The sequence below is a fragment of the Podarcis muralis genome, chromosome 1 (genome assembly GCF_964188315.1).
Source record: "Podarcis muralis chromosome 1, rPodMur119.hap1.1, whole genome shotgun sequence".
Classification (NCBI taxonomy): Eukaryota; Metazoa; Chordata; class Lepidosauria; order Squamata; family Lacertidae; genus Podarcis; species Podarcis muralis.
The window spans coordinates 23,568,501-23,708,459 of NC_135655.1; the positions used below are offsets into that span (position 1 = coordinate 23,568,501).

General features: G+C 43.8%; 3 protein-coding genes across 4 annotated transcripts in view; 1 reads left to right on the forward strand and 2 right to left on the reverse strand.

The window, feature by feature from the left end:
* The window catches only part of CALM1 (calmodulin 1), a 15,343-nt gene extending 3,685 nt beyond the window's left edge, over positions 1 to 11,658 (reverse strand). Inside the window, exons 1-3 of one of the 2 annotated variants that reach the window (XM_028717755.2) lie at positions 11,501 to 11,658; positions 7,365 to 7,395; positions 3,814 to 3,957 (exon numbers count right to left, since the gene is read on the reverse strand). In XM_028717755.2, the coding sequence (XP_028573588.1) occupies positions 3,814 to 3,957; positions 7,365 to 7,395; positions 11,501 to 11,503 (178 nt within the window). In that variant the 5' untranslated portion in view covers positions 11,504 to 11,658. The remainder of the gene's footprint in view (positions 1 to 3,813; positions 3,958 to 7,364; positions 7,396 to 11,500) is intronic. The other variant, XM_028717760.2, reaches the window with a different exon arrangement.
* Positions 11,659 to 48,918: 37,260 nt separating this feature from the next.
* Positions 48,919 to 76,186, forward strand: NRDE2 (NRDE-2, necessary for RNA interference, domain containing). The gene is made up of 14 exons (XM_028717776.2): positions 48,919 to 49,092; positions 54,789 to 54,897; positions 57,123 to 57,329; positions 58,175 to 58,321; positions 60,023 to 60,482; positions 61,892 to 62,297; positions 64,694 to 64,827; positions 68,048 to 68,171; positions 69,096 to 69,268; positions 69,882 to 70,268; positions 71,059 to 71,957; positions 74,133 to 74,271; positions 74,752 to 74,823; positions 75,599 to 76,186. The coding sequence occupies exons 1-14, from the start codon at positions 49,014 to 49,016 to the stop codon at positions 75,722 to 75,724; spliced, it is 3,462 nt and encodes a 1,153-aa protein (XP_028573609.2). The 5' UTR covers positions 48,919 to 49,013; the 3' UTR covers positions 75,725 to 76,186.
* Positions 76,187 to 82,035: 5,849 nt separating this feature from the next.
* Positions 82,036 to 96,334, reverse strand: PSMC1 (proteasome 26S subunit, ATPase 1). The gene is made up of 11 exons (XM_028717789.2): positions 96,235 to 96,334; positions 93,893 to 93,946; positions 92,823 to 92,919; positions 91,615 to 91,739; positions 90,547 to 90,732; positions 88,989 to 89,117; positions 86,631 to 86,727; positions 85,473 to 85,662; positions 84,318 to 84,469; positions 83,492 to 83,646; positions 82,036 to 82,370 (listed from the first exon to the last, which is right to left on the reverse strand). The coding sequence occupies exons 1-11, from the start codon at positions 96,235 to 96,237 to the stop codon at positions 82,236 to 82,238; spliced, it is 1,323 nt and encodes a 440-aa protein (XP_028573622.1). The 5' UTR covers positions 96,238 to 96,334; the 3' UTR covers positions 82,036 to 82,235.
* Positions 96,335 to 139,959: the final 43,625 nt, after the last annotated feature.

Sequence of the window (139,959 nt, forward strand, 5' to 3'; positions counted from 1 at the left end):
TTTAAAAAATGGCAAACACACTCCTTTTCCCTTTACGACAACAGAGTTTGCTTTCAAAGTTAACAAATCTCAACTTGTTTACCAGGAACAGGGGTGGGGAACATTTTTTCAGCCTGAACACAACATTCCTTATTACGCAGTCTTCCAGTGAGCCATGGACCAGAGGTGGGTAAGGCCAGAAGCAAAAGTGGGCAGAGCAATGGGTGTTCATTTTACCTCTGTACCAAAGGCCTGTTGTCACACACACACACACACACACACACACACACACAGCCCTCTCTATCTTTCATCCAGGAAAGCAAGCAGAATTATCAGAGTCCAAGGACCTATTCTAACTAGGCAAAAGCACTCAAGGAGGGTGCAAAGGAAGGAGGGTGTGACCTGGAGAGAAGGGGGTGACTAGGGAGAGACCTGAGGGACAAAGAGGTCTAGAGAACTGCACTCAGCCCCTGGTCCTGAGGCTCCACATCCCTGTCCTAAAAGCATGGTTGCTCTGTTAATATATGTGAACAAGACCAGCCTAACTTGATTTAACATCCTTTGCAGTTGGTTCACCTTCCAACAGGATTCTTCTCTGGACTGCCATTACAACCTGAAAGTCCAGCAAACTTGGAGCTACTCTTAATTCTTCTCCTTGAATCACTACTGCGGGTCAAGTTGGTAGCTGGTGTATTTAATATACAGACACTACTCAGAAGTGCTGTGAGGGCTTTACAGCTTACAGTGTCCGTTGAAAGACCAGGTATTGATCTAGACATGTAAGAAGCTGGGCCTCTTCAGAAGGACTCTTTAAGATTGTTCAAGAGGTGTTACAATGCATTTTGAATTGAGCTATTGTTAGGAGAATACAATGCCAACAAATAAACTCTCTAGCATTGTCACCTCCTGCCCACTAGGGGCACTCCTGCAACTTCATACACTCAAATAGGTTTTTGAGCCAGAAGCGATAGCTTCCATCTCTACTATTAAAATCTTGCATTCAGGTCCTGCTTCCAGGTTTCCCACAGGCATCTGGTTGGCAACAGTGAGAAGAGAATGCAGGACTAGATGGGGCACTGGCCTCACCAAGCAGGCTCTTATGATGTTCAACAGAACACAGAAGTGGGCAACAATTCTATTACCAACCCCCAGAAATAGGCACATGTTCTTTGATTGCCCTTAAAAGGGGGCAATACTGTGACCATTTCGCTTAGCACCTGACTTAACATGTTCCATGCTTTCAACAGCAATTTGCTGAACACAAAAATCCCAATAAATTCCCTCAAATTAAGCTCTACTCTTTTTAGTAGAATTGATGCCAACTGAACCATTTCTTAAATAATGGTTGTTGTTGAATCCCACTGGGGATAAGATGTGTTAGTCAAATGTTAGCGATGGGTAATCTGTTTATGGCGTCAATAGCAGGACGAAAAACCTCTTTAAAAATAAACTTTAAAATACGGTATGTGTAACACCAGCAGAATGTTTATATTATATATATATATATATGGTGACATGATGCCCAAGATGTTAGCAACTCCAGTTCCAAGTATTATATCTGTTGTGTATATGTATTTTGTGAATATATATATATGCTAACATCTTGGGCATCATGTCACCCTCAGACACCCCCACTGCTACCCACAAGGCTGTCTATCCTGAGGGATAGCTCAGTTGTTAAGAGCATGAGACTCATCTCAGGATTATGGGTTTGAGCCCCATGTTGAGTGAAATATTCCTGCACTGCTGAGGGTTGGACTAGATGATCCTCGTGGTCCCTTCCAACTCTAGAATTCTGTGATACCCCTCCAGCATTTTTGTTTTATTAGTTGGACGTAGCGGGGGAGGAACTGCCTGCTTTTTGGCACTGTTTTATTTGTTTGGAGGAGGTGTATAATTGTATTGCAATGAGGTTCTGAATGCAGCCAGTTTTCCCCCTGTGAAATGGGTATTTGTGGTGCGCATTAACAGTCTTAGATTTTCCAGGCGGGCCCCTGGCCCAGGAAGGTTGGGGACCCATGATTAAGAACATACGAAACATTAGCAAATAATAAGGCATCTGGGATCACCTCCAATTAGCCTATGTGATACCATCTGGGATCTTAGTCACTGAGTTCTTGCACAACACCCATGTGGTTTCAACATGGACTTGTTCAGGAGGAATTTCTCATATATAGTTTTGGTTCACCTCCTTCCAGGCGTTTCTTTTTAGGAAGCTGAGACTAGAGGATCATAAGGTAGGTGCCAGAAAGCACTGGAAGGGACATCAAGGGTAGTCTATAGTCTACAGCATTCCTCATAGGTAGTCATCCAGTCTCTGCTTAAAAAACTATTAGCAAAGGAGAGCCTGCCCCACTGTCATTCAACTCATACCGTTGGAGGAAGAGAACATAGGCTGAAGAAAGAGCTGTGAGAGGAAGGGGGCTATTTTCCCATTATTTGGACCTGCTGTACCTGAACTGAGCATGAAGAGTGCAGCTGAATGGGACATAGCTGCGGGCAGCCTGAGGAAGTACCATCCACTTTGGGCCTGCCCATAAAATGCAAATCTAGAGTGAGAGACCAGGATGTCGTCTGCTGTTTCCAGGAACCCTTCTCATTGTGAGACTTTTGTGGGTGTGCTGAGAGTTTGTTTGGGCCTTGAGTGAGAACTCAAAGCCTGAGAGGGAAGGTATGTCAGAAGGAGAATGAGTTGATTTATATATATTAGTAACTTTATATTAATGTAACATTTTATATGAAACTGCATATTTTTGTAATATTTTGTTTTACATTTTCTGTTATTGCTTCAGTTTTTTGTACACCACTTAAGAGATATTTTTAATATACTAAGTGGTAGAGAAATTAAATAATAACATTGGGAAGTTATTCCTAATGTTTAACTGAAATCCTCTTTCTCCCCATCTGAATCCACAGGTTCAGTTCCAACCCTCTGGAGCAGCAGGAAACAAATTCATTTCATCATTCATTTTGTCCTTTACTCTAGAGGAGGGGTGCCCAAACTTTTTTCAAAGAGGGCCAGATTTGATGAAGTGAACATGTGTGAAAGCCAAAGTTTTTGAGCTTTTTTTTTAAGGATTTGACCGCAATAAATAAACTGCCATATGCCATAAGGGCCAGAGAAAATCTACCAGGGGGCCAAATTAGGCCCCCAAGATGGACTTTGGGGGATCTTTGGCCCTCCCAATTTTGGCTGGACTGCATCCCTGGCAATTGGAGTCAAGCAACATTTGGAGAATCACAGGTTAACCACCACCCCCTGCTGTGGACCAAACAAATTCAACTCATTCCACCTTTCCTCACAGAACTTCTTATCCTGATGGATCAGGCCAATGGCCCATTTAGTTCAGCATCCTATTCTCACAGTAGCCAACCAGAACTTCCTCTCTAGGAAACTCACCAACTTTGTCACTCTCCTCCAGGTAAATTATATTTAATATATATCCTTCTTAAACTGCAGGACCAAGAACTAGGCGCAGAATTCTGGATGAGGTCTGACCAAAGAAGAATAGAGGAGTACTAATATGTCACCTGATCTGGACAGTATCAAGAAAAGTAATGGTATCACTATATTTTACTTTGAGCCAACCTAAAAAGAGAGAAATTCCCAGTGGACGTATATATATATATATATCCATATACCTGTTCACCTAAAATGCCACCATGATTTATGTATGAATAACCATTTATTAAGTCATGGCTGTACATATCAGGAGCTTAAAAGCATTTTGAGCAAGAAAGCCAATGTTTCATAGGATTTCTACAACTAAGCATTTCCAAAATTGCTATGTTCATGCAACAATGGTAAGAAGTTCACCTCTTCAAAATGCTTACCATCAGCATCTACCTCATTGATCATGTCTTGTAGCTCTGCTTCTGTTGGGTTTTGACCCAGCGACCTCATGACTGTCCCAAGTTCTTTTGTTGTGATGGTGCCATCACCATCTTTGTCAAATAGAGAGAAGGCTTCCTTGAACTCTGGAGGACAGAAAAAAGACCCGTCGCAATTTAGCACCATGACAGACATGAAGGGCATTATCAGCTGTAAACTGCTTAGTTCAAGCGATGATCCCCACAGACAAATTAAGACCACGTTCCACCTTGTTGATAATTTACATATGCAAATCTGATACTGGACACCAACACTGCATAAAACTGTTTTAATACCTTGCTTGGAAGTATCAATTTGCTTGTCCTAGGAATGCTGTTTGTTGTTGAGAGTAAATGAGAGCCAACATGGCAGCCTCCAGAGGTTTTGCAATACAATTCCAATCAGACAGCATGGCCAATGATGATGGTAGTCCAAAAAAAAAAGAGGGCACCAGACTGGGGTTTCAAAAACCCCACTCAGCCATGAAGCTTACTTGGACCAATCTCCTTCTCTCAGCCTGACCTATGTTAGATGGGTGCTGTGCAACTAACTCCCATGTTCTGAGTAACTTGGGGAAGGTGGGATACAGGTGTGAAAAAAACAGTTATGGCATTACAGACTGCTAGGCAGAAGAGTAAATTGCCAATGGCAGTGTTTGCACATAACACTAACCCATGGTTTGTTTTAATCAAAGTTTATTCAACTGAAGTGGCTTCATGGATGACCAAACAAACCTTGTCTTGTTTCTCTAAGGTTTGGTTTGTTTCTCAGCAGCTCATGTCTCATCCCTTTGTAGGTTGGTAAGGATCTGAGGTGGGGCAGCCAAAAAACAGAGTTAAACAAAGCTGCTGGGTCCAAACCAAAACTTAAAAACAAGCCATAGTTTGTAAGCCAACAACAAACCACTGTCATTTGTTGGCAGAAAGCAGATCATGGTTAGTCTGCTTGGCTGGGCTCACACATTCAAACTGACTACAAGCCACAGCCTAGTGTTATGTGGTAACCAGGGCACGGTTATGCCAAACTCCTTCTGTAACCATTAGCAACCTCTGTTCAGAGGCAATGTCTCTCGGGTTAACATCTTTTTTTCCTCCCCTAGTTCATGTCAGTTGTTCAAATAATACAAGCTCCCCATTGTTATGAACTGCAGCACATTAACCACAATTTATTTCTTTAACCAGCCAGCATAATTCTTCAGCATACAATGCAGCACAGAGAGTGTGCGTTAAATGTAATTTCACAACACCCACCTCACAAACCCAAAGCCTGTCAGGTTGAAAGACAGCGGAGAACCTTATAAGCAATCATGGCCAAATGGAGATCTGAACCCAAAAAGTCTCTCACATCCGCAACCATTCACTATGGCTCAAAATGTTCAAGTCAGTAAGTCCAGTTTTCTGTAACTGATGAACAGTAATTGTCTTTATGGTGAGACAAGCTGTCAATTAACACTGAGCTCTTAAGTCTTCAAACAAAACAAAAATCATCTTTCTTTCTTTTTTTAAAAAAACTAATGTTGTCTTTGATTAAGACCAGCTGTTGCACTCAAGATATGGTAGACATGATTATGTAAAGGCCTTTGCACCACTGATATTAAACAATAATACTTAACATTTTAAGAATGTTTTCATAGTACTCAGTACAACACAATCCTTAGAACAACCCAGCAAAATGGGTTTCTAATCTCTGTACGCTGCAGGACAGGGGATTGGGCACCAGGGAGGGAGAGGTATGCCCAAGTAGACTCATAGCAGGCTTCTGAGTTCAGCCACTATACTACATTACTTGGAGCAAATTGTACCAAGCTGGAGGAACTATTAAGTATATGTTAATAAGCATCTGTCTCTCAAAACACACATCATCAAACCAGCAATGCTTGGGTTCCAACCGCATGAACTACCATGTTTTAGTCCAGGGGTGAACAGACGTTATACGGTGGTCTACTAGTGAACCACTGGCCAATTTTTGTTGCTGGGGTTCTTGCAAAAAGTTCTGGACAGGATGGACTCTCGACTTGGTCCAGCAAGGTGCTTATGTTCTTTGGTAACAGTTCATCATCAGGTCTTTTAGAGAAGTGCCAAAGCCCATTAGCTGAGCACATGCTCTGCATACAAAAAGGATCCACTCTAGATCCTTGGCATCTCAAAGCAGGGCTAAGAAAGACGCCAACCCCCGAATCTGAAAGAGAGCCACTACTGTCCTGAGCACTAGGCTAAAGTGACTAATTGTCTGATTTCATATTAAACAGTTTCCTATATAACTGTTTAAAAGATCCTGAATATGCATAGAGGTTCTAACAATCTCAGCCTAACAGCATTGTCGTCGTCATCCAACAATGTTTCAAGTCAACTCAAGGCAGAGGTGAGGATTGAACCAAAGACATCCTAATTCATATCATAGCTCAGTCTTCTAGCCACCGTGCTACATCAGCTTGTGGGGCTGACAAGAATAAAATGCATAGGGATGGAAAATGGATTAGAAGGGAGGAAAAGAAGAAGACAGCCCACACTTGGTCTAGTTCAGCCTCTGCCAACCAACAGCTATGCTGGCTGGGGCTGATGGAAGTTGTAGTCCGAAATGTTGGGAGGGTGACAGGTTGACCGAGGCCGCTCTAGTCAGTGCAATTGCCCACAAGACTGTGCAATAGCCTTCCTCTAGTCCTAGTCCTGCACAAACGGAGCAGAAACTATGGTTTGATTAAGCCTCGAATTAAGTTCCATGTGGGAGGAGAAGGGAATTTGCAGTTCTCCAGTCCATGGTCTTGAGGATTGTCCAAATGCAGCCAACATCATGTGCTGTATTTAATATTGTGGGTTGCCAATTGGACTCAAGAACTGGCAAATTAGATCTGGGGAAAGCCAGTCTCCTGTACTCCACTGAGTGATCCTTATGCACTTTGGGTGATTTTGTGCTTGCTTTGTGTAGCTTCTACCTATCTGAACTTTCAAATTAGTACCTATTTCATGACTACCAACTGGCAAGAGTAACTGCCAGCTCCTGGGCATTTTATCTTCAAGTAAGTGATTATTTTGTTATTTTCGTTATTGCACATTTACAGAAAGAGTCAAACAAATCCATCTATTTCTCTCCTTGGGTTGTATCCAAGTAAATTCTACTCAGAGTAAAGCCACTGACACTAATGGACCAAAGTTATTCACATCAAAGGGTTTACTCTTGTGTAGAACTAACATTGGCTGCAACCATTTTTCTTGATCCAGATATAATTGTATCATGCACAAGAAGAGGACAAGGGATGCATGATCAACCAGTATGTTTAAATGACAACGGTAATAAAGTGATATATTATGTTCAAGAAACATAGTACAAAGTGGGAAACATTTTCCTGCCCATTTTTAAAAAAACAAAACAAAAAATCAACCTACTCAGATAGGAATGTACCATCCTGAGAAACAGCCAAGCGATAGCAGCCACCAAGAATGTTCTGCAATATTTTTGTATTCAGAATAGGTTGCTAGGCCAACAGAAACCATCTCCCTCCATTTAGGATACTTACCAGCAATCTGTTCTTCGGTCAGCTGATCGGCCTACGTAAAGAATAGAAAAGTATTTCAGAACATTGTTTTTACCTGTAGCTATGTCAGTCAAAACCACAAGATGCAATTGCAATTCAGAGGCAAGATGGCATAATGTTATGTTAACGTCTGGCACATCCAGAAGCGATTGGCAACAAATCATCGCTCTGTCCGCTAAAGGGAGAACAAACAGGATTGAGGCAGCACAGCAGGAGTGTGCACAGGGTGCCCAGCCAGAATGGTAGCTTGCCAAGACAGGGAAGCAAGAACCTGCTACATCAGTGATCAAGGAACAGATCCTACCCAGATTAATTTCATATCATGGTTTCATTACAGCCAAGAGGCCGCTAGACTTAGCATGATGCAATGCATGATGTGGGCCATCTAGCAATGCTTAATCCTTCAGGTGCTCCCTCCAAAAACTGACCAGTCAGACATATTCAGGACTAATTTAAAAGCTTGTTTTCCGTTTTTGCATAAAGTCTTAATTTTAAGGCAGCTGAGGCTATACAGGGTGCCTTCGGCTGACATTAGCACTCTGCATACTCAGATATCACTACTTAAGACAAACACAGGATTGCGTTTTAGCAGGTCAGTGTGCTGAAGAGTACAGAGCACAACCCAAGCAGCATTTAGAATAACTACAAAGTCTCTGTCAATTTCAATGGGACGTGCAAATTATGTACTGAACTCTGGCAAAAGCGGGAAAGAAAAGCTTAACTTGGGCAGATCACATCCATCTAAGCCCCCAAGAAATAAATTTGCCTTCCTGTAGTCTTGAAAACCGCTTCCTCCACCTCACATCGGTGTCTTGACACTGCCAGGGTTAAACCCCACCAAGACAGTTCAGACAGACAAAGCTAAATGGCTGCTGTGGGTGGGCTTTTGAAGACGAACAAATGCGTCAAAAACACAGCTGCAGTTTGGAAGCCTTCGTTGGCAACCACCGATTTGCCAATGCAGTGGCTTGCCATTGAATTAAGGCCATCCCAAAGGAAGCTTTTCTATTATTATTATTATTATTATTATTATTATTTTAAAAAAAGCAAGAAACAAAAAAGTCACAGCATTTGTTGCTGGCACCTAAAAGTGAAACCCTGTCCTATCTCCACCCAGAACTCCAGCACTGGATTTCCCTCCAGTGAGGCAAGTTGACATAGTGATTTACATAACATATCAGAGCAATGCAGAACAGGAAACAGGGCCACACCTAATAGAGGGGGAAAATGATGCAAATCAACAGAAGCAAGAGTGTAGGAAACACTCTGCCTGACATGTGAAGGATAATAATCTAGGTTTTGTACTTGCAAGTTGCTATATTATGCAGCATCCTTGTTTGCCAACCTTTTTTGGTTGACAGGCACAAAACACAGAGTGCCGTGGCTATCGCCAGATAGCCAATATTGTCTTGAAGCAGCCACCCCACCCATTCAAGTAATTAAGAAGGAAAGGGGGGGGGACTGTTGGTTCTGGTGATGTCACCCTTCCTAAACAGGATGAAGGGGGAGCAGGAGATCCACCATGTGTGGCCCATATTCATATCTGGCCATGCAAAATCTTATCCTCTCCATTTCAGGAAACCAAAGCAGAGATTTCCACCCAGAGCACATATACAAACATCCCCCAAGATGTCACAATATTGAAGCAAATATCTGGTGTTTTGCTGTGGAAAGAAAAAGAGGGCCGAAGACTGAATGAAAAGGTCACAATCTAATAAATGCTCGGGGGGGACGGGACACCCTCATGTCAGCATTGGATGAGGTTAAATCAAGCTGCACAGAAAAACAAAACAAAAATGGCAAAGAAAGTAGTCTGCTTCCATGGTGCAAAAGAGGAATAAAGGCTTCCTCTTAAGCAGCTACTGCACAAGCAATAAATCTGTTTGTTTGACACTAACAGGAGTCCACCGGTGACCCATCCTTTTCTTGGCATCCCCATCTTGCCAATTATGCTTCTAACACACTTTCCTGTACGCAGATCATGCACCTTCCTTCTCACGCCCACCTAAACCTTATCTGAATCCTCCTGAGGTAGCAATTGCATTTCAGTGTCTTCCTTGAGGCTTACAGGAAACTGATTAATAGAGTCCCTATTAAAACCACCCCAGCTTTTCACCCGCTACTCTCGCTGCCTCTTGGGGTCAGGGTGGAGACAGGAGAGGAAGAAGAGGTGGAGAAATGATGTAATGCTGCCATCATCCAAGGCTTTTTAAGCACTGCTGCGTTTGAGGGGCTTGGGGAAAGGGGTGGGGGAGAAGGAGAAACAGCGCAATAACTGCAGATGTTCCCCCCTGCGCAGTGCAGCTGGTGGAGGAACCGGGATTGTTTCCACCTTCCTTCTGAACTGCCATCTCCTTCTAGCAAGCCTGGAAATTTTTCCAATTTCCCCACCCACCAAGGGGAAAGGGGTGATCTCTGTCTGCAATAGCCTCATCTATTCCAAAATCTTTGGATTTTTATATTTGTGTTAAGGAGCCTTGCCCCCATCTGCAGCCACAGCTATGCCATGCACTGAAGATCACACCCTTGCCTAATGCACTTGGCATAGACCCTGGGAGGGAAAATAAAAAGTCGTCATTTCACTCATTAGCACAGGCAGGAAAGGAACCGGGAGAGAGGGCGCGCTAGAGGGGCTGCAGAGTCCAACCGAGGGGCGCTTTTTCTTTTTCTAAGGCAAGTGTTTTGGTGTCCCTGGTCTGCAGTAAGTGGTCTTGTGTCCCCAGGAAGTCAGACCACGCCGGAATCTGTATTCCCCACTCTCCCCCTTGCGATTTTCCACGCGGGTGACAGCTTCGACCCCTTCTCAGCTCAGCTCCCCGATCCATCCTCAGCTGCAAAGGAGGAACCTTTTATCGACTCTTCTGAGACCCATACAACTAACTATAAGCAAGCTGTAAACATAAACACCCCTTTTCCCGTGCGGGGATGGAGGCTGGGGGGTGGAAGAGAGGCTCGCGCCCCAGGCAACCGCCTCCATCCTCGGGAGAGGCGGAGGCCCCACCGTGGGAACCCTCTGCCCACGGGCAAGGCGCGGGCGCAAACACTCCCTCACTCGTGGAGTGGGGTGTCGGCGGGGGCAGCGGCAGCAGGGCGCGCCTCCCGCGCACGCTGCCGCCCTCTCCGCCATCTGCCCCGGAGCGCATGCAAAGCGGAAAGAAAATAAACGAAGCCAAGCCGGCCTCGCTCTGCAGGCAGCAGCGTCCCTGCCCCGGCTGCTTCTCCGAGCCTTTCCAAACCGCGCGATCGGTGGCCTCTCCAACATCCCCACCCAGCCTCCGGAGGCGCGAACTGCGAGGAACCCGGCTTGCAGTCATCATGCACCCGGGCAAAGCAGAGCGCGCCAGTTCCGGGCAAGCGGCTTCTCTGAAAGACAGGAACCGGCCACAGCCCCGGGTTATTTTTCCCCTCCCTTCCTTTTGCTGCGGAGAGGAAGCGAGAACTGCAACGAGCGCCGGAGCTGGGAAGAGGGCGCGTGGGAGGCTAGTTGGAGGGTGAAGATTTGGGTTGGGCAAGAAGGATCAAGGATCGGGAGCGAAAGCGCAAGTCAGGGCTCCCTCTCCACCCCTCACCCCCTTAGGACATCCGAGCAGACCCCGCAGCGCAGGCAGCCGTGAATGGGGTGGGGGAAGGCAGGCGAGAGAGACCACCGATCCTGGCCAGCTGTGCCCAAAGAGGGTCGGCGATCCAGCTGCGCCGCAGCCCGCCCGCCCCCCCCCCCTTCTCCAAAGCGAAGATCAGCCACACCAGCTCGCCAGCCGAGCTCCGGGACGCGGGCCTGACCGAGTCCCCGGCGCAGCCGCCGAAGCTAGCCAATGCACGGGAGCGGCAGGGTGAGAAGAAGCCGGGCTCCGGTTAGGCTCCCGCCAGCAGCAGCCAAGAGGATCCCGCCGCAACACCAACTTCCGAGAAAGTAAAAGGGGGAAAGGAAGAAAGAAAAGAAAAAAGCGCAAGCCGGTCAGCTCCATCGCGCCCAAGCCGATCCAGATGCTCTTCGTCCATTTTTGCCAAACTGCGAAACGAAGCCAGCCCGCGCGTGCTCCAGGCCAGCTCCAAAGCAACCCGGAAAGTTATCGATTGCCTAGATCAGCGCCTCTCCTCGCAGGTCCAAAGCTACCTACCATTGCGGCTGGTGATGGCGCTTGTCTGTGCACGGGCGAAGGTGCCGAAGGCGGGCGGCTGCTCTCAGCTCTCGCTGCCTCCTCGCTTCGCCAAAAATGCTGTAGGTGTGAGGCTGCGCGGCGCGCTTTTTATACGGCGCGCTGTATCCCTCCGCCGGAGCAGCGCCTTCTTTTTCCCTCTCCCTCCCGGGACTGGGGCATGTGGCAGCAGAGTGACTGCAGCAGGCAGCCCTGCCCCCCTCCCCTCCCCTCCCCACACCCGCCCCGGCCCCTCCCCCGCTCCCTCCCAGCCGCCAGCCCAGCTGGCAGGCGGCGAGGAGGAGGAGGAGAGGGGTCGCTGGGCGCGCGCTCCATCTCCCTCCAAGGAAACGGCGGGCAGCAGCAGCAGCAGTAGCAGCCGGCGCATTGGCTTCGGAGCGCCTGCCAGGGGTTGCAGCAGATGCTGCTCGCGGCTTAGGCGGCTTCCGTGTTCCTGCTTTGGTCCGAGAGGCCGAGCTGTTCCGCAGCAGGCAGGGAGAAGGGCAGGCTGTGTGTCTGCTGCTTCCCTCGGAAGCCCCGAGGTGCGGAAGCCTGGCAATAAAAAGAAGAGCGAAAAGGGGCCTGGCGAGGATGCGTTTGGGGCCGGCCCTACTGTTAGGCAGAGTGAGGAGGAGAGATCTTGAGGCGACTGGTTTGGGGGTGGAGGGAGGGCAAGAAAAGGAAGCAAATTGTTGCCTAGTTCACCTATTGTCTCTGGAGTTTTGCTCCCAGGCAGGAGGAGAGGAACCTGTGGGAATTTTGTTTCCTTTAAGTTAAGGTGCCAAAATGAACTTGGCAGACCTCCGGTTGTACTGTGCACCTTTGCACCTTGACTTGGAGGAGGAGGGTAGCTGTTCTGCCTCAGGTAGCAAAATGTATTGGGCCTGCCTTTGTGTAGCTAGAATAATAACGATCATTATGATCATTTGTGTAATAAAACACTGCAAGGCTGCACACTAACTCAAAAGCCAGCCATTTTGAATCCATTTATGGGATTTCTGAGTAAACGTGCATAGGATTGGGCTGTATGCAATGGAAGGTTTGGAGTGGACATACAGCCCATTATCTCAGTAGAAAGAACCGGTCCTTCCTATTTCAGTGCTGGCGCTGGCCTAGTTCATTGTAAAGTTGCATAGCGAGAGAGAGATTTAGTTGTGAAATTTGTATTAACCCCTGGTTTAGTCTTGGTGGTGGCCAAGGAGAGGAAGGTTTTAAAGAATGAAGTTTCCATTTTCAATCCAAATACAAGTCTGATTATATTTTTGTACCCCAGATTCAGGGAAACTATTTCCAAAAATTGGGAATATGACGCAGAGGAATAGTTAACGCCCTTCCATGCCATTTTTCCTAATTACATGGGGTCTTTCAGCCTCAATTCAACTTTTTTTAAAAAAAAAAAGTCAGGAGACCTGATCAAAGATTTTCCAGCATCAAACTTGCATCTTCGGTAGCCTTTCAGGCCTAAGCATTTTGGATGGGACCTTGGGTAAAATTGTGTGGATTACCTATGTGGGAGATCTCATTTTGCATTCTTACTGAGTTCAAAGGGATTCTACCAACAAGTTGTGCGTCAAATTGCAATGTTTGATGCTGTTTTGAGTTGGGGGTGTCTTTGATTATGGCGGGTGGATCCATATATTAAGTTTTATTTATTTCCTAGAGCTTATACTCCCTCCTTGGATATAAATTATACTCAGGGGGGTTCACAAGGGCTTACGGCAACAAAACAAATGTTTAGTTTTGCCTGAAGAGGTCAGGAATGACAAAAACCTTACCATGCCTTGATGGCTGTGTAATCTTCAAAACAGTTATTGATCATCAAGCCCTTTGTAGAATTTAGGTACAATGTGACGTTTAAAGCTTTTTTTATAACAATTGGTAAGCTGTTTTTTATACCATTTCTCTTCAAAACAGGACATCTCATGAGAGTTCAAGGCGTATGATCAGAAAACGTCTGGAGCAAATGGGTTAGTTCAGATTGGGAAGTGTGTGAGAGAGAAAGCTGCCATTTGGTGAAACTGAACCACTGTGTAGTACAGGGACTCTCTTTAGAAATCTGATGGGAGAACAGCAGATTTGTTTTCTGCTTATAGGAATCTGCTAGCTTCCACTGTGCTGTATTTGAACATTGTCAATGAAGAAAATATTACAAAGACGATTGAGTTTCCAGTGCTCTCTCATTTGAAAGATATGAAACTCTATGACAGTGCTATGCACAAAGCCATGGCAGCAATCCTAACTCCACCTACCTAGGAGTAAATCCAGTTGCATTCAATAGGATTTACATCTGAGTATAGACATGGTTAGGATTGTAGTGTTAGAAGGGCTATAACTCCCTGTTGCTTCTGCATGTCTGAACACATCTTTACCGTATTCCAGTGGGCTGTTGGAGAATGTCCAAAACATTTTATAGTAATGTTTTCAGCTCTGGGTGCTAGAACAATGCTCCCCTTTCAGATCCCCTCCTTCAACACTTAGAGTTTCTTCCTCTTCCCCCTCCACCCCCCAGCAGATCTTTGGAAGGTATCTCAAAAGTTTCCACCTGCAGATTTCCCTTGTTGGTCTTGATGGCAGTCATTACTGAGAACAAAGCCCAGTTCTATTATGAAACAATTCACAATATCCGCTTCCCAGATATCATGTTACAGCAGACAGGGCCAATTTTTATGCCTAACTTTCCCCCATTTTCTCTCTGGTGCTTGCTCACCAGTCTTTATCTGAGGCTATCAATACTCTCTATCTTTCGCTACCTTTTCCTCAAGACGTGTCTACATGTTGACTCTTAATGATGGAAGTACTGTATTTTTCCGTGTATAACTCGTCCCCATGTATAAGATGACCCCTATTTTTTTGGACCGCAACAAAAAATTGGGGGGAAGGGGAGATTGCCCAGAGTTGTTGAGCTTCTTTGTGAGGGGTTCATTGCTGCCAATCCCTCTCCAGCCTGCCCGCCAATTCAAATTGCACACATTGCTGCGGCCACCAATCGTCTGCACGCTCACCGCCAAAAGCCCACCTACACACTCGACACAACCACAGCCGATTGCACGCATGCCTCGCCGCTGTCGTAAATAGTCTGCCCAATTGCTGCAGCAGCAGCCAATCGTCAGCAGGCCTTGGCTCAGCAACCAATCACACGCCCGGGTGCCGCTGCCAGTCTCCTGCTAGCTGCTGCCACAAATCACCCCCCGCCCCCCGCTATCTGTGTATAAGACGACCCACAATTTTTGCCTATTATTTCTAAGGAAAAGATACCGTCTTATATAAGGACAAATATGGTATTAGATTCCTTGTAAAATATTCTTATACATGTTATACCATCTATATCACTTTAGCTGCTTCTGATCTTCAGTTCCCCAGATCCATGCATCATGCTGTGTGCTGTGGGACTGCTTTGCATTCCCACAAGATTTACCACACAATCTATTCCCTGAATAGGAAGAATTGATTTTAAAAATAAAAATTGGCACTTGCAAATCTCTGCTTTGACTTCAGTAGTCTTTTGGTGGCAAGTTTTATTGCAGTGCCAACAGACACAGCAGTTCCCCTCAAATTGCCTAGTGTTTTTCAAACAAATCAAAGCTGCAAAATGTTACTTGCCTAGTCAGCGACTTCCATATCCATGCTCACATTCCAGCATGAAAACCATACAGTGGTACCTCGGGTTACATACGCTTCAGGTTACATACGCTTCAGGTTACAGACTCCGCTAACCCAGAAATATTACCTCAGGTTAAGAACTTTGCTTCAGGATGAGAACAGAAATCGTGCTCTGGCGGCGCAGCAGCAACAGGAGGCACCATTAGCTAAAGTGGTGCTTCAGGTTAAGAACAGTTTCAGGTTAAGTACGGACCTCCGGAACGAATTAAGTACTTAACCTGAGGTACCACTGTATTCCATTCCAGTCTCTCCTAGGTAACCTGCTTGCATGAACAGCTTTGTAGCAAGCTTCCATTTCATTTCAGGTGCTGCTTTAAAGGTTAATTTGGAAGTCCACACAACTTCCAAAGTCTGCTCTATATTGTTGTTCTATATTAATTTTATATTAAGATATCATCTGGCATCTTGGTGGTGTTAGCAATGCCTCCAGGCTGTGCCAGCCGTATCTTTCGTTGGAAGAGTTGCGAGTCAATGACTCAGGATGGAAGAGTGATGTTTCTTCAATAGGAGCTCATTTCTGGAATGTGGCAGTCACCTGGGGAATATTTTCCACTCCAACACCACCGAGGGGGGAGGGGGAGCGCATTTCATGTTAATCCCACAAGTTTTATTCATTATCTATTTTGTTAATTTCTTCCATTTATGAATCCCCATAAAATATCTTGAAGCAATTGAAGCAATTGCACTGTGAAAACAGTGACAGAAATAGTTGGAAGTCGAACCTGAATTAGCTTTATCAAATATTTCAAGACAACAATCTGGATTTACACAATAAAGAATTAATAAGCTCTTTATCACAAGCAGCGAGACACAGCATAACCAGACACTGGAAGGATCTTTCTGGCACAACGATAGACAATTGGTACAAAACAGTTTGGGAAACAGTCCTCCTTTTGGAGATAAAGAAATAAACTCTGGTTGGCATGTGGATGGATGACTTTCCCCCAGTGTGGTTTAATTTCATAACAGTATTCCAGAAAATGAACAATCCCTTCCATCAGCATTTGTCTCAATCTGATTGATCTAAATCTAAACATAAATTATTATCTTCACTTTGAACCTCCTCCCACATTCATCAATATGGCAATACTTGATATTGTTTCATTGGTAACATAAAAGGAAAGAGGACTTATTACTCATGCTTAATCTAAGCACAACCACAAGGGTTCCTGATTGAATGTTTAGCTATGCAATGTTGAATGTTATCTGTTAACCCTGTTCTATCCTGTTTCCCCTTTGTTTTCGTTTAAATCAACTCACGAACCAAAAACTTCTACATTGACCATTAATAATGATCCATATGCTGTATATATTACTGCAAATTTATTGTGCTGTTTTTGTGATACACAAATGACATGAGGAGACTTGGTCTATTTATTTGTACCTGCATTATTCTTACAATCCTTGTTAATAAAACCCAATAAAGGTTACCAAAAAATAAAATAAAAGGGAAGATCTTCAGTAGGTGCCAATAAGACAATAGAGACAGCATTCCTGATGTCAAAGAAACTGTACTTCAGAGGTGTTCAGAGCGCTCTTCTTCCTTTCCTGTGAGACTCCTGAATAGAGTCCTGGATTGCGTCTGCTGCTCCAAGCCACAGTCCTAAGGCTTGCACCAAGTCTGAATAACTTTCCCTCTTTCCGTGGAGTGTTTTCTGCCCAACTATCGACTGGTCCAGTCAGATTGCTTACCCTCTTTCTGCCCAACATCCCAACTTCTTAAGGAGGTAACATCAAATTGGGAATGATTGAGTTTCCCAGGATATTTTCATAGAATCAGAATAGAACCATCGACTTGTAGAGTTGGGTCATGTAGTTCAAACCCCTGCAATGCAGGAATCTCAACAGTCTTCTGTTTGAAGGTGTCCTTTACTTGAAGAGCTGCCTAGTTAAAGGTGAAGAACTGGAAGTATGTGGAACAGGGATCCCGAACACAATTCATTTGATCACAGTTTCCCCCACTATAGAGAAGAAGAAGAGTCTGGATTTGATATCCCGCTTTATCACTACCCAAAGGAGTCTCAAAGCAGCTAACATTCTCCTTTCCCTTCCTCCCCCACAACAAACACTCTGTGAGGTGAGTGGGGCTGAGAGACTTCAAAGAAGTGTGACTGGCCCAAGGTCACCCAGCAGCTGCATGTGGAGGAGCGGAGATGCGAACCTGGTTCCCCAGATTACGAGTCTACCGCTCTTAACCACTACACCATACTGGATGTATTGTATTTCTATTTAAATTATAGTATTATTTTTTTAATCACAAGGAAGGTGTTTCAGATCCCTGCACCTTTTCTTCTGCACCATTTCTATTACAGTGGTACCTCAGGTTAAGAACTTAATTCGTTCCGGAGGTCCGTTCTTAACCTGAAACTGTTCTTAACCTGAGGTAGCACTTTAGCTAATGGGGTTAAGATGGCACGGCCAGAATTGTACATAGCATTCCAAGAGTGGTCTAACCATAGAGTCATATAATACTCAGGAGCCAGAGGGGTTGAGGAATAAAATTTCCAGTGGAAGAGGGTGAGGCATCAGTGCCCCAGTGTAGCTCTATGCGCTTCCCCAAAGACTACCAGAAGCAAAATGAATTATGCAAAATACCACAACTATGCACAGCAGTGCAATGGAAGAGAAACCATTCAAATTTTCCTGATTTATACAGGTCACAGAATTCACCTTTTCTTTGCACAGAGTTGTGGTTACCTTGACAAATAATTCTGATTTATGTTTTCAAAGGGCAAATTACACCCAGATTATGGCATATTAATTACAAAGCACTAGAATAGGAAATCCATACCCAAACCAGAGGTTGATCTGCCAACTGGGCTTTTGGGTCCTGCAGAATAGAATGATGATAGGTTTCAACCATAGCATGCAGAGCTTCAGAGAAGCCAGTTATTTGTTTTTAGAGAGGGCATACACTGCAGTTTGACTGAGGTGAAAGGAGTCTTCAAAACTTCAACATTATATTTAAAGAAATGAAACTTATTTATTTTTAATTTCCTCTGAACTGCCTGCCCTTCACCCAAGGATTCCAGGGCCATGCACAATAAGCATAAATAAAATTATATCTATACATAATATAAATACAATAAACATGACCTTCATGACAACATATTGAGAGGCAAAAAAACCCTCAAACACAGAACAAGAAACACTAAAGCAATGTAACTCTTTACAATGCTAGATTGGTGACCAAAATGTTTGCACTTATATATTCTAAGTATGTGTAGAACAATGGGGTTTACACAAATCTTTAATTAGATAAGAAGTCTAGGAAGTACCTTCAAAGATTAACTGGCTGGACAATAGGATGCTATTGTGAAGCAATTTATAGTGATTTTCCACTAGATTAGGTTATGTCACCATTAAATATGGTGAATTATGCCAATTTGGATTCACATAACAATAAGAATGGGCATTGATTCCATTAAGTCCTGATGATATATACTGTACTTGATATGCTTGACAACTTGGAATATATGAGTCTGCCTGTGAATTGGGTCAAACTTGGGTCTCCAGCTGTTTTTGGACTACAATTCCCATCATCCCTGACCAGGTCCTGCTTGCTAGGGATGATGGGAGTTGTAGCCCCAAAACAGCTGGAGACCCAAGTTTTGGCAAACACTGGCATACATGCTATATCAGCCTTGGGAAACCTTTCTTCTCTCAAATCCCACAGGGAAGGGCTGCAGTTTGGCAGTAGAACACCTGCTTTGCGTGCTGAAGGTTTCAAGTTCAATCGCGAGCATTTTCAGGTAGGTATGGGAGAGATCCTCTCCATGAAATCCCAGCTTCAGTCAATATGGGGCTAGATGGACCAACTCGGTAGACCAACTCAGTAGAATGTGACTTCTCGTGTTATCTCAGGGGGAATTTGTTGGGGCTGGAGCCAGTGATGGGCAGGATCCGAGCCAAAAGTGAGAGTGGCACCCCGCCTCTTCTCTTTCTGCCACCTCCCCCCACATCTTTCCCCAATGACAAAATTAGGAGGTCTACATGCAGCTCACCTTTGGCTTATATGGTGGTGTGTAATTGGCAAAATAGCCCCGAGTGGCGGTGTTGCCAGGGTGCTGCATCTTGAAGCACTGGTTAATATAACTTTTAACTGTTCTTTTGTTTCAAAATAGTAATTAAGCAAGCATTAAACTTGGAGCCAGGCCTCTCCCAGAGGTCCTTGCTGGCCAGCAATTTGTAGTTCCAGTTAATGTGTAACATTAAATAGCGCTCTAGATCATCCTCTGAAACCAACCTCCTTATCTTTTAGAAAAAGATTAGCCATTCGGCAGATAATATGCCTTTAAAAAAAAAAATCAGTACCTCATGATTTTCTTTTCAGATTACCTTTTCGTGGTCTGGGATGTGTTTAACTTTTACTTCCCCCTTCCCCAACTCCCAGTTCTATATTGTGGATATTTAGTTAATATGTAACATTAAAGTTGATGTCTAGGTCTGCAGAATCAATGTTGTTCTCTTAAGAACTGAATGGAAGCTAGAATAGACTTCATGGATCAAGTGACCAAGCGGTTATAACATTTATGTTCTAGGGGACCCCAGAATTCCTTGGAAGGTTACTGGGTTTCTTAGCTAGGAAATGGAATCCTCAAACACTGGGTGCTCCCTTCTCCCAATTCTACTTAAAAGCACAGGGACATGCAGAAGAGAATTAGATGTGTTCACTGCTTCTCACTATCAGGCCTCATGAGCAGCAGAGGTCCCTTCAGGCATTCTGGAAAAACAGGGAAGACAACAAATGAGAGGAGCCAGAGAGTTGACTACAGGACCGTGCTGTCCATGAGGCAGACTGCCTCAGGTGACGGAATCCCAGGAGCGCCTCTGCAACAATCTGGTCTGCTTTCGTATGTGGAACTGGGGAGAGTTCCATCTTGTCTTTCACTTCAAGCAACAAAATGTCTTGGGGCGGCCCTGGCTGAGTTCCTTTCACTTTAACCACTTTGTCTCGGTGCTTCCAAAGGCCGAAGGTCAGCCTTGCCATAAAGCTACTGTAAGATGTATAGAATACCCTGAACAAAGAGTTTTTCGAAAGCTGTTCACATGAGGAAATTGGGGGATTAAGTCCGAATCTCAGCTTTCACAGCTCACAAAAGCTCTGACAAATAAACTCCTCCGTACTACAAGTATATCAAGTTCCTTTTGTGTCATGTATTCTTGGATGGTTATTTACTGTTTTTCTTCCTCGTTAGGCCAGATGCCAAATAGCATTCATTACACGTCTTCCCCCTTAATCCCAATCATGAGTAAGGGAAAACTATATATAGTTTCTAATGCCACAGTCTTGAAAATCACTGAAATAGGCCCATGGAGTATTGCAGTGTAAACAGCTTCCAACTTCATTATACATTTCATGCACTTATACCTGTGAGCCATGGTGTTTTTAAGTGATTTTTAAAAAATGAATGACAGTTGTTACCAAGGTATCCAAGCAACTACAGTACAATCGCACCTTACTCAGGAGTTTGGTTCCAAGGCATGTGCCCAAACCCTTGGAATCAGTGAGCGGGAGAGAGATGGAGAGCATGCTCTGCATGCCCAGAGCCCCACACACGACAAGCAGGCCTTGCCCAGCAAACAAGGCTGAGAGGTTAAAAGCTCTTTCTGCAATGGGTAACCCAAGTGGACCTTACAAAGACAGCCTATAAAGGCTGAGTTAGGGGATCTATTTTCACTTGCAGGTCTGGTTTTCCCAAGCCACACCCTCCTGCCCCACCTCGAGCAGGTAAAGAGATCACTGGAACAATTGGGCTTCCGGACAGATCACATTCCTGCCAAAAGCAGAGCTTGAAGGCAACACGGACCAGGTGGTTAGCAAGTCCTGCTATGTCTGACCTTCACTCAGGAGTTTCCAATCAGGAACTTGACAAGCACAGTTTTCATTCAACCCATGCCTGCAAAGGAACATTTTTTTCCTTTGCCGCTTGGCTTGAACTTAAGGTGTATTGTGAAGGGGAAAAGGGTTGACTGATGTCACAGCAATATCAGGTGACAGGCAGGTGTGTGGCACAACCCACCTGTTCAGTGGCATGTAGGGAGTGGGGAAGTTCGGGATCTGGCCCGCCAGTTGGATCCTGTTCTATATCCCTGATGTAGACTATCCAGAACTTGATAGAACAGTGATCTGGCTTTAGATGTAGATTTTAGAAGTAGTTGTGGTGGCACTGGAGAATAACCCTGCAATTACCCCTCTCCATACAGGTGTTTTTATTATTGGAATCTTTCTCACAGATATTTGCCCCATGTGCAGCTACTTGTCCATGTCGTGTCTCATTTGAAAAGGACAAAAAGAAGCTTGCGATGGCTGTGGTTTTGTATATGCTCATTTTTCCTTCTTTTTATTTTGAGCTAGTGGGAAGTCATTTTGGTTCTACATAATGGCAGTCTTTCAGGTCCCTTCAAAGTGGTCTCTATCTCTCTCTCTCTCTGGATCAAGACTGACATCCAACCTGCTAATTTCTATATCTATGCACCTTTCAGGATCTTTATTGAATTCAGCACCCTGTGCAAGACACTCCACCTAGGTGCAAAGTGGATTCTCTGTCTCCTGCGGTCTAAGCCTTAGAAAGCTTAATGTGAATTGGACTCCCCTCTGAGTTCTCATTTGCAAAGGACATGGGAGCATGCATCTTAAAAATGAGATGCTAGGAACCTAAGGCGGGTTTCTCAAATGCAGTCTGTAGTCGGCTGTGATTGAGAATTACCCCGTATCACAGGGGAACGGAGGTCATGCTTTCCCCTGACCTGAAGATCTTTTCCTACATTAAGTGAGATTGCAGTTGCTAGATTTTTGTCTTCCTGTTGGGATTTTCTAGGACGATTATGTTACTTTCAGTTCCCAGGCTTTGTTCTCTGAATTTCTGTGTGCTTTTGGACAATGGGTCTTTCTCTTTTCTGTCTCTCTATCATTGATTTTTCTTTCCTCTTATTTTGGTTTCCCATTATTCTTTGTCTTTAGACTAGTTTGACTTTTATTGTATTTTATGTTGAAAGCTTTTAATAAAAAAAGGGGGGGTTCCACTAGCCCAAATACCTGCAATGTGAACCCAGACTTTAAAACATCTCTTTGGCAATTGAATGATGTAACATAAATGTTGAGTTTTGTTTTGTTTTTGCCCTGCTTTATTACCAACAACATGAACAGATAAAATAACTAACTAGAAATATATAATTTATATCGAAGATTGTTCTGCCTCTTTCTTTTTAAATAAATCTGTTTTATTACATTTTGGATCTTAAAAGCAATTGGACCTAGAGGGACTACCAGATTGGCACGTTTTATGAAAAAAGCTCCATGCTAAGCTAGGGCAGTTGATCCTGTCTTGGATGGTAAACAAGAAGCAGAGCAGGTCCATGACAGCTGGCCCAGAGATAGCTATCCTGGACAGAGTGATTTTCATCCGCTTTGAATGGGCATCTATTACTGCCAGGGAGGGGAACTGAGCTCCAAACAAGTCAAAGGGCTGAACAGTCAGGTTCAGGATTCCCATTGCCATTCCCATGCTGGTGTTTCTGGCCCATGGAATAACTTCTTAAGGTGTTGGAATAATGGACAGCTCAGCCCTTGCTATTCTACATCTACATTTCATCAAGGCCACCAGAAGGAGAGGAACCCACACCCAAGCACCCTCTATCATATCTGGAAGCAGCTCTGGCTGTGAGCCCTTTTCTCTCACTCTGCCACGCCAGTGCAAGTAGATGAATAGGTACCGCTGCGGCGGGAAGGTAAACGGCGTTTCCGTGTGCTCTGGTTCCCGTCACAGTGTCCCGATGCACCAGAAGAGGTTTCGTCATGCTGGCCACATGACCGGAAAGCTGTCTGCGGACAAACAACAGCTCCCTCGGCCTGAAAGCGAGATGAGCGCCGCAACCCCATAGTTGCCTTTGACTGGACTTGACCGTCCATGGATCCTTTACCTTTTTACCTTTACAGTGGTACCTCAGGTTAAGTACTTAATTCGTTCCAGAGGTCTGTACTTAACCTGAAACTGTTCTTAACCTGAAGCACCACTTTAGCTAATGGGGCCTCCTGCTGCTGCCACGCCGCTGGAGCACAATTTCTGTTCTCATCCTGAAGCAAAGTTCTTAACCTGAGGTAATATTTCTGGGTTAGCGGAGTCTGTAACCTGAAGCATATGTAACCTGAAGTGTATGTAACCCGAGGTACCACTGTACTGTATGAGCATTACAGTGTTAGTTTGTAACAAATAACTGGAGCCTAGGTTTACTTTTTCCTCCTCCCTTCCAAACCCTTTTCCTTTTGTGTCGTATCTTCTAGGGGCTCATCCACACTTCTGCTTTCTCTGCTGCTTTCCCCCGGGGAAAACCCTGTTTACTGCTGAACCAGAGCAAATATTAACCGGGTTTTTTCTGGATGGTCGTTTGCTTCCATTTAGTGCTAAAGAGTGGGTTTTCTGCAGGAAGGAGGAAGGGCGAAATAAAAACTGCTTGGATCCATGCCTAGAAAGCACAGAGAAGAAGTGTGGATGAGCCCTAAGATTGTGAGCCTGGTGCCGGAACATTCTTTATTTCTTATCTAAGTTGCTCTGGAAGCCATTTTTGCCTCTAAAGGTAAAGGGACCCCTGACCATTAGGTCCAGTCATGATCGACTCTGGGGTTGTGGCGCTCATCTAGCTTTATTGGCCGAGGGAACCGGCGTACAGCTTCCGGGTCATGTGGCCAGCATGACTAAGCCGCTTCTGGCAAACCAGAGCAGCGCACGGAAACACCGTTTACCTTCCCGCTGGAGCGGTAACTATTTATCTACTTGCACTTTGACGTGCTTTTGAACTGCTAGGTTGGCAGGAGCAGGGACCAAGCAACGGGAGCTCACCCCGTCGTGGGGATTCGAACCGCCAGCCTTCTGATCAGCAAGTCCTAGGCTCTGTGGTTTAACCCACAGCACCACCCGCGTCCCTATTTTTTCTAGAAAGGGGCAAAAATGCTATAAATCAGGGGTAGCTAAACTCTGCCCCAAGGCGACTGCTCCTCCTAGTCAATTTTTCTAGCCCTGCACCCGACCCCAAACCCAAGTGATTTTGATAGTAATGGTGGCAAAGAGAACAACAACAAAAAAATAAAATTAAGCAGACACAATGCTGGGATTTAAACCTCTCTACCCAGCCCAGCACCTAGATGGGGATGCAAATTGCCCTCTCCCTGGTCATCACATTGATCATCTGATATGTGGGGAGGGAGTAATAACTCTCCTCCTCCAATGATCTGCATAGCTCGGTGTAGAAGGGGAATATGCATGTGAGTGTGTGGAATGCCTACACCCATTGCTGGCAAAAGGACCACCAAACGGCTGGCCAGGGATGAACATAGCCCTCTTGTCAGCAAAGGTAAGCCACCTTTGTTTTCGCTAAAACAATAATAAGTAAATGCATTAATGCCTAGCAAATATGTCGCTCCTGCCCAGCAGTTTTATTCAAGCCAAACCGGGAACAGGCTGCATTCAGTTTCTCCATTAACAGATTTCTTGCCAAAGGAGAACTCCCCTTTGGAGACTTAATTCCTAAATACCTGTGAATGTGCGTTCAAGTGTCCAGATGCTACTTTGAGATTATCCATCCTGAACAACCTGAAAAGTCCTTGGCTAAAGCAGGATGCTGCCGAATCCAGACAGCAATTTGCATAGGTGCTGGAGAGGCTTCTCCTACTTTGTTTACAGTCAACACAATTTCCTGGGGCACCGGCGTTTTCTGGTGCCCTTCCCCTTGGAAAGAACTGTGGATGCATGTAAACACACATGTCTATCAGGACTCAGCACGTTTATTTTGTCATCCCCTCATAATGCAAGCTTGCTTTTTCTTTCCAGCCGTAACTCCCCACATCCCTTGCATGCTACAAGCAGGATATCTGCCTCCAAAAATATTTTTTAATGATGAGCCTAGGACTTGCCAATCAGAAGGTCGGTGGTTCGAATCCCTGCTACTGGGTGAGCTCCCGTTGCTCGGTCCCTGCTCCTGCCAACCTAGCAGTTCGAAAGCACGTCAAAGTGCAAGTAGATAAATAGGTGGGAAGGTAAATGGCGTTTCCGTGCGCTGCTCTGGTTTCGCCAGAAGTGGCTTAGTCATGCTGGCCACATGACCCGGAAGCTGTACGCTGGCTCCCTCGGCCAGTAAAGCGACATGAGCGCCGCAACCTCAAAGTTGTCCGCAACTGGACCCTTTACCTTTACAGGCATTATATTAAATGTGCCTTTTTCAAAAAGTGTAACCAATTCTTCACCTATTTAAATACTTCACCTATTTAAATTTTACAATAAACAACCTATGTCACGGGGCTCTTTTAATTTCCATTTGTCTATATAGCAAACAGAGAACAAATCTGGACATTCAACGCCAGCAGGTTCATAGTATTAAGGAGGCCTCCCAAGATAAGGCCTATCTCCAAAATGAATATTGAGCAAATGGCAACTTGCTACTCTCTCCCCCCCCCCCCGCCCCCACTCCTGTTTACATATGCAGGGATGGAAAGGCAGAATAGGTTTTTACAACTCTGAAAAGTGGCTTTGGGGAGGGGAGGAGATGGTCTAGTGGTGTCAGATGGGTTTCTAGCCAATCATTGCTGTTAAAAGCCAGCTGCTGTTGTAAACACACATAGCTGGCTTTCCTGAGCTTGTTACAGGAAAGAGGTGCTTGTCCAACTCTAAAATTCCATGATTCTAAGATGCAGAACATGCAAAATTTTGCAAAATGTATGAAGACAATTTGGTTTCCTGGAGGAAGGCTCCTGATCCAGCCACAAGTTTTTGTCCTTTAATAATTAATGGAAAGACATCAATATAACTCCCAAACATTGCATTTAATAGTTTAAAAGCCTTGTGTGTCCTCGTCTCCTTTTTAGAATAAGCTTTTATTTTTATTATGTTTCCATATGTGATGGAAGCCACCCAGAGTGGCTGGGGCAACCCAGCTAGGTGGGCGGGGTATAAACAATAAAATTGTTGTTCGGCTTTTGGCAGATGGGAGAAGGAAACAAGTAACTCCTGCTCCATCGAATTCTCTAGATGAGTAGCCTTTGATAGGAGGGGCATGGGGGTCTCTGTCCAACTAATTAAGTCTGAGGGTGGAGAGGTAGAGCTCGTAGTGGGTGGGGTGCCCTCATTTTTAGTTGCTTTCCTTCTAGCTGGAGAGTAGGGTATAAGAGGGCGAATCTTAGTGTTGATAAAAACTCTTGTGATAAAAATTCCATAGTTAGTCAGGTAGCTTCGTAGAGACATCATATAAGTTGGAAACTTTTTAGATTCGAAGGTGAGCAGTATCCTCTGCATGTGTGGCTTGCTGTAAATGTGGGCAGTGGATTTCAGATCGATGGAAAGGGGATTTACGCCCAAAAGCTCAGCTAGATGCCTTCTTGCGACATGTATAGACGACCAGTTAACAACCTGACCTTTGAAGGGGAGGATAATTAAACAAAGTCTAGTGGCTTGCAGTGAAAGATTGTAGGAAGATATGGTGTGTAAATCTTCCATGGTTTGTTCATTTTCAAATTTGCAGCCAGTCTGTGAAATTGAGCGCAGTAGGACAGGTACTCCAGGTGTTGGTTCAGTCCTATCCTCCGGTGAGGTATCTACGGGGCTGACATTAGCTTTTGGGGATACAAAGGATATGATCTTCTCTAGGGAGCCTTTGATATCTCTCATGTATTTAAATATACAGTCCACGGTTTTAGCCACTAGGTCTAACGTGGTAGAGTGTTCAAGCAGTAATTCAGAGAGATGGTTTTCTTGTTCTCTGATGCAGTCTTCCGCCTGAATGGACATAGTTGGAACTTTTTTGGGACCTTTTGGTCTCGTAATGGTGTTGTTTAAGGGGTTAGTGGGTTGTTTAGCGGATAGTTCCTTCGGAGTAGTTTCCTTATCTATTATCTCTGCTAATGGAGAGAAGCTATTCGAGGTCGGAATATTAAAAGTATCCTTTGTTTTTCCATAAAAGAATTCGCTGATTTTGGTTTGCTTGGTGAGGGGCAGACATGCCATTTCCTCTAAGTCCTCAGATTCTCTGCAGCGTTTTCCAACCCCCTTCCTCGCATCAGTAGGGTTGCCTAATTGCTGAGTCATCTCTCCCTTTACCTCGCTCTTCTATCTTCCCGGCGGAAGACCGGCGGGAGGTCTGAGCACCTTCGTATCGGCAGATCTAGGAACCTCCCCTATCCAATTGAAAATCGATAAAAAATGGATTTTGGCTGTTAAAATATTTTCTACCCACTTTAAGATCATATGCATCAATGTTTATATTCACCCACTTATGAAACAAACTGATCTTAAAAACATCTGGAACGAACTGGAAGACTGCATCCTCCTTGTCTCAAATAAGTTTCCCTCTGCCTCCTTAATTATTGGTGGGGATTTTAATGCAAGGCTAGGCCACTCAGATGAACAACTAATCAACGAAAGTGGAATGGGTCCCCTAAATGCTAATGATGAACACTGGCCCATATTCAGGCGTCATTCACTTGATCCAGTTACCAATTTTGCTGGTACATGTCTTTTTCTAATGGCACTTAGATTAAACCTTGTTATTTTAAACGGCCTCTCCTCGGGAGACTCCCCTGGCCAATTTACTTACTGGTCAGGCTTAAGGCACTCTGTTATTGACTACATCCTTGTCTCCCAAGAACTCTTTGATGAATATATTGAATTTACTGTAGACATAAGAACCGAAAGTGACCATCTACCCCTAAATCTTAAAAGGACTGAATTCTGGGAATCCTCTAGAGGTGGGCTCGCCCCACAGACATCTGATCCTAATGCTCCACAACAAATAGGTAGATCCAGAATTAAATGGTCCCCTTATGTTAATAACAATTTTAGCATTTGGACACAATCAATGGAAGGTCAACTCCTCTGGGCTGATCTGACCTCCAACGAAACTGAAGAGACCTCCCCAATTGACCATTACAACACTTTAATCCGCAAACTCCAACTGTTATTGTCAAGACTCGGGAGACCTAACCACAATGAGCCCCTTACCAACAAAAAATGGTTTGACCGCGAATGCGTCCAGGCAAAACTTATACTCAGGGAATGCTTTAAGATCTTCCAGCAAAATCCTAACCCTATCACCAAATTAGAGTTACAACTTAAAAAAAAGAACTACAAAGAGTTACTAAAAACGAAAAAAAGAACCGCAGACTCTCTCATCTGGCAGGCCCTCATAAAAGCGTCAATAGAAAAAGACAATACCAACTTCTGGAAAATTATTTCCAGTCAAACCAAAGCTCCTAATGAGGGCACAATAATCCCTGCAAACTCATGGGAAGAGCACTATAAAGTACTGTTTAGGGAACATCGTCCTTCTGCACTGCCTAACATCCCCTTAGATAATGATACACCATGGCCCCCAACATCTGAAACTGAAATCACTTCGTTAATTCTACAAATGAAATCTGGCAAAGCCCCAGGAAGTGATTTCATTGTCGCTGAACTTCTGAAAGCGCAAATAAACTGGTGGGCCCCGGTTCTTGCAAATCTATTCTCATATATAGATAAGACAACTGAAATCCCTAAAGATTGGGGACTGGCTATAATTGTTCCTATATTTAAAAAGGGCAACCCCTCTGATCCATCTAATTATAGACCAATTAGTCTTCTGAATGTGATCTGCAAACTTTATACAAAACATCTATGCCTAAAATTATGTGAATGGTTAGATCATAATGACTTGCTAGAAATTGAACAGGCAGGGTTTACATCTGGACGTTCCACCATAGATCACTGCTTAGTGTTAGATTATTTTGTCTATAAGTATGTGAAACATTGGAAAAAGTCATTGTATGCGGCCTTTGTGGACCTAAAGGCAGCATTTGATTCTGTATCCAGGGGTAGGCTCTGGGCCAAATTGGCCAATATGGGAATCAACAGAAGGTTATTACTTCTGATGATTAAGCTTCATGAGAACAATACCCTCCAGATAAGACTCGCACAGGACGGCAGACTCTCTAGAGAAATCCCAGTCCAAAGAGGTGTTAGACAAGGATGCTTATTAGCCCCATTTTTATTTAACATCTATGTTAACTCCCTGATCACATGTTGCCGTGAAATCGAAACCCACCCCCCCGTGTTCTCTAACGGCAGAAAAGTACCTGTTTTAATGTATGCGGATGACGCTGTTCTTCTCTCTCAAACCAAAGTGGGTCTGAAACGTGCCTTAGGAAAGTTTAGTGACCAATGTAACACTGAACTGTTGACAATTAATTTTGCCAAAACCAAAATTGTACATTTTAACCGCTCCTTCAGGAAAGATAATTGGAGCGTAAAGGGAAACGCCATTGAACAGACTAAGACCTTCCAATACTTAGGCATTACTTTCTCTTATAATGCCAACTTGTCAACACACCTGACCACATCAGCTATATCAGCAGAAAGAAGTGCAAATGCCATCCTTAGATTATTCAGAAGGAAAGGAGCTGGCTTCCTCCCGATGGCCCTAAAAGTTTTTCAGGCAAAATCTTTAGCCCAACTCCTGTATGGCTCTCAAATTAGCCCCTCTGCCAACCTTAAGACCCTTGAAACAGTACAATCAAAATTCTTAAGATCATTATTTGCTACCCCAAAGTGTACACCTAATGCAGTCCTAAGGCAAGAGGCAGGACTGCCCAGAGTGGAATTAAAAGTCTGGGAGCAAGCAATATCCCTCTGGCTGAAAATCCATTACAATCCTAAGGGACTGTTACCTTGCTTCCTGGCCGCAGTTCCCTATCCTCCTTGGCTTATGCAAATAACTAATAAGATCAAACAAATTGGCCTAAACCCTGAAAATCTTTTTATTGGAACTCTGAACAAGGCAAAAGCAATTATCATTCAGAGACTTTACGATGTCGAATTACAACAAGAAGACACCCTACTCCCGGAGGCGTATAGATGTTTAAAAGCTTGCCCTAATTTTGCAGCTGCCCCTTACTTAACTAACATCACTAACGAAGCTTATAGATGGGCTTTCTCTAGAGCCCGTTTTGAGACAATGCCCTCAGCAGTGCTGTACGGCAAATTCACGCGGGTACCAATGCATGCACGTCTCTGCCCCTGTATGTCTAATAAGGTAGAATCTGTTACACACATCCTTCTATTTTGCGAACTTTATAGTGAAGAACGAGTTCAACTTATTTTGCCACTTTTATCAAAATTTATACCCTTACAACACTATTTGGAATCCTCTCCCGAATTCCTACGAAAATACCTTCTGGAAGATTCCTCAAGCTTAATATCATATGAGGTGGCCAAATTTTGCACTTTAGTAATCAGGAAGCGTAAATCGCTTCTGTTGAATGGCACACTGCGAAGTTCCCTTGTGTAATCCTTTTTTTTTTTCTGATGTTGTTGTTGATTTCTTTTTGTTTGATCTTGTGGTGTTTAGTATTACTGGCCTTTGCCGCAATAAAACTTGAACTTGAACTTGATAAAATTGTTGTTATTATTATTAATTTCACAAACCATACATTCGGGTTCCTCGTGCAGGAACTCTACCAGGGAAACATGACATTCTGGGAAAATTCTTACCCTACAACACATATTTAGGGAGCATCTCAGCCTAACCTTTTATTCCAAAGAACCAGTGAGAATATTCCCAACTTTCTTTTTCTTTTTACATGGAATTAAAGAAGGTAGTACAGACATTTATAAAGCAGGAGCTGGGCTTGTTGAAGAAGCGCCATGTTGGCTGGTGCAATGGTTGAACCACCACCCACAGAAAAAGCAGGCAGGTGACTGGACGGTCACCCCCTGGACTATTGGTATTTTGCAGGAGTAATTCAAGAGCATATTCGACATTTAGGTTTGCATAACTGAGTGCCAACAAAGGTCCGTATAGTTAAAGCCATGGTTTTCCCAGTAGTGATGTATGGAAGTGGGAGCTGGACCATAAAGAAGGCTGATCGCCGAAGAATTGATGCTTTGAACTATGGTGCTGGAGGAGACTCTTGAGAGTCCCATGGACTGCAAGAAGATCAAACCTATCCATTCTGAAGGAAATCAGCCCTAGTGCTCACTGGAAGGACAGATCCTGAAGCTGAGGCTCCAATACTTTGGCCACCTCATGAGAAGAGAAGACTCCCTGGAAAAGACCCTGATGTTGGGAAAGATGGAGCGCACAAGGAGAAGGGGACAACAGAGGACGAGATGGTTGGATAGTGTTCTCGAAGCTACCAGCATGAGTTTGACCAAGCTGCGGGAGGCAGTGGAAGGCAGGAGTGCCTGGCGTGCTCTGGTCCATGGGGTCACGAAGAGTCGGACACGACTAAACAAGAAAAAAACTGAGTGCATAGAAACACCACACAAGCAAACCAAGATGAATGTTCATTATCGTATAACTTCTTCGCAATACAAATCAGAATGAATGCTCAATAAATATAGCACAGTCTAACCTCTGTGTAAGCAAGCCAGCATTAATGCTCAATAAATGGGTTGTCTGGAAGAGCGAGAAGAACAATGAGCTGTGGGTTTGCACACGAAGTTCTTGCATTTTTATTTTAAGAATTTTTATTAAGTGGTGCTATTAATGTACAATTTCCTTCAGTTTTATCATGAAATGAGTTTCCTCATATTTTGTGATGGCTTTTTCAAATAGTTTACTGAACTAAGCAACAAACCACCATCCAGTGCTCAGCTTATACAAGACTGATGGGAGTCGGTGGGATATATACCGTATTTTTCTGTGTATAAGACAAGGGTTTTATATTTTAAAATAAGAAAGAAAAATTGGGGTCGTCTTCTATAGGGGTAGTGCAAGAGGGGGGACGGGCGACTGTTGACAGCCCTGAGTAGGAGATATTGGGCAGACGATTGGTGTCTTCTGCGAGGCATGAGATTGGCAGCTGCGGTCAGGCGGGTGAACGATTGTCGGCAATCCCCCCCAAAACGCTCAACAACCCTAGGCAATTCCCCCCCAAAGAAAGCTTAACAACTCTGGGCAACCTCCCCCCATTTTCTTAATTTGGAGTCCCCAAAAATAGGGGGCGTGTTATACACGGAAAAATATGGTATATCACGGATAGATATATCTATCTATCTCACTGGTTCATGTTCATGGCTTCCAGGAAGGTAATAAAAAAACTTTATTATCAGACCGCAGGTACCTGACTTTACACTTTGTACTATTAGATTTTTTATCCTCAATATTATTCTGAGAGGACTAGGGGCCGAGTTAAGAAACCAGTAGACCAAAGTGCTAAATCTTTTCCTGCATTGTACTACTTCAAGTTGCTGGTTGGTCATTATCATTTTATCATATATACCCCGAAAGACTGTGCTAATCATACTAGTCCAGAAACTAGAAAAGCTCAGCGATCAACAACAGAAACAAAAGGTGCTTCAGATCTGTTTTATTTTCCCAATATGCTTAGAGCTTTAATTACTCTATTTTATAGGCTTTTTTTTTTTTAAAGCTATTTAGGGGTCACTGTAGAGAATAAAACTACAGACCGAAAACATCTTTGAGAATTTTCCTTTTATTTGATTATTGCTAATGACGTGAATCACCCTCAATCTCACGGGTTTCAATAGTAGCTAACATAGTGCCCCCCAGCCAGCGTGGCCGAAGGTCAAGCATCACTATTATTTAACACATCGATAAGATGGAAAAAATGAATAAATCTAAAAACTTTCTCTCAAACTGTGATTTCAGGGTTGCCAAGAGTATCATACTTCAGCCATCAAATGCCTTGGATAAAAAAGAATGTTTTAAGATTATTCCTGTCAATACCAAGGGAGGCGCACCTCATGAGGGAGGGCATTGTACAAACAGGGAGCCATCACTAAAAAGGCCCTGTCATGGGTCAATGCCAACTCGGCAGCCACGAGTGGCAGCACCAGCAAGGTCGTTCAACATCTAGAGGGAACCATATGGGTGATGCCAGAACTAAAGTGTACTTGTTTGGATGTCCCATTCTGTGGTAGAATCTGCAGCACCTGATATGCTTTTAACTTGTACCTGAGTGTTCACAGGTTGCACACATACTTGCCATACGTGGACACTGGTGTCCCCAGGGCAGCACAAGTCCAGGACCCCACACATGAGAATAAGCAAGAATGCAGTTATTTCCTTACTTAATAATAATACTCAACTTTCACTCCAGCGCCACTGTCCCATTTCACTTACTCCCTCTGGATCCTTAATTTACTATTAACCTGGTAGCTGAGAAAGGGGGCGGTGGTTTAGGAGGAAAACTATTATTTTTATTAATTGGTACCTGATTTGCTTTTGAAATACCGTTGTTTTATTGCACTATCATTCGCCCTATGCACCATGAGGCTAAAAGGTGGGATACAAAATTGACAAACAAGTCATTTCCCAAACACATCTCCTCCCTATCCGTCCTTTCCGGTGTGATTGAGTTTTTATAAGGCTGAAACCAAAGAGATGAAACCTGGGTCCCAAATGCTAATCCTAGGCCGGCTGAAGGAGCTGTGGGGCATCCATTCTATTTCACGGAGCTATGAGGTCTGGGAATAAGGGGCCATTCTTCGCTCGAGGGGGATGGGGGGGGTCAACACTTTTCTTCCCATCTTAGCGCTCTTCTCCGCTTTCCCCCCAGGAGACCCAAACTGTTGCAGGAGCCCAAACCTCCCTTAAGCATATCCAATTGGCATCCAAAGAAAAAAAAGCTTGCTGCAGAGTTTTTAAATGGATCTGCAGGAAAGGAAGTCTGTTGGATCTCTTGTGTCCCCCCCTTTTCTTTCTTTTTACAATACGATCCCCCAATTTTCTGCTGCTTTGCCGCTGCAACCAAAAACAAAGCAAAACAAGAGCCGCATTTGAAACGGTTGTAAAAAGCCCGTTTCAACTTCAGATGCGCCCAAAGCAGCCCGCCGTGCCGTTAGCTCCCCAAGACCAGATCTGTGCTGTGCAAAAGCGCCTGGGCTGGAGCAGGAGCGGCTTGCGAGGCGAGGCGAGGCGCGCGCTCAGCAGCAACAGCAGCAGCAGCAGCCGTGCAACGAATCCCCAAAGCGAGGCGCGCACAGCGCCTGCCTCCGACGACGAGCCCAGCCCCGGGCAGCTGGAGCAAGAGCGGAGAAGCGCTTGCATGCGAATTAATCGGGGAGGGATTACATCTCCTCGCGGAGGGTTACCAAGCGCGCTCCATCTCTTGGCCCAGCCCCTTAACGCTCCGGATCTGCCGAGGCGTCTTCGCCGGAGGTTTTGTGAGGAGCTCTCCGATTGGCCGAAGGGACCCTGCAATGGTTGGCGGGCAAGAGCCGGGCGCCCGGATTGGCGGCCTCGTACCTGCAATGCGTCAAGCAGTGATGCTGGAGTGAATGTGCCGGAGAAGGGGTTTTGTGTGAATGGCGGGGGGAGGGAATGGAGGGAGACTCCTTTGCGCGGGGTTTGTGCCGCCGCCGCCGCCGCCGCCGCTCGCATCTGCTAGGGTGGCTCGCTGGGTGCAATCGGGGCTTTTCTCTACGTTTTGCAGCAGGGGCGGCTGCAGCCCCGAGCAGGCGCGCGGGATTCGGATGACCAAACGCGTGTCAGGGCTTCTGGCTTTTTCCTGGCTCCCGCGTGGAAACGCGATCGTGGGGATGTTGTCAGAAGCGTGACTAGCGCGTCGCCACCCATCTCTCTCTCTCTCTCTCTCTCTCTCTCATCCTCCCTCCTGAGTAGGGCACACACCCCGAGAGCAGATCCTGGCTGGGCAGGTGGTTTTGCAACACGCCCCAAAACCGGACCTTCCCTTCCCATGCTTGCAACACAGACCCGCATCGACCGTCTGAACAGCGCCGTGCCCTCGCGGGCGTCGGCAACCCAGAGGCTGGGCCGAGGGGAAGCCGCGAGGGCGGGACGCGCGGTAACCGCATCCCCAAGTATCGATGTCGCTGGCCTCGCCCGGAGATCGTAGGGACGCGCTGCTCAGTTTCCAAGCAGGGCTGGGACCCGGTGACACTTGAGAGAGGAATCTGTAAAGAGCAAGCTTTAAATAGGTAGAAGTAGGGCGAAGGCTCTCGATCGTCCTTTCGCGCTCCGATGCGAAAGAGGCGCGTCGCCATAATATATATATGTGTGTTTCATATGTCTCAACTATCATTTAAAGGGGGACGAGGAGAGAAAACCCACGCTAGGGGAGAGGGCGGGGGAAGAGTCGGATTCTTCTACGTATGTTTAAAAACGCTTTAATATTTATCTATCTATTGCTATCGCGGTTTTTTAATATTTTTATTTCCCCCTTCAAGAGTTAAGGGTGACTCAGCAATAAGCCTCTGAATGCAAGGCATTCAATTCGATGAGGCTTCGACACCGAATAGCTTTTGGAAATAATAATACTTAATACTCGGAATACTTCTCATAAATAGTAGGAAAAGTTCCGGTGCAAATCTGCCCGAGCCAAATGCCCCAAGTCTTTATAGAGCACGGCTTTTTAAAAGGTTTTCATGATTAGGTTTACAGTATTATATTAATTTTAAATAATTCCAAGTTTTGTTTGTTTACCCTTTGATAAATGACATGTTTGTACATTTTTAGTTTTCTTCCAAACCAACGATGACCATCCAGTTTTAAATATGTCCTCTTTTAAAAAGTAAACTATTGCAATACTCTTAAGTCATTTGACTTTTCCATGCCTGTATAATTCCATTTTTAGTATTTGTGATTTGAGGGTTTGTAATTTGTCTGAACTGAGCAAAGGAAGATTGGATACTCCAGTTCCTTCCCCTCTTTCCTTGTTCTGTGGTGGGTTTGTCTGTCTGTCTGTTTGTTTTTTTGGTAATTTAACCCAGGGTAAGCTAAAAGCAATACCAAGTTTGAAAAAGTTAAGTGCCACGTTGGTGTGGCTTCTGACTATTTTGAGCAAAATAACTTGAAGTATACCAAAACACATTTTTAATTCATTAAAAAAAAGGGTATTACATATTTCTTATATATTTAGGATTAACCAATAATGATTTAATACATGCATATTCAAAACTTAGTCTGCTGCAGTTTGTAGGAGGACCAAATGCAGAAGAGAACAGAGTTCTTGTGCCTTTAGTAGTTGTGCACCAGAGGAAATTTCAGGAGATGACAAAGCTGCACATGCCCAAATTGCCTCTTTCTCACTGTATTAAAGCCCCTGTTCTCCTTTGTGTCTGGTCGCTTTAGTAATTTGCTTGACAACACTCCCCTCCCCAAGATCCTAATGAATGGAAATCAGTACACAGGCCAAAAAAAAAAGTGTGTGTGCATGTTTGTTTGGTAATTACTTGTGGGACCTGCAGTCAAATGTTGCAGTGTGAAGTGCTCCTGTTCAGTGTTTCAACTTGCCAGCTGAGCCATTTTCCAGGACACCCCACACAATTTCCCTCCTCTGGGTTTTCTCCTCCCCATCCCCCAACAGACATTCAGCATTCTGTAGCCACTGACCATGCTCAGTTCTCATTGGGCTGTTTGGGAGTGCCCCCCCCAGTCCCCCTATTTCCCCCAAAATACCTCTTTTGCAGTTTTGCAAACCTGAGAAACTTCCTCTTGCTTCTCAGAGGCCCTGTTTGGGCTACAGATAAGAGTTCACTATCATAGAAAGTGATAAAGTCCTAGCATCTACTTGAAAAGTAAATTATTGCTTTGCTGTTTGTGTGGGTCTCAAGGTAAATGACATTTTGTTGTTACCTCTTGCTACAGTGATGAAAACATTGTTGCTTGTCCAAACTCCCTACTGATAATAAAGAACTTGGTGTTTTGAAGCTGGATGGAACTGGGACTCATAATATTTGGCATATAACAGTAGCCCGCTTACCTAGTTTATGCTTCGTTAAGGATATATGTAAGTGTACACATAAATTTGTTGAAACAGGTTGTAAGTTGATTTTAGACTTGCTATATTAATAATTATGGATGATATCCCACATTTGTTCTACTGCAGGTAGATGCATTAAAATAAAGGACCTTCAGCAACGTAACTGCCCCTATGAATCACTTGAAAATTGCTTCATGGTTTTTCTGCCAGTCGTGGCAATTGTGCTGTGCCGTGCTAGAAGCTGTACGATTTATACTTGCACCTTATTCCTTATTTTATTTCTTATATATTGCATTTTATTGTGTTTCAATTTGAATTCCACAGAATTCAATTTTTAACACAGTAAAATGCAACATAAGAAATAAAAGAAGCAATGGAAAATACAGTTGAAAATCAAACTGAATATTTAATGCGATGGATGCGCCATCTTCCAAGCACAAATCCACAGGCGCTCTGTAGACTCCCTGAATAAAGCATGTAGACCACAATTTGGCAACTCTTGTTCTAGAGAAAAATGGAGCAGAATATTTTTTTTTAAATTGTGCATGTTTTTAATGGGTCACAGTTTAAAACCTTCAGATTCGTTTATTGAAAAAGTTATATAATTAGACAAGTGGTGTGATAAAATAGCTCTCATTTCAAAACATACTAGCATATTTTTATAAAACGGCACAATTACGACTGAAATCAATTCGAAATATACAGCTCTGCCATCTCATGGATCCTGGCTGGTATTACCAAAATAGAGAAAATGTAGAAGGTAGTCATTGGTATCAAGAGAATGATCTGTTTACATTTTCTTCTTTCTTTTATCATTCTTCCTACTGGAGTTTACTTGCTTGCTTCCTCCTCTGCTCCCCAATTCCCCCCTCCCTGAGAGAGACCCCCATTTTACAATTCTAGCAAATATTTTGTAGGATCAGAGCCTGAGTTCTTTAACAGATGTTTGGGAGGTATCTCTCTGAATAAATACATTGTTGCTTCTGTTTTGCATATGCGAATATGATGGCACTTCTTTAAATAAATTCAGTGTAAATTTTTGAAATTCAAACAGTGTTTATTTATCTCAGAAGAAATTGCCAAGCTCTTTGGAAGCTTTGGAATGACATTGTAGAATCAGTGTTTGCACGAAGTTGACAGAATTAGAATCAGGCCCATTCTACAACAAGCCAGTTAACTGAAGTACTACAGTTTAATCCCATTACTTTTAGCGGGGCCAGATAAGTGATTGGGCAGTTGACGGTGCTGAGCAGCACTTTATTATAATTAATGACATCAGCATCTTTGTCCCTTCAGAAAGTTGAAGCAAGGGCAATCTCTTTCCCTCCTCCTACACTTGAGTTTAATTGACAAGCTTATAACTTCCAGCGCTGGAAGACCTCTTTGATATCATTTAATAACATAGTGAAATTGTTTGTGAGATGTTGACCCTGATCAGTGAATATATTTATTTTGTCCTTCTCTAGCTGAAGGGAAATCTTTCGAGCACCAAGGTTGTCAGGTGTGCCTTATTTTATAATGCAACGCTTTGCAAATAAGCTCTCAGAAGTTAGTAACTTGCCAAGTTTTGTTTTGTTTTTTCCACTAGCCTTCTGAACATTCTATCTTTTCACCCAACTCCCATTGCCTGCTAAACCACTATATGCAATTCCTTATAATCTATGGCAGGGATAGGCAAACTAAGGCCCGGGGGCCGGATGCGGCCCAATCGCCTTCTTAATCTGGCCGGCGGACGGTCCGGGAATCAGCGTGTTTTTACATGTGTCCTTTTATTTAAAATGCATCTCTGGGTTATTTGTGGGGCATAGGAATTCATTCTCCCCCCCCCTAATATAGCCCGCCTATCTGAAAAAAGCCCAACTGTGCGTGAATAAACACGAGATTTTACAGTTGGTACAAAGAAACTGTTTCTAGTCACTCCTGCTAAGTGGTTTAGAGCACCGCATTCTACAGATTGCCTTTGAACCTGAAAGATGCCAGCTGTGTTGTAATTAACATGGAGTGAGTGGTACAGAAAATATGGCTGTTGTTTGTTGCCTTTGTCCCTCTAAAGATGGAAGGGGCCAGCAGAAACTAGACAGTCAAATTTTAAACGTTTAACAATTAAGGTTTTTTGGCAAGAAGATTCAAGGTTGATCAAATAAACATTTAAACTTCTCTATATATAGTCCAGCCCACCACATGGTCTGAACCCACGTGGTCTGGCCCACGGCTGAAAAAGGATGCTGACTCCTGATCTATGGTTACCAGAAAGAGTGCTTAAATACAGTCTGTGTTCCATATTCCAGAACATTAGAACACCACAGAATATAAAGCATCCCTCCTTCCCCACCCCACAATTTTTAGAATTCTGCATACAGTTTTGAAGATCTGTTGCTGCAGAATGCTTCTGTCTTGCATGAGCAAGGCACATGTTTTTTCAAATCATCGCCCACAGCCATTTGCCTGATGGCCAACTAGTTTTGAAACTGCTTTCAAAAGCAGGTTTTAATGTGGCGTTGTGTACTTCCTGTTCAGAGAAATAAAAGTGTCGATGGTGGCTACTGCTATTGAATCAGCTTTTGCGGTTCAATGTGATTTGCAGACATAGAAGAAAAACAGATAAAGAGGTTTTAAAACAAATTGAAAATAGGTTTAAAACACTACAGAATGAACACCTGTGGCAGAGATTTTTTCATCCAGCTAGAAAGACTTGTAGAAAAAAATATGTATTCGATTGTTTGTGGAAAGTACACCCAGGAACCAACAGTGGACTGCTCTTCCATGGAGAACTAACCTTAAAAAGGTAAAGGGACCCCTGACCATTAGGTCCAGTCGTGACTGACTCGGGTTGCGGCACTCATCTCACTTTATTGGCCGAGGGAGCCGGTGTACAGCTTCCAGGTCATGTGGCCAGCATGACTAAGCCGCTTCTGGCGAACCAGAGCAGCGCACGGAAATGCCATTTACCTTCCCGTCGGAGCAGTACCTATTTATCTACTTGCACTTTGAGCCTGGGTAAGCTTACAGGAAGTCCCACTTCAAAACATTTAAGAGGCAAGTAAGGTTAGTCCCCTAACTAACCTTTTGTTGTTGTTGTTGTTTAGTCGTTTAGTCGTGTCCGACTCTTCGTGACCCCATGGACCAGAGCACGCCAGGCACCTCTGTCCTCCACTACTTCCTGCAGTTTGGTCAGACTCATGCTGGTAACCTCGAAAACACTATCCAACCATCTCGTCCTCTGTCGCCCCCTTCTCCTTGTGCCCTCCATCTTTCCCAGCATCAGTGTCTTCTCCAGGGAGTCTTCTCTTCTCATGAGGTGGCCAAAGTACTGGAGCCTCAGCTTCACGATCTGTCCTTCCAGTGAGCACTCAGGGCTGATTTCCTTAAGAATGGATACGTTTGATCTTCTTGCAGTCCATGGGACTCTCAAGAGTCTTCTCCAGCACCATAATTCAAAAGCATCAATTCTTCGGCGATCAGCCTTCTTTATGGTCCAGCTCTCACTTCCATACATCACTACTGGGAAAACCATGGCTTTAACTATACGGACCTTTGTTGGCAAGGTGACGTCTCTACTTCTCAAGATGCTGTCTAGGACTGTCATTGCCCTTCTCCCAAGAAGGAGGCGTCTTTTAATTTCGTGGCTGCTGTCACCATCTGCAGTGATCATGGAGCCCAAGAAAGTAAAATCTCTCACTGCCTCCATTTCTTCCCCTACTTGCCTCTTAAATGTTTTGAAGTGGGACTTCCTGTAAGCTTACCCAGGCTTTGGGGACTAGCTCCACCTTTCAAGTCCTACTTTCCCCTTCTGCAACAGAATTTGAACTCTGGTCTCCCAGGTCCTAGACCAAAACTATAACCGCTTCATCACACTGTCACCCACCAGCCTGAGTCCTATCAGTAATGCTATACAGTTCCTTTGTATGCAACCCACCCAGGAACCAAGTGGGATCCCTGTTTGAGAAGTTGTGAGCTGGACCCTCGGGTGATTTTGAGTGTTTCTTGCTTGCATCTTCCTGATTTTTTTTCCATAGTCATTGAAATGTCTTGGCTGGAATAGTATAGTTCTACATTATTTTGTATATTCAGGAAGATCCTGGGCAGACTCGCATTGTAATTTGACACACGTCCTTGACAAGCAGATTGAAATGTCTTCCAACTGGGTTTTGATAAAAAAAAAAAGTTGTTTATATGAAATAGGGTATGGCTTCCTGTATGGCTGGGGAGGGGATTTTTTTTTTTTTTGCAGAAAGGTTTTTTAAAGTACACATAGGAACAAGGCCTTGTATTGTGAATCATCTATAGCTATCTATTATCTATCTAAAGAATGCAAACAAGAAAAACAGCAACTTTAGCTTCTGAATACTATAAAAGACAAACAACCCAGTGATGATGATCATTCCCCGAGGAGCTGGTTCTTGTTACCATCTTTTCAAAAACACAGTTGGAGAATATTCATAGTACAACAATTAAAATAAATTGGGGGAGGAGCGTGATTACTCTTGCTTGCAAGGGGCTGCATCCTTGGTGGATGCACGGGAATTAATTTATTCAGATAACAGTAGGAAGCACTCAGTTCCCATAAAAAATGGAAATGGATGTTGTGATGGCTGAAAGTATATATGCCATTTTTTTTTAAAAAAAAGATTAGATGGGTTTGCGGAGGACAGATCTATCAGCAGCTCTTAGCCATGATAATGAAACTTCAGCAGCCTTCTCCAGCTTGGTTTCTTCAAATGCTGTATTGGAACGATCATCCCTGATCATTAGCAATGCTGGCTGGGGCAGATGGGAGTTCAAAACCACCCCCATAGGAACTTGTGGAAGAGCTAGAACTGTGAGTTGAGGAGCGGACTTCACCTTTATTGCATAGACCAGGGATAAGGAGTCTGCGACCTTTCAAATGTTGAATTACAACTCCCATGATCTTAGATCTTTAGCAATGCTGGATGGGAGTTGGAGTCTTAACATCGGGAGGGCACCAGAAGATGCCTATGGGGAAGGGGTGGGAACCTATGGCCTTCTAGATGTTGTGAGACTCTAAACTCCAGTCATCCCCAGCCAGCCTAGACAGTGGAGAGCTCTCTGCTCAAAAGCAGATAGCTTTCCTTCTGTTGCCCTCAGCAGCTGTGTTTCAGTTATTGTGAAAACATCAACACCGATTCTCCAGCAGCAAGTACTCCTGTCTGCACAGCCAACAAGGTGGGAGTAAATACTCTTGTCTGTTTTAGTGTATTGATGCCTACCAAGGAAATTACTGCTATTTGAAAGACTAGGTGAAAACACACCTATCTCTCTAATTTACAATGTGAAGTGTCTTCTGAGATATGGATCTCATATCTTTTATGTTTTGTAAGTATAAAGCATCAGTGGTTTATGAATGAAATAATATTTTGATGTAATGTGACTCACAGTGATTTCTAAATGCATTAAGGTCACAATAACCTCTTTGTATATTAGCAAGTTCATTCAATAGTTTACAACTGCAGCGTATTCCAGTTCAATGCACTGCAGAGGCTCTTTTACTGCATATGTATTGACTTCCTCCAAACCTCTGTCATATTGATTGTTCAAGAACTGCAGAGAGCTTTCTGCTGAGATATAACATCTAATTCCACCAACTGTCCAGTGTAATAATAAATCATTTTTATAATTTCAATACCAATAAAAGATACCTTGGTGATATAATTTACTGAGGTTGGCTTCTTCAACATGTCAAATCCATCATCTTGTTTATAGCTGCATTATCAGAATTTGGTAGGGCCAAAGACGAGGGAAGCGTTAATCTTCTCCTTGCATTACATATCAAAGCGGAGAGGTGCTCTGATGGTGAATGAAATGAATGGGTGCCAGTCCTGATAGCTTTGGCAGCGTGACACTAGAGCAAGTGGCACTTAGGAGGTTTATCCTTTTTACATTATTTATAGCTTGAAAAAACAACAACACATGACTCTGCAGTTAAACGGAACTCTGTGCCAAAGAGAAAAGCAATTTACAACATATCAAAACAACATTTCGGTTCAAGTTTGTTAAAAACAATCACACTAAGAACTGAATCTCCGGTTTTCAGTTAAGAACATAAGAAGCGCCCTGCTGGATCGAGCTTGCCTAGCATCCTATTCTCACAGTGGCCAATGGGAAGCCTGCAAACAGGACCTGGGGGCAAGAGCACTCCCCCCAAATGCGATTCTCAGCAACTGGCTCCATCGTTTCTGTGCTGTGTGCTTTCATTTATCTGTCCTGAATCTTGTAACGTTCAACTTCTTTGGCTGGCTCTGAGTTCCAGCATGACGAGCAGATCTGTGACACACATTTAAAACACATCCAACGCACATCACTTCTCCCAAAGAATCCTGGGAACTGTAGTTCCCCCACAGTGGCATAATTCCCACCATACTTAACAAACGACAGTTCCCTGGATTATGTGGGGAAAGTTATGTACTTTAAATGTGAGTTGGAATCTTATTTTGCTTACTCATTGGTCCCTACTTTTTTTCACATCTGTTGCACACTGGGCTGACATCTTTAATGAGCCATCTGTTACAACCCCAAAGTGTTGCTCCTGATCAGTCACCGTCAGTTCAGATCCCATTAGTGTGCATGTTAAATTATGATTTTTTGCCCCAGTGTGCACTGTACACTTGCTTTACATTAAATTGCATTTTCTATTCCGTATCTGGAGTCCCCCTGCATGTCTAGATGATTTTTTTTTTACTTGATGTATCCCTAATACATTTTTCTAATAATAACTTTTAAATCTCCTTTCATCGTTATATTTTATAAGCATACATTTGAAATGCATCCAGTTGATCAGTAAGTGAGACTGTGGACTCATTTCAAATCAAAATTTCAACAAACCATTACAAAATAGCTTGAGGGGAAATCCTTTATCAAATGCATGTTCAAAATGCTGTTAGGAGCTCTCTCTAGACTCTCTGTAATACTACTCATTACCATACCCGAAGTCCTTTGTCTGCATTATATCTTTCCATCACAAAAATATCGGCTGCATTTTATCTAAATAGGTCTAATGTACTAAGGAATAAAGTTTTAGTGTAATTGAAAATGTAATCGATAGCACCCAGAGCAGTAAATAAATCACTGGGATTGTTAATTCAAAGTACAGTAAAGTAATTTGTTGAGCACTGTAACAGCAAGTGTAAAATCATATTAGCAATGGTAAAGGAATGAAAGGGGGCTATAATTTCATTATTTCAGCTGCCTGCAGGAAATATTTTTGTATCCTTAAGGTGTGTGTGTGTATGTTTTACTGAAAGGCATATTAAGCCACTGTGGGTTTTTTGAATAACATATTACACGGAACTTATAAATGTATAACAATATTGCACATTAAGCTATAAGTGTGTACATAGAAACGAGGAAACTATATAGCTCAGAAGTCAACCCAAACAATAACAAAAATATGTTATGATAAGATCTTTCCAATTTAGCAGGACTGGAGAGGTCTCGCAGAGCCTAGCTGTGTTTCAGACCATTTGAGATTACGGTATTCTCCAGAAGCAGCTAAATAAATCTCTGTCCAACCCACCTGTTCCACACACCGAGGGCACATCTAGATTGTCACTATTTTGGGGAGGAATTCAGTCACATTCTGGCACATTCAGGTTACGCAATAAAAATTGATTTGGAGCTATTATGCAACAGATTCCCTCCCCCAATTGGACTTTTTGCTTTAAGAAAAGAGATGAGGAAATGCACTGGAAAGTGTGTTATAACATTTGCTTGGTGCAACATTGTCCCATCTTCTTGTAAACAAATCAGAATGAATGCTTAATAAATAGCTGGCTTCCTCTAATCTCCTCACAAATTAGGAACGATGCTCAAGAAACAAGTTTTCCAGAAGTGACCTGAATAACTACTGTTCTAAACCAGGTTTGGGTAACCTGAGGCCTTCCAGATGTGGCTGGACTTCAACTCCCATCAGCCCCAGCCGGCATGGCTAATGGTCAGGGATAATGGGAGTTGTAGTCCAGTTGCATCTGAAGGTCTCCTGGTTCCTCATCCATACCCCCCGCCCCCAAACGATGTGCATGCCAAATGCCCAAATCTCTTTGAGAGTTACTCTGAAAATGTGCTGCTTCTTAGCAGTCTTTTTTTGAATCACATTTGTGGTTTTGAAGTATCTGACACCGATTGAAGGAGCTGGTGGTAATGTTCCCATTGCACATGGAACAATGCTGTCAGAATGTTTTTAGAAAGGCAGGGAAATGAATCAAGAAGGAGATCTGCCTGACCAGCTCCAGGTTGAGGAGGCCCTGCATACCGTGTCCTCTGGGTCTCTTTCCACTGTCAGAGAGCCCTGACAGGTTTATCTAGCTGTGTTGGAAGCATTTAAAGCTGTGCTGTGTGGCTGTGTCTAGACACCCATTTAATTTCTCACAATGCCATGCCCTCCAACATTTCTCTGATGAAAATAGTGATGTCCTATTCCATAAGGATAATAATGATATAATAATAATAATAATAATAATAATAATAATAATAATAATAATAATATCCTGCCCATCTGACTGGGTCATCCCAGCCACTCTGGGTAGCTTCCAACATATATAAAAACATAATAAAACATTAACCCATTAAAAAACTTCCCCATACAATGCTGCCTTCAGATGTCTTCTAAAGGTTATACAGTACACTCATACCTCATGTTATGTCCGCTTCATCTTACGTTCTTTCAGATTACGTCCTGCGGCAACCCGGAAGTACCCGAAAGGGTTACTTCCGGGTTTTGCCGCGCATGCATGTGCAGGAACGCAAAAAACCTGAAAGGGTTACTTCCAGGTTTCGACGCTTGCACATGCGCAGAAGCGCAAAATGACATCATGCGCATGCGCAGAAGCATCAAATCGCAACCCATGCGTGTACAGACACGCCGCTGCGGGTTGCGCTCTTTTCATGTTGCGAACGGGCCTCCGGAACGGATCCCATTCACAACCAGAGGTACCACTGTATAGTTAGGGGTTTTTTTTGCATAACTCCATACCCACCAACATTTCTCCAATGAAAATAGGGACAAAAACCGGGACATTCTGGGATCAAATCAGAAACTGGGATGGCTTCTGTAAATCTGGGGCTGTCCCTGGAAAATTGGGACACTTGGAGGGTCTTCAATGCCCTAGGATGATGGTACATCGGAGGCACTGTGGGAAATCAAAAGCTGACAAGGATCACTGGTGCTGATTTTAAAAGGGGGTCCCACAACAGGCACCAACAGGGCTATAGCATCTGATCAAGGATACCAGGTGAAGACAAGTAGTATCCTATGTGGATCTGCCTTCCCAATCCCAGTGTTGCTGTAGCTGGGTGAAGTCTGGACTGTCTGCATGTTCTTGCAGGACCAATTCAATGCACCTGCTGGTATACCCACAAGGCTCTGACCTTGCTGACAAGCTGCCCTACTCTGTTCTGGTACGCTGCCTTGGTGCTAGAAAGGCCACTCCTCCCGCCACATGGCCCACTACTATTGAAAGCGCTTGTCCTTGCTCTGACAGTGCTTAAGAGTTAGAAAGGGAGGATGCATTGGGAAGAAACAGGAAGTAGGACAAACTAGATGGCAAACTATAACAATGGGGTCTGCTGAGGAAATGATAGTGTTTGGTAGGCATATATTGTAGAACCGGAAGCAAACGGAAAGTGAGGACAGGAAGAGGAAAGGATTGATAAGTGGAACGTGCTCAGTTAAGTCATTTTGTAACGTAAAGTTCTAAACACTTGTTCATCAGTAATAACTGGCAAATAAGTGAAAGGAAAAAGGGACCTAGAAACAGACCAAAAAAGGCAAACAAACAAGGTTGGCCTTGTTTTAAGTAGCGTGACTTTTTCCATTGTAAAATGGCTGAACAAAGCCAATCATTGTTCCCCCAGTTTGAAGTGCAGGGGGAGGGAAGGGAGGGGGAGAGAATGGCCAGAAACTTCAAAGATTATCTCTGGCACTTGGTGTTATTGATAGTAACAGGAAAAGAGCTTTGCTCTTCCTTCAAACAGGACAAGGCATTTGTGATATATTTGACACACGCCTAGTAGTCACAATGGATGAAAATGACTTCCAAACAGACCTAAAATGATTCTCAGATTATTTTGACTCTAAACCAAACACTGACTTGTTTTATATGGAACGGCTTATTATGAATCAGTGACATCATATAGCACTGCTGTTCAACCTGAGTGAAAAAGGGAGTTCAGTGCTAGATCTAGAATGAATTGGCTATAGATGACACAGTTGTCCTATAATATTAGATGTTTTTTCTGTAATTCTAAGCATTACATTGTTGTTCTGATTATAAAATGATGCATATATTTACATTTTAACTTCTCCATGCAGGGCATCGTTAAACTATAGAACTTGCTCCCAGATGGAGGCAGTGATGCCCATTCACTTGGATGTCTTTAAGAGGATTAGACAAATTCATGGAGGACAAAGCTATCAATGACTACTAGCCTTAATGGCTATATTTTACCTCCATAGTCAAAGTTAGTATGCCTCTGAATACCAGATAATAAAAAAAATCCTTCCAGCTCATACCAATAACAAACTTAGTTGGTCTCTAAGGTACTACTGGAAGGAATTTTTTATTTTGTTTCTACTACGGCAGACCAACACGGCTACCTACTTGTAACTCTGAATACCAGGTGAGCAGCACTGTTGCATTCATGTCCTGCTCCCACAGGAATCTGTGGGCCACTGTGAGAACAGACCGTTGGATTAGATGGGCGATTGGCCTGATCCAGCAGGCCTCTTCTTATGTATTGATTTTGGCAACCATATTGGATTTTAGCATTTCTCTTTTCTCAGCATTCTAGTGTTACAGAAGACTGGTTTAGACACCATCAAACTTTGTGTCATTTAACAACTAACACAGTTGATCTTCTAACGTATTTAGTGCAGAGTATGTGTGATAGCCAAAAAAGAAGAGGAAAAGAAGAACTCTTAATTGTCTATCATTTTGTAACTTTTCAACTTAATTTCTAAAAACCTTTAGGATAAATGTTAGGTCTAATATTAGCTTGCCTTCACTATTTCATCAAAATTGGTTAAACATCATGGCTGCAAGGGCATATTTACCCTACTGAGCAGGAGTTGGCATCAGCACTATGAGTGTCATCTAAAAGTCAAACATAAAAGTTATCACTTAGCCTTAGATACAAAAAGATTTGCATTCACGTGTTAAAATAAAAAAGAAAATACTAAAGCAAACAAATTCCCCTCAAATAGTCTCAAAATTTGAGAAATCTCCTCAGAGATTTAGAAGTTTATTGTGGCATAAGCTTTTATGGTCTACCGTCCATCAGATACACAAAAAATAATTAAATTGGCAGGCATTTTTGCACACTAGCAAATATTTATGTGTGTGTGTGAAAGAGAGAGAGAGAGTGTGTGTAATTTGTGAGTTTGGTGTCACCACACCAAAAATTGGGCAGTCTCATTTTGGTCATCCATCTTCAGTCAAAATGGCACCTGCACTCAAACACCAACAATGAGCATAGCTCCTACCTTGGGCACTCTCATGCTGAGTTTGGCAACGATATATCAAAAGGCGGCCAAACCTATGGTAAAATACACATGAAGTCATACCAAAGTCATGTTTTGGTCTGCCATTTTGATTCAAAATGGCACCCGGCCTCAAATTGCCATTCCCACCTCTGGAGCCCTCATGCTGAGTTCGTCAATGATGTATTAAGAGGCAGCTGAACCTACACATAACAGATGGACCAAAAAAACCAAAAGCACCACTTTTCAAAATATATACCTTATCACAGATATTTGGGAAGGTGGGGTGGAATAGGGAGGAGTGAAATCAGAGGAAAATAAAGATGCATGGAGAAGAGACAGCGACAATAATAACTGCAGCAACACAATTACAGCGACCAGGAACAAGGCGGTGTTTGCTGAGACTGCGGTCACCTTAATCCTAGCCATTCGCCCACAGTATAACCAGTGTGGCTTCTTCGCCTTAGCATCTTGTAGCCGGCGCCATTTTGGAGCTGAAACCGGGCGAAACTACATTTCCCGGCATGCTCGGGCAAAGGCGCTGCGCTGCCGCCATCTTGTCTCGGCCCACGCGATTTCTTCCGTGGGAACGGCATCCGGGAAGCGCCGCCGATGCTTCCGTGAGCAGGGACGGGATGGCTCTTTTCCCGGCTTTCGCGGGCGCTGCTAAACCCGGGGAGGCGCCAGCGGGCGAGACCGAGGGCTCCAAGAGAGGTAAATGGACTCTTCCTTTCCCCCCCCTCCGTCTGCCCTGATGGGCTCGTCCTGTTCATTGAAGTCACTCGCCCTTCAAAGCGGGTCCCTGCTTTACCTCCGCGCGCCGAGACCTAAAGTGGTTTCTGCAGGGATATCCTGCCCCTTCACCTCTGAAAAGTATGGGATTCTTGCATTTTGCGTGTGATATATATACACACACATGCATGCACACAAAATAGGCTCATTCCCCATACAGGCAAATGCACATTTCCCTTAGTTTTGAGCAAAAGGACGGGATGGACGGGTGGCTTGTAAAACGGTGGCAGCGGGGAAACTACCTCTGATCATCGCCCTCTTTCCAAGCATCTCCTTTTTCTCCGTCTTCTCCGTTCTGATTTCTTGTGCTCAGAGCTTTGTTGAAGAAGTCCAGCAACATCAGGACAGAACTGGGCCACAGGTTCTGTTGGTTTCTGCGGGATTTGCTTCTAATTCAGTTGGCTTAGATCGCTGTCCAGCTCTTATTCTTTTGACTGGTCTTCTGAGTCTCAAACTTTCTGGCCAAGTAACATGATAGGGAACTGTAGATAACATAGCTGATTAAAATGGACGACATGCGTTAACATCCCTTCTCGGTGACAGCCATGCACCTCGGTCTGCTTACATGCATTTGATATCCTGAACTGTCATGCAACTAATTGTTAAGAGGATTCATTCTCTCTGAGAGATCCTAATATGGTGTAAAGGTGGAGATGGCCTTTTTAAAGGCATGTTGTGCTCAAGCAGTTTGAAATAATCCTGCTGAAATTTAGAAACTGGCAAAGAACTATGGGATCCACATTTGTATGAGATGCACGTGCTTGAGATAATGTTTTAGGGATGTCACACTATTAAAAATATTTAAGTTTCTAGCCCTCATGGTGATCATCTTGGCTGTGAGTCTTGGAAGACCAGCTCCCTGCCTGTCAGGTGGGGGGCCCTGTCTGACTCCAGTTACAAAAGCTGAGGTTGCTAAACAGACTTTTGTATTGTTTAGGGGTTTGTGGGAGGCGGGGAGGGGGTGTTTGTTGCTATTATTTATATTATTATTTTTTGTAAATTTATTTTAGATCCTATTATTTTTGTGGAAAGTGGTTCGATTTGGTTGTGTATTTTTGATGTTTCATTGTTTATGACTACTTTTGCTAAGTTTGCAATTATGTAATTTTTTTAACGTTCTAAGCCACCTTGAGTATGGTTTTAATTATGGAAAGGCAGCATACAAATAAAATTATGTATGTACTCAGCGCCTGGCAGCCTATGCTGAAGCAAATAATTATGTACAACAGTTAAAATACAGTAAGAATAACACTGGTGGCACCTTGCTCGAAAACTCCTAATGACGGCTCCCAAAAGCCGTGTTCATATAGGTGTTAAATAGCATTGGAGTGAGGATACTACTCATAGCACTAGTGCCTGAGTGTTGAGGTACACTTATAGAGTCTTACTGTCTGATCACAGATCTGAAGGTAAGAATGGAACTACCCTAATTTGGTGCCTCCAGTACCTACCCTTCTGAGTTGGTCCAAGAGGATAGTGTGGTAAATGGTATCAAAAGCCCCTGAGAGATTGATCAAAAGTAGCATGGTCACACTCCCCATGTCTCTCACAATAGAGGTCATCCATCAAGGCAACCAAACTGATTTAGTTCTGAGCCCAGATTGTTGTGGATCTAGATAATCAGTTACAACTGATTATCATCTAGATAATTCCCCATATTGGGGGTCAAGTGATGGGGTTATGGCGAGATGCCCACTACCCTCTTAATACTTTATGCCCTCACGTGTTCTTTGAATGCTTGAACAGGATTACCATCTGTCTGATGTCTGGTTTCTCTAAACCCTCTCAGTTGCTATCAAAATGCTGCAAGTATGTAGTTTCCTGTCAGGCATTTTTTGTGGGTGGGTTAAAAATGTAATTTTCTTTTAAATTCGCAAAAATATGTACTTATGCATCTCTAGAGTGCTCTCCACGACTTTTAGCTTTCAAGCTATAAGGTATCTGCGAAGTTGCTTTTTAAAGGAACGGTACTTTTGCATCTCTGTGTTGTGAACTAATTTCATACTTTATTTGGATTAAAGCCATACAGTTTCTTTTCTGAAGCTCAACAGAGTTTGAGCCAGACCTACACCTGGATAGATAATTTGGAAACCCCAAGTACGGTAGTCTTTAGAGTCTTAGAAGAAGAAAGGAGCACAAATCTTAGCTAAAGAAAGAATGGCTCTGGAAATAAAGTTTTGTATCCATAGAGGTAGCAAAGAAACAGCAACACTTCCAAGCATCTGGTTGGCCACTGTGAGAACAGGATACTACCAGCAGGATTCTTCTTATGTCATCAAATGTTGTGATCCCATCAAAATTCATTCAAATTACCACAAAATGGGGAACTAGTTCCTGCAGCAAATGGTATTGAGTGCTCTTTCCTTTGGGGGACTTTACTGTCTGCATTCTCCTCATAATTTCTGGGCCATAATGTTGCCACTTACCCTGTTTTCAAATAAAAGCTACAATGGATTTCCACGCTGGTATCTGGTTTCATACATTTTCTGCTCAATTCATTTTCACATTCACTGCATCATTTTTCCTGGTGTCTTTCAGGCAGGTGACTTCCTTGAGGCCACATAGTAGGTGGTGCTGGCTTTCAAAATTGTTTTCACTAGACCCTGATTATCCCCGCACGAAATTTGTCTAAGCCACTGTAATCATTTTAGAAAACAGATGGCGCTGACTGCTGCTGTCAGCTGAAGATCTCTTTTTCTGAAAACCGATTTAATTCTTGAGTCCTCATTTGATTCTACGAAGTTATACGATTTGCTCTGCAGACAAATTAAGGAGCTTTTTTACACTGCCAGTTATTTAGGAGTAATGACCCATGAACTCACTTCAGCTTCTGATTTGTTTACATTATGAGTTGTCAGCTGGCGGCATTAGCAGTGGGAATGGTTGGCATTCTTGAAATGGAGCGTTCCCATCTTGCTACAAAATATTCCAGATTCAATTCTGTAAGCTGCCCACTAATAACTCAGAACTCTAATCCCAGAAGCTGCTCGCTGTGTGGTACAATGGTGGCATGGTGCAAGCGCATGGCCGGGACTGCTGGATTGGCTCTGCTGGTGTGTTTGCTCCGCACTAACCTCCCTGCTGCCTTGCCCCTCTCCCAGGAAGCAACAGTGACCGTCCTGCCTGGAAGTTAGCATAGCAGCTCCAGCCTACCTGGTGAGCCACATCTGTCTGATCCTAAACCATTATTCCAGCCTTAAAGGTGGAATAAGGCTGCCAGATTAAGGCTGCCAGCTGAGATCCAAATGCCTAGGCAACTGTGCAATACAGAGATTGGAAACTTCAGGCCTGGGGGGGATGAATATGGTTCTCCAGATGTCTCTGTATAGCCCCTGAGACTCTCTGCGGGCCTCGTCACTCACCAGTTCTGTTTTGTACCCTCCTTGAGGGCTGGAATGTACCCTGACCTCTGATAATGCCTCTTGCTTGCCTATAAGAGGGTAGATAGGGATGTATGTGTGTGTGTAGAAATTAACCTACTGTTCAGAGGTAAATTTTACATTAATTGCTCCACCCACTGGGTCTCCCCATCACTAGAATGTGGTTCTCATAAGAGAATGCAGACCTCGGGCAGAAAAAGGTTCCCTACCCAGATTTGATGTACTAGAAAGGCCAAATGTCTTTCTCAGTTTTGAATAGATAAATGTGATTCTGTTTCCCCCTCATAATTCTAGATGAACCAGCTGGACAAACTGTTGGCCCTTGCTGTGGCTCAAACTAGCTTTCCATAGAAAACGTGACAGTCTACTTCACGCAGCTCCCACACGACTATTCTTCCTACTGTGAAGGACAAAAGAAAAATTACCAGAATGTTCCTGGTGATAATGCAAACATCATCTCTTAAACCTTCATAGGGCTTCTCAATGAGATGAGCAGATATTAAATCTTATCCCGTTGTGATTTATAGGACTTCATGCTAAGTGCTGTGCAAAGATATATGGAAATAAATTCTTGGGGGATTTTTATGTCTTGGACAACTGATGGGAAAAGAGGAGGAATGGATTTAATTTAAAAAGCCAAAGTGATAACCATGAAATATGTGACTCATTTCAAATATTTTCTCCTGACCCACTGTGCAATGGCATTATAGCCAAGCGCCTGAATAATAAAAAATAATTTAGTTCTCCTAAAAGTAGCAGATGAGCATGACTTGCGGGCAAGCTAAGCCACATTTAAGCCCTCATAATTTCAGTGCATCTTCATTTCATGTAGATATTTACATTGAGAGTTGCCTTATACCAAGTCAGATCATTAGTATTGGCTACACTGATTGGCAATAACTCTTCAGGGTTCCAGACAGGGCTCTTCTCCAATATTACCCAGAGATGTTAGGGATCAAGCCTAGGACCTTCTATGTGCTCCGCCATTGAACCATGGCTGCTCTCCAACTACAGCCTACAAACATTAAAGGTGGAACTGGAGGTTCCTCTACCAGCCTTTCTCAACCTTGGGTCCCCAGATGTTGCTGGACCACAACTCCCATCATCCCTAGCTCACAGGACCAGTGGCCAGGGATGATGGGAGTTGTAGTCCAGCAGCACCTGGGGACCCAAGGTTGAGAAAGGCTGCTCCAGATACAGGCTTGCAATCCAACATCTCTCCCCCCCCCCCCACTTTAGTTCCAGAAATACGTAATGTGATGCTGTCATATCGTAGGGTTGCCAGAAAAGTTGTTAAGCTTTTTTGGCAAAGTTGTTAAGCTTGTTTTGTTTTATGGCACAGCCAACATGGGCTGCCATATAGCTGGACATTTTTCTGGTGTCCACCTGAACACTGCTAGAGACAGCTGGATTCTGGATATGTCTGGGAAATCCCAGAAATATTGTATGCTTCTCTGCCCTTCCACCTTATTGGCTGTTGGGAAAGCACAAATTTGAAGACATCAGACATCAGGAGTATTACAGGGAAAAGAAGGATATTGGGACATGGCATGTGGAATTCCATCTAGTTCCCACTGTTATTTGTGCAGGTGGCAACCATTTTGCATGGAGGTTCCCTTCCTGGTCCCCACACGTGTTGGTTGAGCGTACATACGCCCACCCCTGTTCCACCCGCTCCTGTTCTGCCCACGTATTGGCAGTCGTGTGTCAGTCGCACATGCTCACTATGGTTGCCACCTGTCTAGCATTGTCAAAGTGTTTCTTAGCACTATTCTTACAGTTCCATTTTTATTATCCGGTGGAAGGCATTTACCTTGGAATACAGTCATACCTTGGGTTGAATGAAGTAGCTTCGGGATAAGTGTTTTCGGGTTGCACGCTGCGGCGACCTTGAAGTAATGGAGCGTGTTACTTCCGGGTTTTGCTGCTTGCGCATGCGCAGATGTTCAAAATGACGACACGCGTATGCAGACGCGGGTTGCGTTCACTTCTGGATGCGAACGGGGTTCCGGAACGGATCCCGTTCACATCCAGAGGTACCACTGTATTACACAATATGTGAAAGCCATGCCTTTACTTTATTAAACTTTCAAGGACTGTAATTGATGATGATTATTTATTTCCTCATTATGTCTGTTGTAAGCTGCATTGTCTGCTGACAAGGTAAACCCCCAGCTTAAAAACAACAACACAGTGAGGACTTTTCTTGAAAAATTGACCTGTCTTTTGTATCTGCAGAATTGAACTGGCTCACCAACCCGAGCTTCTGCAGTGAAGATGCTCTGAGACTTCACCAGCATGCTTTAAAGGCCACAGACCTTGCCTTGGACAAATCCCTGCTCCAAAGGTAGTGTGTTCTTTGGGACCTTGCCTTCCCACGATACATTGTTACTGTTTTTGATTTCATTTAATTGCAAGAACAACATATAACTATGGCAACTTGTCCAGTGGTACATTCTTTAGTCTTGCATGCGGTACATAGTACACAAGCAATATGATTACCCCTTGTAATATACTGAAAGCAAGCGGAAGCATGTGGCCAGCTTTACAGTGCAAACTTGGTTGCTTATATACAGTAGTAGTAGCATCCTGTGTTTATATTCATTAGGGCACAAAAGTAATGATTGAACCCCCCCCCCCCTTTAATAGATGCATCAATTAATTTGTTCTTCAGTGAACTTTGAATTTTTTTGCAGAATGTTTTTGAGGACCTTTTTTAAAAAAATTAAGGTCCAGCATTATTATTACAGGGTTGGTGTATTAGAATCATAGATTTGTAGAGTTAGAAGGGACCCTGGTGGTCATCTAGTCCAACCCCCTGCAATGCAGGAATCTCAACAAGCGGGCCTCCATCCAGTTTGAAACCATACCCTCACTAATTAATTGCCATAAAAAATAACATTCTTGTCCAGAAATCTTTTTGATTAACGTACACCTTTGCTCTTATACAGTTGACTGCACCTAAACCTTAGATGGGTTTAGCCATGCCTAAATATGTTTAGGCTAGTCTGCTAGTTCCTTGATGCAAAGTTTATTTTGAGTTCTGTCCTGCTGAACCCCAGTGCACCTAGCATTTGGTGGTACTTTGATGTCCACCCACCATGTTTAAAATGCTATCTACCTGAAGCAAATTAAGATTTACACTGCTTGGGAGCGTCCTTTGCTTTCAGGAAAGAGCATTTGAGAATACAGGGAAAGGGTATTAGGAAAAGGGAACTCTGAAAAACCTTGGTATAACAAGCACATACATTCCCCACTGCACGTGGCTCTTCAGATCACAGCCATTACGTTTAGGTTAATGCTTACTTTATAAATAGTAAGTGATTGTCTTGATAGATGAAACATGGGTTTAGGCCGCTGGGAACAATGCTTCATACTTAATTTCTGTGGCTGTTGAATTTCGCATTGATTCAAGAATCATCCTGTCACGACCACTAAGATACTCTGCTACCATTGATGTAATGCTCTGTTCAGTATAGCAAAAACTTACTGGATTCTTCCCAGTAATCAATCTGTGTTAGAAAAGGTGATGGCTTTGGCTCAGCTGCCTGGAAGGGACAGTTCTGGGATTCTTCCTCATGATAATCGGAAAGTAGCCGTGAGAAACTGAACTCAGGTGCAAAGGAGGAGGCTGTTCAGTCTTTCTCCTCTCAGCTGTTTTTCTGCTCAAAATCACCTCCCAGCAACTTAACTCCCCTGTATCTTTTCCCTGTGGATGAGGATGTTGTTGTTGTTGGGTGAAAAAAAAAGGCTGGCATAGGTAAGGCAAGGAGCCCCTACCCAGCAACATCCTCTGCTCTGTTTTCATTTTTTTTGGGGGGGGGGATGTTAGGAGGAATAACGCAAGTCCTGTACAGCCTGGGTTCAGATTACCTTAAGGACTGCTCTCTCCTGCACACACTTGTCTGGTTTTTAAGATCCTCCTCACAGTCATTTCCTTCGTGGATTCCCATTCACCTGCTGATGTCTCAGCTTATCACGTGGAATTCTTTTCCCAAGGAGGCTCACCTGACTATGAGCCTGATAATTTTTTGGCGTCTTATTTTCCCAGGCCTTTAAAGGTATGGAATTCCATATTGTACTGTTTTATTTTGTACTGTTTTATTGTTGTTAGCCACCCTGGGGAGGGCGGGATATAAATAAAATTTATTATTATTATTTATTATTATTGCTTTAATCTAGCCTTTTTGGTTTGTTTTAAAACTCATGGCTATGTTTTATATCGTTTTTATATTTTTAAAATCTTTTGTTAGTTGTGTCTGAAATGTTTTAGTTGAAGAGCAACCTATGAATAAATAAATGAAGCTGCCCGTTGTGTAGCTTTTGCCCTTCAACAACACACTAGCTACAAAGGGTTACTTTTTAAATGCCCTGGAATAAATTAACCTTTTGATTAATGTCTCTTTAGTACTTTAAATTTATGCATGTATTTCATCCCTTTTTTTAAAAAAAGAAGTTTTTCTAGCATTCCCCGTCAGCTCGTTATGTTTTTGCATAGTTTGAAGTATTGGATTGTGAATATTATCAACAGTGCGGTTTTTGTTCTTAGATTTTTGTACATTTTATAAACAGAACAACCTCCAGCTTAGAGACATTGGGAGAAAATGAAGTCAGCGAAAGTGTCCAAAAACCAGCCAAGAAAAGAAAGAAAAAGAAAAAACAGCGAGACCACAAGAAAGTAAAAAAGAGAAGTAGAAAGCATCAGGGAACAAGTGAATCGGAATCAGATGCTGATGATGTGAAAGACGATAAAAATAATGAAAAAGAAGCAGAATTGAAGTACGTAAGTACCCTTTATTTCTGAATTATAAGTGCCATGATCATCTCTTTGTTCCATATACCAGGGATGGGAATGGGGAACCTGTGCCCCCCCCCAATTGTTAGAGTCTCATAACCCCCTATCAGCATGTTAATTGGTCAGGTATGATAAGAACTGTAGTCTAACAACACCTGCAAGTTCAAAGGTTCCCCATCTCCATTATATGCTAACACCAAACTCATTTCTTTGGTTGAGAATGACAACCCCTGCTTCAGGAACCCTGTGATTTATAAACCAGATGTTTAGAAAGGTGATCCGAGTTTTAATTTGTTTTTAGTTTGTTGTTGTTTTAACTTTTTGAAGGAATTAAATCATTGTTGTTCTGGGTTCTAATTTTATTGTTTTATCTTGCTGTAAACCATTTCGAGGTTTTTTTTATTTAAAAACTGTCAAGCAGCGTATACATTTTATGAAATAATAAATAATTAAACTGATTCTCACTAAGGAGGCTCACCTCATGCTGTCACAGGAAGTTTTTCAGCACCAGGCAAACACCTTCCTGTTTGGCCAGGCATATTAAAATAACAGTTAAGGAAAGTTAGCTCTGCTCCCAGCACATTAGCGCAATGCTCCAAAAGAAAAAATTAAGAAGGCAAACTTAAACTTGTATGTCCATTTGAAAATTAGGGAGAAAATTAGGGCTTAACCACCATCCATGATTCCCGAAATTGGCTTTGGGACTGTAAATGAAAGCTAAATTTTTCATTCACAATGGCATGCTGGCTTTCCTGGGATGTTTTGGAATATATTATGGAAACTAGAAATCTTAAATCTCTCTCCCCCCCCCGTCCCCCCCCCTTTGCAGTTTAGGAGACAAAGCTTCAAATGTGAGCATTCACTCCATCTGGCTAGATGATGTTCAAGGTGTGACAGCAGAAGTATTCAGAACAGATAAGAAACCGGATCCTGCCAACTGGCAGTATAAGTCTCTGTATCGAGGGAACATTGCAAGGTAATGAAATTTACAGGTATGAAATCTGATATCAGTAACGGTTTTTTATATATATAAAAAAACCTGAATATGTGGCAAGAGGAAATCTTTGGACCCGATCCACATTTTTCTGTGTGTAGCTGCATGCGTACAGTCTGCATGGAGTCCTTGCTCAGGGGCTCTGTGCTAGAAACACCATTTTGCTGTTGCCCTTTTAGGTCGCAGGGTCTTGTCTTCTGCTTGCTCTACATTGTGAAGCAAAATGGCTTCAGTATTTAAAGAATAGGAGATTAGGATTTGCAAACTTGCTTTGCGCTCATGATTCCGTACCTAATTGGCTGTGCTGTCTCTGTACTTGTTTGTTCTATTTATGGAGGAGAAAACATTTTGTCACATTGGTGTTGTGATCAGCTGCAACAAAGGAAAAACCCAAGATAAACTGCTGATCGTTTTTTTACCCTTAAAATAAAATGTGGCTTTTAATAGGCAACTCTTCCTGTACGTAGCTCGATCCCTCGAGGATCTCTCATAATTTTTAATGTGTGCTACAAGGATGCTTTGAATCCAGCTGGCAAGTGGAAATAAATTTGCTCCCAAATGTCATACTTGCACTCACTATTCACCATCTGAGTCCCATTTTAATTCCTGAAGTTCCCACGGTGGCAGATCCATCGCTGTCAACGTTTCCCATTTTTAAAGGGAAATTCCCTTATTCCGAATAGGATTCCTCGCAAGAAAAGGGGAAAGTTGACAGGTATGGGCAGATCCAACAGCCTGATGGGACTGCATCCGATGATTGTGGCAACAAATGGTTCGTTGAGTTCAGTGAGCTTAAACTGTTTTTTCTCCCTCGTCCTATCCTGGAAGAGTTAGTCATATGCCATTTATCATTGCAAATATACACGTTTGCTTAGTTGCCCAGAGATCTTGTTCTGTACCTTGAAAACTCCTGATTCATCGCAAGAGTGGTCAGTTGCAGCTTCCCCCTGTTTCTATCCTTGTCTTGATGTCTGCCTTTGTTGCCTGCAGCACAGATGGAGTCTGGCTTGTTAGAGCCGGTAAGGGAGCAGGGTGCATGATCGGAGCCCGATACATCTGGAATCTTAATGATCTGGGACAGATCTCCATTGGCAAGACAGATCAGCCTAGGCTGTGGTGCCCATTTGTAATAATTACTTTAAAAGCATTTTTAGTTGAGGATCTCTGAAGTACACTCTTGCTCATTTGTTCTGTTCCAAACATAATTTAAAAAAACAAACACAGATGCCTCTCAGGTTGCTTTTTTTTTTTTTTTTTTTTTGCATTCTCAGACCTCAGTCTCTTCACCCATAACTTTTTAATGAGGCACATAAGGCGCTCAGAAAGGTTCAGGAACTGGCCTCTGGCAAAAATAAGCGCAAGGTCTCAGCTCTGACCTCTGAGACTGCAATCCCAAGATGCACTAATTTGGTCGTCAGCGTCCTTGAACTCGGTGGGACTTTGAGTTAATATTGTCGGATCATGCTGTGTGTCTGGGGGCTGCGAAGGAAGCAATATCTATAGACTGCTATTCCAAACACTTAATGAAGCAAGCAATAAGTAATACTGTATTTGCCCAGTTCAGGAAAAAAGTTTTGAAGCCTGTGATGATACCATGATCTGGGGGTTTGGCTGAGAAATGCTTGTCCCCTCCCTCCTTTGCCCTTTGGAAAAGACTCACAGTTTCCACTATTTCTTTTAAAGATACAGGAGAAGAAGCAACTTCTGTCTGGGCGTTGATCCAAGGAGGCAACATATTGCCTGGGAGAGTTCCTCAGCAGAGAAAAAGCCCTCCCATAAGCAGCCTGAGCGTTACTTTTCCAAAGGTGGCCGGAAGCTGTTGAATGCGGATGGCATTCCTGTCAGCACAAAAAGTCAAGGCTCTTTGTCTAGCCCAACTGCTTGGATACCCATTTTGGAGCAGGACTCAGCTGATGTTCTGGCCACATGCTGGGCGAATCCTCTTGGGATTTATGATCCAGGGACCACATTGTGGCTGCAAGGGAAGGGGCCCCCGGAGCACGATTCACGAAAGCTACGGGAAGCGCAAGAGAGCTCTGAGAATGGGGACTCCCGCCTCCTGGCCAAAGTGGAGGACTATAACAGGAAGGTCAGAGAGGACCCTGGAGATATCAAAGCATGGATGGATTTTGTTTCTTTTCAGGTAGGTGTCTCTTTAAAATGTAAAGTTGCAGTACGATTTTCTCAAGACACTGGGATTCACCCAATGTGCTCCATCAGCAGAAGCCCTGAACAAGGACTTCCAGTTGTGCAGCAAGGCTTTCTGTTGCCCCACCCGCTGCATGGCCCTCCAATTGGCTCTGGGCAGATGAGTGGGTGTCAGGAGAACAGCAGGGGGAAGGGAGGGGTGATCGTTCCGTCTGCCAAGCTGAAAATTTGGTGCAGATGGAATATTTGTAGTAGTGTGATGTTGGATTTGACCCTATGGATGAAGACAAAAAGCTGGTGTTCAACAAAATTTAACTCAAAAGTTGGTTAGAACATGGTGCTTATAATGCCGAAATTGCTGATTCCATCACTGTATGGGACAATTGCATGTTCCTGCATTGTGGGTTGTTGTTGTTGTTGTTGTTGTTGTTGTTGTTGTTGTTGTTGTTGTTGTTGTTGTTGTTATTTATTGAATTTATATACCACCCTATCCCTGGGGTCTCAGGGTGGCTCACAGAGTAAAATCAAGATACAAAACCACAAAATATACAATAAAAACAAAAACAACAACCCTATACAGTGGTACCTGTACATGCAAACGGGATCCGTTCCGGACCCCCGTTCGCATCTAGAAGCAAACGTAACTAGCGATGGCATGTCTGCACACACGTACGTCACTTTTTGCCGCTTCTGCACATACGCGTGATGTCATTTTGTGCATCTGCGTATGCGGCGAAACCCAGAAGTAATGTGCTCCGTTACTTCCGGGTTGTCGCGGAGCGCAACTTGAACGCGCTCATCCTGAAGCACATTCAACCCAAGGTATGACTGTATCTCCCCCAACCACATTTTAAAAGGGCATAGGATATCAATCAGATCAACCAAAGGCCTGGTTAAAAAGGAACGTTTTTGCCTGGCGCCTAAAAGTGTATAATGAAGGCACCAGGAGAACTTCCCTGGGGAGAGCATTCTACAGACAGGAAGCCACTGCAGAGAAGGCCTGTTCTTGTGTTGCCACCCTCCGGACCTCTCGAGGAGACGGCACACGAAGGAGGCCCCCAAAAGATGATCTCAGTGTCCGGGTAGGTTCATATGGAAAGAGGTGGTCCTTGAGGTATTGAGGTCCTGAGCCGTTGGACTAGATGATCCTCAGGGTCCCTTCCAACTCTACATTTCTGTGATTCTAAGTTAGGTCCAGTACCTTGTCCTCACAGTGGCCAACCACATGCCTAAGGAGAGGCTGCAACACAGACTCCATCCCACTTTTATGGGACACTTGAGTCCCCTTTAAGCCATCTCTCCCATCCAAATTGCAGCAGAGGCTTTTGGTGGAGATTTCTTGCTGTGCAAAGTAGCTGCCAGTTTGCTTTCTACCACCCCTTTTATTTTACTTTTTTTTGAAAGGATGAAGTCATGAGAGGCCCCAGCTGCTACGCCATCAGCGAGGGAGAACGCGAAACGAGGAAGGTGTCCCTCAAGCTCATCTTGGAGAAGAAGCTGGCCATTCTGGAAAGAGCTATCGAGAGCAACCCAAACAACGCCGACCTGAAACTGGCCAGGCTCAAGCTTTGCACGGAGTTTTGGGAGCCGTCGGCTGTGATCAAGGAATGGCAGAAATTGGTGTTCTTGCATCCAAACAACCCGACCCTGTGGCAGAAATATCTCCTGTTCTGCCAGAGTCAGTTCAGCACCTTTGCCGTTTCCAAAGTTCACAGTCTGTACGGGAAATGCCTGAGTACTTTGTCGGCGGTGCATGATGGCAGTATGGTGTCTCATCCAGCCCTGCCACACACAGAGGAAGCCATGCTAGGTGAGAGCACAACAAGAACAACAATTTTATTATTTATACGCCCGGTCCATCTGGCTGGGTTTCCCCAGCGCCTCTGGGCGGCTTACAGCACATAAAAATTGTAAAACATTAGACATTAACTATTTTCCGATACAAGGTTGCCTTCAGATGTCTTCTAAAAGTCAGATAGTTGTTTATTTCCTTGACATCTGATGGAAAGGCGTTCCACAGGATGGGTGCCACTACTGAGGAGGCCCTCTGCCTGGTTCCCATCTCTTGTCTTGCCCGTCCGTTGTCTCTTAAAGACCACCACTCACTTCCCCTCTTTTTGACATGGAGACTGTGATATTCTTCAGCGACCTGTTAAAGCAAATAATGTTGTGAGAGGTACATTACGTGACAAAGAGAGAGAGAGAGCCTTCTCTGTGATGGCATCTCTATTGTGGGATTTTCCTCTGCACAGAGCAGAGGCGGCGAATCTTTTCCAATCCAAGGTCACATGACAGTGAGGTCAGAAGCAAAAAGGGGTGGAACAATGAATGTATCTATCTTTATGCAGTAGGTTTTGCTTCTGTATGCACTCACACAACCCTCTTGGGCTCCAGCATTCCTCCCGTTTACCTTAGAATCATAGAATTATAGAGTTGGAAGGGATCCTGAGGGTCATTCAGTCCAACCCTCCAATGCAGGAATCTAAACATGCGGTGGTCTCCCATCCAATTTGAAACCAGACCAGACCCTGCTTAGCTTTGCAAACACGCCAGCAGTTTTATTGCCGCACCACCAGGGTCTGCGGTGGTGCTAAACGCTACAGTGTTTGCAAGCAGCGGAGCCAATTAGTTTTGACACGGCTGTAAAAAATAATGCCGCTGTGGGGAAGGATCGCCGTCGGGTTGAGGATTTCTGAATGCTCCTTCTTAACCACACTGCTAACTTCGACTAGATTTGACTTGACAGGGTCCCATTTACTTATTAAGGAAATTACACAATTGTCAGTCATTTATGGCTATATCAAATGTCTAGCCCTGTTACGAAGATCCTGTTGGATAAAGCCAGCTTCAGATGACAGTCTCTGATCAGCACTGGCAATGTCTGCGAACCAAGATATGCTGAATGCCTCTGCCCCCTAGCGTTCGGCTTGTTGCACTGCTTGCCTTGATGGAACTCGTCAAACAAATGTGGATCCTGGTCATTTTAGACCCATCTGTGCGCTCAGAGAGGGCCTTCAGCATCCAGAGGTTCTTAAGAGTTTAGTTTATGGAGTGCAGTTACCGGTTGGCATAGCACAGTGCAGAGCACGTGCATTGGATCCCCGGTTCAAGACACCTGTCGGAAACCCTGGATTGCTGCTGCCAGTCAGAATAGACAGTGTTGAGCTAGGTAGGCCCATGGTCTGTATAAGGCAGCTTTCTACATCCCTAAGCTTTAATTCGTCCCGCCTCCTGTCCAGAGATGAATAGCATTTTAGTTCAGTCCCTCCATTGCCAGTTTCTTCCTTTTCTGTTCCTAACGCGTAAGCTGAGTAGTTATCCAGCTTTTAAGGCCACAATATATTTTCATTAAAAACCTCTTCCTTCTGAAACGCATTTACGCACTCCTGCCATGTTCTTCCCTGTTTCTCATTCAGCTCCCAGTGGCGCTTCCCTTGCTATTTCCTCCTTCATAAGGAGACCCCTACTGGTGCTCCCAAGTGCAGGAATGCTGGTGGCACTGTGGTCTATGCCACTGAGCCTCTTGGACTTGCCAGTCAGAAGGTCGGCGGCTCAATTCTCCCTGATGGTGGTGAGCTTTCATTGCTCTGTCCCAGCTCCTGCCAACCTAGCAGTTCGAAAGCACACCAGTGCAAGTAGATATATAGGTACCGCTGTGGCGGGAAGGTAAATGGCATTTCCGTGCGCTCTGACTTCCGTCACAGTGTTCTGTTGCACCAGAAGCGGTTTAGTCATGCTGGCCACATGACCTAGAAAGCTGTCTGTGGACAAATGCTGGCTCCCTCGGCCTTAAATCAAGATGAGCGCCACACCCCATAGTCGCCTTTGACTGGACTTGACCGCCCAGGGGTCCTTTCTCTTTCCTTGCTCCCAAGAGCAGCCAGCCAGCTGCCTCTGGGTCCCTCCAAATTATAGTTCGTTCGTCTACACTGAGGTTTTGGTAAAATGCAGATTCGTTTAAATGATTGGTTAATATCATTAACGGGAGGTTTACTTTTAATATGAAATTAAGAAATTCAGTTGGCCCCAACCTTTTATTTCTCCAAGCGGGGAGTATAAAAGGCATAACATTTATTCTCATTTAATGCGATCGCTGTAATGCAGCCTCTTGTGTGACTCGACTCGCTGAAAGTGGGAAAGGGAACGCGGACCCAAATCTCTTGGCACCCTCTGTGTGAAATGTTGCCTCTCTTTCCTTCCTTTCAGCCATCTTCCTTCAGCAGTGCCATTTCCTCCGGCAGGCCGGCCATTCGGAGAAAGCAATATCGTTGTTCCAGGCCCTGATTGACTTCACCTTCCTGAAACCAGATAGCGTAAGGGAACTGCCAACAAGGCGGCAGGTAAGAGGAGGCAATTGTATTTTCTGTCGCCTGCTCTAACCCTGCTCTGTATCTTTTCATCTGCCCTGCTTTGTTCCCCCCATCTCCCCCCCCCCCCAGTTGTTTCCTCTTGTTCTCCTCCTTCCCTCCTACATAAGAAAGCAAAATAGAGCAGTTCAGGAATAAATCTGGGTTTCTGTAACTGTAAAAAAACCTCTGCAGAATGCACAAACGTTCATCACCTGCTTGAATCATTTTAATAATAAAAACTTAACACTTGTGCAGTGCTTCCCAATGTTCACGTGTACTGCTACTTGCCATCCCTTGCAACAATCCTGTAAGGCAGTGTTCCCCAACCTTGGGCCTCCAGCTGTTTTTGGACTCCCATCATCCCTCGCTAGCAAGACCAGTGGTCAAGGATGATGGGAATTGTAGTCCAAAAACAGCTGGAGGCCCAAGGTTGGGAAACACTGTTGTAAGGTAATCCAGTATTATCATCTCCCATGCTGCAAATGAGGGTATTGAACCTGAGAGAGAACGGGTTGCCTGCAGCTACCTAGTGAGCTCGTGGCAAAGGCAAGATTCGAACTGTGAACGTGCCGATTCACAGCCCAGTCTCTTTAGTCAGCATGTTACACCAGTGTTCTGTGATTGTTTTGTGGAGAGACGCTTCTTTTGGCCATGAGGACTGAAACGCAGCATGATCAAGGAAATGATATTGTTTTCGGGGGGGGGGGTGCCATAACAAAACAGCAATACTACAATACTACGGGTCCATAGGTGTTTAGAAGCAGAGAAACAGCTACTGGTTTGCAAGAAAAGAATTATTAGCTGGTTTATGGGAGATACAGTGGTACCTCGGGTTAAGTACTTAATTTGTTCTGGAGGTCCATTCTTAACCTGAAACTGTTCTTAATCTGAAGCACCACTTTAGCTAATGGGGCCTCCCGCTGCTGCCGTGCCGCCGGAGCACGATTTCTGTTCTCATCCTGAGGTAAAGTTCTTAACCCGAGGTACTACTTCTGGGTTAGCGGAGTCTGTAACCTGAAGCGTATGTAACCCAAGGTACCACTGCAGTTCCCAAACTACCAGGGTTTCTATCTTCAAACCCAAACCTTAGTGCTTGGTGGCAGAGGGGCTCGGGAGCGGTGGCGGTTTCACTTGCGATATACCGTTGGGTGAAGCCGCCATCATACCGGTCCTGGGTGATGTATCGATACACTGCCCAGGCCTAGTCCTATCAGTGCAAAGAAGAACCCCCTGGCTGTTTCAGCTCCCACCTCTTTACCGTGACTATTTGGGTTATTCAAAGGCCACCATGACAGCCATGCCTCCCAAAATAGCAGCATTTTCTTTGTTTTGTCTTTCCCCCTGTATCATGATGGGATCAATGACCTGCCTAGGAAGCTGTCAATCTTGCTGGAGATGACTACCTCTCTCTTGGCTTGCTTCTATCTCTGACTCACCCTTTGAATGTGTGAATAAGCTAGAAGTTGAAATGAGTTCAGAGGTTGTTATCCCAGGGTAGTAACCCATTGTTCAGAGATACCTTTTCTCTGCGACAGCCGTTAGTCGCGTGTGGCTTAGTGAGTGTTCAAGCGGCACAGGCAGCCCGTAGCATGTGGCCTCTCAGCTCACGAAGGGGTCGCGACTCATAATTTCAAGGATTTGGCACCGTGTCCTAATCTGCAGCCCCTGAACACAGAGAAGGGAGGCTTTGCTTAGCAATAAATAGCATAATAATTGAATTCAGCTTGGAACATCTTTTGTGCATATTAGGACTGCTTTGTTATTTATAGTTTTGAATTCCAACGAGGCTAAATTTAAAATATATTGGTAGTAAGTATAGTTCCTCTCCAAGTTAGAGCAACGAACTGGAGACCGAAAAAGGAAATGTCACAGGGATGCCTGCCTTTAACTAGATCCATCCCTACCATTTCATCACTGGTTTCCCAGCTTAGGTTGAACTTGATGTTTAGTGTGCCCATGCCACTAGGACTGAAAAACAGAAATATCGCCTTTTCTGTTTTGTGCTAAGCAAGTTTACATATAAGTCACCACCACCACTAGTTGGCTCTATCCTTCAGTTAAAGCCACTAGTATTTTCCTTTCAGCAAGAAGAAATAGTGCAGCTATAACCCAGATTATGCCTCAGAATGAAAGGTTTCTTTCCTGTAATATAAAAAATTGAAAAACATCAGACATTAAAAATTCCCCTTTACAGGGCTGCCTTCAGATGTCTTCTAAAAGTCAAAACAAAAAAAAAATTCCTTCCAGTAGCACCTTAAAGACCAACTAAGTTAGTTCTTGGTATGAGCTTTCGTGTGCATGCACACTTCTTCAGATACACACTTCTAAAAGTCAGATAGTTGTTTATTTCCTTGACATCTGATGCGAGGGCATTCCACAGTGTGGGTACCACTACTGAAAAGGCCCTCTGCCTGATTCCCTGTAACTTCGCTTCTTGCAGTGAGGGAACCACTAGAAGACCCTCGGAGCTGGACCTCAGTATCCAAGCTGAACAATGGGGGTGGAGATGCTCCTTTGGGTATACTGGGCCAAGGCCATTTAGGGCTTTAAAGGTCAGCACCAACACTTTGAATTGTGCTTGGAAACGTACTGGGAGCCAATGTAGGTCTTTCAAGACCGGTGTTATATGGTCTCGGCAGCCACTCCCAGTCACCAGTCGAGCTGCTGCTTTCTGGATTAGTTGTAGTTTCTGGGTCACGTAGAGCACATTGTAGTAGTCCCAAGCGGGAGATAACCAGAGCATGCACCACTCTGGTAAGACAATCTGCGGACAGGTAGGGTCTCAGCCTGTGTAACAGATGGAGCTGGTAGACATCTGTCCTGGACACAGAATTGACCTGCGCCTCCATGGACAGCGGTGATTCCAAAATGGCTCTTCAAAAGCTGTGAAGTCCACGTTTTAAAGTTTGTTGTAGACATGAACTGGGCAGCCCAGGTTGGATGAAAAACTAGCCTTCCAGTAGACTCATGCTTCCCTCCTGTCCCTTTTAAAGAAGTACTTACATTTAATTTTGTGATTTATTTATTTTTTAAAAAATGTGGAACCATGAATTGGCAACACTGCTCTTAAGTCAGCCAGAAACTTAGAAAATTGACTTATCAGTTGAACTAGCAAAACACGTCTCCAGATTCTTTTGCACATATAACACTGCAGTTGTACATGCTGTGTATCAGACTGAAGAATGTGTGTGTCTTTATCCTCAAACTTTAGGTGGAGTTCTTTGAGCCGTTTTGGGACAGTGGCGAGCCTCGGATTGGAGAAAAAGGAGCGAAAGGCTGGAAGGCCTGGATGCACCAACAAGAAAAGGGTGGTTGGGTTGCCATCAACCCACCTGGTAAGAACATAAGGAGAACTCTGCAGGATCAGGCCAGCAGCCCATCTCATCTAGCATCCTCTTCTTACGATGGCCAACCAGATGCCTATGGGGAGCCTGCAAGCTTGCTCCCCACTTACCGTGCTTGGAAATGGGTGTTCAGGGTCACACTGCTCCTGACAGTATAGAGGTAGACTGTAGTTATCATGGCTGAGAGCCGTTGATAACCATTAACGTATCTGTGCCCATTCTAAAAGCATCCAAGTTGGTGGCCATCAGCGCATCTAGCACCTAATTCTATAGTTTGTGCTGTGCGAAGAAGTGCTTTCGTATTTTCTCTTTCCTGAATCTCTTGACATTTCTGCTTCGTTGGACGTCTCTAGGCTCTAATATTGTGAGAGGAGCAAGCAGGAGCTCACTTTATGCTCCCAGCTGTTTCTTTGTAGCTGCCTCCTCACATAGCCCCATTCATGGACTAGGAGTTCCCCCACCTTTGCCTTATTGCCACTTAAGCTGAGGTATGTGCAATTCACATAATCAGATGCTCTTTCTCTCCATTCTTCTGTGTCCTCCCACCCCACAACGTCTCTGTAATTTTCTGGTGTCTGTTATAGATTGGGATCTCTGCCATACCATATATTTGTTAAGCATCACATACATAGATGGTGCTGTATTAAATTATAATACAAGAATAAATTTGTAAGCCTTTGTGGCACCAGAAGACTCCTTGTTGTCTTTGCTGTAACATGGTACCGCGGCTGCCGCCACCCTGCAAAATTGCCACGCCGGTCTAAAGAAATTGGCAGAAATTCAGCGAGGCTACTTGAATTATATGAACTTTTTTGTGGGGATTGCCGCCCTTTAGCAGCTTGCAAGCCTGGAGTCGATGGGATTGAACAGGCCAGATTTTGAAAACCTGCTGGTGTGTTTTTGGCTTCTCGACAGATGAAGACGAGGAAGACGCGGAGGAGGAGGAAGAAATAAAGGATAGATCTCTACCCAAGTGGCAAAACTGGCTTCACGTTGAACGTTCTCGTGAAGAAAGGCACTGGCTGCCTTGGCGGCCGGACAAAACCAAGAAGGAGACAGTAGATGATTGTGAAGATCCAGAGAGACAGGTGGGTGTCATAGGGGTGTTGTTCCACCCACTTGATCATTGTTGTTCTGTTCTGTTGTGCTCATGCTTTTCTCGGAGGCTTCCCACAGGCAGCTGGTTGGCCACTGTTGGAACAGGAAAATAGACTAGATAGGCTTGATCCAGCAGGCACTTCTAATGCTTTTATGACATGACAGAAGTTTGTAAAATTATGCATAACGTGGAGGGAAAGTGGTCCTGTGCCCCTCCGGATGTGCTGGACTGCAACTCCTTCCATCCTCTTGAGCATTGGTCTTGCTCACTGGGGCTGATGGGAGCTGGAATCCAGCAACTTCTTGAAGGCCAGTGGTCCTTCCTTCCTGGCATATTGCTTTCCTTCTTAGCCCTGCCTCTACTTCTACATCCTTCTCCTGTTCTTTTCCCCATTTTCAAATGTTAGATTGTAAGCTCCCCGGGACAGGGACCTGGCCTCTTCCACTCTGTAAAGCACCAAGTAACATTGTAGGGTTGTTTTACGCTTGCATTTTTTCTTGCCCTCTGAATTCCACTTCTTGAATGGTTTCTAGGATTATTCCATTTTCTTTCTAAAATTCCTTCCCTTCGTACCTAACTGCATTTTAATATGTGCTTGACAGGTCCTGTTTGATGACCTTGGTCCATCGCTAATACAAATTTCCAGCCCAGATCTTCAGTTTCAGCTGCTCTGCTCGTTTCTGCAATTCTTAGGCGTGCCATGTGAGTGCAGCCTCCTTCCTTCCTTCCTCTACACAGCAATGGATGAGAACAACATCTTTGAGGATCGGCAGCATGGCCAAGGACCCCTGACTTCTTTTGACCTGCCACTTCCCGGAGTCAGTAGAATTGGCCAGATGGACTCGATGCTCCAAGGAGTTAGACATATTGGCCACCCCAAAGAAGGGGAGGAGTTCATACAGAATTTCTTCCATATGATTCTGCCTCTGCTTTCAGGAAAAGAAAAATCTAATCTATCCAACTTTTGGCTTCAGTATGAAGTCTCTAAGGTAAGTTGGGATTTTATTTTTAAATTCTTCCGCCGCCTTGTCCGAACAGCAAATGTACAAATATTAGCAAGGCTCCCCCTTGGCTGAAGCTAAGCCAGTCTTGAGTCTGGTGAGTGCCTGATTCGGTGACCATCCGGGAGCTGTCTTGGGTTCTGTGATTGGAAGAAGGCAAGATATACTTATAAAATAATTACCGTGTTTTTTGCTCTATAAGACTCACTTTTTCCCTCCTAAAAAGTAAGGGGAAATGTGTGTGCGTCTTATGGAGCGAATGCAGGCTGCGCAGCTATCCCAGAAGCCAGAACAGCAAGAGGGATTACTGCTTTCACTGCGTAGCGATCCCTCTTGCTGTTCTGGCTTCTGAGATTCAGAATATATTTTTTTCTTGTTTTCCTCCTCCAAAAACTAGGTGCGTCTTGTGGTCTGGTGCGTCTTATAGAGCGAAAAATACGGCAATCATCTCTGTAACAAGCACCAGACACTCTGGAGTGGCTTGCCCTGGCTAGCTGAGGATCACCTAGAAATTCTAGGATCTAGGGATAATTTGGGTAAAATTATCCCTAAAGCACTCCAAAAACAGGAAGCCATTGTGTAGGTTAACCCTTCCTTTCCTGCCCCTGCTCCATAATTTTGTTTTCCTGCTCCAGTTCCACCCCCCAGGAGCTTCTACTTGCCAAATGGGGTAAAAGTCCCTAGGCCAGCTATGTGGAACTGCTTACAAATAAGCAAACAATGAACCTGGTTTTGTTTTTTCTTGGCTGCCTCATTATTATTATTGATTAACATGCAGGTTATTCAGTGTTTGGAAACTGGCAACAAAAAGAAACTGAAATGGCAAGGGAAGAGAAGTAAGAAATTAGCCAAGAACCTTCTTAAGACCCATGAGAGCAGAAACGATGTCTCCCTTTGGCGACTCTACGCCTACCTGGAATGGTTGCTTGGCAACGTGGAAGATGCTAGGAAAGTTTTTGATATGTCTCTGAGCACAGTGGGAACGGCTGGGATCCAGAACCCCCAGCTCTGTAATCTGGGCCTGCTTTATGCCGAACTGGAAGCAGAGTTGCTGGGGAGCCAGGAGGGAACGCTCGAGTCTCGCGCCGTTCACATATTGACCAGGCTGGCCGAGCAAGGACCTTACACACCATACAGTGGACAGACATTATCCGTGAACATTTTGAGAGCTCGAAAAACATACGAGCATCTTCTCCAGGATTACTTGAGCGAGAGAGCCACCTCTAAACAAGAACAGATCTGCGGCTCCGGCCATCTCGTTGGCTTGGTTGGTTGCTACACCCTTTTCCAGTATTTGACTCTTGGGATTGATTCTGCAGTGTCGATATACAGGCAGGTTTTTGAGAAGCTGGAAGGCGAAAGCTCTGGCGGTCAGAACTGCACTGCCAGCCTTGAAGCTGTCGCACTGATGCATGTGCATTTGCTCAGGTACCACATGAGAACGAGCGTCTATCCTTTGGCTCCTCTCCGCGAAGCACTGCTGGAGGCTTTGAAGAGGTATCCTAGCAACCAGCCTCTCTGGAGGGCGTATATCCAGATCCAACGCAAGTCGCACAACGCTAGCAAAGCGCGGCGGTTTTTTGACAGCATTGCAAGGGCCGCGAAGTCGCTGGAGCCATGGCTGTTTGCAATCAAAGCTGAGCAGATGAGGAAAAAGCTTGTGGAAAGTGTCCAAAGGTAACACTGCAGCTTACAGATGATGCATTTCTCTGTCTTTCTTGCTTATTAACTGGCACAGGCCTATTCCCCTTTGCAAAAGTTATTTCATTTCTACGTGACATTTGTATCCTGCCTCTCCTCCAGGGAACTCTGGCCAGTCTTTTAAATCTCCAGAACAGCCCTCTAAGATTTGATTTGCCCTGGGATACAAGGTGATCTTCACGGCCAAGTGGAGATTCAAGCACAAATTTTCCACATCAAACATAGGCTGTTGCCTTATATTGAGTCAGACCACTAACTGATAGCAACCTTCCAGGGTTATGGGCGAGAAATTCCCAGCCCTTCTTGGAGCTGCTGGGTTTTGAACCTGGGATGCTGTACCAATGAGCTATGCCCTTCCCCAGTGCTTAAAGCATTGCTATACTGCATTGTTGATTTCTGCAGGGTTACATCCACTTAGGGACGCGGGTGGCACTGTGGGTAAAAGCCTCAGCACCTAGGACTTGCCGATCGAAAGGTCGGCGGTTCGAATCCCCGCGACGGGGTGAGCTCCCGTTGTTCGGTCCCAGCGCCTGCCAACCTAGCAGTTCGAAAGCACCCTTAAGTGCGAGTAGATAAATAGGGACCGCTTACTAGCGGGAAGGTAAACGCCAGAGCAGCTTTGTCACGCTGGCCACGTGACCCGGAAGTGTCTGTGGACAGCGCTGGCTCCCGGCCTCTAGAGTGAGATGAGCGCACAACCCTAGAGTCTGTCAAGACTGGCCCGTACGGGCAGGGGTACCTTTACCTTTACCTTTTTACATCCACTTACATTTCTTCTGTTGTCACATACATGTCCTCCAACAGCCTTCCCCAGCCCTCCAGATTATTTATTTTGCATTCTTCTACATCACCTTTTGCAAAAGACAAAACAAAAAAACCCCCTGACTTCCCAACAGGTTGTACCAGAACAAAACATATTAATAGGAATTACAGAAAGCAGATAAAAATGCAATTAAAATCCAATTTCATACTGGCAGTAGGTATAAAACATAGAAGGACTAAAGGCTGGGAAAAGTGAAATTAAACTAAACATGACCTCAGGAAGGTTGGGAGCGCAAGTAAGTCTTCCCCATGTAGCAGAAATCAGCTATCCGCATAACCATGGGAAGGGAGTTCCATGACTGGGTGCCACCACGAAGAATGCCTTGCTGTGCATTACCACACAATCAAGGTTGTTGGACTACAGTTCTCGTTATTCCTGACCATTGGTCAACCTGGATGGGGCTAATGGAAGTTGGGAGGCCAGAATAATCTGGTGAGCCTGAGGCTGGGGAGGGCTGCTCTACGGTATAACAATAATTTAAGAGAGCACTATGGCGGGGTGTGAGCTTGGACTGGAAACTTGTTGGCCAACCTCGGGCCAGTTACCTCCTCAGCCTAACCTAACGTAAAGGGATGTTGAGAGGACAAGATGCAGAGAAGGAGGAGGATGCTCTGTATGCTGTTCTGAGCTTGCTGGAGGATTAAAAAAGAAGCAGCATAGGATTGCATGCAAACATTAACATGAGTGGTCATGCCCCATGACTTTCCTACCCTCTTCTCCCTGGTGCAGCTCCTTACACACAAGGCCTTGGAGTTGTAGTGTGAGGGGAGATTTCTAAAACTCAGGGAGCCAGTGTGGTGTAGTGGTTAAGACTCGTAATCTGGTGAACCGGGTTCACTTCCCCGCTCCTCCACCTGCAGCTGCTGGGTGACCTTTGGCTAGTCACACTTCTCTCTGAAGTCTCTCAGCCTCACTCACCTCACAGAGTGTTTGTTGTGGGGGAGGAAGGGAAAAGGAGATTGTTAGTGGCTTTGAGACTCCTTTGGGTAGTGATAAAGCGGGATATCAAATCCAAACTCCTCCTCCTCCTCCTCCTCTTCTTCTTCCTCCTCCACTCATACATTTGGATGCAAACAAGGTGCCACCGCTCAGTTGGGTAGAGCACATCCTTTGCATGCCGAGGATCCAGAGGTCATTCCTGGGCATCTCCACCTCCATCAGGTGACAGAAAAGCCCCAGCACCACATGTAGCTCTTGGGGGCAAGAAGGTTGCCCATCTCTGCTCTCGAAATCTCCAGTGTGAGTTTGTATTGGAAAGAAGAACCGTGTTCATTCCTGGACCTGACCACCAAAAACACTGTTCATGCTCTTGTTTTTCTTTGTTTCAGAGCAGCCACTGGCGATGTGTACGCAACCATCCCTGAAACCGGGATAACCAATCGAATCAAAGCTTTATTTGAACATGCCATTGAGACTGAAAATGGTGCTCATTGTCCATTGCTTTGGAGGCTATATATAAACTTTATGGTGAGAGACTGCAGCCCCCTCTTAATTTTATTAAGTGATTCTTGGATGCTGTTGTGTAGATCAGAAGCTATAGAAAAAATAACATTTAAAAATGCACCGTAGGGATGTTAATGCAAATCTTAACATAGATTATTGGAAAACCTTTTTGTGTAAAAAATATATGGCTCAGATCCCATGTTGATCCTCTCTTCATGTAAGGAGGAGGGCAGTAATTTTTGACAGCTCCCCCTCCTGACCATTCCCAGTTGAGTTAGGATATAGACAGCCTAAATATGCATAGATGTTGTATCACATCATATAATATTAATATACAGTTCTTTAGAGTTAGATTTCTCCCCTGAGAAATTCTCAGTCTGAATATTTAATGGTTCTTTCTTCAATTCTAAATGAAAATAACATTGTTTATGTACATAGAGTTCTGCATTATTATTATTTTTAAATGTATGTTTGAAATGCAAAACTTTGTCCTATTCTTTTCAGGTTTCTTTAGGAGATAAAGGAAAAAGTAAAGGAGTGTTTTATAGAGCGCTTCAAAACTGCCCCTGGACAAAAGTAGGTTTCTTTTAAAAAAATAAATGTATGTATGTATGTTCAAGAATACAGTGATAACGCAATAGAACATGTGTCTCTGGTAGGGTCAAACCAGATTCCTGATTATTTGCATAGCTGGTAAAATGGAACTATTGTTTATAATTGACAGTAGGTTGCAACAGGTTCTGCAACAGTATGGTGGTGGTGTTTTTTTAAAAAGAAACTGCCCAGAAAGCAGGGAAACTGAAGTCTAAATCTATGAAATATGTAATCAAAGGAATAGAGACTTAAAAGGTTACATCACCGGTGTCTAATATACTGTGAATTATTCCTGATTTTTGACAAGTTTGGTTTTAACTGGACTTGGTGGAGATTTCCCCAAGCATTTCTTCATGACCTATAGCACAGATAGCAAATTCTTGCGTTTAATTTCTTTCGATGGAAAACTTGGGGCATACAGAATTGGAATTCTTTTTCATTTAGTTTTTTTATGGACCAGATTCAAGAGGGTCAGTGTGTGCAGACTTGGAGGGTGGGAGCACTGGAAGCATAGTGTAGTTTGGAGCAAGGACGCGAGATCTGCGGCACCGTGGAAGGGAGCTGTATTCACCTATCCTAAACAGCTTAGTTGCCTTGATCGTTTTTTATTTCATAAGAGCTGGGTTTGTCTTTTTCTTCTCTGCATTTCTTCATGACCATGAATTTGCTCTCTTGTCAAATTGATTCCTGGCCCGACTTGTGCTGTTCCACAAGCATGGCGGATTGATTATTTTCAATGTAATACTTGTATTTGTAGGTGCTGTATATGGATGCTATAAGCTATTTTCCAGATGAGCTGCAGGAGATCCTTGATCTAATGACCGAGAAGGAGCTGAGAGTGCGGGTACCAATTGAGGAGCTGGAGCTACTCCTGGAAGACTAGAGAATGATGTGAAGACAGCAAGTGGGCCTTGGCTTGAGCCTTCAGTCTCTACCCCTGGGGAGAAAATAATTCTACACTTCCTTTAACAGATGAGAAACGATTATTTCCCTTACATATTTTTCAGCACAGCTATCATGTGGTTGGTTTTCCCAGTGCTGTTAAGTGCTCTTGTGCATCGAACTGCCAAGATGGGTGACTCGATCTGTTGCTGTCGTCAAAAATCGTCACATGCATTTGTGTGACTATGCAATAGCCAAAGGACAAACCATTCTCTCTCAGCTGATTGATACATGAACACACGATCAGAATAGTTTTATACAGAACACGAAAATGTGCACTTGCGTGACGACTCACGTGATGTTTTAGGCAGCGAAGCCTCGTGTAACCAAATTTTTATTGGTTTGTAAATGGCAGAGGATGTAAATATGCTTGTAAAGGTACATAAAATATTTTTGAACTGGATTGTCTTTCTCTCTATATCTCTCCCTTCCTCCAAAAAGGTGGAAACACTTAAGCTCTGCTTTTAGTGAATCTTTCATTGTTGCATCTGTGGAATTTAGCACAGCTGCCAACTCATATGCCACACTCAACAGTGATTTTGAACCCTCCCAGGATATGCATTTTATGAAATTGTTTCCTATTCAGTTTGGAGGTTTGGGCTATCCACTACTGAAATCAGGTGGGATGTTAAGAGTTGCTAACGAGGATGCAGATAAGATTTTGAAAAGGTAAATGCTAGGCCAGGCTGTGGAAAAGAGCTGCATATCCAAGCAGTGTCAGTTGTAAAAAAAGTGAGCTGTGTGTGCTCTCTAGGGCACTCTCCTGTGATGCTGCGAGGACATCCTAGATCCAGAGGAGTTTGTGGATCTGCCCCTCTGATTAGGGGAGATTTCTCCTGGGGTAGCCCCTTCCCAGCTGACATTACTGCTCCTCTGGCCATTAGCACTTCTGTGGTGAAGAGGCCAAAAGGGTGACAGGGACAGCTTTGGATTCAGCAGAAACTCTCCCATCGTGAGGGAACGAGGAAGTACACCAGCCGTGAAACTGGCATATTCTTTCCTCTCCACCCTCCCCATCTTGCCTTAGTTGGCACCAGACAGGCAGGTCTTGGCATCTGTTGGTTGGAAGGCATCAGAGTCCTCCTCGTTGCTCTGTCTGGCTTCTAAAAATACCTGGATAGAGATGAATTGGTTGCTGAACCCTTGATTTCTTCAAGATTAGATTATTGCAATGCACTCTAGGTGGAGCTGCCCTTGAAGACAACTCAGAAACTTCAGTTGGTCCAAAATGCAGCAGACCCGGATACTGGCCTGCGTTCAGTTTATAAATCCCGTTTTAAAATAGCTGCACTGGTTGCCAGTTTGTTTTCGGGCCCAGTTCAAGGTGCTCACGTTGGTGTTTAAAGCCCTAAACAACTCAGGCCCCAAATATCTGAAAGACTGCCTCTTTCGACACGGACCTCCTCAGGTGCAAAGAGGGTCTTCCTGCTGGTTCCTCCATCCTCAGAGGTTCAGGGGAAGGAGGCAGCCTCAGTAGTGGCCCCTAAACTCTGGAATCCCTTCCCCACAGAGGTGCCTCTTGCACCACTGTGATACAGCTTTCGGAGATTGCTGAAGACGCACCTCTTTACCCTGGCTTTTGACACTTGACAAGTACGATTTCAGGGCCCCATATTTTTATGATTATAAATTGTTTTTAATACTGCGTTTTAATGCTGCAACCCACCTTGGAACCTTATAAAGGGCAGGCAATAAATGAGTAAATAATAACAAAAGCACAGTAAGCACTCTGGGATTGAAAGCAAGGAGCAAACAGCAGCTTACTTTATGTTTGCACTGGGACTTCTATCGCTATTACTGGATGTGTTTTAACAAGAGAGGGACGTGAAGCCTCTGTTTATATGATTGGAAACCTAGGTAACAATTACAGGGATGCCTCTGAATATCACAATACACCCCCTTTGGGCAAAACAGCTAGTGTTTCCTATAGGAAGCAGAGAGGGCAGTTGCTTTCATGCTGCTAGAATCCGAATGGAAGCAGCAGAGAGCACAACTCACAGCTATGAAAGCTTTTAATTAATTATCCTTTATTCCATAAGCAATGCCTTGCGACACTTGCTGCAAGGTGCAATTAACTAAATAAAGCTTTGGACTGTCCTGAAATCTAATATAGGCTGTCAACAACTAGGCTGCTCAAGTATTCAGCAGGGGTGTTATGAGCTCTGGCCACAAATCATGCCATTAACCGGATCTCAGAGGAGCCAAAATAGTATTCTCAGACAGAGGTATGTTCTCTTCAGCAGAGGTAATTCAGTGGTGGGCAGAGGATTTTGTTTCACCACTGCCTTTCTCCAAAGGGAGTGTTGCGCAAAGCAGACTCTTAGAGTAGTTGCAAAAGTTTTACTTACTTTCCTGAAACCCTTCTTCAGATAACAAGGTGGGGACAAAAAAAGTGTTTGTATAATTGAATTCCTAGTCTGTGCTGGTTGCCACATTTATTTGAAAATAAATCCCACCATAATCAATGGGACATACCATCAAATCTAAGATCAAGCTCACAGTTACATCGGGCATCCAAATCTTTTTGGCTTTATGGGTTGGGGGCATCTGCCTATGTCAAAAACCTAAACCCTGTTAAAATTGTCCTGGCTACAAGCCAGGGAAATCTGGCCATTAGTTCTTTGGAGCTGCACAGGACCTGGATAAGTGAAGACTCTTGGCATTACTTTAAAAAGCCAAGATTCTTTGGGGAAAGCCAAAGCATTTAACCCATTTTCGAAACTGACGTAAACTTGCAGTGAAAAAATGTACCCAACGTATTAACTGTGAAGACATGCAAAACTAGGGCTTCCACTCAGGAGGCTTGCCCCTACTGGCTATTAGCTTTCCTGTTATGTGAGTTTCTAAACAAGAGCATATGGAGCTTAAGACATGGGCTGCTCTTCTGTGGAACAGGATAAAGTGCCTTTCTCTTAGAAAGTCTCCTACCAGCTTGCCTGGTTAAAACTTCTGCTGGCAGAAACCTTAACCCACATTTGCTTTTAACCAACATTTGGATATGGGTTCCAAATACTGCTGAATGGTGAAATCTGGTTCACAACTATCATGGCCAATATCAGTACCTTAACCACAGCTGACATAACCAGGAGCATGCAACTGCAGTTAAGAACCTGGGAATATTTATGGGTGAAACCCAGTGGTGTCCCTGTTAGAATTCCTGTTCCATGATTGCAGTCATGGGATTGTTGTCTTTCACATTCAACATCTTTATCAACGACTTGGATGATGGACTCAAGGGCATCCTGATCAAATTTGCAGATGACACCAAACTGGGAGGGGTGGCTAACACCCCAGAGGACAGGATCACACTTCAAAACGACCTTGACAGATTAGAGAACTGGGCCAAAACAAACAAGATGAATTTTAACAGGGAGAAATGTAAAGTATTGCACTTGGGCAAAAAAAATGAGAGGCACAAATACAAGATGGGTGACACCTGGCTTGAGAGCAGTACATGTGAAAAGGATCTAGGAGTCTTGGTTGACCACAAACTTGACATGAGCCAACAGTGTGACGCGGCAGCTAAAAAAGCCAATGCAATTCTGGGCCTCATCAATAGTATAGCATCTAGATCAAGGGAAGTAATAGTGCCACTGTATTCTGCTCTGGTCAGACCTCACCTGGAGTACTGTGTCCAGTTCTGGGCACCACAGTTCAAGAAGGACACTGACAAACTGGAACGTGTCCAGAGGAGGGCAACCAAAATGGTCAAAGGCCTGGAAATGATGCCTTATGAGGAACGGCTGAGGGAGCTGGGCATGTTTAGCCTGGAGAAGAGGAGGTTAAGGGGTGATATGATAGCCATGTTCAAATATATAAAAGGATGTCACATAGAGGAGGGAGAAAGGCTGTTTTCTGCTGCTCCAGAGAAGCGGACACGGAGCAATGGATCCAAACTACAAGAAAGAAGATTCCACCTAAACATTAGGAAGAACTTCCTGACAGTAAGAGCTGTTCGACAGTGGAATTTGCTGCCAAGGAGTGTGGTGGAGTCTCCTTCTTTGGAGGTCTTTAAGCAGAGGCTTGACAACCATATGTCAGGAGTGCTCTGATGGTGTTTCCTGCTTGGCAGGGGGTTGGACTCGATGGCCCTTGTGGTCTCTTCCAACTCTATGATTCTATGATTCTATGATGGTGTATGTTTTGACTCCAGAGTGGGAAGTGACGGAGACAGGATGTTTGTGTTACTGTGTTCTGTGAAGTGAGACTATGTCCTTTGTTCATTCTCTTTGCTGTCTTGATGCTAGAAAGAGGGAGCCAATCAGACAGCAAAGAGAATGAACAAAGGACAATAGTTCTGTGTTCATGGAACACAGTAACACAAACATCCTGCCTCTGTCACTTCCCACTCTGTGGAGTGAAAACATACACCATCATGTGAAGGACAACAATCCCATGACTGCAATCATGGAGCAGGAATTCTAACAGTCCCACCAGCAGAACTACTTCCCTTCCCTCTGCCCCACTTTGATCCAGAGGATTGGAGGATCCTCTAGAGCAGAATGGCAGGGGGAGGGGGGAACTGCAAGGAAGAGGAGAGGAAGGAGTTGTTGCATTCATAAGAAGTCCACTCACACAACACTGGATGTCCCCCTAAGTGTTCTCATCATAGCCACAGAATGACATGTACAAAGAACAGTGGTTGCTCTGGCAACAGAGCAAACAAGCTTAATTAATCCACACCGTTGTCAAACTGAATAAACAGTACATGGATGGACGGAGAAATCTGTTGCTCAGGAGTGTCACGAGTATTTGTAAGCACAGCTCACCTACAACTAGTGACGAAGAGAGGAGATGGCCCTGTCAGTGAAATACAATCTGCAGGCGGCCACCTGCTCATGGCAGCTCCTTTGTGATTATACTCCTCTAGCAACATCTATTTCTAGCGCTTAGCGTTGTCACAGCCTGTCTTGTTCAGCTTGAGATAATACGAGAGCAATTTGCTTTCGACGTGGTTTAAATTGTTCACCGGAGCCATGAGAAACCCCCTCAGGCTCAGAACACATGCTTCATAATTCAGAAGGAGAGGGAATCTGCTAGCAGTTAATGGTGCACCTTGTAGTGCAGCAGAGAGGTAAAAATACGGCCCCAGTTGTTTTGGGAATTGCATAAACGCAATTCAAACCCCTTTCAGTTTTCCTGCTGCTTTTTGCTTTCTCAGGAGGAAAGAAGTGCCTGTAGGCTTGTTACCTGTAGGAACTCTCCCCATACCTGCATGCCAACAACAGCTGTGGGTTAACTTCCCTCACTCCATGAATGCATGACCCAACCTGGAGAATCTCTGTAGGACCCCAAAGCCTGGAATTCCAACAGCAGTTTGACCATGGAAGTTATGTTTATGTCTCTGTGATTGACAAAGTTATTCAGACTCTGACTGCCCTGTACCCACAGACAGCACTGGCCGTGACATCTGACTCTCAATCCATATTACCATTTTGTGAATCTGGCACATTCTTGGAACCAGGCAGGAAGTGATGAAAGATGAAGGGCGTTCTGTTCAGCCCTCCAAGTCATTGTGCTTCTTCTAGTGCATCTCACTTCCACTGAGCATCTGTTACCACACGTTGTCTAACTGCTTTTCTGGATGGATTTTCCAATAATGTGGGCTTTTGAAAGCAATCCCAGCAGAATCTTTTTCAACATTCTTTCTCAGTCTTTGTACAATCACATAAATGTCTGTGCAGCTAGGCTGGATTTTTGGCAGGCTTCCCACAACCACCCTTAAGAGCACATACCAAAGGACATGGTTCTCACTCATGTTTTTTCCACTACAGTGGTAGCCTCCAAGCCTTTTTTATTATTATCCAATTTCTACCCAGCGCTTCCTTCAGATTCTCTTGCTAGAGTGTTTTTTTCTGTTGCAATTACCACACTTAAGTACCCATTTCTTCAGCTTTTATCCACCCTTTCCCTTTTACAGTTTTATCTGCCTCTCTCTTTTTGTACATTTAGTGCTGTTTCTTTCCTCAATCGCCTTTTTGTGCATCCCCACCTAGATTGGGTTTATGGCTCGACATGGGGCTTTCCCCATAAGTGCCTGTCCTGTGACAGCAAAAAACTTAACACCTGAAATTCTGGAGATTCATACTGTGACTTAAGCTATTTACTTCTAGTTGCACCCAGGACTAAATGTAACCACCAGCTGTGGAAAAGTTATGGGGTCAATTGGTTTGCAGACCAAGAAGCAGGCAGACAGGCCAAGATACACATCAGAAACCATCATTGCTTAAAATCTTAACCCATTCATTCCAATCCATTTGGAAACCAAGGTTTTAATGGCAAATAAAGTGTTTAAAACTACAATGTGGAGGAATTCACTTAAACAATGCTTCAAGCAGCAAAAGCTTTTTCTTTCCGCCCAAGGCATTAATTTCTCATGCTTTTCCTGTACTCTGAAAGGAAGGTTCCAATAATTTCTCTTGCCCCAGGACAAACAAACAAAAGGTAAAAAGTTACAGATAGAGGCCCTCTGGGGTGCCTTCTTGTTTCTTATAAAGAACATTCTCTTTTGATTTTTTGAAGTCTTCGTTTGTTACTTTCATTCTCCGTTCCCGCAGAGCCATCAAGCCAGCTTCTGTGCAAATAGCCTGCCAGAGATGGAAGCCTCTGGTTAGAAAATTATGAATCTCACTTTTATTCAATGCAGTGAAAAAATAATTTTCAGTAAGCAATACTTGCAATATAGTCCAGCTAGGGCAGCAATCCTATGCATACTTACTTAGGAGTAAGCAGCACAGCACTGACTGAGACTTACTTTTAAATAAACCTGCACAAGATCGGGGCATAAGTCTGTTAAGGTTGGTTCATATCTTAACTAAACAAAAAGGCAACTGGACTGTAACACACAGTAATCTTTACATCCTTTTTTTGGTTCTTTCCCTCTCCATACTCTGCTCTCACAGAAGCAGAGCCCAGCAGAGCCCAATGAATCTTTTCAGCACTTGAGTGAAATGCCAAAATCAAAGTTTTTACAATGAAGTGTTATTGGGTTTAAGCAAGAAAATGGAGGAGAGATCTTGTGAGTCAGTCATGGTGCAACCACCAGTGAAAGACAAGGAAGCAAAACATGCTCAACTGCAGAGGTCCTCTTAGTTTTGCCGCATTCAGGGTTAACCCCCTTCCTATCAATTCCTCCAACCCGTGCCAATGCTGGCAGTATTTCAGCTCTTGTTAAAGCATTCCTCATGAAACACACCCAAGCCTTTTCTGGTGGTTAATGTTAGGAATTAATTAATGGGGCCCTTTTGATTATCAGTTGCATTTTATCTATCATATTGTGTTTTTAATGTTCTATCATTTTAACTTGAATACTTGAGATGGATTACAATTAATGCAAGGCCTTAGCTGCTCCCTCCTTCCCTGCAAAAGGCATTCTGCAAGTGTCACTGATTCCTACAAGCTTCTAGCAAAATTTTGGCAAAATAGTCAAGCATTTCTTACCCTCATTTCATGAGTTTTGGCCCCTCGTACCAAAGACAGGCCCACTTCCAAATATCAGTGACTTTCTAGCTCAGGAGGAGGCAAAATAGCTGACCAACATGGGAAATACTTCCATGACACGGGAAATTTGTTATCAGGCAAACTGGAAGATGCCAGTTCATATTTGATAAAAATAATGGTGTTTGTGAGAAGGGATGAAACATATGAGGAAAGGAGGCTGAGATGCTTCACTGTTAAGAGGAGAAACTTTAATTGTTTATCATCTTACCTTAATATCTGCACCAGAAAGATCGTCTTTAGCCATAATCAGCTCATCCAGTGTGACATCATCTGCCAAAGTCATTCTGCTGGTATGAATCTGAAAGATGCGCTTCTTTGTTTTCTCATCGGGCAGAGGGAATTCAATCTTCCTATCAATACGTCCTGGGGATTGAAAAACAACAACCAGGCAGCTTAGATTTTTACTGAGATGGAAGGATTTCCTTGGGAGGTGGCTTCACACTGCGACTAAACAGTTTACTTCTTTAAAAAACAGTTTTATCCAGCAAATGATGGCATGCCATCTGAAAAGCAAATAAGCAACTGCAGCATAAACCATTTTGGCACTTTCTACTCCACAGCTATTATGTTCCCCTGACTAATGGAGATAAGCATTCCCTGAGGTTAAATTTCATAAACTACATATTTCTCTTACATTTACATCCTGCCTTTCTTCAATGGAACTCAAGGTGGCCCATTGAGGGTTTCCAGGCCATCTCCCATCTAGGTACTGACCACACCCTGATTCGCTCAGCTCCAACAAGTTTGTTGTATTATTTGTCTTCAGACCATACCCTGGGATCTAGCATGCAGAACTGTAACTGCTCACATCCCTCATTTTTCACACTTCCCTCTCCCCAGGTTCTAAATCTAGATTATGAGCCACTGAGGGAGAGGAACTTGCCCATTTTTGCTTGGATCAAAGTGTCATGTCCAGTAATAACATCAATAAAGAGTAAGCTACATAAAGGAAGCACTTAGCTTATTGAGAAACTGCAACAGTCAGTAGTCTAATGCAAAAAACAAGTGGCATTATTTTGTAACACAATGATCACCTGGCCTGATTAAAGCTGGATCCAGTGTTTCTATTCTGTTAGTGGCCATGATCACTTTTACATCTCCACGTGAGTCGAACCCATCTAACTGGTTCAGCAGCTCCAGCATTGTTCGTTGGATTTCCCTTTCGCCCCCCGAATTTGAATCGTATCTTTGGAGGAGAGAGAATAACATGAAAGTAAGTTGCATGCAGCAGTCTCCACAGAAGATCACATTTCCCTTTATCTCTCAATAAAATCACTGAGCAATCACAGGCAAATAAGTTATGGCACAAGGAATGGCTACACAGAGATCTCCCCCAACCTCTTTTTTAAAATTTCCAAACCCAGCAGATGAGATACCACATTCCACTGGATGGGTAAGAGGCTGGACTCAAAGCTGGTAAGCTTTGCTTACTTGGCTTGCTTGGCACCACATAGCTGTTGCAAGTCTTTTCTGCCCCTTCTCATTCCCCCTGCCCTCAGCTGAAATAGCACAAAAAGCCTTCAAGATGGGGAACAGGTGCTTTTACAATACCATCAGATTTCACGCGCATAATTTGCTCTGTTTAACACAGCTGCATTTCAGCAACTTCTATCTGGTCTTCCTTTGAAATTTTAAGTGACTGCTTTAGCCTCCAGTAATTATTACAACAGGTCTTACAAATGGCTCAGTTAGAGTATAGTCTGAGAGTGCTCTTGGCACCTATATTACATCAGAAGTTAGCTTCATAGCATCTTCAAACTTACTCTTACAATGTGGGGTAGAATTTTTTTTTAAATGCAAGATGGGATTATCAGGACTATAGGCAACTTCCCGTTTAGGCACAGCTGAATTGACGTGCGATCACACACAAACGGCACCGAACCTGGAAGGAGCCCCCAAACGTCATAAAGACGTCATGAAAAGGGGTGGAACGGGCAGAGCTGGCTTACATGTGCTCTACCAATGGATGCAGGGGTCCATAACGGAACCCTCACACAAAACAAGGGTTGGCTCTGAAGCAAAAACACATGTGAGCAAAAGGAAAAGTAACCTTTGGGGAGCGCAGGATGCAACACAGCTCCTGTGTTTCAACTCCTATCATTGATTGACTGGAAAGAAAGGAAAAAATGAAACCAATTCATAGAATTGCATTTGTTACATCCCACATTGAAGCGACAACCATGTCCTACCTTTTGGTACCTATAGCATCGATTTCATCGATGAAGACGATTGATGGGGCATGTTCCTCAGCCACTCGAAAGAGTTCTCGAACAAGCTTTGGACCATCTCCCAGGTACTTCTGTATGAGCTCAGAACCAACCACTCTCAGGAAGGTGGCAGAGGTTTGGTTTGCGACTGCTTTGGCTAGTAATGTTTTACCTGTTTGATTTCCAAAACACAGTTGAATTTAGAGCTTGCAGAAACAGTGACTAATCTATGCAATGCTATGCATGCATGCAGTTTGGAACTATCCACAAGCTACCCATATTGTCTATGAGAAATTAACTTCTGAGGTTAGGCAATCTTACAATTCAGCTACAGCCTTGGAAGTACTTCAAAAAGGTTCCTGCAACTTGAATTCATGCTTCCTGGGGGAGAGGTATGCTTTATATTTATTTTGCTGGAAGCTGCCTTGAGTGGCTGGAGAAACCCAACCAGATGGGTGGGGTATAAGTAATAATAATAATAATAATAATAATAATAATAATAATAATAATAATAATATGCTTGACTGGAGTGTTGGTGCAGAGAAGCTATTTAAAGGAATGTCTGGAAAACATGGCCATATCTGGTGAAGATGTTTTCTAAAATAATAATAATCAATATATTCAAGACAGTATACAGCCAAAAACTAAAACAACCAAATCAATACATAAAATATCCTAGTCAGTTTATACCCCAAGACAATATAAAATAAAAACAGAAATAATAAGTAGACAAAGAGCTGGAAAAACATTTTGCGAACTCAACTTACAAAGGCACAACAGTCGTGAAAGACCTTAACCTGCCCCCAAAGATGCCAGGGAGGTAGCAGCCTTGGGCTTCCTTGCAGAAAAAGCTTTCCAGAGTTTCAGCACTGCAGCAGAAAAGGCACTGTGCCTTGTGGAGCCAATCTAGCCTCCCCAGAAGATGGCATTTTCAGCAGCACCTCATGGGTAAATATTAGCTTATCACATCCCACATTTCAGAACCACACTATTATAAAGAACAATGCCAGGGACAGTAGCAAGACCTTATTGCTCCAGCCTCCAGGCAGAATATCTATGAGCTGTGTACCAATCATGAGGTGCAGCCTGGAATGTCAACATTTAGAGACATATAGAACTAGAATGACAGAAGAGTAGTACCTGTGCCAGGTGGTCCATACAGAATGACTCCTTTGGGTGGCTTGATACCCATCTCTTCATAATATTCAGGATGGGTCAAAGGGAGCTCCACAGACTCCTATAAGAAGAAGCAACAACATATCTATCTGTATATTAGCTCTTCCTAGCTGAAAAAAAAATCACAGACTGGGCAGCGAATTAATGATCAAAATTAGAATTTTCAAAAGTGAATGTTAAACTGAGTATTTTAAAGCAACAAATGCCAGTAACACCACTGTTTCCAACAGACTCCAATGTGATGAAGGAGCTGGAGTTTCAAGCTGAGAAACAAGAGCCCTGAGAAACAGAGATTTGAAGCGTCACTCAACTTGGATAGTCCCAGGCAATTCTCTGTAAGCCTAATTTCCCTTATAGGATTAAAGTGCACAATTTCTTTGCAAGGTGCTGTAATACATACATACATACATACATACATACATACATACATACATGAATGCTTTTCACCATCATCTGGGTCTCAAAGTGGCTTACAATGATAGAAACATGAAATATTACAATATACAAAAACTTAAATTAAATTTCAAACATTTAAAATCTCATAAATTAAAACACCAGAGAAGCTTTCATGAGGCAAAGGCCTCCTGAAATAGGGTGGTTTTAACTAGGCACCTGAAATGCAGCAGGGACAGTGCCTGCTTGACTTCTAGTGGAAGGATATTCCATGGAGTTGCACCCACAATGCTGAAGGCACAGCTTCTCACTGGCATGTATTCAGCTAGGAAAAAAAGTGCGAAGGGTCCTGCTGCATATTCTACATTGAAGCCTGAAACAAGTTCGGATTCTCCCTCTGTCAAGTCAAATGGTGCTCGGTTTGTTTCTGCTAGGGTTGAAACGTATCATATTATGGCCAGAGGCCATGCGGGTAAAATTAATCATGTGTGTTCTTGTGTAATAATAAGGGTAGATATAATGATAGAGAGTAAAATAGGTGGAAAGCTTGGGACTTAAGGCAGTCCTTGAGGTTTCTTGGGCCTCAGCTATTCAGGTCTTTGCACAAGAACTGTGAACCTGGTTCAGTAGCAAAGAGCAAGCCAGTGCAGGTCTTTTAACACTGGTGTAAACGTTAACAGGTAAAAGTTTACAGTATTATTTATTTTAGGATTTATAAACTGCTCTATAAAAAGGTAAAGGTACCCCTGCCCGTACGGGCCAGTCTTGACAGACTCTAGGGTTGTGCGCCCATCTCACTCAAGAGGCCGGGGGCCAGCGCTGTCCGGAGACACTTCCAGGTCACATGGCCAGCGTGACATCGCTGCTCTGGCAACGCCGTTTACCTTCCCGCTAGTAAGCGGTCCCTATTTATCTACTTGCACATGGGGGTGCTTTCGAACTGCTAGGTTGGCAGGCGCTGGGACCGAGCAACGGGAGCGCACCCCGCCCCGGGGATTCGAACCGCCGACCTTTCGATCGGCAAGTCCTAGGCGCTGAGGCTTTTACCCACAGCGCCACCCGCGTCCCAAACTACTCTATATTCAGAGAATACTCATATAAAACAGTACAGATCATATACAGTAAAACTTCCGTGAACGTCCGACTTGTCTAGCGTCCACTCCGGCAAACGAAGTACCGGAACGGATTACATCTGGGCTTGCCGCTTGCTCATGCACAGAAGTGCTAAATCGCGCTTCGCACATAAGCGCAAACCGCTCCGCGTGAGTGCGTAGATGCAGCGCTTTGCCCTGCGTCCTTTTCGGCTAATGGCTGGGGCTCCAGAACGGATCCCGGCCGCAAAACAAGGTATGACTGTAAACAGTATTTTTAAAAAATGAACAAGAATTAAAAACTGCAGAGATAAAATATACTCGTTTTGATAAGCTTGGGACAAAAAAAGATGGTTTTTCAACAAACACTGGAAAACAGAACAGGAGGTTGCTTCATTTCTAAAGGAAGAGAATTGTAGTGGGCTGGAGCCTCAGCACTACAATCACACGCTCAAGCCACAGGGACATGTGGCACCATCAAGAGAGATCATTACCAGACCGCCTCTCCGCTAAGCAAGTGAAGTTCTTGCAATAGTTGCTGAGGAATAGAATCAAGTAAATACCGGCACGGGTTTTTTTTTATTTCTTTTTTAAAAATTGTGACATAATCAAACGTCCTTCTCCCCCCCTTTTTTTCTTCTTCCAATAATATTTATTGAATTTCCTACTAACATATTACATACTATAAAATCAATAAAACAAAAATAAGAAAGATAAAAAAACAAAAAACAACAACAGATATAACAAATAATAACCAAAGATATAACCACAAACACATATACAATGAAAATGAATTAATTAGTTAAACTTCCAACTTCTTTCATCAGTGCTGAAATACCTTAATTTCTTGAATCTGGTTATCTAAGCCTCCAATATCTGCATATGTCTCTTGAGGGGCTTTCTCCACCTTCATCACTGTCACTAAAGGATCTGTGTCATCCATGAGGACTCCTATCACAGCGTGGACCTAATCAAAACAGGCAGCAGCACCAATAAGTAATATTGCATGTAATTCACTTGGGTCTGGGTTGGAGAGAAACAACATGTTTATTTGAGTGTTTGTCCCATTACTAGCAAGGAGGCAAAGCATGAATGTCATTGACATAGGTCTGTGGGCCAGCTCTCTTGGTCAAAATCACCACCAGAAAAGGATGCCCAGGACCACCCCAAATCAGCAGCGACCTCTGCTGCCTGCTCCAAAGTACAGTGCTATCTGGCAGATTTCTACACCACAGCCAAAGTTTGTTTGTTTACTTATAAGAAACTTATTGGTTGCTTGTCACCCAAAGGGTGCATAAATACACTGTACCATAGAAAAAGAAGAGGGGAATCAAATAAAACATATGCCATATCGGGAAAACAAAAAATGAACCACCAGCCACCAGTTACAGCAACAAAATACATTAGTAGCACACAAGCAATAAAGTTCTCTGACTCACTCAGAAGAGTCAACAGCAAACACAAGTAACACAAGTTACTGAGTCAAGGTTTTGGTTGCTGCACACTGGGCCCTAAACATGTCTACAAATACAAATGCATGCAAGATGAGCAGTGTGATCTAAGTTACGCACAGGTACAATTATAGCATTCCAGCAGTAACTTCAATGAAAATGTCAACTGAATTTCAGCCAAACTGCTGCAGCTCTATCGGTCAACAGGGCAAGTTTGCTACATATCCAATTAAGCATGGCTCAGGCTACATCATTACACCATGCTGCAACACCAGCAACAAAAATTAAAAGAAACTGGTGTTGTCTGCCACTTTGCATTGACTAAGCTGTCCAAGGGAAGTGACAGGGCAGATGACAATTATCCTCTCATGAAAATGATTTCACAGCTGATCAAAAGAGGCACTTTTCTTTTCTTTTTGCTTTTCTTCATACCTTTCCATTCTAATCCAAAGAAGCAACAACCTGCCGCTGTTCAAATCAATAGGAATCTAGTGCCTCATAACTAGCTGACCTCATGTGATCAGCTCTCGCTACACAGGGCTGTTTACTATCTCTGTTGCCCTCCTCCGAGTTCTCCACTAAGTTTGAATCCTTTTCAAATTTGTCATGCCCAGGCTACAGCAGGTAGTCAAAATATGCATGGTGCAAACTCAAGACTGCAGCAGAGGGAAAGGCAAGAAGCAGGCTGGGCTGAGAACTAGCTCCATTTGGTTCCTTCTCTCTCTGAACTGTTTCTATTCCTCTTCCTCCTCAACCTTTTTTCCTTTTGTGCCATGTATTTTAGATTGAAAACTGGCACGCGAGGATTGTCTTACTTGCTCCTGGCAGCTCTGGGAGATTTTTGAGCTTCAGAGTGGGGCACAATTTTTTAAGATAAATAAATATTAATAAATGTTACGCACTTTCAGAGGCAGGCTACTCATCTTTAAATATGACAATAATTACCTTATGATTAAGCAGAACTGAACACCCTGGCTCCAGCAAATCCTTGTCTACAAAGGAGAGAATGCTGACATAGTGCTCTGATCCCACCGACGTAGACACGATAGCATGATTATCATCAATAATCTCCTCCAGTGTCCCTACAGACATCGGGGTCCCTCTCAGATCATCCACCTTTGATCTCTCTTCCTGCAAACAAAAATAAAATGTACGTATGCATGGATTGACCCTCACCCTGCCAACCTTCTATGTCTACAGTAGAGAAAGGACTGATAGGGCCCCATTTGGTGGCAGTCCCTACCTGCAAACAAGGGCCTCAAGATAATTCCATTATGTTAGAGCAGAAAGTCTGCAAATAGCCAAGATAGCAAGAATGTAAAATTGACAATAGGTTCTGCTTAAGTTTGTGCTTCTTAAAGACCTAAGTAATCAAGCTTGTTTTATGCCACCCTATCTATACCTAGAGCAGGTGAGTCCTGTGCATCCTTCTCAATATACATTTATATTGTATTGAGAACCTCGGATGTCATTTTAAATAGCTTTGTTTGTGAACCTTATAAATAGAAGAGCAAGCTAAAAAATGTGATGTATTGGATTTTCCTTCCTTCCTTCCTTTATCTTTATTTGTCAGACCAATAGCTACTATGGTATACTAAACCTGCAATGCACTTTAACGCACTACCTGAGAACACCTATAGGGCTTATTCTCTTATGGTTCAAACAGAAAAATGATTATTCTGCTTCATAGCATAGCTTGAGCCAATAGGACAGGGGGAAACTGTGGCCCTCCTAATGTTGCTGGACTACAGTGGATTTTCAAAGTGCAGAAATAACCCACGTCCATTTTGTTCTCTATATAATAAGCACAGTTTCAGAAACATGGCAAGGTCATTCACGATTCTGAACAATTTATTGTGGAATGAGATTTCCTCAGGCAACGCCTGTTTCACTAAATGAATAGAAGAGGAAGAAGGTGGAAAGTATACAAACAAATGGCTTGAGATACAGACTGGAGCAAGTTAATAACTGGAGATGGATAAGCAGAGAGAATATTTGCCTCTCCACATATACCTCTTGCTTCTCTTCCAAAGGTTTCATCTGTTCCTGGTTCCTGATGAATTCTTCCTCCATCAAAAGGTAATCTTTTATTCTTTCCAATTTCAACAGTTTGAGTCTGCACTGGGTGTGAGGGGTTACTATAAAGAAAAAGGCAAAGAATAAAATTATTCAAATTTTGTGAGTGAAGCTCTGGGGAGAACACTGGTATCTTCATTCTTTGGGATTGCCAACTAAATGGGATTTTTAAGCTCTTAAAATTTGCCTTGGGTTTGCTGCTTTCTACCCTTAGCTACTACTTTCCTGTGAATGTAGGGGGAGCTACCTTATTCTGAACTGCAGTGAGAAGGAAGATTTCATGTCAAAACTCTTGTGTGGAGAGGTTATATGACATTATAGAGGAGCCTTTATTTATTTATTTATTTTTGAGGGATAAATGTGTTCATTATTTACTTATGTTAGTATATTGCCCAACATCTTAATGTTCTCACACAAATCCCATAAGAGATTTTAAAAACAAATAATAACAATAAAATTAGAAGAAATAAAACCAGAGGCAGCAACTCATATAAAAGAGCATTAAAAAGCACTAAGAGCACAACTCTAACTCTGTCTAACTCAGAAGTCCTACTGAATTTGAATTTAGGACGGCAGCCTAAAAGATTTAATTTCAAAGCAAAAGGATTATAACACAGGGTGCCAGGGAAGCCTCTCTGGAGAGGGAATTCCACAACCAGTACAGTACCACTGAAAATGCCCCCTCTCCAGTAATCACCCACCACCACACCTCATTTGGTGATCACACTCAGAGAAAGGCCTCTGAAAATGACCTCAGAGTCAAGGTAGGTGTATTTTAAAGGTTGTTTTAATATGGCTAAAATCTGCTCTGTGCTTCCAGTATTTGCACAGTAATCAGATTATAAAATAAATTCTAAAAGTTGAAAATGACCTACAGGCTCAAAGTTCTGGATTCCATGACACAGCAGTAAGCAGATGTTACAAATATAAATGGTTGCCTCATGCCAAATCAAACTGTTGATCCATCTAGCTTTCACTCGGCTTGACAATAGCTCTCTGAAGTTTCAAACAAAGAGGCCTCTTCCGGCCTTGGTATCTGAGCTTTATAAGCACAGGGGCCCAAGCCTGAACTGGGGCTCTTCTATATGTAACACGTACTCTGTGATGGTCCTGTCCTGAAATGTGCACAAACCAGCTGTGCTTACCCAGTGGGAGTTTGCTGGCAGCATCTGGTCCCTTTGTCTTCTTCTTCTTTTTCCCCACTCGAGTTGGAACTGGAGGCTCATATTTCTTCTTCTTATCCTTTTTTATTTCAAGAATCAGGTAGAAAGAGTCAGAATGATGAAAGAATTGACCCCAATGAAACCTGTGCAAGAGTTAGCACTGCAGTGTGAAGAAATATGATTGCTGACCAGGGATGGAGACCCATGGTCCTTCAGATATTGTTGAACTACTGCTGCTTTCAAAATCTTTGCCCACTATTCATGCTGGATAGGGCTGATGAGAGTTGGAGTGCCACAGGTTTCCGACCCCTGGCCTAGACCAGTACAAGGAGAAACACTGAATCAACTCCAACCCGCAACTCTTACCTAAAATCTGGGAAGCAAGTTATTAATACAGAGCTCTCTGATCAATAAACTACAACCACAGGTTCCTGACTGTGTCCTAAGTGACCTCCAAAGCTCCACTATATACAACTTCAAGCCCAGCAAACAGGCTGAGATAACACATCCTCCTCCATGCTGCTGTGATTCTTGGCAACTGGAGCTAATGCTTCACATCTTACTATGTATGGCCTTAGAAATCAAGATCCAAGTGGCTGGAGAAACATAGTGTGCCTCCGAAACAAATCAGCGCATACAATGCTCACAATTTGTCCAAGAGGACTGCTACTGAGTTGGCTCCAAACAACAGAAGGCACAAAATGAGATGTATTAGTTATGCGGTTGGTAAGATTACTTAAATGCTGCTATGGAAAGGACAGAGGAAGTTTATGTTGGTGAAAAACGTGTGTTTGAAAGTTTCTGATTACAAACTCTTGATAATCACGGTAGTACTAACGGATTCTAGATTATTAAATTCAGTATTTTCCTGTGTGTCAATGTAACACAATGGCGACTGATAATGTTTTATGATTAAGTACAAATTCAATTACACAATGATACACCCGAGGAAATGCTGCCCAATTAGCACAGAACAGATTTTCTAAACAAAATTGTATTGCTGCATTTCTTAAGGAATTACATCTGATAAAAACATTTTTACATTTTCTTACTTTGTCATCCTTCTTGCCACCTCCAGGACCATGTCCACCACTCTGACTTTGACCCTAATAATGGGAACAAACAGAAGATCAAAAGGCATACTAAAAGTCAGTCTACTTCACATTCTTGAAATATATAGGAACCTCCCCCTCCCCCCCCTTACACACATCCCACTCATGCAGAATCACATTTACGTGAGTCGTCGCATCGTAAACAAATAATTGCCCTTCCCTCGACCAGTGGCGCAGGAGGCACTTTCTCCTTGCCTCTGCCATCCTGGCACCAGTTCTGCTGGGCACACACTAGCTCACCTCAGGCAGGCAGGCAGGCTCACCTCAGGCAGGCAGGCAGGCCAGGTAGTGGCCCGAGCAATTTCCAGGGTGAATCTGTCTCTCTCCTCTCTGTGCACTCTCCCTATTAAAATGGGGGTTCTCACCACATTACATGATTTCATTTATGTACACAGGGGCCCGGAACATGAGTTGGGGGGGGGGGGACCTGTACTAAACATATTGATATTCAAATATTTACACCATGAACCAAGTCCCATTCTACCACCCAAGTAAGGTTGTAATCCTATCCGCACATTTGAGGGAGCAAGTCTCAATGAATTCAGCAGAAATGACTTTTGAGATATTTAGGATCATACTGCATGCATGTTTAGGGCTGCAGCTTAAGATGTGCAAAACAGGTGTAAACTTCCAGCATCTTAATGAAACTGGAAGTACAGACTACGATCTGCCACACTGGAAAAGAATATAACTTTTAGTTTCAACAAAAATTCTTCACAGTGAAGTGCTTTTAAACAGCAGTAGTTTAAAACCAAACTGACAAAAAAATTCTCATTTGTGTTTGGAGAGCTAATCACACTAGCATAGTGATGTGCAGTCCAATCCTACGAATGTTTATTTGGAAGCTTTATAATGTCCGGTGGGGTTGCTTCCAGGTAAGCATGTATACAACTGCACTAAGGGCCAAAAGCAGGATGTCCTCAATTCAAATCACTCCACTACATAACTAAGTAAATGGGCTTTCACTACAACTAGGGCAGCTTACGATAAAAGCAATGCGACTGCCCTGCACAACCAACCTGCCAATGAGAAGCTTTGTGGGCTTTTATAAGTTAAAAGCTACTGCTGCGTTTTTTATTTTATTTTTTAGATCTGCCAAGTGGTTAAAGAGTTTTACCCTTTGACTCAACGGTCTCTTGGAATCACAGCTTTACTGGGGTAAACAGGACACAAAAACCTCCGTAAACAAACAATTCACACACAGAGACCTGTATGTGTGAGCCGCGATTCACACACAGAGACCTATACATGTGAGGCATGAATACAGTGGATGCTCGGGTTGCGAACATGATACGTACGGGAAGCACATCTGCAACCCGCAGCGTCCGCAAACAGCAGCGCTGTGTCTGCACACATGCGGATCACGATTCTGCACTTCTGCGCATGCACCGAAACCCAGCCGTAACCCATTCCGGTACTTCCAGGTTCGGCGCGGTGCACAACCCGAAGTGTCTGTAACCTGAGGTATGGCTGTATATTTGTGTGCATAAGGCACATGAGTTACACAAACAAAAACAATTATTATTATTTCATTGTTTGTACCCTCCCACCTGACAGGATTGACCTAGCCACTCTGGGGCACAAAAGTCTGTGCAGTACAGTGGTACCTCTGGTTACGTACTTAATTCGTTCCGGAGGTCCGTTCTTAACCTGAAGCACCACTTTAGCTAATGGGGCCTCCTGCTGCCGTCACATGATTTCTGTTCTCACCCTGAAGCAAAGTTCTTAACCCGAGGTACTATTTCTGGGTTAGCGGAGTCTGTAACCTGAAGCGTATGTAACCCGAGGTACCGCTGTATTGTACAGATAGACGGGCAGGTGTTTGTGTGTGTGTTTCCCACACCAGAGGCTGACATTGGCAGATGCGACTAGTGGCCACATAAGTCTCACTTTAGGCGTCACCACAACCGACGAGCGCCAAGGCCGTCACAACCTAACTCTTGACAGCGAGCTCCCAGAAGGGGCCCGGATTCCTCCGCGACCACCTTCGCCGCCGCAATGGGCCCTCGAGGCCTTTAGCCCCGCTCTTCCTTGCTCTCTGGTCCCCCCCCCCCCCGCCCCGTCTCCATCGCACGCCATCCACCCCGCCTCGGGTAGGGGGCGGGCCATGACACCGCATTAAATCTGCGAAGCCCACGCAGAGAGACGGAAGCGGCAGGATCCTGGTCCACCTCTCCCTCCTCCTCCTCCTCGCCACCTCTCGGTTTCTCCAGGCGAGGCCCAGCTGCGGCGCCCGCAGACCGAAAAACCCCGGAATCACCGGCCTCCCCAACCCGACTCACCATTCTGCTCACTCACAGCCGGCCGCCGGAAACTGAGCGGACCCTTGAAGCGGCGGAAGCGGAAGCGGGCTCGCTACGGGCCCCCGCGAGGACCAAAAAGCATGCGCGAAGCAAGAGCGACGCCGATAGGGGGCGGAGCCAAGGATTGGCAGGAGCCTATCAAAAAGAAGACTCCGGGAAAAGGACGCCCGCTTGTTTCTATGGGAACGGGAGAAAGGGCGCCGTCGTAGATGTTTTGATTCCCTGGGGGTGGAGGGCGGGTTGTGTGTGTTGCCGTGTGCCCCCAAAGAGGGTATATTTAGAAAAGAAAAGAAAAATGCTTTAAATGAGTTGATCTTGGAAGGGACAGGAAACGTTTTGGAAGAGAGGTGTTGCAATGGAAAAGCTCTTGGCGTTGGTTTGGGAAGAGAAAGGGAATTAACATTTTGATAAATAAAGGATCGACGCGTGCTGATTTATGTGCAAAAGCTCTGTTGTTTCGGTTTTTTAAAAAAAGGATTTATGTTAAGTGCATGTTCATATTAAACGTCCTGCTGATGATCTGAAGAAAAATGTGTGCGTGCTGCTGCCAGCACAGTTGAAGGCGATATGATTGGAACATGCAATAGTTTTTTCTGATGCAAAGACAGGACTAGCCTCAGATCTGAGTCGCTTTCCACGGCCCTGGAGCGAAGTGATCTCTGGTGGGTCCCCTCCTGCATTGGTGCCCACCACAGGGTGGGTGTGGAAAACACACACACACACACACACACACACACAGAGAGAGAGAGAGAGAGAGAGAGAGAGAGAGAGAGAGAGAGAGTTTTAATTACATAAAATGCCTCATCTCGGAGCAAAACTATATTAGGGGAAACTTGATAATTAAAATGGTGAATAATTTGCAGATATTATCTGCAGATATACAAGTAGGTTTAGAATTCTGTTAGACAGAGCTTTGAGGTTAAGGATAGGAGAAGCAAAGGGAACACTATGCTTTCCTCCTCCTTTCCCTGAGCGTGACCCATACACCCACCCCCAATCCAGGGGATCGAATAAATCCCTAGAACAGCAGGTATGCGAGGTGCATGGGGAGAGGAAAGATGGAGAACAGTTGCACAAGCAGAAGTCTTTGCACTGATGAAATCTTTGCCTTAGTGCTATGTTAGTCACCAAGGGACTCTAAAATTAATTATACTCCCGGTGGAGTAAGGACTTCCTGATGTTGCCGGAGAGAAATAATTTGTCAAGCTTACTAAAATGTGTGTCCTTTAGCCTTCTGTGACACCGATGTGGATTCATACATTATAATATTTAATTCCTATTAGTTTTCTCTATTGCCTAGTTTTCTTAGTTGCTACTTAATTAAACCATTATTTTTCTTTTTAAGATTTATACTTTGTTTACCACAACTTGTCTTCCTAGGTTCTTCTTACAGTCTCCCATGGAATTTAAGGAGAAAATAATAATAGTAATTTTATTATTTGTATATATGAAGAACAAGCCTTTTTTGTCTGCTTTAAACCATGGGTAGGCAAACTAAGGCCCGGGGCTGGATCCGACCCAATCACCTTCTAAATCCGGCTCCCGTACGGTCTGGGAATCAGTGTGTTTTTACATGAGTAGAATGTGTGCTTTTATTTAAAATGCACCTCTGGGTTATTTGTGGGGCATAGGAATTGGTTCATTATTATTTTTTCAAAATATAGTCCGACCCCCCACAAGGTCTGAGGGACACCGGACCAGCCCCCTGCTGAAAAAGTTTGCTGACCCCTGATCTAAACTCTCTGTACTTGCAATACTACAAACTGCTTTCAAAAATGTAGGAGGAGAAAAAAATAAGCCAGCAGAGGGCTCTGCATAACTAAATTTCATAAAGTTGATACATTGCAAGCAGAGGCCAAATTCAGGATGGATTTTCACCAACCCAGTGCTTCCTCCCCCTAAAAAAATGTTTAGGGGTACTCTCACTTTCCTACTCATATTGAAATACTGCCCCTCAATGAGGCCAAACTTAGATTCACAAAATGTTTAGGGGTATGAGTACCCCTGCGTCCCCCCCAGAAAAAAGCACTGCACAAACCTATTGATTGGCTGCATTGCCACAGTAGTTAATAAAGATCACTCCTGCTTCGCTCTGTTGTAACCCAAGAAATATTATGCCTCTGCCACAAATGTTATGTAAGTAGGAGGATTTGTGCCTTTCATGATATGTCAGAATGGCCTCAGACTAGTTTAGTCAAGAAACTAAACTCTACCAATATTACATAAATGGGTACTCAGGACTTGCTCACACCCCTATTTTGATGGAGATAAGCATGATCTGCAGCCTGATTCTATGAATTTACTTGGAAGTATTTATATGGTGCCATCAGTGTACAACTTTCTACCTGGCGTAGCTGATTAATAAAGGATAGCAAATGTAAACTGCGAGGCTAAAGGTAAAGGTAAAGGTACCCCTGCCCGTACGGGCCAGTCTTGACAGACTCTAGGGTTGTGCGCTCATCTCACTCTATAGGCCGGGAGCCAGCGCTGTCCGCAGACACTTCCGGGTCACGTGGCCAGCGTGACAAGCTGCATCTGGTGAGCCAGCGCAGCACACGGAACGCCGTTTACCTTCCCGCTGGTAAGCGGTCCCTATTTATCTACTTGCACCTGAGGGTGCTTTCGAACTGCTAGGTTGGCAGGCGCTGGGACCGAGCGACGGGAGCACACCCCGCCGCGGGGATTCAAACCGCCGACCTTTCGATCGGCAAGTCCTAGTCACTGAGGCTTTAACCCACAGCGCCACCCGCGTCCCTAAACTGCGAGGCTACAATTCCATAAAATCATGGAATTATAAAGTTGGAATGAACTTGAAAGTCATCTAATCCAACTGCCTGCAACGTGCTGGATCTGCAATGTCAGATGCATCTGCATTATCCCTTGCAGATGGCTGTCCAATCTTTGGTTAAATGTCACTCCAAAGAGAGCCTCCCAAGGCAATTACTTCCATTGTTGGGCAGCTCTTACCATTAGGAAGACATACCACTTTAAAAGAATATTTTGTTCCCTCTAGAAATTGGTCCTTGTGTGTAACTTCATTCAGTATCTCTAAAGTGCACCTGTACTGAAGCTTTGCACTTACACCCTGACATTCCTGCTTCTTGTGAACATCCAAATCTCTTCCGAAGGAGAGTTATCAGGGCAATTATGCTAAAGCTCTGGGGACAGCTACACATGCCCACACACAACCATTTGCATTTAGAGCACATGCTAGAGAAGTTGTATTTTGCCTTTTCAGAGTGACCATGTTACTCAGCATGCTTACTTGAAAGTACACATTCCTCTGAGATCAACAGGACTTACTTCCAAGTACATGTGCTTAGACAAGGCAAGGCATGATTTGCACCATGCTCCTCTTTACTGAAGAACAGAGATTTCCTGTATAATCTGCCAATTTTTGCTGGTAAAAAGTATATATGCCAACTTCATGGTTGGTGTGGAAGCCCTGCATCATCATCATCATCATCATTTTGCAGTATCTGTTCCTGCTAAATCTGAAAATGGCTTGAAAATATTTGCTTACTGGCTAGGTGGCCATAAGGAAATATAGCCAGGCAGTAACTATTTTTATATCTGAAGAAACAGTTGAAATACTGTGTGAAGGATAAGGAAAAACAGTTTTGATTCCTTATGACTACAGGAAGACAAAGCTAATAGGATATTGTGTGACTAAGCAGATCTCTTGCTGAGAGTCATGTTTAGTCTTGCCCTGCAGGGACACCACAAGGGCATTGAACACTACAAGGGACTGTTGATGAAGACGGGCATGCTCTTTGGTTCATGATTAAAAAAAATGTTGCTTCCTGTCTAATAGCTTAGCCTTCCAACAAAGCTCTGATGGCCAACCTATGATATTGACTAGGGCCAGCACTACCAATAGGCAAATTGAGGGAGCCACCTGATTCACCAACACCAATGGTGAATTATGATTCATCTGCCAGTCTAGTTGTCTTCTGTATGTGAAATGGGGAGGGACACTGTTATGTACTGAAGTTCTCACCCTGAGCCAGCAGGGGGATAGTGTAGATAGTTTTCACTCAGGTCTGCATATGCAAATAAGGAATTGAAAGTGACTTTCAGTGATTGGATAGTTACAGAAAGTTGTTACTGTTGCTTTGTAGTTGAGCTCTATATAAGCAGGTTGGCTGAAGCCTTCAGCCCAGTTCTGTTCTAGTCTGTGAATAAACAAGAGCTGTCTGAAGAATCGCTGTGTCGTCTGATAAGTTCACCCACAACTTAACAGGCACCATCTTGTCCTTTGCCAGTTGTTTGGCCCTCCAGATGTTGTTGAGCTATAGCTCCCACCATCCCTGGTCATACTTGCTAGGGCTGAGAAGAGCTATAGTTCAGTAATATCTGGAGACCCAAAGGTTCCCTACACCTGTCCTTCACCTTAGCCAGCCAGATATCTTGGGCTGTTAACCACATCATTTGCCCTTAAATATGTTGTATATCTTTCAGAAACAGCTATCATAGGGGCCCCTTTCTCCTTGCTATATGATCCTGATCCTGATCAGTCTTCCTGTGCCTGCAATTTGTCCTTAGGCATTCTTCCCACAGGTTGGACTTCATTTGCAGTACTTACCAGCAAATACAAGCATACATGGACAGAGATGGTATATTAAAATATAAAACGAGGGATGAAACCTAACCTTTAAAGAGTCAAGCATTTTCTTAAGGTCTTACATGTGAAATTTATTTAAGCTGCCAACAAAAAAGGAGCGTGCCGATAACCTTTCTTACTGCCGGTCGATCAGTGCGGGGATGCAAAGCCAGAGCAGCAATTAATTATCCTTGAGAGTTGTGCTAAAAGTGTGGTTCTCAAACTTCTTTTTCTGGGCCACACTTTCAGGAGAAAAATTTGCTCTCACCACACCGATTTCCCTCCCTTAAGAAATACATTGGAAAACAAAAATAAACAACTCCTAGCAGTGCTTGATTTAGAACACAGCTACTTTATCATATGATCGTGGGACATCCAAAAAGCATAATACAACCACTTGAGAACATGAATCATTCTCAAAATATAATTATAAACAAGCCTCTTACATATGTACCTTAAATATTTATACAAACTCAATGTGACCTTGCTTTTGCTGGGTAATCTCTTTTATATTAGGTCTAATTTGAGACAAACAAATTCTCATCTCCTCATCAACACAAAGAAGCCTGATCGTTCATATTTTTCAGAGTTGAAAATCTCTCTTCACAATATGTCTGTACTATACTACACGGAAATGTTTAAATGTTCCTTTGATTGTCTTTGTCCTTGAATCTTCCAGCCACACTTGCCATCCTTTCGTGGCGGTGTGGCATCCCAGACCCACTGTGCTAAATGGCCTCTTGTTTTAATACTATGGTATCAGGAGTTGCAACTTGAATAAAATATGGGGGGGGGGGAGGTAAGCCCCACCCCGCATAATCGATCTCATGATGTGGTTCACACACACCATTTGAATGGCAATGCCCATCAATTTGGGGGGCATTCCTCTCTCAAATATTTTAGCGGGGTGCAATGACTCCTCAGCCCCTAGGAGTTGGCTCCTATGTATGGTATAATAACTTCTCTCTTAGGTAGAGGCGTAGTGGTCTGGGGTCAAAGATCCCTTACTACTCCCTTACTCCAGTGTCCGATCGGCATGATGTTAGCCACTGAGAAGTTCTTTGTGCTGATTGGAGCCAATCAGAGAGAAAGGAATTGAGGATTGGTTCCTAGGCTCACTGAAGTAGGCATGCAGGAAGAATATCGAGGAGGATTTGTTCTGTATGCTCCAAAGCTAAACGTTTAGGAACTCTGAAAACAGAAGTTGCTTCTGTTTCAAGAGAATGGTGTACAAATTTTGTTGTGCGCAATGGAACTTATTTATTTATTAAGTTTATATATCACCCTTCATCTGAGGAACTTCAAGGAAAACACAGAAGGCTAGAAGAACAAAGCTGCAATCCCTTGGATTCATAGGATGCTATCCTTAAGAAAGGAGCTTCAGAGGAATGTTATGCCAACAGAAATTCATCAGGTGCCTTCTGTTTTAGTCTTTAAACATCAGCTGAAAACCATTCTGTCACTAAGTTTATCCAGGCAATTAAGAAACTATCTGTAGTAGTTAATTGATCCCTAATTTTATTTTATTTTTAATTTCACCATTTAAATTTTATACATGGTTTTTATTGTACATACATGGGGTTGTTGTAAACTGAAGGTGTGTGAAATAAAGATATAAAAATACAAGAATGCAATGAAGGCAGACAAACTTTTAGATCTGAAATAAGCAAAGAAAGTCCCCTGGAATCAAACAAAGGCAAGCCAAAGTAAATGATCAAGATTCCAAGCCCTCCTTTTTGCTGTGCCAAAGGCACATAAATATTTCATAAAAACAACCCTTTGCTGAAAAAAGAGTCAATTCAAAGAAAATGCGAAAAACAAAAGATGCAAGAACATCAAAGCAAACAGTAAAAACAGGCTCTGTAGCAAGGTGAAATATTCATCTGCTTTATACATTAGAAATACAGCAGCAGGGAAAACAAATGATGCTCAAAGCTGAAAATATAATGCCGATTGACAATTATTGTGGATGCTTCCCACCTATATTGAATATTATGCTTGTGGTGGTGAAGCCTCTCAGCATAAGGCTACCAACAGCAGCTTTGCAAGAAAAAATGGATACCCGAACATTCGTGGTATAAAAAGGTACAGGATTTCAGCAGGACATTGCAGGCTATGTACAGAAAGAAACAGTGTGACATCTCCAAAACTCTTGCTGAAAGTTGGAATCCAACAACATCTGGGAGGCCACAGGTTTTGTTCAGTTTCTGTTAATTGGTTCTCGTGGGAAACTTGCAGATTCTAGCATCGCACAATTAACTCAGGCTGGTGTCAATTTACTCTTGGCAGAAAGCCCAGGTCTGCTTGACCTAGAAACTACTTACTCTGATTGGTTAACGACCAGCACTCAATTCTGTTATCAAGGGTTTGCTAGCTCAGTTTGGAGTGAGGTGTTGTTAGGAGTAGAAGTGCTGTGTACGGTTTTGAGAGAGAGAGAAAGAGAGGGTTTATTTTGCTTTTATTTCTATGCAGAAACTCTGCTGGTTTTATTTACTCCTTTTAATAAATCCTGTAAATAGTTATTCTGAGTCTAGCTGACTTGTCATTACTGCCACAACTAGCTTCTTCGCTGTGCAGGAAAACTCTGCTACGTTTGGGCTAAAGCCAGTAGGGCTATGCCTGACACTCCAAAGTTCCATGAGGTTATGGGCATTGTGCTGCCAGCCTGAGTTGCGGTGGTGTCAGCATCAACGGCGTTGGTTCCAGTAGTTCCAGAGGTTGTTGTTCCTGGCTGGTTCCTGACCGTGGTGAGCTGGTGACGCAGTGGACACAAGGACAACAGCTGCAGCGTGTGAGTGCTGGGTGCTGTGGTTCCTGTTTTCTCTCTCGGTGGTCGTGAGTAGCTGGTTCCGGGTTCCAGGGACATCGCTCTCAAGATGGCCTCACAACCAGTTCAGATGGCTTTTGAGCGTCTGAATGACTCCAATTACTTGCTGTGGTCGGAACGCATGCAGGCAGTGCTGCAGAGGGATCGTCTCTGGCAAGTGGTGAGTAAGTTTCCTGCGAAGCCTGATGATGAAGACCTCGATAAAGACCAAAGAGCAAGAGCCACAATTGTCTTGGGGCTGGAAGATTCCCAGTTGCCGTATGTGAGGGGAATCAAGACAGCTAGAGGTGTGTGGCAAGCACTTAAAGAACTCCATGTGCGTGAGACAGCGGTTTCCAAGCTGTTCATTCGCAAGGCATTGTACAAGGCAATGTTACAGCCTGGGGTTACAATGCAGGAACACCTACACAGTTTACAGTTAAAGTTTACTGCGCTACAGGAAAGAGACTGTGCGTTAGACCAGCAGGAGAAGGTGGCTATTATTTTGAGTTCTCTCCCGGAAAGCTGGGATAATTTAGTTTTGTCTCTAGAAGGCATGCAGGAGCATGATTTATCAGTCAGTTACGTTACTGGGCGTTTGATTGAAGAATGGCAGAAGCGGCAAGAAAGGTCGTTGGCTGCAGAGGCTTCTACAGGCGGGCGGTTTGAAAGGAGTTCTCATGCCGTGCCAGAGGTGACGCAAGAGCAGCGTACCGGTGAGAAGTCAGCGTTTGCTGTTAGGCGTTGTTTCCGATGTGGGTCTTCAGCGCATCTAAAACGACAATGTCCGGAGTTGGTCAAGTCTCAGTTGCCGGTGCAAGAGCAGAGACGAGATCAGCAGCAGCAGCAGCGTAAAAAGAAATTCTTCAAACGAAAACAGTCGGCTCAGTTGGTGACCGGCGAGGTCAAGATTGCTGATGAGAAACAAGCGGTCTGGGTGGTCGATTCGGGAGCATCTCGCCACATCGTAAATTCAGATGAATTGTTTGTTTCCAAGAACTCAGCACAGCGCAGCCAGGTGGCTTTAGCAGACGGAAGTACTTCCGAAGTGATTTCGGGGGGTGCAGTTTTTGTTCCTTGTCTTCGTGAATGCCTGCAAAATGTACTTTGTGTGCCTTCATTAAGGAGCAATCTGATGTCTGTAGATTGTTTGCTAAAAGCTGGGTTTAAAGTGTATTTTGAAGGAGACAGTTGCATTATTAAGAAGGCTGGTGAGATTTTAGGCACTGCTAAGTCAGAGGGAGGCTTGTTTTGGCTTAAAGCAGGATCTCAAGTTGCAGCAGTAGTCAGTAAATCTCAGCCTGCAGTGAATAACAAAGCTATACATGACAACTGTGTGCACTTATTGCATAGGAAAATGGGGCATGCTTGCTGGAAAAGTGTACTAAAAATGTCTGAATTGGCTGATGGGGGTAATTTAAAGAGTTGTAACAAGTACCTTGATTGTAACGTTTGTAAAAAGGTTAAAACCCACAGAGTCTCTTACCCCAGAAGTGACAGAGTTAGTGAGTCACCGCTACAGCTGGTTCACATGGACGTAATTGGTCCATTTGCTGTAAGCAGGGGTGGATCGCGCTTTTCACTAACAATTGTGGATGACGCCACGCGTTACTCCTGGGTTTTTCCCATGAAGAATAAGGGTGACGTGTTCACTAAGTTTAAAGGCTGGGTGGCATCTGTGGAAAGATTTCTGTCCATTAAACTCAAAAGGATTCAGACGGACAGAGGTGGCGAATTTATGTCAAATGCCTTTAAAGATTGGTTACAAAAGCGTGGCATTGGGCATAGAAAAACGAACATTTTTTCCCCAGAGGAGAATGGCGTTGCAGAGCGAAAAAACAGATCTTTACAAGATATGATGTTTGCCATGCTTGACGATGCTGATTTGCCCATGTCTTATTGGGGGGAGAGCATGCTCACCGCGTGTTATCTCCAAAATAGGCTCTTTCATCAAACAATAGGTACAACCCCGTACTTTAAATTGTTCCAGAAAAAACCCAAAATTGACCATTTGCATGTGTTTGGATCAAAAGCCTGGGTATTAATTCCGAAACAAATGAGGAAGAAGGGAGATCCTAAGACCAAACAGTTAGTGTTTGTGGGTTACCAGGAGCTGGGAAAAGGTTTCCGTTTTGCTGAAGGGACAAATGGCATTGTGATCTCCAGGAATGCCAGTTTTTGTGAACATAGTGGCTGGGAGAGACTACATGCCAATACTGAGGTTTGGTTTGAACCTTCCCAGGAGCTTCATGACTCTGAAGATAGACACAGAGAATCAGAGTCTGAGGGGGAGGAAAGTTCAGATAAGAGCTCTCAAGAAAGTGGTGTTAGCCAAAGACCAGTTGCTATGCAACAAAAGAGAGGTCGTAGTTCTGAGGAGGAAAGTGGGTCAGAAGAAAAATTTTCTCCCAGAAGATCTAAAAGACAAAACAAAGGAGTGCCTCCGGTGCGTTTTTCTCCAGATACTGCAAATGTGTTTAGTGTAATTGCAGAGCCCAAGAGTTTTCAGGAGGTGTTAAAGTTACCAAAAGAGGAGGCAGAGCGCTGGAAACAGGCAATGGAGGAAGAGATGTCCTCTCTGAATGAGCACAAGGTTTTTACACCAGTAGCAGCGCCTGAGGGGGCAAAGATTGTAGGCTGCAGGTGGGTGTACAAACTTAAACCTCTGGTGACAGGAGAGTACAAATACAAAGCTCGTTTAGTGGCTCAAGGATATTCTCAGAGGCCTGGAAAAGATTATGACGAGACTTTTTCCCCTACTGCTAAGGGGGACAGTGTAAGGCTGATTTTAACGCTTGGAGCAAAGAGAAAACTCCTGTTAAACCATTTTGATATCCAGACTGCATATTTACATGCATCAATATCAGAAGACCTGTATCTAGCCGAACCGCCTGGTTATGAGACAGGTTCCAATAGAGTGTTAAAATTAAACAAAGCTCTATATGGTCTCAAACAGGCTGCAAGATCTTGGAACAAATGTTTCCATGAGGCCTTAGTGTCATTTGGTTTCAAGCAGAGTACAGCTGACAATTGTGTTTATGTACGTGGTACAGGCAGTGATCAAGAGTTTTGTCTGATTTATGTAGATGATGTTTTGTATGCCTGCAAAACAGATAAACAAACTAAAAGGTTTGCCAAACAATTGTCCAGTAAGTTCAAAGTGAAAGACTTAGGCCCGGTTAGGACATATCTAGGGTTGGAAGTGTGCTGGGCCCAAGATGGCAGCTGCCTAATTAGTCAGCAGAACAAAGTTAAACAACTACTGACTACATACAGGATGCAGGATTGCAAAGGGGCAGTGGTGCCTATGGATCCAGGTTTCATAAAAACACTTCATATAGATGAGAGTCCTGAATTTGAACATCCTGATGTATATCACTCTGTAATTGGAAGTTTATTGTATCTAGCACAGTGGTCCAGACCTAATATTAGCTACGCAGTAGGCATATTAAGTAGATTGGTCTCAAAACCCACACTAAATGCCTGGAAAGGGGTAAAACAAGTTCTGAGGTATCTCAAACAGACAATTGGCTATATGTTACAATTAAATTCTTCAGAGGATGAAATGTTGAGTTGCTACTGTGATAGTGACTGGGGAAATTTGCCGGATAGAAAATCTGTCACAGGACTAGTCATAATGGTCGGTGGAGCTTTAATCAGCTGGCGGTCACGCAAGCAAGACGTTGTAAGTGTGTCATCAACGGAATCAGAGTACGCCGCATTGAGTGAATTGTGCAACGAGGTGATTTATTTCAAGCATTTGTTAGCAGATTTAAATGTAAATTGTGGAGAACCAGTACAAGTTTACATTGATAATCAAGCTTGTATAACCTTAAGTAAAACAGAGGGTTTCAAATCGCGTTCCAAACATATCTCTGTAAAATACCAAAATGTACGTTGCTGTGTACAAGACAATGTAATCACCTGTACTTATGTATCAAGTGAAGAAAATGTAGCAGATGTGTTAACTAAACCATTGGCAAAGATAAAGAACAAGCGAATGTGCAAGGGTTTAGGTTTGCTGGAAAAATGATCTCCTACATAGGTGTATTTGATGTTAATTGTTCAGCAGAATCTGTGAGGGGGTGTTCAGTTTCTGTTAATTGGTTCTCGTGGGAAACTTGCAGATTCTAGCATCGCACAATTAACTCAGGCTGGTGTCAATTTACTCTTGGCAGAAAGCCCAGGTCTGCTTGACCTAGAAACTACTTACTCTGATTGGTTAACGACCAGCACTCAATTCTGTTATCAAGGGTTTGCTAGCTCAGTTTGGAGTGAGGTGTTGTTAGGAGTAGAAGTGCTGTGTACGGTTTTGAGAGAGAGAGAAAGAGAGGGTTTATTTTGCTTTTATTTCTATGCAGAAACTCTGCTGGTTTTATTTACTCCTTTTAATAAATCCTGTAAATAGTTATTCTGAGTCTAGCTGACTTGTCATTACTGCCACAACTAGCTTCTTCGCTGTGCAGGAAAACTCTGCTACGTTTGGGCTAAAGCCAGTAGGGCTATGCCTGACACTCCAAAGTTCCATGAGGTTTCTCATCCCGGAGGCAGACAGAAAGAGGGATGTTATGTATTGAAGTTCTCACCCTGGCCACCAGGGGTATTGTGTATATAGTTTTCACTCAGGTCCACATAAGTTAATTTAGGCAGGAAACCCTGGGGTGTTGCTGTTACAATGTTGACAGCCGGCTGCCTATAAAAGCAGGCCGGCTGAGCTGTTTGTGGTGTAGTGTGGTGTAGTGGTTAAGAGCGGTAGTCTCGTAATCTGGGGAACCGGGTTCGCGTCTCCGCTCCTCCACTTGCAGCTGCTGGGTGACCTTGGGCCAGTCACGCTTCCTTGAAGTCTCTCAGCCTCACTCACCTCACAGAGTGTTTGTTGTGGGGGAGGAAGGGAAAGGAGAATGTTAGCCGCTTTGAGACTCCTTAAAGGGAGTGAAAGGCGGGATATCAAATCCAAACTCTTCTTCTTTATAGTAAGTTCCAGCTTACTATAAAGAACCACTTGGAGAAATCTCTGTGTCGACTGCTATGTCCACCCACAACTTAATAAGGGACTTGAGCTTTTTATAGGTGTCTGCCCAGGGGCATAGCGTAGAAAGGGCCAGGAGGGCCATAGTCCCGGGAGCATGATTTTGAGGGGGCGTAGCCAGGTGCCGACACGCAGGGATCCCCGCCCTACCTGCCGCCAGGGGTCTCTGGGCCCTGAAGCCTGGCCTGCCACTGCACCCCCAACACCCTCACTGAATGGCTGCTTGGTCAGTGTTGGGGCAATGTGCCTCTCAAGGGCCAGGTGAGCTGGCTGGCCGGCCTCCCCCCGGTGCGGGTGGGCAGGTTGCGCAATGTGGCGTGGTCCTGTCAACCCTCCCCATTCATTTCAATATAATTACCGTATATTCCAAAAGGGATAATTAAGACCACAGCCTCAGAGCTAAATGCTGTGGAGCTGCTACAAGAACGCCATATCTGATTCTTGGGAAAGGAAGCAGAGCTACTCAGCAGAGCTACCTTTCCTTAATAATAATAATAATAATAATAATAATAATAATAATAATAATAATAATAATTTATTATTTATACCCCCGCCCATCTGGCTGGGTTTCCCCAGCCACTCTGGGCGGCTTCCAACAAAACACTAAAATACTATAACCTATTAAACATTAAAAGCTTCCCTAAATAGGGCTGCCTTCAGATGTCTTCTAAAAGTTTGGTAGGTATTTTTCTCTTTGACATCTGGTGGGAGGGCGTTCCACAGGGCGGGTGCCACTACCGAGAAGGCCCTCTGCCTGCTTCCCTTTAACTTGGCTTCTTGCAGCGAGGGAACCGCCAGAAGGCCCTCGGCGCTGGACCTACCCTTGATCCAAAGTCCCATTGAACTAATGCATAGGATTGCAACACCCACCTATGATACTAGACTTTCAAGAGTCTCCTGGAACTCAATGGGACTTATTTCAAAGTGAGCATTGACAGAATTTCACTGTAAATGTCTTAATAATGAAAAATAGTGTGCTTGGTTGAATCTCTTTCACTTCACACACAAATATGCCCCCGGGCATATTTGCCTGTAATATGGCAGGAAGGGATTTCATACATTTTGGGCAAAACAAGGGAAAGTTAAAGCTTTATTTTACACAGAGCAGCTCAGAACCCAGCTCAGAACCCAGCTGAGGTATTGGAGAGAGCACAGAGCAACTCAGAAACAGTTAAGATTTTTTTTAAAAATGCACAGCTAGTCAATATTAGGTGTATTATCTTTAATGACATGCTTTAATGCTCTGTAACATGTCTTGATTCACAGCTCTATTAAGACAATGTGCAAATGCGTCTGATGACGAGAATTCAGTTTGTTAGGATTTCATGAATATTTCATTGCCACATGTCAGGATACTGAACAGGCTAAATAATGTTTAATTTCTACCTTTATTTCTTCAAGCACATTATTATAAGCACTGAGGTGTTTTTCTTTAATAAAAAAAGACATAGTCAAATCTTGTGTGCATTGCAAGGGTGTTTTGTTCCTCTGATCAGGGGCATACTTAGGGGTTGTTTAGGTTGGTCCCCCCACCAAGGGTGCAGGCCAAGGGAGGGGGCACAAAAATCTTGCCTTTCCACTCTGGGTCTGAGTAGTTAGGAGCTCACCCGTCCATCTGTGCAATCCCCTGGGCTTCTCCTCCGAAGAGTCTCTGAGACCTTTAAGGAACATAGACCTATCTGGAGATGCCAGGGACTGAACCTGTGGCATTCAAAATAAATGCTCTATCACCAAGCTACAGCCCTTCTAGTGTCAGCAATCCTGCATTTCCCTTGTTCCCTAAAGGGCTCGGAGACTCTGCTCTGCTCAAGGATTCAGGCAACGATTTCATCCACCAAGTTCGTGCAACATCAACTCCCGGTTGTCATTCCACCCCCATCATTCGGCCTGGACACTGAGGTCCAGTGCCGAGGGCCTTCTGGCGGTTCCCTCACTGTGAGAAGCAAAGTTTCAGGGAATCAGGCAGAAGGCCTTCTCGGTAGTGGTTCCCGCCCTGTGGAACGCCCTCCCATCAGATGTCAAAGAGATAAACAACTATCTGACATTTAGAAGACATCTGAAGGAAACCCTGTTTAGGGAAGTTTTTTTTTTTAAATGACTGATGTTTTGATGTATTTTTAATCTCCTGTTGGAAGCTGCTCAGAGTGGCTGGGGAAACCCAGCCAGATGGGCGGGGTATAAGTAATAACAACTTCTCCTCCTCCTCCTCCTCCTCCTCCTCCTCCTCCTCCTCCTCCTCCTCCTCCTCCTCCTCCTCCTCCTCTGTTGTGCATCTTCCAGCTTCCCATACTTTACCAATCTTCCCTGGGCCGTCGCACGCAGCACAACAACAACTACATTCTGCTTAATAATATATTGGGGGGCTGATTTCAATCTCACACATAAACTGCAAACACCAGCTCTAATTGTTTCAGAGAGTCGAAGTTAAAGAGTGTACTGTTGTCAATCAGCGCATCCGAAAATTTGAGGCTGTGGGCGTTGATGGCTTTGCAAAAGGAGGTTTGCATGCCCCAACTAAGATGAGCTTGCAGTATGCTACAAAATTAAAATTCATACCCAAATGCTGTTCTATTGCCAAATTCAGCAGGATAAAAAGATAATCAGAAAGCTGCAGAGACAGACACGCAAGCAGTTCTCAAGGGACAAGAGATGTAACTGAGTGAGATATCCCTGGGGAGAAACAATTGTGAAACTGCCTATAAAACTTTATATTGACTAGTGCAGGAATATTACAGCTAATAGAGTGTGTGACGTGATCTTCATTTAATTACTACTGATAGCTCATGATATGTATGTGTGTTTTTCTTCCAGATGAAAAGCAAAGTTGCAATTAGGAATTATTTTGTACTGCAAGCGAATGAGTAAGAGTCATTTCTTGCTCTAGAGAGCTTTTATGTGAACAAAGTAACAATGTCTATTATGAAGAGTTAGGGCGTCAAGAACATAACAATTCACTGAGAAGAGAGGTTTTATGGCTTTGCCATCCTCTGGTCCCTCGGCTGGTGACCCAGGCCTCCCTCTGGCCTCTGTGTTGTCCAATCCAGAGAGGTTGATCTGATGTTGGATTTCTCCTCTCTACTACTGTAGAAACCAGTGGTGACTGGTACTTATTGGGACCGGGAGGGTGGAAGGCTGCAAGGGCAACAGAAGGTGGAGCCGAAGCCAATCTCAGGCCCAATCTGATGCCTGATCCCTCCTCTCCGCCGCTGCAGAAAGGTCTGTAGCCCTTGCTCTAGCAACATCAGAGCTCTGGTGCAGTAGGCCTGGGACGGATCAGGAATGCAGAAAGTGTGGACTGGAGCGGAGCATGAATCCACAGGGCCTGTAGCCTCCAAAGCACTCCCTACAACCAGGGAGATAGCTGCACCAGCCCCAGAGCTGGCAGAGAGAATTTCCCTCTCATCATTTGTAATGGGAGAGAAATCGTTAAAGAAAAGCCCAGAAAAGGGCAAAGGAGCACAAAGGCATTGGATGAGGTGATTTGTCTGCCTTTGGTCTTCCTTCCCCACCACTTTAGGATTGCAACCTTAATTACTTGATTGAAGCCAAAGATATTATCTGAAGCCACTTGATGTAGTTTTGTGCCTGAGTCTCTGCAGGAAGTTTGGGCCTTGTCCTTTTTTGGATGGGAAACATGCCTTGGAAACATGTGCGCTCTGCTCTGAGCTTAGAATTAAACTTGCTATAAGGATTGTGCTATAAGGCCCAGACCATGCACACAGTTACACTGAGGCCAATTCATGGACCACCATCAACGTTCTTTCTGCCACAGGGATAGGAGGCAATGACTGCTGTTATACCACATCCCAAAGCATTATAAATTAAGTTAATGTTGCGTGTGTATCTTTCTACATTCACATCCATTATTGAATAACAACGTCTTTAGTTTCAATCAGCCTCTGATTGCAGCGCTATCACGAGGTAGCGGGGTTGACATAACTGGTGTAATGATGTTTACTGTTGATAATGCAAAATGAATTGACTTAATTACTCAAATCAGACATCACCTCCCTTAGCCACAAATCCTCTCTACACCTGTTTTGGCAGCTGCTGGTGAAATGCCATGCTCATGGGTGACACTTCTGCCACTGCTCGCACAAAGGAACTGCTTATGAAGGAGTTCTAGGTACATGAAGCTTGAGCCAAAGATTTACTGTAATTTGTTTGACTGTTAAGCGAAGTGCTTTGGATCCTCCTTTGCCAGCCAAGGAGGAATAACGTTCAATATGGTAGAACTGGTTAAGATGCAGACAGTTCACTCTAGTCATGGAAAATAATATTTGGAGTATAGAGAGCTTTTAACTAAAGGGAGACAATGAAAACATAAAGCCCTTCTGGGTGAGAACTAGACTGGGAGTGTCTGCAGTACCCCAAGGGAGAGGTGGAGTAAGGCCCCTGGATGTTTGAAGACTGTGTCTTGATCCAAACTATTGGAAATTGATGCATCATTTGGAGTGTGTGGGTGTTTCGTATACTAATTTCTTATTTCTCTGTTAGGCATTATTCTCTTTCCTGTTTAGTTTAAAGCTGCTAAATTAGATTGGTTTAGTTGTATTGTTTTACACAAACTTGTATGAATTGGGTTTCTTGTATTTACTTATTAATATTATTATTTCTAATAGTTTCACACACACATATATAAGTTGTATACCACCCTTCATCCAAAGATCTCAGGATGGACCACAGCATAAATATATGTATCTAACTGTATTATTTAATTGCTCACCTACTATATTGTAAACCACTTTGGGCACAATTTTGTGGGAAAATGGCATACAAATAAACATGATGATGATAAAAACCCTTATTTTCTAGGAAATGCTGATGTTAGGGCAGAACTTTGGGGGCAGAAGCCCAGGATCTCACTCAGCAAAATGAGCCACAGGGTCCCCAACCACAGCAAGTCTGTCTTGCCATATTTTGAACTAAGTGAAGTGATACACATAACCATTTAAAGAGTCACCCAGCTCCATTAAGTCCAGAGTCCAAAATTACCTAATTGCACCACTACACCCAGGCTACTAGCAGATTCGAGGGTTTTTTTTCAGCAAGACCATGGCATGACAAGAAGAAGAAGAAGAAGAAGAGTTTGGATTTGATATCCCGCCTTTCACTCCCCTTCAGGAGTCTCAAAGCGGCTAACAATCTCCTTTCCCTTCCTCCCCCACAACAAACACTCTGTGAGGTGAGTGGGGCTGAGAGACTTCAAAGAAGTGTGACTGGCCCAAGGTCACCCAGCAGCTGCATGTGGAGGAGCGGGGAAGCAAACCCGGTTCCCCAGATTACGAGACTACCGCTCTTAACCACTACACCACACTGGCTCGGGTGGGAGAGAAGGGTTGATGCTACTACATGAGCCATGGTACCAATTCTGCTTGCCCTTCCCCTCACAGATGATAGTGGGTGCAGTGGGGCGGAGGAGGTGGAGCCACAACCAAGGAAGTAACTGGTCTAGATGGGAGGTAGCCATCCAGGTGCCATTGACAGCAGACACAATAGTGCCCACATTCTCCTCCCTTCCTTAACATGCACCTCCCATCCAGAATGAAGGCAACGTGAAGGAAGGGACAGAGGACAGGGAGGGCAAGGTAGAGGAAGGCAAATTATTTTTTATTTGTCGAGGTTGTTTTACTTCTTCACCACCCTCTTTTGGAACAGAGAAAGTTCACATGAGAAAAAGTGGCACAGAACAGCTCTGAGTTGATGAAAGACTTGGCTATTAGAAGATTCTGGGTTGAAGGCAAACATCAGGGGCAAAGGGCAGGTATTTTTTTACTTCATAACGCTTTAAAAAACCTTTTTATTGGCTTTTATAAACAAGGATCATAGGAGTAATAAACGATACAAATAAACAGACCAAGTCTTCTCATGTCATTTGCATATCGCAAAAATAGGGTAATAAATTTGCAGTGGTATCTACAACATACGGTTCCTTATTAGCGGTCAATGTATAAGTTCTTGATTCGTGAATTGCTTTAAACAAAAGCAAAGGGGAAACAGGATAGAACAGAGTTAACAGATAACATTCAACATTGCATAGCTAAAGGCCTAATCAGGAGCCCTGGTGCTTGTGCTTAGATTAAGTATGAGTAATAGCCATTTTCCCTCTTACGTCACCAGTGAAACAATATAAAGTGTTGGTACTTCACAACAATGTTGCCGCATGCAACACTTTTCTCAACCCACAGAGCAAGTCGATTCAATTTGAAAACTTGACATAACATTCCATCATAAAAAGTGTTGTTTCTGAACAAAAAAGCACCTCTCTCTTTGTGCCTGCATGCACATGTTTACCTCATCCTTTGTAATTAATTGGAGAGATAGCAGAGTGTTTACCAAGCACTACCAGTATATTGATACACAGTTTTCAAACACCCTTTGATTCTGAATGTCAGACTTAATTAAGTTGCTTTGATGCATTTTTTACAGAGGGAGGCCTAGTTTCCAACCTTGTTTTAGGGTCAAAGTTTGGCAAGCTAATATCAGTGTACTGGAAGAAGCAAAGATCACCAGTGTCAAAGCAATGATTCTTCAACATCAACTTCGTTGGACTGGTCATGTTGTGCGGATACCTGATGATCGTCTTCCAAAGCAACTACTCTATTCCAAACTTAAAAATGGAAAGCGTAATGCTGGTGGTCAACAAAAGAGATTTAAAGACTGTCTCAAGTCAAATCTTAAAAAACGTAGTATAAACACTGACAACTGGGAAACACTGGCCTGCGAGTGCTCCAGTTGGAGAACAGGCTTTACCAAAGGTGCCATGGGCTTTGAAGACACTCGAACTCAGGACACAAGGGAGAAACATGCTAGGAGGAAGGCACGCTTGGCAAATCCACACCGTGATCAACTCCCACCCAGAAACCAATGTCCCCACTGTGGAAGGATGTGTGGATCCAGAACTGGCCTCCACAGTCACTTACGGACTCATTGTTAAAACCGTGTTTATGGAAGACAATCTTCCGCGGCTACGAGTGATCGCCGAAGAAGAAGAAGAGGGCCAAAGGTAAAATTAATTTGGTGTCTCAATTTAACACCCCAACCTTACATCACCAGAGCCATTTTTAATTTGAAATAATGTCCGGTCTCAGTAACAACAAAGTACTAGGGCAGGGACTTGTCGGAAACTGTCAACTGGGCTATTAGTTTGCATTTCTTAGTGTGGAAAGTATTGAGCTGATGTGTAAAGATCTTTCCTATTCTAATTAATCCAAGAGGGTTCTGGAAGCTTCTGGAAGCTTCTCTGTGTGAAAGAACCAAGAAGGAGGTTCATGATGTTTGGGTTATTCCTTCAGAGAAGCTGAGTACAGCTGGTTTAAACTGGTTCTCTTATCTCTTTCTGTCAAGGTCATGCTGACTATAAAAGGAAGGCCAGAAGAAGCCTGGGTTTCACTTTTTCCTTCTGGTGTGGTGTTCTGTACATAGTACACTTAGGGTTAAGGTTTAGGCTTATTAGAGGTCATTGTAAGTTTAAGTTAAGTCTGCTGCAACTGGATTTCTTATGGACAGTGCCAATTCTGAATGTATTGGATTTGTGACCATTAAGCTCACTTGTCTTCAGTAGCAACAAAGCTCTGCTGGATGAAATATTAATGATCTCTGGTCTATTTTTTGGGAATCCTGCAATGTGTTTAAGTTGTTACTCTGCTAACTATACATTGGAATCTACTCTGGATCAATAATGAGTAGAATTTCATAACAGGGACAGCTCTTGGCTTTTTCTTTCCTGAGCTGCATTGCTCCTTGAGGGTGCTCCTTGCTCCTGGAGGGGGCTGCTTTTATTCCCATCCCTGCATCACATCTAGCAAAGAATCCCTGCTTATATTGTATCTTGCAAAGGCAGCAGCAGGGAATTCCTGCATCCTTCAGGAAGTTGTCCTTTTCCTATGTGCAGTCGTACTTCAGAAACTGAACGGAATCTGTTCCGGAAGTCCGTTCAACTTCCAAAACATTCTGAAACCAAGGTGTGGCTTCCGATTGGCTGCAGGAAGTTTTGAGAGTTTGCTAGCAGCAGCTTTTGGTTTTATCCCATCGCCTAAATACAAGAGCCTTAGTTGTGTTGTAGCTGTTTGCGCATATATGGTTATGAAGTATATAAAGCAAGCCCATAGTCTCAGCGTGGTAAGTCTCTCCAGAACAAGAAATCTCACTCTCCACATTATGGCTTAAAAATAAAAAAGGGTGCTTGAACTAAAGGTATGGATAAAATCACATCTAGTTTGACTCTTACTGCCAAATTGTATGGTAAAGTCTCATCAGCTCTGTACTTCCCTTGCAGCTGGTGATGCTGGTCTAGAGAATTACTATGTGATTCTGCCAACCCACTGAAGGGAGCCAATTAAAGACATTAGAGGAGCTCAAGAGAGTCTTGCCTGCACCAAAGTATTTTTCAGCAGCAACCACCGTAACATTTTTACTGGACCCAATTGCAAAATGTCAATAAGGGAAAGGGGACATGCCATGTAATCAGTTAAGGAGAACTGCCAATAGCAGATTGAAAAGTTAAGTTAAAGGCAAGGCTAGGCCATGCTTAAATTAAAATGGCACCTGGGAAAAAAAGTACTAACAATAATCCTGACTTCCTAGACCCCACAGATGTCTTTCATACACAGATTTTGAAAAATATATGGTCAGCTGATTCCAGAAAGAACATGGATGTGGGCAAGGCTGCAGCAATCAGGTCTTGAGCTTCAGGAATCAAGCAAGTCCTCAAGCTATTGCCTAAAGGCAGATACACACAAACACAAGAGGCAGCCTTATAGTTGATCTGAGAGATGGAGAACTAGTTGCTCTCTAGATGTTGTTGAACTCCAACTCCCATCAGCCCCAGCTGACCAGGGATGGTGGGATTTGTAGTCTACCAATATCTCCCTACCCCTAGGAGGTTCTTCATCAAAGTCTAAGCCAATAATTCTTTGTAAGCTCTTTGAGATGCTCTCTTCTGCATCTGTCTCATGCTCATTCGCTCATGGTTGCTACCTAGATTTGGGAAGGACCATAGTTCAGTGGTAGAGCATCTGCTTTGCACGCAGAAGGTCCCAGGTTCAATCCCAGCATTCCTGATGGGGCTGGGCGAGACTCCTTGTCTGAATCCTTGGAGAGCAGCCGCTGTTGCTAGCCAGCGTAGACAATACTGAGCCAGATGGATCATTGGTGTGGTTCAGTATAAGCAACTTCCTATGTTCCTAGACATTCTTATGGTGAAACATTTCTGCTGGGAAATGGGAAGGCTTTACACTTCATTCAGAATCACAGTTGAAAAATATGGTTGCATATTGGAAGAAAATGAGAGGGTAACATATGGTGTGGTCTTGTGAAAGGACATGCTCTGAAGAACACTAATATACTTGTGGTTTTCTGGATACGATCAACTTGTGATCTTATTGAATGGCCAGGCTTTCAAGGCATCGTGTTACCGCACACAAAAATAGATAAAAGTTGCCTTGTGAATATTTTACCCTCAAAAAGACATTGTACAAAATTAGCTCCTATTGTTTATGGAGCTGTACCTTCACTCCCCATAATTGCTGTGATGCATTATTTTGCTAATTAACAACATTCCCTCTGTTATTATGTATTATCTTCAAAAGGTCTTTTAAGTGCATTTCCCCCTCTAATGTCTAAACTCATTTGCAGAATGAGAGGGAGACCTGCTTACACTCCTTTGTAATTGCCCTAGGAATTCAATATGGAAGCCATATCATAATCCTGGGCAGAAGAGTGAAGGCTGAATTGATAAGCAGTGGGTCAATCTCCCCCCTCCCCACATATCTCTAAAATACTGTTCCCTCTTAATGGCTCCATCAGCGAGCACAATGCAGAGAATGGAGGCTTTTAGGCACAGGGTTTCCCTACACACAGGCAATAGTACATAAGTAACTGAAAGGAACATTCATAGCAATCTCAGGCCATTATGTTTAATGGAAGTAAAACCGTGCCTCCTTTTGAAATGAAATAGTGTTACAGTGGTGGGAGGAGACAAGAGAGGCAGATATTTTATACTCTGCCAAACCTCCTGGGAAGAACTCAGGCTGTAGATGCTGAGAGGTTAATCAAAGGGTTTTAGTTGCTCAGTACATTGTGAAATTGAACGTGGAATTGGTATTTACATAAAATCAGGTAAGGATAAGCAGTGCAAAGTACCCAAGCAATATAGCCTTGTGCAATGAGGAAGGGTTGTTTTCCCTTATGCGATTGAACACTATAACCCTGTTATAGCTTTCTCATTATGGTATCCTGTTGCCTGTTACTGTGGCTGATAGCGAATTCGTCAGCAACTCTTCAGGATTTCAGACAAGGAGATATTCCTAGCCCTGCTTGGAGAAGAAGAAGAGTTTGAATTTGATATCCTGCTTTATCACTACCCTAAGGAGTCTCAAAGCGGCTAACATTCTCCTTTCCCTTCCTCCCCCACAACAAACACCCTGTGAGGTGAGTGGGGCTGAGAGACTTCAGAGAAGTGTGACTGGCCCAAGGTCACCCAGCAGCTGCATGTGGAGGAGCAGGGAATCGAACCCGGTTCACCAGATTATGAGTCTACCGTTCTTAACCACTATACCACACTGGCTCTGGAGATGCCAGAATTGAATCTGGGGGCTTTTGCATTCAAAATTTGTGCTGTGCTGTAGCCTTTCTCCTTAAAAAACACACCACACATATTTATTCCCACTTAGGAACATAAGTACATTATACTGGGCCAAACCACAGGTCCATTTAGTTCAGTATTGCTTGCTCAGACTGCCAGCAGCTCTCCAGGCAGGAAATTTCCCCCATCCCTACCAAGAGACACCAGGGACAACCTAAGACTTCATTCCTGCAAAGCAGATGCTCTACCCAGTGGCCCTGTTTCAAGCCTCAATTCTGAAGCTGAGCACAACAGCAAAGGCCCTGGGTCCACTGCAGACCCTCCAAGACTGCATCTAGCAGTACTTCATCTATCCCACTGAGAGTTCAGCCTTCTCACCCCTTAAGACCTTGTGCTTCTTTGGGCTTGCTCGCCAGCACAGGCAATTTGGTTCACAAGAAGTAATGGAGATGCTATGGAGTTCTAGACTCCAGACCAGAGGGCTGCCCTTTTAGGGCTCTGCAGTTCTCAGCAAGAGAGAAGAACCTGAAACGGCTGGTATACACCAAAAGTGTTGCGTTCAGAACTGTATTCTTCCTTGGGCTCTATCCAGGGTGCTGAAAATCCTGCTTCTGTCTGTTTTTGTCTCCTAGAGCCCTAAATTTTGGTTGAACCAAAAGCAGGTAACGTTGCCTAGTTCCCATTTATTGAGGGAGTTTGCTACAGAAGCTGCCTCCCTATTAAATTTCCAGCACCTACTGAAGGGCTTTTTATTATTTTATTTTTCTCCAGCAGGCATTTTAATTGAATCCTGATTTTTATAGTTTTAAACAAATGTTTAAATTTCCATTGTATTGCATATCTTGTACACTGCTCAGAGACAATTCTAATTAAGCGGTATATAAATAGTCTGAATAAAATAAGTAAATCATAGCAATGGTTCAGGCTTTCTTAGTGTCAAATTAGGGGTGATGATAATACATGTGTGAGCTTTACATAGGGAGTAGTATATTTTGTACATGAGGATACCCTCATATGAATAAATTTAAAGCGACAAAATATTTTCCAAGCATTCTAAAATGTAGGTGCAGGTTATTATAAACATACGAAGCTGTCTTGTATACTGAACAGAAACACTGATCCATCTGGCCCAGAATTGTTTCTTGACTGCTCCCATCAGCCCCAGCCAGCATGAGGTGATGGGAATTATAGTCCAACAAGATCTGCAGGTTTCCCACCCAGATCTGAAAGTCTTAGTCAATGTCTTCCTAGCCCTGCTCTCTGAGAAAATGTTCTCTAGAGAATTGAAGCTGGTTAGACCTTCTGCATTTGCTAGACCCCTGGTCTGTGGGGCCACCCTTGTGAAGAGAACTGACCATAAAAAGCTGCCTTTCACCAAATTTCTTCAGCCTATTCCAGTTGATAGAGGCTTTTCAAGATCTCCAGCAGAAAGTTCCCCCAGTTCTGTTTTCTGGAGAAACTGGAAAATGAGCCTTAGATCTTCTGCATCTACCATTAAACCGTATCTACTGAAGTGCCCTCAAAGCTAGAAAATATATGACCAGAACAATGGGAAATCCAAGAAGCTAGACTCAGCTGAAGGATAATCAGCAACTACTTTATGTTTTTGTCAGCATTTGATAGATTGATCACACAATCATTTTCTGTCTGAAATCCAGCAGTCTTTTGTTAGTGTATTCACAGCTCTCCTGCAAACTATCTGCTCACTTAGCCCATTAACATTCAAGGGAGCTGTAAAAACCCATTGCCAGTTGATGGAGCAACAATTAGCATGACATAATTCCATACTAACTAATTACAAATCAAATTATTTTACCCATGTTTCTCATGTAGGCTCTTAAAAATGACAATCATACACAAAACTGAAAAGTAACACACACACACACACACACACACACACACCCAAAGTTAGTGTTGCAACTTGGATTTTAATAATGTGACAATTATTATTTTACTACATACAATTTATCCTGAGATGGATGACATTTCCAATTTTAACCAACCCCATAAAATTTTCCTAATTATCACTACACCAACTGACAATGGCTTTTTACAGCTCCCTTGAACTTTGATGCAAGTGTTAGCAATTTATTGGTTGTTATTATTAAAACTAATTACGTACAGAAAAGCATAATATCGTTCTTCTACCACTGGAGATTAACATTCATTGGTCTGTATTTCTACTTATGTTTTCCTGTTCTAAACTGAAGATGAAGAATATTTTAATCTCATGATTTTAGCATATAGGCATTTGGGAAAGTGGCTTGTCTGCCTGTTCTCTGTGGATTTGGGTGCCTTTTGATATGTTGTTGCCCATTTTAGCATGAGGGCTCCTGAGGTGGAGGAGCTGGTTTACAGCTACATTTGGACACCTGATGCCATTTTGAATCAAGATGGCAGACTGAAACTTTGTCTAGCTTGGTGTGGCAGGTCCAAACTGCAGTGACTTGGGTGCCAATTTGATGTGACTTTCCCCATTTTGGTGTGACTCTTTGAAAATGTGTTGATTTGGATGCATGGAATGGGGCAATGATATCTTCAGACACATCCAAGTTGGTGCAGCTTGGAATGGCCACACCAAACGGGTTGAGAAGTATCTTCAGAGGCATCCAACTTGCCACACTTGCCCATTATGGGAAATTGGGTGTGGAATCTGGACTCCCTAATTGCAAGATCAGGCTGTTTTCTTTGGTGCAGAACCCAAGAAAGTGGGGACATGCATGCATTTTTCTTTCAGATGCAGAAACGGCAGCCTGTACTAGCCCTGGAGCCATTAATTGCATGTGCCTGATATCTTTGCACAGATCTTCTGTTGATGAAAGATGGATGGTCTTTCGTGTCTCTTTCCATTGAAGTCTGAATCTGTATATTCTTGCCTGCAATAAATTTGGTTGCACATTAACCTTTACACTTGCAATCAGTAAAGACAAACACACAAAAGGGGGAGGCAGTAGGATAACTAATGTATTTGGGCCCAAGGAAATGGATGCTAATTCACAATGCTGCGGACTTGATTATGTTGATAATTTTTGTTTTTGCATTAACGTTCCACTCAAGTCCTAATAATGAGACCCTGAACTGATGACAGAATATATCTACTAAATGTTAATCTTTATATCTGACTTCTTTGAGATAAGAAAAGCACCCAGCATCTCATCTATGTTTTTGTTAGACAGATCTGAACTTTTCTGATGAAAGAGCATGTCACATACTGCCATTATGTGTGTATCTGAAGAAGTGTGCATGCACACGAAAGCTCATACCAAGAACTAACTTAGTTGGTCTTTAAGGTGCTACTGGAAGGAATTTTTTTTGTTTTGACTATGGCAGACCAACACGGCTACCCATCTGTAACTGCCATTATGTGCTTTGCAAAAAGGCAAATTGCCCAGGTAGCATCAATGTCATCCAGCCATTACATTCACTGCTTTGGAAGGCTTTGCAATTACAATCCAAGTAAGCCAAGACCAATTCCTGTTTTACCTGGTTTTTATTTTTCCTAAAAAGTTCACTGCTTGAGTTAATAGTAGATTCTTGCTTTTACAAGCTGCCTTTCCCCATCAGACACATTCTATAGAGTGAAATTTGGGTTTGGGTGGGGATAGAATGGCCAGTTGCACATCACCAGAAAAGCAGAAGTGTATCACTTTTTTTAAAAAGAAAATACAAAAGATGGTATTGGGGAGACTGTGACCTGCTTAGTCCAATATACAGGTGTAAATTCAAGCCCCCCCCCCCGTTCTCCCTTGTGGTTCTTTATCTTTACTTGGACATCACTGAAAGCAGAGGACTGGCCTCTGAAATCCCTTCTGACAGGAGGTGTTATGTACTAAGATTGTTATGTACTAAGCTTGGATCCTAGAGCAGTAGGCAGGTAGGATCCTAGAATGCAACAACCTGATTGGCCTGCAGGAGCAGCCCTGTCAGACCCCAGGAGGAAGTTGATCAGCCTATTAGGCCAGTAGTATACTAGGATGCAACAACTGATTGGCCTGCAGCAGCAGGAACAGCCCAATCAGGCTCCAGGAGGAGCCTGATAATCAACCATAATCAACCAATCATATAGTACTCATTGTGTAAATAATGCATACAAAGCCTGAGGTTTGGGGGAAATTAAATCACTGTTCCTATGAGCTGAAATAAAGAGCATGAAATTACTACTCGACTCCGAGTATATTTCAGGAGGGATAACTCTGCACTGTCTCTCTGAGACTAACTATTGCAGAGGCTATTTGAGCTTGGGTTCCAGCCATGCCAGGAGATGGCAAAGATTGAACTGGGGGCCTTTTGCTTGCAAAGCATGTGTTATACCACTAGGGATGTGGGAGAAATTCAAAACAGTTTGCATTTCAAGGCAAATCTATCTAATTTCTACTTTCTGAAACACAACCAGAAGAACTGAAACAGAGCCATTGTGTGAAATTCACAGTTCTTTGAATTTTATTTTTTTTTAATTTTTTTTATTGATTTTACAATTTTTTATACACAATACAAACAAATAAAAAGACAAACAAACATGTATAATTTCATAACCTTTTTTTCATAAACCTTGCTTCTCGGACTCCCCCAAACCTCCCCTTTCTGCATCCAAAATTTAAAAATTATTTCAGCAAATCCTAACTTTAGACTTCTCGAATATATTCCTTCATTATTCTTTTCTTTAACTTAATCTTTTATCGCTGTAATCTCCTTATCTTTCTGAAGAACCTCAACATTTTAACATTCATCAATTTTATAATATTTCTTAAGATAGATTTTAAATTTCTTCCAACAGTTCTTTGAATTTTACAAGGCAGTTCTCCAGCCAAGCATTGTGCACAAAATGAGAGGAAAGTGTGCATAAAAATACATATATCCATGAAAATAACATACAAAAATTGCATCAATAATAGTAATAATAAATTATTATTTTTTATTTCTACCTGCCCATCTGGCTGGGTTTCCCCAGCCATTCTGGGCGGCTATCAACAGAGCATTAAAAACAGAATAAACTTCAAACATTAAAGACTTCCCTAAACAGGGCTGCCTTCAGATGTCTTCTAAAAGTTGGATAGTTGTTTATTCCTTGGCATCTGCTGGGAGGGCATTCCACAGAGCTGGCGCCACTATCAAGAAGGCCCTCTGCCTGGTTCCCTGTAACTTTGCTTCTCGCAGTGAGGGAACCGCCAGAAGGCCCTCAGTGCTGGACCTCAGTGTCTGGGCTGAATGACGAGGGTGGAGACGCTCCTTCAGGTATACTGGGCCAAGGCCATTTAGGGCTTTAAAGGTCAGCACCAACACTTTGAATTGTGCTTGGAAACGTACTGGGAGCCAATGTAGGTCTTTCAGGACTGGTGTTATATGGTCTGTGTGAGGGAAAGGCCAAAAAGAAAAACCTGAGGTAATTTTTTTACCCAGGGAGGTTCTAATCATATAGCCCGGCAAGCAAGTTTACCATTACAGCAGTGTTATAATCATCTGGATCCTGGTTTTTGTAAGGATAAAAAAGGGGGATAAAGGATAAAAAAGGGGAATCCCCAAACTTGTTGGGGGAACAGCAAAGCATGGATGTGATGGAGGCAAAGGCTGTTTGTTTGCTTCTGTTTTTGGACGGCTGGAGAGCAGCTGCCCCACCTGAATGACAGGAATAATGTTGGCAGGGACAGGTAATAAAAGCTTTCCTTAAATGACAGGGTATTGACCCATTTTATTAGATGCAGAGAGACCAACAGGGCTGCGTGCCAACATATGGCAAAGTGCTAAATGATTACCAGCTCTTAAATGAGTCAGAAGCCATAAAAAACCATCAAAACATATTGTAGCCAAGCGTTAAGAATAACTGCTTTGTCCTTTTTCTGCAGTGGACGGTGGGATTTTGGGACCATCTCTGTTTGCTTTTATAAATTCTTGGTATTTTGGCTTGTTTTAAGATTTTGTTTCTCTGTATTTCATGTTTGTTAGTTGATCATCAGCCGTTAAAGATCACGGCAATAAGCTTATCTCACATTACACCATCTGCCAGCCTGGCCCGTAGTCTTCTAACGTAGTTTGGTGGCTTTCAGATTGCTCATGCAGATTCACTATTTAATTAAGCAGCATTTAACATGTAGCCCATCTGGAGAAAGAGAGAGAGAGAGAATCTGTGGATCAGTTGCAGCCTATGAGCCATGTAACTGATGGCAACAACCGAGGGCTACTGTTATTCCAACCTCCTCTGTAAAGCAACCCTATGTTTTCATTCTGGTGCAGAGGCAAAGAGAACCCCTTTCAGTCTGACGCCTGCATGACCCTGTGGCCCACGGGGAGGCTTCTGGGGCCAGCATTCCAGTGGGGCCAGAGGCAGACGTGAGTGAGCAAAATTAGGCTGACAAAAAGATGTGATTCTTTCTTTCTTTCTTTCTTTCTTTCTTTCTTTCTTTCTTTCTTTCTTTCTTTCTATGCTCCACAAAGTTTTTTCATTCCTTAGTTACTCATGCATCTCTTCAAGACTGGGTTACTGCAATGTGTTACATGTGGGGCTTCTAAACCTGGATGCTACAGCACCCCTGAGCACCTGATCGTCACCATTTAGCTCTGGAGCCAACTGACGATTCCCAGGTAAGATCCTCCCCCTATTGTGTGGGCAGGTAGTCCCTCCCCCTACTTGGCCTGATCACCTTGGCAACGCCTCCCCAGGCGGGATTGGGCAACTGGCTGAGGTAGGTGGAGACCTCCAGGTATCCCACCTGGGGAAGGCTAAGTCGAGCCTGTGCTAATGGTGCTGCATAGGGTCCAGGGGGCTGCACATGACCACGCAAAGGGCACCCCCCCATTTAATGTGGGGAGTGCTCACTCTGGGATAAACTAATCCTGCCTTGCCTTCTTACAGCCTCTGAGAACCAGCAAATCCAGAGATCAATTGGTCCTTGAGAAGCACCTTATGGCTGGTTCAACAGCTCCTTATTAAGGAGAAGCCCAGTTGCAGCTGCTTCAACGATAACACCAGGAGCCCATCAGGTCCCTTGTTTTGGCTAATCTGTAACCCAGAAGCACCAGCCACACACTGCGGGGACCTTCACTTCCTTCTTAACAGCCCTTGTTGCTGAGCATTGTGCTGTTCAGTCCACCATTGTGATCCTTCCTGTTTTGCAAATGCAGGGAATCCAGAGAAACAGAGCCTTCCTAGCACTGCCATGTGATACCAACCCTGTTTTATGCAAGGACAACTTTTTGGTATCACTGAGGTTGGGTAGGAAGCTATTGTTTTTATTATTTATGTATTGCATTTACATCCCACCTTCTTTTCTCCAGTGAGTTCCAGGTGCTCTGCTTCCTCATTTCACAACAACCCTGTGAAGTCGGTTAGGCTGAGATGCAGTATCTCACCCAAGTCACCCCATGAGCTTCATGGATGGCTGAGTGGGGATTTGAACCCTAGTCTTCTGGCCCCTAGTCTGACACTCTAACCACTACACCACACTGGGCCTTTAAGCAGCAGCTTATAATTCTGGGCAACCCTATATTGCCTATATTGTGTAATTGGGGAAGTGGCAGTGATGGGGAGAGCAACAGGAGGACTGTGCTTTTGATTCCCACATTTAAAGTGCTGTGGGGACTGCAAGCCACGGCTTGTGCCATTGCAACCACTGCTGGTCCATAGGATGTGAGCTGCATGCAAGCTAATTTGGCAGACGTTCTCGTTTGTCATCAACAGAGCTCTGTGAGAGAACTCATTGTCATTTCATGTATACTGAACTGATGCAGGGCGTCAGTGTGATTTGAGCACACCTGCTCATCGAGTCCCTGGTTGACCCGCAGTCCAAATGAACTGCTGACTGGATGCTGCTGTGTTTAATTTAAAACCTTTATTTACTTATGCTTAAATCCCCACAAGGAGTTACAAAAGTGGGAAATAGGAGATGAGACACAATCAGTTTATTTAATAAATATGCCTATTTTCAAGGCATACTTTCCTAACAGAGGGCAGATATTTCATTCTTTGGAGTTGTAAAGCTAACACACACACACACACACACTTTCCCATCCACACTATTGAAGGAAGCAACAATATGTTGGCATGACCTCATGTTTCCCCCCCACCCTGGTTCCTTGGGCAAGGATATCGGCTCACATAATGTCTAGACATTGCTTAAGACTACACAGCAGCCCAGGCAATGCCTTGTTCTGCATTCGAGCACCACCCCAAAGTTAAATGTACATTGCTTTGAGTGAGAACAAGGGATGGGAGCCCTTTGCATAAATCCCAGATTTACATGGATGACCGGGCCTGACTCATTACATGGTAAAGCAGACATCAGTGGGAAAGGGGCTACTATTCAGTACAGACTGAAGCCAGGTACATTACAGCCAGCTATTCCATTGCAAATTCCTAAAATCAAAATTTAATTGAACATGGGTTTCAATTAAAGATGATAGATTGGCAACACCACATTAGAACATAAGAAGAACCTGCTGGATCAGGGCAATGGACCATCTAGTCCAGCATTTAGTTCTGTGTGGTGTAGTGGTTAAGAGCGGTAGTCTCGTAATCTGGGGAACCGGGTTCGCGTCCCCAGTCCTCCACATGCAGCTGCTGGGTGACCTTGGGCCAGTCACACTTCTCTGAAGTCTCTCAGCCCCACTCACCTCACAAGGGTGTTTGTTGTGGGGGAGAAAGGGAAAGGAGAATGTTGAGACTCCTTCGGGTAGTGATAAAGCAGGATATCAAATGCAAACCCTTCTTCTCACCGTGGCCAATCAGATGCCTATAGGAAACCTGCAAGCAAGACCCAAGCATACTACAGTGGTACCTTGGTTCTCAAATTTAATTTATTCTGGGAGTCTGTTTGACTCCCAAAAAGGTTTGAAAACCAAGGCGCAGCTTCCAATTGACTGCAGGAGCTTCCTGCACTCAATCAGAAGCCGCGGAAGCCATGTTGGATGTTTGGCTTCTGAAAAACTTTTGCAAACTGGAACACTCATTTCCGAGTTTGTGATGTTTGGGAGCCAAGCCATTCAACTACCAAGGTACCATTGTACCTGGTATTCTCAGCCTTACCAGAAGATGCTGGGGATCGAACTGGGAACCTTCTGCATACAAAGCAGATGATGTACCACTGAGCTATGGCTCTTCCCTCAAATTCATTGCATTTTAACAATAAACAACAGCGGGTTTCTTGATTGTTATTGTCTCACTGAGCTCACATAGAGCACAAGAAGGATAACGTTATTCGTTTGGCAACATGCAGCAATGTTCCAGGAACCCAGCGCCAGGTGCCCAGTGGTACTTTATTGAAACACCCAGATTCCACGAAGAGGTCCGGGACATTTAGCACCTTTTCCAGCACTGTTCCTTGTTGCCTTGACTGAATGCATAAACCATTTTGCAGCATAAGAAGTCTTGCTCTATGAAACAGGATAGGGAGAATCCATCTGAGAAGAAAGATGCTGTGAATGATAAACATTTTGGCACAGGGGCGAAGGAAGTGCTGTGCTGCTGTTTTCCATGGGAAAGAAAGCAGGAAATGTCACTTGTAGTCGAAGTAACAGAAGCAAAAACTTAAGTTTTTTCATGTAAGCTAAGTAAGACTTTCCTTGTCATGTTTCAGATTCAATTCAAATAAACTCTCAGGACCTCAATGTACCACACAATCAGGCAAAACCAGAACCTATAATAATCTTGATTCCAATCAGACGTGCTAATCTTCAAGAAGTACATTGTGGTACAGGAAGACGTGAAAATTCATTTGGCTACTGCACATCGGATAATTAACTGGTGAGGGTTATGTCTGCTTAGGGGGAAAGAGGGCAAAGGCTGCAAGAAAATGCAAAGGGGTGCAAGTGGCACATTTTCAGAAGTGCCCATAAATATTCATCAGACTTAAATGCCCAAGGTCCATTGTGTCTGAATGGGGTAGGTGACGTAGCAATACTCAATGATATCTGTTAGATTACAAAGTCACTTCTCGTTATTCTCATCAGCAACATATAGTTCTGAATTGCCGTGATGACCATCACTGCATGATTAAAAAGCTATGAGTCAGCCAGGAAGGAGGACCAATAACGGGTGGGGAAAGTACAAAGAGTTAACACAATAGTTTAATAAGGTATAGGTTGTGAGGAGGCAAGATGGTTCACTTTTTACTTGCCCTTCCTCTTGTGTTATAACAGCAGTTTGATCCGACCTCCGTGCAGTTTCACCTGCTGATTTCCACAGATCCATCAACAGTTAAAGTCATAGGAGCGGGCCAGACCTTTTTTTCTGATCAGTTGGCAATTCCCCAGTCAAGGCAGTCCTCCCTTGATTTAGTGCCAGGGAAAATTCTGGCCCGGGATAAATCATCGCTAATGGGTGATTGCCTAAATAGCAATGGGATGGAAGAACTAGCCAACAGAAATGCAAGGGGAGATGTCAGCAATTCAAAGAGGCAAAAGTGCCATGGGATAAAGAGCATGTGCCAAAGACAAATGGAGAGGGATACCATCCATAGGTGTTCCTCTGGTAATGCTAGTAGCCTTCAGGCATAACATGGACAACCTGAAGACCCCACCATAGAATTGCTGTGTATGGCAATACTGGGCCCCAGTGCTGGGGGTATACTGTCCCTCCCCCCACCCAAGACCAAAATGACCAGGATGATCTTGAGGCGGAGAATAAAGTCAAGGAGAATCCAATATATGAAATGCTATAGTAATAGGTGATTTCAACTGCCCTTACAAAAACTAGGCAAACGTATATTCTGATCATGACAAAGAGGTAAAATTTCTGGATATCCTAAATGACTACACCCTAGAACAGTTGATTATGGAACTGACCAGAAGGGCAGTGACCATGGACAAATCTTAAGTGGTGCCCAGAACCTGCTGTGAGTTGTAAGTGTTGTTGAACCAACTGGGAACAGTGATCACGGTGCTATCAGATTAAATATCTATGTAAGGACGCAATTGCTAATAACATTCAACGCATTGGACTTCAAAAGAGGAATATTCTAAAAGATATGGAGATTGGTAAATGGGAAGCTGAAAGGGAAAGTCAAGAGGGTCAAATCTCTACAGGATGCTGGGGGATGATTAAAATCACAACAATGGAAACTCAAATGCATACCACAGATCAGGAATGGTACCGCCAAGACGAAGAGGATGCCTGGGCAGGTTACATTAGTAGCTGGAGACTTACTAGGGAGGCAGTTGGACCATTGAATAACAAGTGAGCACAAGGTGTTCTGAATGAGGAAAAGTTTGGGGATGATTAGGGAGGCAGGAGAGGATATATTATTTAATGATATCCTTCCTAACTTGTGCTAGCAAGTTCCATATTCTAGCAGAGTTCCAAACATTCCCCTTTTTAAATTACACAGTGATCAGCTTGTGGCTGACTCATCTGAGTCTTACTATTAAAGATTCTGTCCTGGTAAAATCCCTTCTAATCCCTCTTAAAAAGAATAAACACAATAATCTGATTAACGTTAATATAAAAGTAGTTTACTCACAGATTCATTCAGGTTCACAGACATATCCCTGAAGGCAGGCTTAGGTTACATAACAAGTAGAACTATTCCATAAAGAAGTTAGTCCCAAGTGACCGAGACTAAGCAGTCACTTCTCCAAACATACAAAATGGAGAACACACATTGATCAGAACATGGAGGTCGTGTGCTCCTCCATGCTAGTACAACAGACCACACAGGAAGTCTTCTCCTGAGTGGTACAGAATATCCCCTAATATGTCCATTGTAGGAATGTTGTACTTGACTGCAGTTTTATATCCCACAAAAAGGACGTGTCCTGACTGGGGACTTCCCACAGGCTGGCCACTATAAAACAAGATGCTAGATTAGATGGGCCTTTGTTCAAGCCTCTTCTCATTCATTAAAGTTCAAAATCAGAGAGTGAATATACAAGGCGAACAGTTGATCATTACTCTTTAAGTAATGATCAGTTGCTGAAAGACAACAACAAACTAACAACAAAAAGGGAGACATTTTGTTTTTCAGGGAGATGCATTATTGTTAAGGTTGCAGTGCCATACTCACTGACTTATTAATAAGCCTCGCCAAACTTACTGTTCAGTAGACACATTAAGTGCCGTAAATAAGCACTTAACAAATAAGTGCTGTAAATAAGTGTCTGTCAAGACAGCGAAAATACCACAACACTTTCAGAAAGTACACTATGCAGTGTTGTAGCACCCAAACCTCACATAATCAAAAAGGAGAACTTTTGGCTTGCTCAGTGCAAAACATGTTTCTATTTTAATTCAAGGGGTTGAAAACAACCCTCCCTGCAGCTTAGCATAGCACTTGGTGACAAAAACCATTGACAGAACTAGGAGTAAACCTGCAATGAAAACACGAATAATCTTAATTTAAGCACATTAAGATTATTTATTAAATGTAGACCACCCACCTTCTCCAAGAACCACAGAGCAAAACACAAGGATCCCCTGCATCTGTTCTATCCTCACATTGACCATGTTGAAGGGGGCTAAGCTGAGAGATGGCGTCTGGCTCACACTAAAACAGGACATTTTACGGCAGAGGTCCTCTTCATGCTCTGGGGAGGGTCTCCTTGTGAGCCACGAGGATGCTCTAACTCTCTCCCGCCATTTCCTGATATGATTTTATTTATTTATTTGCTTGTTTGCTTGTTTGTTTGCTTGTTTATGTCATGGCGTTGCATGCAAACACGGTTGCATGCAAGTAGAAAGCATGTAAGTGGGGCTGCCTGTACACAGGCCCATGACAAAAAAAATGTATATATGAGAGAGATGCAAATTTAGGTCTCTAAGTTAAGGTTGGGGCTGGGACTTCACTGGCACTTCAGTACACCTAGCAATCCTGCAAGGAAGATTTAAAAGCAAGAGAGCAAGCACAAAAGACTCAGGGTATCTCCTAACACTACCCCTGGTTCAATCCACAGACCTTAGGTGTTGGCAATGTGGAGTTCCATGCCACAAAGCAAACCTCTGTTAAAAACAATGGAGCCAGGAAACTTCATTTGTGGCCTGCTGAAATGTCTAGTGAATAACCTGTGACCACAAGAGTTGTATTTCTGACTGCTGAGTCAGATTACTTTATCTGATTTCCACAAAATATAGGCTTGGCATTTTGTGAAGTTTCTCTTAAGGTTGCATTTAATGGTAGGGGCATGATGATGAACAGCATTAAGTCATTCTAGTGACTACAAAAAGCTCTTTAGTTTAATTTACATATGGGCTTCTGGGAAGCAAAAACGACAAGTCATTCATTACGGCAGATTCAGATAACTACTGACCAATCATCTTGATGTCAATGCCAGAAAAGGTCCCAGAATAGATAATTAAAGTGTCAGTCTGCCAGCACTTAGAAAAAGATGATGTGATTACTAAGACCCAGTATGAGTTTCTCAAAAACAAGTCATGCCAGACGAATATCATTTCTTTTTTTGATAGAGTCACAAGCTTAGTGGATGAGGGGAATGCTGTGGACATAGTGTATCTTGATTTCAATAAGGCTTTTGGCAAAGTTCCCCATGATATAATTGTGGAGAAGCTGGCCAAATGTGGGCTGGACGATGTCACTGTTAGGTGGATTTGTAGCTGGTTGACTGACCAAACCCAAAGAGTGCTCACCAATGGTTCCTCATCATCCTGGAAAAAAGTGACAAGTGGGGTGCCACAAGGTTCTGTCCTGGGCCCTTTGTTGTTCAATGTCTTTATAAATGTCTTGGATGAAGGAATTGGCGGGATGCTCATGCAATTTGCAGATGACACCAAGCTAGGAGGGTTAGTTAATGCTGTAGAAGATAGAATCGGGATAAATTGCAGTGGGAGCAATAGGACTTAGTTTGGAGTCAGACTGGAGTTAGGCAGTGGCGTTGCAATGGGGGGGGGGCGGGGGGCGGTGCGCCCTGGGTGCCATGTCTGGGAGGTGACAAGAAGGCACCCTGCAGGGGCTTGCAGAAGCACGAGCAGTCACCGCGGCAGCACAGCCACATGTGGAGGATCCTCCGTTTGTGGCTGCAGCCGCGAGCAGAGGATCCCGGTGGCAAACGGCTATGTACAGCGCATGTGCGTCGCCGCAAGCATGCACTGTACATTATGACACTGCACATGCGCTGTACATAGCCGTTTGCTGCCGTCGCCACTTGAGCACTGTATGGACGATGGTGGGATCCCTCCGTTGCCGCTATAGCCACATGTAGAGGATCCTCCATTTGCGCTACAGCTGTGAGCAGAGGATCCCAGTACTGTCCATACGGCGCTGGCAAACTGCTATGTACAGCGCATGTGCAGTGTCACATATAGCGCATGCGACATATGTAGCGACGCCGCACATGCGCCCTACGTAGCAACGCCCCACCCTGGGTATCACGACACCTTCGTTCGCCTCTGGAGTTAGGATCAGGATATTAAATTGCTGGGCATTATTAAAACGACTCTTACCATATCTGAGATAATGAAAGATACTTTTTCGCATATCAACAACCACCTATGATTAAATTATGAAAATTGCTGACATAAGAAGCTGCCTTATACCATATCAATCCACTGGTCCACCTAGCGGAGAATTGTCTACAGCAGTGGTTTTCAGCCAGTGTGTTGTGGCACCCTGGGGTGCCTTGAATGATGGTCAGGGGTGCTGCGGGCAACACTGGCCTCTGTCTCTCTTTGCTTCCCTCCCTCCTCTGATGCCCTCTTGGGTCTCTGCCTCCCAAAGGCTCGCACAGCTGTTTGTTGCAGCAGCCCTGGCTACAGTCTCCCCAGGCGAATGGTGCCTCTGGGGCCGGCCAGGGGGTGCTTCCCAGGCCCCTGTGGGGCAGTGTGAGGAGGCCCCTCTCTCTGTGGTGGGGGGGGGCAGCTCAGAGACCAGGGGCGGCAGCTGTGGTTGCTCAGAGGACTCCCAAAGAGAGGGGAGAGGCAAGGAGGCTGAAGGAACACTCAACAAGGGAGGGTGTTTGAAAAAGAAGAAGAGTTTGGATTTGATATCCCGCTTTATCACTACCTGAAGGAGTCTCAAAGCGGCTAACATTCTCCTTTCCCTCCCCCCCCCCACACAACAAACACTCTGTGAGGTGAGTGGGGCTGAGAGACTTCAGAGAAGTGTGACTGGCCCAAGGTCACCCAGCAGCTGCATGTGGAGGAGCGGAGACGTGAACCTGGTTCACCAGATTACGAGTCTACCGCTCTTAACCACTACACCACACTGGCTGAGTGAGAGGATGAGAGGCTGCCAGCTCTGCAGGCAAGGGGTCATACAACTGGGCTCCTGAGCCCAACAGAAGTGTAGCAGAAGGAATGCAGTTGGTCAAGGGAGCCGTGGACTCAAAAAAGTTGAAAAACCTTGGTCTACAGGGACCGGCAAGGGCTCTCCAGGGTTTCATATGTAAAACATTTGCAGCCCTACCTGGAAATACGAGGGATTGAATATGGGACCTTCTACATGCCAAGCAGATGTTCCAGTACTGAGCTATAGCATCTAACTGATTGGAAAAAGGATGCTAGGCTGGATGAACCCATGGTCTGATCCAGGAGGGCTCTTCTTGTGTTCTGCTGGCATTGTATTGAAAATAAGGCTGCATCTACACAATAGATGGTAAGCAGCATCATACCATTTTGAACATTCATAGCTTCCCCGCACCCAAATCCTGGTTGCTCAGAGTTCTTAGGAGACTCCCTATCCCCCTAACTGAGCTACAATTCCCAGAGTGGTTTAACAGCCAATCCCTCTTCCCAGGGATCATTGGAAATTGTAGCTCTTTGAGGGAAATAAGGGTTTCCTAACAACTCTTGGCATCCTTCACAAACCACAGTTCTCATGATTCTTTGTGGGGAAGCCAGGACCGCTTAAAGTTCCATGATACTGCTTTAAGTATATGGTACAGACGGGGCCTAATACCCAGATAATGGGTCGTAGCTTTCTTATCCTGCAGAGAAGAGACTTTTCTCAACCCAGCGTGCAGCCTTATTGATTGGCTGGTTCTAAGCAGAAAGAGATGTAATTGTAAATAGCAACAAGCACAGCAGGTAAAGGTCTCTTTCCCAAAGGTTGAGCTATAAATGTACCGACTGCTATTTGTGCATTGATCTTCTAAGTGCACACACACACACACACGGAGAAATGGGAGAGTTTGGGGGAGTGAGAAAGATTGAGTGAGTGGGGCAGTCACGACAACCACAGGTTTTGCAATAGCATTTCATGCGCTCTTAAGGCTGAAGGACAAGGACATGCACAAGACTGAGGGCCGAGGCATTATGAAACATTTTATGAACAACATTTGAAAGCAGTTCCTAGAATTGTCAGGTGAACTGAACGTGAAGATTTCTAGAATAAGAATTTATAGTTCATCTAGTTTCTAGTTTATTAAGGAATAATCTCTACCTTATCTTCAAGTTCATTCTCTTACGTCCTTCCCCCCCACCTAGATTCTTTTAATGGGGTAGGAGAGCTAAAATAATAATAATTCACATCTGGTAACCAATGCGCCCCTTTGGTTTCAGACAGTACATGGATAGAAGAGTCTTAAAAACCCAGACCAAATTTTCACAGTACTCTAGCTGTATATATTTTAGTCTGGGAGGCTTGGTTCGGTCAGACTCGAGTATACACTTTCAGAGTTAATGCTAAATACATTACAGTGGTACCTCGGTTTATGAACTTAATCCGTTCTGGAAGTCCGTTCTTAAACTGAAACTGTTCTTAAACCGAGACGCACTTTCCCTAATGAGGCCTCTCACCACCGGTGCCCTTCCACCGTTCGGATTCCATTCTGAGGTAGACTGAGGTAAATTTCGCAAACTGGGAAACTACTTATGGTTTTGCCAAGTTCGTAAACCGAATCGTTCGTAAACAGGGCTGTTCTTAAACCAAAGTACCACTGTATTTCTGCTAAATGAGCCACCATAACTGCTAGAGGGGCATGAAAATTTGTGTCCCGGGCTTTTTAGACTCATCTACCTATGTACTAGGGATGCGGGTGGCACTGTGGGTTAAACCACAGAGCCTAGGACTTGCCGATCAGAAGGTCAGCGGTTCGAATCCCCGTGACGGGGTGAGCTCCTATTGCTCTGTCCCTGCTCTTGCCAACCTAGCAGTTCGAAAGCACATCAAAGTGCAAGTAGATAAATAGGTACCGCTCCAGCGGGAAGGTAAACGGCATTTCCGTGCGCTGCTCTGGTTCGCCAGAAGCGACTTAGTCATGCTGGCCACATGACCCAGAAGCTGTATGCCGGTTCCCTCGGCCAGTAAAATGAGATGAGCACCGCAACCCCAGAGTCGGCCACGACTGGACCTAATGGTCAGGGGTCCCTTTACCTTTCCTTACCTATGTACTATCTGGTGCATTGGTTGCCAGATGTGAAATATATTGGCATTCTTTTCAGCTCTCCTACTCCACTATTTGGGCCATTAAATTTAAAGTTCATAATTGTTAGGAAAAATAAAGGAAACAATTCACATCCCCATATGGTTTTTTAATGTTTTCTAAGTATTCTTTTGTATATGTTATACTTCAGCACAGCAGCTTGTAACATTCTGAATGCTGCAAAAACCCCCACAAAACCCTGCCAAGGATAATTTGGAACACATTTCAGCTTGTCCCCCTGCAGAAATGCTTTGAATGCTATATTTAAACAGAAAGATTCTCTAACCATGTCACCTTTGTTAGATTTCCTCTATTGTAATCATTGTTTAAAAAGCAAGAAAGATATTTAAAGTGTACCTGCTGCAGACCGCAAGCAGGCTACTCATTGAAGTTTGCTTAAAAGATAGGGGTAGATCAATTCAGTTATTTTTAAAAGCATTGTAAAAATTATACATCTATAATATTTTAAAGGGCATCTTGAAGAATAGAGATGGGCTCACTGAAACATTTCTTGAAGATCAGATGAAAGATATCCAGTAAATCTTAACAGGAATTCTTTGTTAAATTTCGGAAGTCAGACCCTTCAGAACATTAAAGGTAAGGTTGTAAATTCTATCATTGGCAAATTCATTGAAAATGGACAGCGTTTTCTCATTTTCTGTAACTGTGCAGTTAATGCCACCCACATCCCTGACAACCCCAAGAGTAGTCTTAGGACTTGCATCCTATAAATTGCTCCCTAATGCAAGTCCCTCTGCTTACTTTTCCCATTTTCTCCACCTCGCCTTGCTCTTTGAAAAACTCTTTCAAGCCAGGTGCTAGAATTGCTCAGGAGACAAACAAAATCATCACAAGGGTCTCAAAAGGATGCAAGACGAGTCGGACCAAAGGGCCCATCTTGGTACAGCATCCTTTTGGACTAATGCAACAGCTTCCACATTTGTTTCTGGATTGTGAGCCTAGCAAAAAACTAAGGGCCAAAGTACACGTTACATAAACACATCACTGAAACAGACATGTAGAGTTTTAGGAGTCCGGGAAGCTGCCTTACACCAAGTTAGACCATTGATTGGTGCATCTGATTCAGTATTGTCTGCACTGGCAGGCAGTGACTCCCCAACATTTCAGAAGAAAGACTCTTCCAGTCCCACCTGAAGATGCTGTGGACTGAATTTTGGACTTCTTGCACACAAGACACATACTGAGTATCACTGAACGTGGCCCTTCCTCTGAACTTTCATCAACTGAGGGTAGAGTAAAGGTAAAGGTAAAGGTACCCCTGCCCGTACGGGCCAGTCTTGACAGACTCTAGGGTTGTGCGCTCATCTCACTCTATAGGCCGGGAGCCAGCGCTGTCCGCAGACACTTCCAGGTCACGTGGCCAGTGCAGCACACGGAACGCTGTTTACCTTCCCGCTGGTAAGCGGTCCCTATTTATCTACTTGCACCCGGAGGTGCTTTCGAACTGCTAGGTTGGCAGGTGCTGGGACCGAACGACGGGAGCGCACCCCGCCGCAGGGACTCGAACCGCCGACCATGTGATTGGCAAGTCCTAGGCACTGAGGCTTTAACCCACAGCGCCACCAGAGGGTAGAGTAGGGGTGATAATTAAGGAGATAAGAGCAGGTATGAAGGGAACATTGAACCCTTTCCTCCCTTTTGGAGGCAAATCTGCCTTCTGAAACTTGCAGCGTGGGGATTCTATTGGCACCAAATTCCCCGCAAAGATGTTTGTAGGGTTTTTTTTAGGTTTTTATTGTGTTCATTCAGATACCAACCCTGCTACAACATAGAATGTTGCCAGGTTCTGCATAGCAGCATTCAAAATTCGTCGGCTGATGACCTGTGCCACAAACTAGATTTGATGAACACCCATATCAGAGTGCTTTGTAAATCGATAGTCATAGCCTTTTATATACTAAGCTATTATGCTCTTCCACGTCCATTTAATGCTCCTAACCCTTCATTTAGCTTCTTTTAGTCTTTTATGTATACCTTCTGTTTTAATAATTTTAGCTTTCCAAAACCTTTTTACAGATTTTAAATGACTGTGCCCCACTCTACTTCTGCTGGTCTATGACTGTAATAAGGATTTGATTGATTATTGTGTTCACTGTACTACGTTTTAGTACGGTGGTACCTCGGGTTACAAACACCTTGGGTTACAAACACTTTGGGTTATAGATTCCGCTAACCCGGAAGTAGTACCTCGGGTTAAGAACTTTACCTCAGGATGAGAACAGAAATCGCACGGCGGCAGCAGCGGGAGGCCCCATTAGCTAAAGTGGTACCTCAGGTTAAGAACGGTTTCAGGTTAAGAATGGACCTACGGAACGAATTAAGTTCGTAACCGGTCTATTGTGTTTGTAAGTTTGTAAGTCACTTTGAATAATTTCAACAACTAAACAGACACCATCATGATCTAATGAGGTCCCTGCACATGTGAAGTATCCCTGTATTAAATAAACAGTTCAAAAACAGTTGTAATGACTAAAGGGATGCAGTTCCCAGTAGCTATAATTCTGCCATCAAGAAATGCAAACATGGTAAGGACAGTTGGCAGGCTAAATGTTTCTTCACTGAGCAATGAAGGTGAACAAGCTCAAGGTGCCTCACATTATTTCTCCTTGAAGTGAACTTTCAAATGGATGGAGTATAATTTGATTGCCTCAAAGTTCCCCCCCCTATTCAGAGTAATTTGCATTGTGCACTTCACCTGTGTAACAAGATCACAAAGTGTCACTTGTCGTGGCCTGCTGAAGCTTCTGTCTGCACACCAATTTCTGCAAGTTATCCAGTAGAGTTAAAATATTGAAGGAAGGCAACCGTAAACATTGCTTGCGCTATTTTGAGCCACATGACAGTAAAGACTCTTAATGGAATTAGGTGGAGTGTGAAGCTCGGATCAGAATGTTAATGTTTCCACAACATACATTAAGGACTTTTTCTTTCAAAAACACACCAAAAACTTCAATCCATGGAAAGCTGCATCTTTTCAGGGCAGGTGTACCAGGTGCAGATGGCATCCTTCCCCAGCATTGCTAATTGCTAAGGGGTGTAGTAATATAAAGGAGTTTTTTTAAAAAATGCCCTGTACCCTCATGTCACATAAAATACTAAGGCTACAATGCTAACTGGGAGAGGGCACTGTGGATACAAAGCTGGTTTTCCTGACTTGTCCTATGCCCTCCTGGGCTGTGTGTGTGTGTTTGCATTAAAAATGTTTCCTCTCCCGTTGGTAATAACAGAAGGGAAAGATATAGACACATTCAGAAATGTGTTAAAAATTCATTCAAAGGTTTGTTCAGTGGTGACGTGATGAGTCTCTAGTGTCCTTCAGCTTGCCCTCAGCTGCTTCGTAGAAACCTGAAAAGTTCAAGGTT

Bases quoted from the DNA above. Each gene is read 5' to 3' on its own strand.
- PSMC1 (XM_028717789.2), bottom strand. The intron at 90,733-91,614 runs GTATATGTGGAG...TTTTGTTTGCAG, and splicing joins CTTTGGAAGAGAAGCAAGAG to GAAGAGAGATCAAAGGTGGA. The intron at 86,728-88,988 runs GTATTTCAGCAC...TTCTTCTTATAG, and splicing joins ACCAGATTCAAGAAATTAAG to GAGTCTGTGGAGCTCCCTTT.
- NRDE2 (XM_028717776.2), top strand. From the start codon at position 49,014: ATGGCTCTTTTCCCGGCTTTCGCGGGCGCTGCTAAACCCGGGGAGGCG. The intron at 54,898-57,122 runs GTAGTGTGTTCT...TTTTATAAACAG, and splicing joins GACAAATCCCTGCTCCAAAG to AACAACCTCCAGCTTAGAGA. The intron at 69,269-69,881 runs GTGGGTGTCATA...TGTGCTTGACAG, and splicing joins GTGAAGATCCAGAGAGACAG to GTCCTGTTTGATGACCTTGG.